Source organism: Sorghum bicolor, chromosome 10 (genome assembly GCF_000003195.3).
Source record: "Sorghum bicolor cultivar BTx623 chromosome 10, Sorghum_bicolor_NCBIv3, whole genome shotgun sequence".
In the NCBI taxonomy this organism is placed as follows: domain Eukaryota; kingdom Viridiplantae; phylum Streptophyta; class Magnoliopsida; order Poales; family Poaceae; genus Sorghum; species Sorghum bicolor.
The window spans coordinates 7,758,426-7,901,099 of NC_012879.2; the positions used below are offsets into that span (position 1 = coordinate 7,758,426).

Sequence of the window (142,674 nt, forward strand, 5' to 3'; positions counted from 1 at the left end):
AGAAGGCATGGATGCTTGAGAGAACGTTGAGGTCTTGAGTTTTTATTTTATTTTTTATCACTACGAGGTCTAGAACTGACAATAATGAAGTCATGAATAATGAGCTAGCTTGGATTGGCTTGTGTATGTTAACGAGAGCCAGAAGGCTAGTTTAGCCCGACTCATTACGAGCTCGAGCTAGCTTGTTTAACTTGAGAATAGTAATAATGCAAAACAACTTATCCATTAGCATTAAATTAAACAATAACAAACATATGGACATATGCATATACACAAGTGCTATTCTACTATACACTAAATTAAATAAGCAAACCATACGTATCCATGGTTTCTACTCTATACCATACCAAACCATACCATACATGATGCACCCGTTAGTGACTATCCATATATCCATTCAATAAACCCTACTACAAGATTGATTAACCGCAACGAGACCATTTCCACCTCCGTGGCGGGCACAGTTTTTGCCCGCCACGGTTATTCAATCGCACGCGTATAGGCCCAACCACAGGAAAGCCCGCTGCGGTAAAAGATTAACCGTAGCGAGCATCATAAAAAGCCCGCTGCGGTTAATATTATTAACCGAAGCGGGCAACATAAACTGCCCGCTACGGTTAATGCTTTTACCGTAGTGGGCATGTTACGTCGCCCGCTTCGGTTAACCGACATTAACCGTAGCGGGTGGCTTATGAAGTCCGCTTCGGTAGTTCGTTGGCTATATAAATAGCAGCCAGCCCGACCCCTTCTTCTTCCTCACGGCTGCTCTCTTCCAAATCGTGGGGGGACTGGTTTTGCCCTAAAATTTGACCAAACAATTGAATTGTGGTTTAGAACTTTGATTTGGTGGAGTAGGACATCATAAGAGGTACATAGGAACTCCCTCCCCTCTTTCTCTCACTTTTGAGCATCCCTTTATGTCTATATATAGGCAGATCTAGATCTAGATCTAGTTTCATGGAGGAGAGAGAAAGCTATGTTTTTTTGTCTAGATTCTTAATGGATACATATGAAACCTTCTTTGTTCGATGTGTAACGGTTCGCAGGCACGAGATGGATAGGTCTGAATGGATGTATGGGATGAATCGGGTGCTTGACCCGTGGTACCTTGTCGAAGTGAGGAAGTTTATTGCCACGGCGAAAGCTCACTGTGAGAGATCAAAGCGGACGACAACCATATGTCCATGTTCTCACTGCAAGAACCTCACAGCCTTCACGAAAGACGGTACGGTGCAGTCTCACTTGATTCGGTTTGGTTTCATGGAGGGTTACACAGTCTGGACTCATCACGGTGAAAGAGTGGACCCCAGTGGCGATGCATCTGGTTTGAGCTCGACGTCGACGACCATGAACCAAGAACCTATAGCGCCCATGTCATCTCCAACGACTGCAGGGCCAACCTTTGGCAACAATGACAGTGCTCGTGATTACATGGTGGAGTATATACTCGGGGAGATGGCAGATGGTGTTGCAGATGGCGAGGCGGCTACCGTGTAGGAACCGGAGGATATCGAGGTGATCGAGGGTTTAGTCAGCCACATCGATGAAGACGACGTTGTGTATGGCTCCCCGAAGTGGTTGGAAAATTTCAGGGAGATGAAGCAGGCTGCACTTGATCCACTGTATAAGGACGGCGGTAGTTGTCCAAAGGAGTGTACGGTGCTGCGGTTCAACCTCCACATGTTGATGATGAAGGCCCGACATGGCTGGTCTGATACTAGCTTCAATGAGCTGTTAAGTTACCTTGCTACCACGTACCCGACGGGTAACAAGGTCCCCGCAAATACCTACCGTGCGAAGAAGTTGATTCGTCCAATTGCGATGAAACTTAGAAAGTTTGATGCCTGCCCCAACCATTGCATCCTGTATCGAGGCAAGGAGTATGAGAATATGACGAGCTGTCCGCACTGCGGTGCCAGTCGCTACAAGAGGAATGCTGGATGTCGTGTGGACGAAGACGATGATGTGGCCTTGCGAGGTGGTCCAAAGAGGAAGAAGGGGGCCAAGAATAGTAGTGCCGCAGCCAATCGCATCTCATCTCAGCAGGATGAGGAAGAAGAGGGTTACACGCGGAGGAAAAGTCCAACACTATCGTTGTGGTACCTGCCTTTGACCGACCGCTTGCATGCACTATTCGGGAACCCAGAGGATGCCAAGCTCATGTCCTGGCATGCATCAGCTGACCGCAAGAAGGATGATGGCATGCTACGGCACCCATCCGATGGCTAACAGTGGAAAGATTTTGACAAGGCATACCCGGAATTTGGTAAGGATCCTAGGAACGTTCGGCTCGCGGTAAGTACTGACGGGATGAACCCTTTTGGTGAGCTTAGCAGCTCGCACAACACCTGGCCAGTTGTACCCACCGTCTACAACCTACCTTCACATCTGTGTCAGAGGCGAAGGTATCTTATGCTGACCATGCTTATCTCAGGACCGAAGCAGCCTGGTAACGATATCGATGTCTTCCTAGAGCCGTTGATGGAGGAAATGCAGGAGTTATTTGATGTTGGGGTAGAGATGATTGATGCATCCCGCAAAGAGAAGTTCACCCTAAAAGCCATCATCATTGTCACCATCACCGATTACCCCGGTCTCTTCTCACTATCAGGGCAGATCAAAGGGAAGACCGGCTGCGTAGTGTGCATAGATGGGACCTGCTACACTTATCTCCAGGGATCTCACAAGATGGTGTACATGAGGCATAGACGGTTCCTCGTCAAGAAACACAGGTACAAAAGAAGTGTTATGAATCAGTTCTTCGCTGATCAGGAAGAGCCGCAGGGTGAAGCACCGGCGCAGACTAGTTGGGGGCCAAAGGTGTATGAGATGGTGAAGGATATGGATCACATAGAGTTTGGCAAGAAGAAGAAGAAGGTACCAGAAGAAGAGGGGACAAAACAAACAAGGAAGCGAAAGTGGGACACGAAGGAGGACGCCGCACCGCCTGTCCCTTTCAAGAAGAAATCAATTTTCTTCAAGTACCTATCATACTGGAAAACCCTGAAAACACCCCATGCCATTGACTGCATGCACCTCGAGAAGAACGTCTTCGATAGCACCATCGGTGTCCTACTGGACATCAAGAGCAAGACGAAGGATGGCCTGAAGTCACGGTTGGATCTTGTGAACCAGGGCATCAGGAAGGACCTTCACCCGGGTCCGACTCATAACGGCAAAGTCGATCTACCAGGTGCGTCCTACAACCTAAGGCATGACGAGAAGATTGCTATGCTCAAGTTGTTGAGGGGTATCAAGGTGCCGACTGGTTTCTCTTCCAACATCAAGAGTCTGGTGTCCATGAAAGACCTCACACTGGCCGGCTACAACTCACATGACTGTCACGTCATGCTGACGGTGTTCCTTCCAATCTTGATTAGGGCTATCGGTCCAGAATACGTGAAGATTGTGGTCACTCGGATGTCATACTTCTTTAACCGTATCACCCAAAAGGTCATCGGTAAGGCTGACCTGCCTGCCCTAAAGGAGTTCATTGCAGAGACCCTCTGCCAGCTCGAGATGTGCTTTCCCCCGTCTTACTTTGATATTATGCCACACCTGATGATGCACATGGTTGATCAGATCGAACAACTTGGCCCCGTGTACCTACACCAGATGTGGACGTACGAGCGGTTCATGTCCACCCTCAGCAGATACGTCCATAACCGTGCTTACCCAGAAGGCTCCATGATCGAGGCATACACAACTGAGGAGTCCATGAACTGGTGAATGAGGTACATAAGAGATGGGAGAGCGATTGGGATGCCTGTCCATCAGCACGAGGGCAGAACCGTGGGTTTGGTGTGTACTGGACGCAAAGTACGCACCGATATACCATACAAAGATGTGGAACAAGCTCATTACAATATTCTTCATCAGTTAGTCAGCATGGAGAAGTATGTTGACAGACATGTAGAAGAGATCCGTGCCGCGCATGATGGACAACACACAGAGGAATGGGTCCAGAAAGAGCACAAGAGCACTTTCCTATCCTAGCTTAAAGAGCAACACGTACCCCTAGAAGGCTGCCCTGATGAAGATACAGACACCGTTAAGAAGCTTGTGCTAGGTCCATCCATCCAAGTCACCACGTGGCAAGGGTATGATGTCAAAGGGTACCGGTTCCACACGAAAGAAAAGGACAAGAAGAGCGCCGCACAGAACAGCGGTGTTCGATATGAGGGTGTCGATGAGGCCACAAACTCGAGGACGCAATACTATGGGCAGGTCGAAGAAATATGGGAACTTGACTATGGCAAAGACGTTCGCGTAACCGTCTTCCGATGCCACTGGGTTAACCCAAAAGCGGTTGTGGTGGACAACTATGGGCTAACCACCGTGAACCTCAAAAGTACCGGCTACAAAGATGATCAGTGGGTACTTGCAACCAATGTCGCGCAAGTGGCCTACTATATATATCCGGAGGACACAAAGAGGCATGTGGTTGTGTCGAGAAAGCAACGGATCGTCGGAGCTGATGTGGTACAGAGCCCAGAACAATACAACAACTATGAAGAGCTCGAGCTATTTACCGATCTACCGAAGAAGGTGAAGGCCATCGAGGACCGTTGCAACAAGAGTGGAATGAAGCCATGGGCCCAACACGATGGTGAGGTGCGGTCCGTGAAAGCGCCTGCCCCAAAATGAGAGAACTATTTGAGATAATGGACAATTATTATAATACCTCTTTTTAAGACAAGTCTTATATTTAATGAAGTAGTGGACAATTATTGTAATACCTCTTTGTAATTTGTAATACCTCTTTGTAATTAAGTAGTGGACATTCTAAGACAATTACATAGTTATTTATAAATGTTAATTTATTAATATCTCTGTAGCTAATTTAAATCCCTGTAGCTAATTAAAATCCCTGTAGCTAATTAATATCCCTGTAGCTAATTTATAACAAATGTCAAATTATCATAAAATTTATATATTACAAAAAATAGTTTAACCGAAGCGGGCCTCCTTATTCGCCCGCTGCGGTAAATATTAACCGTAGCGGTCCTCTTTAAGTGCCCGCTGCGGTAAATATTAACCGCAGCGGGCATCTTAAAGTGCCCGCTACGGTTAATGTTTACCGTAGCGGGCGTGTTAAGTAGCCCGCTACGGTTAATATTTACCGCAGCGGGCACTTTAAGTTGCCCGCTACGGTTATCCCCGCCTATAAAAGAACGGTCCCCTTCCCTAAATTTTTCAGTCAGTCGCGCGCGGTTCTTCTTCACCCGAAGGGCTGCCAAATTCGAACTCCCGCCGCCGCCGCCGCTGCTTCGTCCCCGTCCCCGCCGTTCCCGCTCGGACTTCGCCCTCCCGCTCGGCTCGTCCACCGGCGTCCGCTCGGACTTTGCCCTCCCGCTCGGAGTCGCCGTCCACCGTCCGCCGTCCACCGTCCACCGTCTGCCGCCGCGCTTCAGCAAGGTACGGCGATCCCTCTTCTCCGAGCCTCGTCGATCCCCACCTTCAAGGTACGGCGATCATCCTCCCGCTTTCGTTTAGGGTTCGATTAGGGTTGGATTAGGCTTTCGTTTAGGGTTGGATTTAGGTTCGATTTAGTTAGTGTCAAATTAGGGTTGGAGTATAATGGAGATGTGCATGTTGGTAAATCCAGCCGGATTACTACATTACATATTGGCCTTCCACTTTTTTTTCAATTTTAGATGTCCTACTTTTAGCACTATGGCTCTCTTTCTGGATCCTGCCAGTATGTTCATATATGTTCTAACTTCTCACTCATGCATATCTGGCCATCAAGTTTAATTGACGGCTTTCCTTATCTTACATGCTTACACGATTACAACTTTTGTTCTATAGGAAATATACATATTCAAACTTAGCTGTATATAGCAGCTGTTAAACTATTCATTTTGGTTTTTGAATAAAGAAAACTCAGTTAGGAGTCCCCTGCTGATTTCTTTGCAATTTACAGTGAAGGAAATTCATTTTTATGCTTGATGCATTCAAGTTTCAAGAAGATTTAGAAAAAATATATATCTACTTTGCTATGTTTCTTGTTCTTATAAGCAAAATGAAAGGATGCTAACCAAGAATGCTAACCACTCAGTTTGGCATAATGGCTGTATTTAAACTATATATACTTGGACAATTTCAGTAAATAATCATGTCCATCATCTCCTAAGCCCACAGCTTGCTGCATATCCTAAGCTTTATACTTGGACAATTTCAGTAAATAATTTCTATGCTCTAAGATATTTGCACATCTTTAAATAGTTTCTCACATTTGCACATAGAAATGGCGGACGACCCGTTTCAGAATTGGAGGGAGCCTACCCCTAGCTCATCTTCAACTAGCTATGCAAGTGGCGCGTCCGTAACCCCACCGCAAAAGAAACGTCGAACCGAGGAAGACGTGGATCCGACGTACAATCCGGCGGATGACGAAGCCCACAGTGCACAGATCCCAGTTGTGCCTCGGGCGTTAGACTTTGGGTCCGGAGAAGAGAATAGACATGAAGAAGGCCCCGCTCCCTCCACGACAACCTCAGAATCCAAGCAGAAGGGGAGGAGGGGGCAACACGGGAGGCACCAGAGGGAGTTGACTGACGTGGTGCACGTGATCCTTGAGGTGGGGCCAGAGGGAAACCCAGTGAGTCCGCAAGAGGTACTTGGCCGATTCTGCAACCAAGTGTCCTGCATAGTCAGGGATAAGGTGTTGATCACTTGGCCGAGCTGGCACCAGGTTCCGAAAGACGTCAAGGGCAATGTATGGGGTGAGGTTACCCGGAAGTTCAATTATCCCGAAGGCGCAGACATGGAGAAGTGTTGTGAGTGGGCCATGCATGTGGCGTCTTGTGCCTTTCGCAACTTCAAGTTAATGCTGGCACGGGAGTTTCTAAAGAAGAAGAAGTCACCCTGCCAGAAATACACTATGGTGAAGGAGCATGTGTGGGAAGAATTCTGCCGAATGAGGACGACCGCTGAAGCAGAGGCAAAGAGCGCCAAGTTCAGTGCTTTGGCGAAACAAAACAAGCATCCACACCACTTGGGCATGATTGGCTATGTCGGACATAGGGCTCGATGGCGGGCAGAAGAACAGGCTAGACAGGCTTCTGGGATTCCCGATCCGTACGAAGACGTCGATGTCAGAGCTAAGGAGTTCATGTATGCCCGCGTTCCAAAGAAGCTAAAGCCAGGCGCGACCAAGTACAACGAGCCGCAATGTGAGGAGTTGGAGAAGGCTCTCGTCCAGGCCGCCAAATCTAAGGACAACATCGAGGTCCGCAGGGGCCATGACTTACTGACCGAGGTCCTCGGAACCCCAGAGCATCGCGGCCGTGTTCGTGGAGTCCAGTGCAAGATGAGCTGGAAGTTGGTCGAGTCGTGGCAGGCCGACGCATCCGCATACAAGTCGAGGCAGAAGTACAAGGACACGTTGTATCAGAAAGGCTTCGAAGAAGGCATGGCCGAGGTGATCAAACAATCAATAAAAGAAGCCTTCACGAGCAATGAGCCTGAAATGGTGGCGATGAGGTCACAGATGTTTCGCGAGGCTGGCCTGGCCACGGCTCCACTTCAACAACCGCAAGGGCTGCCGATGATCGAGGGTCAACCAAGGCACTGGACTGAGGACGTCCAGAAAGACACACACATCCAACTTCTGATCCCGTTCGGAAGATCCAAGAAGATGTATATAGCTGAGGGAATGCTACATCCCAAAAGCATAGATTTCAGCCCAGAGGAAATCCCAGAAGGCTATGTGGTCGTGACCCCACTCTAGAATGTGCCAGAGCAAGAAGAGTACGAATTGAACTTTCCAAACATACAACACGTCAGATTTCTTGGGCAGGCCATTGGTCATGAAGTTCTGTGGAACAAGGAAGACATTGAGATCATTCCACCGTCACCAACTCCGACACCAACACCAGGATCGCAACCATCAACTGTTGGATCACAACGATCAGTGGCTGGATCTTGTCCCCCGATGATCCTGATGGCAGTGGCGATGATGCTGAAGGCGATGGCGAGGACAAGGGCAAAGGACAAGGTGATGGCGATAGCCATGGCCAGGACAAGGAGAAGGCACAAGACAAGAAGGATGGCGGAGATAAGGAGAAGGCACAAGTAGATGAGGGGGACAAAGACATGGGTGCAACCTGTGCCCCTCCTACAAATAGTCCGCCTCGGAGCCCAAGCAGACAACAAGAAGGAGGCATGGAGGAGGCAACAAGGACTAAGACACCACCGCCAACATCTACTCCTATGCTTGAAGCCCCTCCTCCACCAAGCAAGGATGTAGGCATGACCGCCACAGTGCTCCCGTACACTACTACATCTGAAAGGTACGAGACAAACAAGCATAATATTCTCGTAACCTTTGTAACACATGAAATGGTAATAACATTTGTAACTATGTTTTGCCAGGCCTACAAATACTCTCCAGATCAATCTATTTCCCGAGGCGGAAGACTGTCCTGGCCACTATGAGCTTGGAAAGTTCATGCTACCTAAGGCCCAGCTCATCGACGATGAAAAGTGGGATACAAGGAAGTTCCACCTGTGGTATATGGAAGCGGCAAAAGCCGGGATGAGAGGTTTCACCGTCAAGATTCCCTCAGAGTTGTTCCACTTGCCCGGTGCCGATATTCAGCTGCATGTGGACTTCCAGGACATGTACAATCTATTGCGGGAAGAAGACCTTAACATCGTCCAAATCACCTTATTCTCTCTGTAAGTGATGATTGCGACCTTCATAGACCAATCTCTACATTTGTATTGGAGAACTATATGATTTTTAGGACACGATGACTTGTCCGTGCAGGTTGACGGTCACTATTAGCAACAAAAGGCACCATCCTATCCTATACCTCTCTCCAATGCATATTGCTGAGAGAGTGATCAAGGGTTTCCAGATAACGGACCCAGAGTTGACCGTGCGGCAGAGGGAAAAGAAGTACGAAGAAAACATGAAAGAGGAGAAGAAGAAATTGTCAAGGTACATCTTTGAGGTAATGAAGAAGCTCAACCCGGATGGGCCGCATTGTATTATGGCTGCCTACCACTTTGGGTAAGTCGAAAACATCTAAGTAAAGTAAAATTGGCTAGGGTCATGCCTTCTCGTTGACATAACCTATACTTGTTTCAATGGTGTAGAAATGACCTAGCCGGCGGCCACTGGGTTGCCTTCCTCGTCTATCCTCAAGATGGCCGGGCTGTTATATTTGACTCGTTACAGGTACCGAACAGAAAGGGGTACAAGGCCTTCGAAGACTGCTTGAAATAGTAAGCCACCGAGCTTCTTGATCCTTTACAGTTATCGTATTCAAATTGACGCTAACACTAATACACTTTGTGCAGCGCTTATAGTGCATATCTCAAGGATCCGCAATGCTGGGATCGGAGAACGGAGAAATTCAAAAAGAGGCATAAGCACCACCTCAAAATCCGACGCGATTTCCCCGTAAGTATATTTTAAAGGTAGTTCAATTATGCTTTTGGTATATATGTGCTCTAATGCTTTTGTATCGATCCTGCAGTGCGCCAAACAACCCTTGGGATCAAAGGCATGTGGCTTGTACACCTGCGAGAACCTAAGGGAAAGCAAGGAGTACACCAACAGCTGGAAGAAGCTCAAAGAAGCAGTGAAGAATCGTGGAGAGACAATGAAGAATGTACGCCAAGCTTTTAAGCAAATCAAGGAAGACATCTGTAAGTTCATCCTAGAGAAATGCGTGCTCGAAGGCGAACCCTTCTTTGACAATGAAGGTGAATTGGCAGTTCGGCCAGAGTTCGAGAAGCTTAGGAGATGGGACACCATGCTACGGCCGACCGATTACACCCACGCAGTAGAATTGTGATGTGTAGCGGATTCGCGGGTTTCATATGTGTATATGTGGATGATGAGAACAACTAAGTGGATTTATAGATTATGTTGTGTCTTATGTATTGAACTTTCAGTCATATGTGTGTCTATATATATATATATATATATCTTCTATTTCTGAAATGAAATCTAGATTCTGGAATTTGTAAATTGTTTAAATTCATATGCAGCAATGGTTCTGCAATGTGTTTTTTTATTTAAAAACACTTAACCGTGACGGGCAACATAAAGTGACCGCTACGGTTAATAGCAGTATCCGTAGCGGGCAACATAAAGCGCCCGCTGCGGTTAATCTATTAACCGTAGCGGGCGACGTAAAGAGCCCGCTGCGGTAAATAGAAATTAACCGTAGCGGGCGCTTTACGTTGCCCGCTACGGTTAATCGATTAACCGTAGCGGTCGGCGGCGCCCGCCACGGAAGTGGCCACGATTTACCTTGGCCTTATGGCCGTGGCGGACGCGTTTGCTCGCTACGGAAAAGGGAAAATGCCCGCCACGGTTATTCTTTCTGCAGTAGTGAAAAGTGACATTGTCATAATAGTCCAGTAGTTCTCCAGTGTCTATGTCCAGTCATCGACCAATTGCAAAGTATAAGATATCAAGTCATACATAACTGATATATATAGGTTCAAGGCTAACAACTTTAGCTCATTAGGATCACAAACTACACCTCGCAAGCTGACTTTAGCTGAAATGCTGAGACTTGACTTGTTGAAACCTATAAATAAGCCGAGAGTCGAGCTGAGCCACAAGCGGAGTGGAACGAGCCGTCGAGCTACACAAGTTTTTCGTGTAGGTCTGAGCATTGCTAATTGCTGCTCACCGTCGTCGAATTCGACTCAGACAGTGTGATAGTAGGTTTAGACTTAGGAGTGATGCATTAATCGTAGTGACACAAAACGTACGCAATCGCTAGCTCTTGCTGCACTAACCGCTAACTAGTACTAGCTATGTGTGTAGGATCGATAGGGACCTAATTAACTTGAGCAGTGCAGCAACGACCACGTTGTGATTGGTGTCGAACTACGTACTGCTAGCTAGCTAGCTTTTGCATGCAATGGTAGTACTATAGCACTATGGCCGTCGGCCTCGATCGCCGCTTGACAAAATAAAGATCGATCGAGAGACGAGAGCCACAAGCCACAAAGGACCACTGCCCGCTCCCAATAAACAGCTAGCGCGGCTACCGGCCGGCTAGTCTATCTCCTCGATCGCCGCTGCATGCAGTACGTTGTGATTACCGGAGTTGTAATTCATTTCCATGTGGCAGGTTTGCAGCAACCCGAACCGGCCGACTCGCTTTCAGCCACCGGCCGGCCGGTCCGCGCGCCGCCGCCCCAGCATCTACCGAAGAGGGGGACCGGATTGACACGACGCATCGATCAGCGCTGGCCGATCGACGACACGACGAGTGACCTGTGACCAGTAGTGCGCGTCCCCGTGCTGTGGGCCGGGGGACGCTAGCTCTAGCTGCAGGGGGGCCACGGGCGAGAGACGACGACACTGCACGGCTGCGTTTACGTGTAGGACGCAGGTTGCGCGCGGGCGAGGGTCCCGGCCAGGCCAGGCCCGCGCCGGCTCCGGCGCCGGTCGTCGTCGGCCGGCCGGCCGGCTGCAGCCTGCTGCATGCAGCAAAGCGTGCCGCCCGCGCCGGCGCTGCACCGCATGCGCGCAGTCCGGCATCGGTTGTCGCGCGCGCGGACTGCATGTGCGTGCGTCGTGGTCGGTTGTGGTGCGCGCGGCGGAGCGCACGGCGAGCACGGCCCCACGCCCGTGCGCCTCGCACCCGGTTGCAGCTGGTGAACATGTAGTAGCAGACACGGCCGTGGTTTGCGGGCATGCATGCACGTGCACCGGCCTGTAGGACCCTGTGTTGCTGGCAGGCGGCGCTGTGGCTGATGATCGAGGCGGCCGTGCGTGCATGTTCTTCCCCAGCTCGAGCGCGCGCGGGGACACTCTACGTACGTGCTGCATGCGCTAACGTATGGTTTAGTTTCCAATTTTTTTTTAAGATTCTTTATCACATTGAATTTTGCGACACATGCATGAAGCATTAAATATAGATAAAAATAAAAACTAATTACACATTTTGCTTGTAAATCGCGAGACGAATCTTTTGAACCCTAGTTAGTCTATATGATTAGACAATATTTACCACAAATAAACGAAAGTGCTATAATAACGAAATCCAAAAAAAAATTCGCGAACCGAACGAGGCCAACTCCTGCTGCACACCGTCCAACAACCGTGCATTACGCCATTTTACACCCTATCTCGCTGTTTGCACTTGCACACAGCGCACTGCATGCGTTCAGGAAAAGATCCTGCGCCTCTCCCTCTCTCTCTCTCTCTCCTACATTCTTCAGTTTTTACTAAAACATATACATGAACTTATTTATTTGCATTGTGTCCCCTTCAGCCGATTACGTATACGTACTGGGCAAAGTTCAGGCTCACTCACCGCATGTCCGCATGCACATACTCCTCCTCGATCTCCTCCGACTCCGATCCATGCATGCATGCACATGGCTTTGATAATTGAGGCCACACCGCGAGACGATAAGATCGATCGATCGTCGGCCAACTTTGCGACTTGGATATAATCGTCGGCCAACTTGCGCATGAATATATATAATGCATGCATGGCATCCATCCTCGTCAGACTCAGATCGAGTCATTTTATAAAAAGTGGACGACGACGACGCCGCCGCCGCCGGCCGGCCGTTGGCATGCTAGCTACGTAGCTAGTAGCAATGCATGGCCAATTGTTCACCTCTTCAAGCTCATCTCACTGGCGGCTCTTGCGTTGTTGTGCGGGGGTCCCTCCATCGGCCGGTCACGCTTTTGCATTGGCCTAGATTCTCCTCGGGGGACGGAGAGGTGACATGGATGGAATCTGCAAAAGTAGACTGGCCGGAAACAGCTAACGCGATGATACCATTTTTTGGTGCATATATGCATGCATGCATGATCGATCGTGGACGTTCATGGATGTCTAAGCAACCTGCACCTCGTGTCGTCATATATATGGTGAGCTCATATCATACGGGAGAATATACACATACCAATTAAGGCCAAACATATCAGCATCGATGTCGTCGTGTCGACTAACTACATACAGGCCTTGTTTAATTTTCAAAAAATTTTGTAAATTTTTTCAGATTTTCTGTCACATCAAATCTTTAAACGAATACATAGAGTATTAAATATAGACAAAAATAGAAACTAATTGCATAGTTTGGTTGGAATTGACGAGACGAATCTTTTGAGCCTAGTTACTCTATGATTGAATAATATTTGTCAAATACAAACGAAAGTGCTACCGTGACTATTTTGCAAAATTTTTTGGAACTAAACAAGGCCACAGTATTGGACGGAGGAAGAGTTTTTTTTGCGACTGACAGAGGAGGAGGTTGATGCAGGGACGAAGCTACCTAGTAGCTTGTGGATGCCCAGGTACCCACAAAATTTTGAAAAACCACTATTAGAAATACATTTTCACCATGGTTGTAAATTAAATTTTCACGCCTACAAGAGAGAGGCACCCCCATCTAATTCGCTCTAGCTTCGCCACCGGATTGATGTATGTGTGCTTAACTGTTGTTTGTCACGCATGCACCACGTACGTACACATATACAGTTTTATATCTTTATTATCATGTCTTTTCTTTTAAAACGGGATCGAACTCGTATGTACGTAGATCGTAAATTTGGGAATACAGGAGATCTATATATGCGTATATATCGTAGGATTCTACAGATGATGTGTTCACAAAGAGATTAGCTAATAAATAATGCTGGTTCTCCCGTTTCGAGCCTTTAATTAGCAGGACGACAGTGAGACAAATTTTGTGGGTCATTTCGTGACGTGTTCGATCTGATACTACGTCCGATAACTTTTTTTTTTGGACTGGAACTACGTCCAACAACTGAAAGCAAGTTGCCGGGACAAGATTTTCCGTGTTCAAGCCCGCCGTACACGGTCCGTTTCTCGTTTCAGAGGAGACGTTACTAGGCCGGCTTGTTGGCCCAAAGTTCTGGCCTCAACCATTTCGCCTACTTTGGCCCAATGGAGAAAATGTTTTCGGCGGACCAATGCCCATTCAGCCGTTCTTTTCCTCCTACAGCACATCGTACCTAACCCAAAACTTATTGGGCCGTCCAGCCTCTATGGCCTGGCTCGGATCCTGCCCACGCCACGCTACGGCTCACGGATCCTGTCCGGGAGACCTCGTCAGCATAACAAGTTGGCCCGGCTCCTTAAGAACATGAGCTAGAGTTTGCCTCTTTAGTAGTATGATGGAAGAAATTCCGGTTTCAGTCCCCTCAAAAAAGAGAGATCAATCCATAATTATAGGGTTGGACAAAAAACTCATGGCTCGTTAGCTTGCTTGACTCATGTACATTTTGGCTCATCTTGAATCAGTGTTTGCCTTTTTTTTATAACAAGTGGAGTTATTTGTAACTTAGTATAAATTTTATCTCATTAAATTAACAATCCAAATGGCTTGCAAGCTCGATGAGATAGAACAAAGGCTCCCTGCAACCCAACAACAATCTAGCCCAACTATCTCCCTTCAAACCGTAGGCCATTGAGTGGGTAAAGGCTGACTCAATGCCACAACAATCCAATCCAAGGGCCCAATAGTGCCCTAATGATCTATTTCCCCTAAAACCCACCGAGTAATGTTCCCTCGTTCCAGTATCAGGATAGCGTCGTATCCACCTCTCTTTGACCTCCCCCATTTTCCCATCTTAGTTCGCCCATGATCAGGTCTAGTCAACATGCACACCGTGCTCAGCGCAACGTGGTAGCAACACGTGAACGCAACAAGATTACCATGCTATGGTACAAGAGCAGTACAACATGCGCTGGTAGGACGAGGCTGAGTGTAATATCCGATTTTAAGGACAAAACCAAATATGTATCATATGTGAGTCTTAGAAGTCAATTCTCACATATAGCTACAAATAAAGGGTAACATCAAAAGACAATGCATAAATATATAACGTACTTAGTATAAAAAAGATAACCTTTAATAGCAAACAGCGGATAGACAACTCCAAACTTCGGGTATTAACTCCTCTCCGCAGGATCAAACTGACTGGTTGATCACAAGCCTAAAGCAACTCCTGAAGTGTGGAGGAAATTGTAAGAATGAGCACATATCGTACTCAACAAGTATAACCAGGGGTTCATGATGCTCAAAAAGCTGACACTGGTTTGACTGCATTTAGCTTTTATATGTAGATAGCATATTTAATCATTGGATAGCAAATATCAAGGTAGCATATTAAATCCCATAACCACATGATCAATTGTATACAGGAATTATGAATAACACATATAAACAACATAATAAACCATCTTTTATCATCATTAATCAGTGTCCATCTATTCCGTCAGTTTTCCGGGCCGCCCGTATCCGTGGGCACGGCTAGTATACCAGATTTAACACTCTGCAGAGGTTGTACATCTTTACCCATGAGTCATGATTTACCCTTTCGCCCGAGGCCCGTCGACCTCTTAACCCACTACCAAGGAAGGTCGGCAGGGATCACTATGAAGTCTTTCAAAGGTTCGTCTAACAAGTTAGGGCCGCTTGGTTTCATTAGTCAGTCCATGTGATTCACCCGCAGGAATCCACGGTCTGCTATTCCCCAATTGCGCCACACGGGTAACCGCTAACGAGCTAGAAAAATTACTCATACTTGACTAAAGCTAGAGCCATATAGCCCTCATGGTTGTACGAGTTGTCCCAGTTTTTGCCAAGGAATAAGTCTTTATGGAGGGTCAAGATCAATCTAGCAAAAGCCAGAGTTCTTTCCACCCTTTATATTCAAGTTGCTAGAAAGCTTATTTTATTGCTTATTGTATATCCAAACATTCATGTCACAAGATCATGGATTATATTCAAGCACTAGCAAGAACTACCCAAATGCATATCCAAAATAGGTAACAAGGAATTCTGGATAACAATCATCTATGATTTTGCTAAGGTCATTAAGGTGAACACATGCATATGATATATATTGTATTAATTGTGTATAGGTAACAAGGATAGTCACAGGTTATACTTGCCTTGATCAAAGCTCTCCTGAGCCTGCTGCTGGTCGTCAAAAGCTTGACCTTGATCACCAACGTAAAGCTCACCGACTAAACTCGATCATCAATCAACAACACGCAATCCAATGAAGACAATCATACACAAAGCAAACAAGCTATAATTAGAACAATACACCAAACAATGGTAAAACAAATATAAAAATTTATCAAAATGTTCTACGCAACACTATGATCACACAAACGTAAAGATCACGAGAATCGGAATTAAAACGGAGAAGATATGAATTTTCTAAGATTTTGGATAGAAAAGTAATCAATTAATTAAGGTCACGAAATAAAAAAGTTTCAAACTGAGAAAACTATTTTTCTAACATGTAGAGCTCATGAAAATGAACCTAACGCAATTTGAATGGGTCAAATCGGAGTTAAGATGAATATTTTATAAGCTATCTAATTCCAGTGGCAAACTCGTAAATTCAGAAAACGTATTTTAGTTCAAACCGCCGCAGAATACGCTTTTAAAATTGAGAAAGCGTATTATCGAAAGGGCGCTTTAGGACCGCGGGTTTATTCCTATAAACAGCAGGGGCTCTTTAGCAAAAACGCGAATGAAGGGGTATGTTCTGTTGTGAGCCGTTGGATCTTGATCTGATGGTCCAGGAGACATCGAGGGGATGGGGGGATTTCAGCCGGCGGTGCCCAGGAGCTGCACGGTGGCTCCATGGCGGGAAAAGAGTGAAAGGTTCTTGTTTGGTTTTGGTAATTGAGTGACAACTTAGGTGGACTAATAGTGTTTATGTGATATACACAGGAGATTAGTTCACAGGTGATTATGTGATGATGAAGGAGCTCATTGCATATGAGACATGACATGGAGTCATGTGACTAAGGTGGAGAAGATCAAGATGAGGCTTGGCTTGATGGACCGGTTGCAAGAGTGAAGGGCAAGTCAGAGGCTTTGAAGCGAGGGACCGCGTGTGACGGTGAAGCTTGAGCAAGACTTGCCGCCGATGGACCGAGGCAACGGTGAAGAGCAAGTGAGGTCAAGATCGATGAACCAATATGGTCACGTGATGATATGAAGTGGATCATATCATTTGGTGATTGGTTGGTGCATGTGTTGCATCAACATTGGAGGAGATGGAATGGAATGCGCAAGGCAAAGGTATAACCTAGGGCATTTCCATTTCACCGGTCATAGGTGTGTAGAGAAGTTTATGACCGGATTTAGGATAGATGGTTGTACTATCAAGAGGGGCAAACTTGTTTGCATATCGGTCATCTAGTGCCACTGGAGCGATCTAACTTTGCATACATGTTAGGATCGAGTGGCGTGGCAAGTTTGAGAGGCTAACTCCTTTGGAAAAATGTTTATGAAAATGCTAACACACTTGCACATGGTGGTGTACACTTGTTGGTGTTGACACACTTTACAAAGGAGGTGGAGTTCCTAGGCCTTTAGCATCCGGTGTGCTGTCGGGTGTAGCAGAGTGCACCTGACGCACCGGGGTGAGTCCGGTGCTCTGCGTTCGGTGTGCGGGCGGTTTGGCGACCCTCTCTGCGCATGAGTCCGGTGAGCACCGGACGCTCAGGGTGCGTCCGGTGACCGTGTGAGTTTGCGGAGCTCTCTACGCACGAGTTTGGTGTGCACCGGACGCGTCCGGTGTGACGCAATAAGCGTCCGGTGGTGCTGTGCAGGCATGCGTACGCAGTAGCCGTTGGCGGCAACGGTCGAGTTCAAACGGCTAGTGACACGTGGCGGTCAGCTGAGCACCGGATGCTGGAGGTTGAGCGTACGGTGGCTCCTTGTGAGCGTCCGGTGCCCACGTGTTTTTCCCAGTGAAGGGGCAACGGCTAGTTTAGCCCTTGGGGCTATAAATAGAAGTGGTGGCCGGCCTTGGCCGGCGCTGAGCACCTTTGGGACTTAGTGTCCATGCTTTGGGAGTGCTAGTGAAGCCTCTAACTCACATATGCTTGATAGTGATTATCCGATTGTGTGAGTGAGCGATTCTAGTGTGTTGCAACTAGAGATTGCATCGAGTGGCACTAGGTGGTCGTGTTGCAAGCCGGTGGTGCTTGTTACTCTTGGAGGTTGCCACCTCCTAGACGGCTTGGTGGCTTGTGACTCCGTCGAAGCACGCAAGGAGATTGTGCGGTGCTCCGGAGAAGAGATTATGAGGGGTACGGTGCTCACCCCGCGGGGATCGCGAAGAGCAACTCTATTGGATCGTGCGTGTCATTGAGCTACCTCACTTGTGGGTAGGTTCTTGCGGTGTCCTAGTGGGGACGAGGTTCGTGTAACACCTCTTAGCCGCCGAACCACCAAGTGTTGGTCGACACAACAGGGACGTAGCTTGGTGGCAACCAAGTGAACCTCGGGAGAAAATCTTCGTGTCAACTTTGTTCTTCCCGTTGGTTTGCAAGTCCCTAGCACAAGATTGTTCTTATATTCATATACTTGTGCTTGTGTAGTTGCTCTTGTAATTAGTTAGCTTGTGTAGCTTGCTAGTTACCTTCTTGCTTGTGTAGCTAGAAGTAGTTCCCTTGCGTGACTAATTTGGTTTGTGTAACCTTGTTAATCACATTGCTTAGTTTGTGTAGCTAAGTAATTTGCGCTCTCTAATTTGGCATTAGTTGCCTTGTTATTGAGCTTGCTAGTGAGCTTAGGCTTTGTGCGCTTTGCCTCACTAGTTTGTGTAGGAGCTCCCCCGGTTTGTAAAGTACTAGTTGCATAGGTTTGTGTGACCTTGCTCCTAGAATTGATTAGGTGAGCTCTTGCTAAGGTAGCACCTTACTTGCTTGTTTAGGATCTTTTCAAGGTGCTAGAGAACTTAGATAGAGGGGTGTAGTCTTGGCTAGGCCGATAGTTTTAATTCCGCATTTGTTTCGGTTAGCCGGTGCGATATTTTTTAGAAAGGGCTATTCACCCTCTCTAGTCCGCCATCTCGACCCTTCAAAGAGCCGAGCTCGCCGGAGATGGTGGAGAAGGGACTAGGAAGCTCGGTTTTCGACGGGAAGGGTACTGAGAGCAAGAGAGGACCATCGCGAACTCACCTAGGCTGCTATTGGAGCTCGGGCGATCTTGGGGAAGGCACGCGACGCAAAACCGCGGACGGCACTTCCTCTGCAGGTTCGGCGCCGATGTGAGAACAAAAAAACGCGGTAGAAAGTTAGGGAAGAGACTTGGAAGCTTCGTTACCTCGACGCAAAACTCGGCACGTGGTTGCGGGCGGGAATTGAGCACCCCGGAGCGAAAACCACGGCGGCGGCTTGATCCGGAGTTCGGCGAGATCCGGTTTTTGCGAAATCCGAAGCTAGGGCGCGGCTTAGTTGGTTTGGATGTGAAAGGAACATGCGGGGGCGCTGCTGGATGTTTTATAGGGCTCGGTAGTGCGGGATTCGGTAGGAGAATCTCGGGAAGATTGGATTGGACGATGCTTGCCTTCGGTTGGGAGTCCCTGCTGGACACGGCGAGGAAGAAAGGGAGGATGCCACTGACCTGCGGGTCCCACCTGGCAGAGACTAACGGCACGGGGCTGGCTTGCTAGAGAGAAAAGGGAAAAGGGGTGGCACATTGGGTTGGGCCGAGGCCGAGGGAAAATAGGGGCCAGGCCTTCGTCCGAAGAGCAGAGGGGAAAGTTATTTTTTTTATTTCCAAACCATTTTCAAACCAGTTTGAAACAATTTTAAACTTTGGGTCAAATCACTCATCACAATAAAAAAATAAGTTTTCCAGCATGAATGCACAACCATATTTCTAATCCTATGATAAATTTTTATTTTAATGAAAAATATTATTTTCCTATGTTTCATGAGCACCAAAAATAAAAAAATAAATTATCTTAGCTCTATTTTCAAAGAAGCAAAAATTTAGGGCGTTACACTGAGGTAGCTGTGGCCAACATTTGGAGGGGGTGGTCATGGGAAGAGACAGTCGTGGCTCTTGGAGGAGGATGTGGGGACATTCGTTGAGACGAGGCGACAGAGTCAATGTTTGGCGGGTTTGGTGGTAGGAGGAGATTTGAGGAAGAGAGATGGAGAAACATGACTAGAGATCAAGTGGGAATGTGGGATAATTTCTTATCCCAATACACGACACTTAATTGTGAAGACCCTACTTACCAAAAGAAGCAAAGAAGCTATCTGTCTCCATGGAGAGTTCTAGGGGTGGGGTCAAGCCTTATGGGTGGAGGGAGAGCGAGTTTTGAAATCTAGGTTGGTTGGTGTGAGTGTTTTGCTGGAAATACTTTGAGTCTCTTTCCATTGTTTTTTGTAAGCTATTTGGACCGGGTGTCTCCCACCTGAATGTTGTAATGAATACTTTGATGTCTTTGTGATGCTAGGACAGGGGCAATGCCCTAAATTTCTAAAAAAAACATGACTTGAGAAAAAGAAGGAAGGCGACAATGTGACATAGTTTGCAGGCCCTACAATAGTTTTTTTCTTTTTTGCTGAGTGGTTTGCTATGCCACATCCGCGCCAACAAAGCCACGTGTCAAAATCACTGACACATTAACACCACATCACTAGAAATTCACATTAATTTGAAGGCATCAAGTAGGTAACTTTACATGGTTTTGTTAGTTGCAGGAGTACAAATACCTGGTTTTGCAATTCATGGAGGAATTATTGACTCTAGTGATAATAGAAGAAGCTAAAATGTTTTTGCCACATGAATATGGATCTTTATTCAAAGGAAACAAACATGGGGGCAAATAATAGACTTGGACGCAAATGGAAGCTATGTGCCTCCAAGTGGACAAGACATCCAACAAGCCAGCCTAGGTAGAATAAATTGTTGGTCCAAGTAAACATTTTGGCCCGACTATAATTGAACGCAGTTTGTCCAAACGAGCTCTCGGTTTTTCCCTTTCTACCGATATATGTTTTTGTCCTTTTGAGCGCCTCTTTTCTTCTTTGATAGAAAAGATCATCTCTTATTTTCATTTTTTTGTATTTGTTACCATAAAATCCCATGCAACACGCAAATATTTATTTAAACACAGTGATGGATATGAAATGAAATCTCAATATGTCAATTCATATATGTCATCAAATATTTTTTCACATTTTCCTCCAATATTTTTCTCATTTTCAAACTATTTCATTCCCAATAGTGTATTTTAGTTATTATTTGTATTTGATTAATGGTGCAACTTGGTTACAATGTTTTATTTAACCTTTTTAAAACTTATTTCTTTGCATGTCACTGTTGATTTGCTTGTTGCCAGCTTTGAATGGAAGAAGGCAACCAGCCAACCTCTACATTTTTGCCACTTTGGAATGCAATATTTACAAGAATTGTTTAGAATATCACATGAATCAGTTTGTTTTCCTAGAAAAATTTTCTACGTTCCAAAAGACGCCTGCAATTTATGGGTCACTTCATTTGTCCTGAGTCAATCTTTTATAACTTTGAAATAAGTTTCTAGAAAAATATACTAAGATCTGCAAGCCAACTAAATATAATATCAAGACATATTTCATCTATGATTTAATGGAATTTGATATCATAGATATTGGCATATTTTTTCTATGAACTCGGTTGAAGTTAAATAAGTTTAAGTTACAAGAAAACTAACAGTGGACTATAATTTGTACAGTGGACTATCAAATAGGCTTCTGAGAAGAAAATAAAAGGTATTTATAAATAGAAAACAAAAATAAAAGCAATTTGTCGTCTATACTCCTGTCGCATAGCGAGCCCAACACTACCGAAATAGTCCGGAATATTGAGTATAGATGAGCAAAGAGCTAGCCTGGTCCGACACAACATAGGCTCATGCCAAGCACGGTTCAACGAGGCACGGCTAGCCTGGGCAAATTACCCGATACCCATTATCCGTACCTGAATTACCCGGATCCGGACCCGAATTACCCGAACCCGAGGTACCCGATCCTAAATTCGGATAGTGATTTTGATTACCCGAAATTAGTTTGGGTAATTCGGGTAATATCCTCCAGTGCCCGAACTACCCGAGTTACCCAAATATTTGTCTATATATTTATATTTATCATGTGTTGTTAGTTAAATATTAGAACTTATCAATTTATTAGAACGTAATTCTCTTTGTTTGAACAAGTGATAGTTGAAAGAGCATCTAGGCTCCTAATGATTTTGGTGATTAATGACAATGTTGATTACTATGACTAACGTGTGTTTTGCAGAGGCAAAGTCATTAGTGAGGTCATGGTAATAGGTACTCGATGAACAGGGACATACATGCCTACTTAATAGTGGAAATCGTTTCGGTTTTCAAAGGATGGATGGACATCGTCAAGACTAGACTAGGTCTAAGTGCCATATGGTGAAGAAGAGCACTTAGAGTAGTTTAGGACTTTGTTTTCTTTTGACCGTACTATTAAGAGGGGCTTTGATCTATTAGCTTGACTTAGGCAAGGCTTTAGGTTTAGGTGTGGTGCACACTTGGTAAACCTAGCACCAGGTAGCTCAGATATAGTCCTTAGATCGTGAGGAACCAACTTCGTTTTGGAACGATCGCGTTTCGACGAAGTTAGGGTGCCTAAGTAGGCACCGGACGCTGCATCGGACGCTCTGTGAGTGCGTCCGGTGAGGTCCTTAGCCGTTGGAGAGCCGTAGTGCCTAGGGTTAGGCACCGGACGCTGGCACCGGACTCACCGGGCAGCGTCCGGTCCCATACCCAGGGAGGTTGTAAACCTTCCCCGAACACCGGACGCACCGGGTAGCGTCCGGTCTTAAACTCAAAGAGTTTGTAAAACTCCCCGGAGCACCGGACGCTAGGAAGTAGCGTCCGGTGACCTATCAGACGCAGGTACAGTTAGCCGTTGAGTGTCACCGGACGCTCGGTGCAGAGCGTCCGGTGCAACATCAACAGCGTCCGGTGACCCCGTTTTAAGTGGAAAACGGTTGGCTGACCTTTGGACTTCGTGGGGTGTATTTATACTCCTCCACCTTGTCCATGAGAGGCCTCTTGCCCATTTGAACATCTGAGAAACTTGTTGTGGAGCAAGAGAGTAGCAAGAGCCTAGAGAGGATTGAGAATTGAGTGATTTCTTGTGAGAATCCTTCTCTAGTTGAATTCCAAGAGTCAAGTGTGCATCCACCACTCTCTAGTGCCTTGTTTGGGTCAAGTGAAAGTTCTTTGCTTGTTACTCTTGGTGATCGCCATCACCTAGACGGTTCGGTGGTGATTAGAGGCACAAAGACCGCCCGGAGTTCTTGTGGGTGGCTCGTGTCAAGCTTGTGAGCGGTTTTGGGCAATTCACCGCGATGGATTGTCGAAGAATCAGCCTGTAGAGAGCACTTGGTCCTTGCGCGGACCAAGGGGGAGCAAGACCCTTGCGCGGGTGCTCCAACGAGGACTAGTGGAGAGTGGCGACTCTCCGATACCTCGGCAAAACATAGCCAAGCACTTTCTTCCACTACTCCTTTACTTTCTAGCATTTACTTTGTGTTTTTACATTCTTACAATTGCCATGCTAGAATAGGATTGGAACTAGGTTGCAAAACTTTTGTCCGGTAGTTCTCTAGTCACACTAGGCACAAGGGGTTGAATTGGAGCTTATAGGTTGCTTAAATTTTAAGAGAAGCCCAATTCACCCCCCTCTTGGGCATCTTGATCCTTTCAATAGTAATATATTATTCTCTACAAAATGCTATTGAAATTCTATACAAATTGTGGCTGAAATTATATATAAATTGCTATTAAAATTTTGTATAGTGTGTTGTTTTTTGAAAATTCGGGTAAATCAAGAATACCCGAACCCAAACCCGAATTATCGGGTACCCGAAATTGCAGGTAGTGTTTTTTCGGGACTAATATCGGGTAACAATTTTTATTACCCGAATTACCCGACCCGAAAAAATCGGGTAACCCGAATGCCCAGGCTTAGGCACGGCCAAACAGGGCTTAGCATGCCACCGGGCCATGCCATCCTAGGCTTCGTGCCTGGCCGACGGCCCAAGCATGGCATGTTGTGCCCTTTTTAGTGCCGAGCCAGCTTAGAAAGCACAGCCTTTTTAGCAGAAAGGAGGGGAAGGCAAGGCCTAGAGATGCCGCCATGTCGCAGAGGAGCGCCATCGCCGCGTAGGAGAGCGAGGATGTCTTGGCACCAGATCTGTCCTCACGACGGTAGGAGAGGGAGGAGGCACTCGGCCCTCGGCCGACGGTGTTGCGAGGGAAGGGGGGAGGGGGTCGGAGGGGGTGTCCACGAGGGAAAGAGAGTGGTGGCCTCAACCATAGTCACAGGATTCGGGGTCGAAGCCACAAACCACACCAGGGACGCCGACCCAAATCTTGGTATGGGGAGGAAACGGTTCGACGACCCATTTTATGACAGGTCATGCACCCATATCAGCAGTGCTTGAAGAAGGGGCATTGCAAACACTGCAAAAAGACTTTCAACAATACCGCGACAAGAATAAATGCACACTTTTTTGGTCCTCCACCTGGTAAGAAGGCACAAATTATTCATTGTTCTGCACTACAAAGTGATCGCGCCAAGTATAAAGAATTGTATGACAAGGTATGTTTAGTAATCACTATTAAGTAGTCATGCTTTCAAGTTTAAATTCTCTGTGTTTATACTTGTGAGTTCATTATCAACTATTTTGTATAGATGAAAAAGGAGGGTTCATCTTCATCTAAAGTAGCATCTATCAAGATTCAGACTCCATTGGCAGATGCTTTCAGTATGATGGAAAGGGATGTTGTTGACATGGCCATTATGCGGTACTTGTGTGCTAATGGAATTCCATTCAACATCTTGAGAAGTCCCCGGTGGTCTAAAATGGTAGCAACCATAAACAGAGCACCTAAGCGATACAAATCGCCAACAAGTGAGAAGGCAAGAACCACTCTTCTAGATGCATGCAAGAGAAACGTGGTGCAAGACTTAGCGCCAGTTAGAAATACACAGTATGCAGTGATTTTTTACTATACACAATATGATGCACTTATGAGTTAAATCGGTAGAAATTACAACTTATTACTTATGACTTACGAGTATGCTCAATCGTGCCAGGTACACAAAAGGTGTCTCTATTGGTTTAGAAGGGTGGATGAACATGAAAAACCACCCCTTGATCAATGTAATTGCATCAAACAACGGTGGTTCAATGTTCTTATATGCAGATGATTTTTTGGAATTGAGAAAACTGGGGAAAACATAGCAAAGTATTTGCTTAAGGCTATTGATGAGATTGGAGAATCAAACGTTCTTCAAATAGTGACTGATAATGCATCAAACTGCAAAGCAGCTGGACGCGAAATTGAGAAGGTATGTCTTTGTCATATTTTCATTACAAGTCAATAATTGTAGAAGCTAAATACTATTTTCCTTTTAGTCTTTATTAAATCTGAATTATGTTTTCACTAGGTTCATAAACATATTTTTTGGTCACCATGCGTAATGCATATTGTCAATCTGATGTTTAAGGATTTAGCCAATGCACTTCCTTGGATGGAGAAAGCATACAATACAAGGCTGGTAAAGCTATAACTTTTTTCTGAACTACTAACATGGCCTAGCAATTTTTAGAAGCAACTCAAAGCTAGATCTCTTAAGGGTGGCAAAGACAACATTTGCGTCCCACTATATTTTACTGAAGAGGCTAAGTGACTGCCGAGAAGCACTTGCTACCACGGTGGTCACAAAGCAATGGAAGGATTGGATGAAGGCCAATAGCAGTGATCAATATGCAAAGGCAGCAATTGAAACTATCAACAGTGAAGAGTTCTAGGCAGAGGTTGACAATGTACTTGCTCTCACAAAGCTGTTGTTCTTAATGGTGAAATACATTGATGGAGAAGGTCCCAAGATGGGTGAAGTATATGAAAAAATGGATAGTATGTTGGGAGAGATAACAGATGTGATGACCAATGAAGATTATCCTCACAAAGAAGATTTTCCTAAGGTTAATGAGATAGTTATTAGTCAGTGGAGCAAAATGAACATCCCAGTCCATTGCCTGGATTTTGCACTATGCCCAAAGTTATATGATACTTGAGTATATGAAAACACCTGCTCCAGGAGGCATTCCGAGAAAAGCTCCAAATCAAGACAAGGAGGTCATGAGAGGGGTGGTAGAAGCTTTTCGTAAAATAGCAGATGGTGATGCTGAACGAAAGACCATGCAAGAAGAATTTACTGCATTTCACATGAAGAAAGGAATGTATGCACTACCCATTGTTCAGACTGATGCAACCACAATGTCACCCATTGATTGGTGTTCTAACTATGGCTCGGAGACTCCAAATTTAGCAGAAGTTGCTTTAAAGGTTCTATCTCAACCAATCAGTAGCTCCTCGGCTGAAAGAAGTTGGAGTAAATATTCATTTTGTATGGAATGTGAAGAGAAACAAGCTAAATTCAAAAACTACAGATAAATTGGTTTATGTCCACTCTAACATTCGTCTTCAGTCCAGGTTTCTAGAGAGCTACAAAGTAGGCCCTAATAGCAAATGGGACACAGATCCAGAGGATGCCTCCTTAGAGGAATCAAGATTGAAGCTCGAGCAATTACGCTAGAAAGATTTGGAGAAAGATGTGGCCAATGATCCTCTAATTGAGGAGCCCAACTCATCATCAAAGAAGGTCACAAAAAACAAGAATAATTGATTGGTATGCCACTATCCTATAATTAAAATTGAACTTTATAGTTTGTACTCTGTAGTCTATGCTTTCACACAAACACTATGATGAAATACTGAATCGATGACTAATGTTTGCAGGAGTGTAGGTTGGCCAGAGTGGATCATCAGAGGAGTAGTGGGCTAGAGGAGTAAGGACTACATCAACTCCTAGGAGAATGAGCATGGCTACCCACTGCCATCGACTGTTAGTTGTTTTTCTTTCATTTAATAAATAAAGTTAGTGGTTAGAGTGTGACATTGTGAGTCATTTATAAACTATTCGCAGATTTCTTATTTTTCTTTGTTGGATTGGCTAATGTATGGGACCCTAATGTAATGAGTTATTTAAATTACGTACTTCAGTTTGGACATGTTTGCTGGTGATTTAGTTATATATTCGTCGACCTAGGCACCCTGGGTTCACGACCTCGTCTCTAGGCTACGTACCAGGTTCATCGACCTAGGTCCGCTGGGTTCGCGACCCTCAACTCCAAACTTCGTACCGGGGTCATCGACCCAAAACCAGTATAGTCACGACCCAGGACTCTATGCTCTGTACTGGGGACATCGAACCATATGATTCGGGTTCACGCACCAAATGTTTGGTTCTTGTTCCGCAGAGGTATACCCCCCTTGTACCACAATTTTTTCAATTGTCGACCCGAGTCCCTCGACCCGATCGACCTATAATTCTTGTGACTGTGGCCGCGATGCAAGAGAAGAGAAGGGGAGCCACAGTGACGGATGTGAAGGGGCCTCCGCAGTGTCAGAAGGGAAGGGGAGCCGTGGTGCGCACTTACTCATGCGACGCATGTGACTATGCGAGGGAAGGGGAGGAGCGATGGCGCTAGAGAGGCTAGGATGAGAATTAGGGTTAGAAAACAAAGTATGGTATATATACTCTTGACTATGATACCGGATCTTAGGTAAATTATCGGGCCATGCCGTGTCGCCCGGCGTGCCTAGAGATCAACCCATGCACGGCTCTATACACCATGCCATGTTGTGCTCGTGCCAAGCCAAAATGTTGTGCTTTGGGCCGGGCCACCGGGATGTGGGCTGTATGCCTATATATATAAAGGTAAAAGAACAACGGAAAACCATTTCCTGTGTCCTGCTGGCTGCTGTCATGCTGTTGCATTGCAGCTTCGTTAGGCCCTGTTTAGATTGTAGATGAAAATTTTTTAGGTGTCACATCGGATGTGTGGGAAGGATGTTGGGAGAGGTTTTTAGAAACTAATAAAAAAACAAATACATAGCTCGTCAGGAAACTGCAAGACAAATCTATTAAGCATAATTAATCTATCATTAGCACATGTGGGTTACTATAGCACTTAAGGCTAATCATGGAGTAACTAGTCTTAAAAGATTCGTCTCATGATTTTTAACTAAACTGTATAATTAGTTTATTTTTTATCTACATTTAATGTTCCATGCATGTGTCTAAAGATTCGATGTGATGAATGAAAAATTTGTGAGTGAGGAACTAAACAGGGCACTTGCCTGCCAATGTGAACGGCACCGGATGCTCCCGGCGACCTTTTTCTGGTCATCGAATCCGTTCATATCCCCCACTCCTCACGTACGGGTGAAAGATATCTTTGGAATCGGCGGCGCCACTCCTGGGGGTCCGTCCAAGGCGGTAACGTGGAAAACGGGAGCCAGAGCATCTGTTCCGTTCCGCAGCAAATCAGCAATGGTGATACACCGAGTCATCACTGGATTAGTTCCCCAGAGAATATTCGTTAATCGTTATCAAGTGTGTACGTACGCTCAAAGCTTCAGCTTCTAGCCTTCTAATCTTTTAGACCATTCCAACTTCTAGCACACGTACGGTGCCAGTGCCATGCATGTGGAGATGATGAGAACAAACGTACAGTGAGTGATATCCCATAGCTGTCTCGCGTGTTCTTGAACCTATACTTAGAATGATGACAGGTTTGCGATGGAATAGTTTCAGACTTTCAGTTATTCCAAGCAAAAGCAAAAGTGCAAAACCATTGTGAAAAATCCAACATTAGAATGTATTTTTGCCTCTCATTCCTGACGTCGTCCACCATAAGGTCTTTTTCTGAAGACAAGTCATTGAGGTGACTGGTGAACAATCCAGAAGGGGGATGATATATGCTTGTGTAAATTTTCAACTCGGAATATGTATTAAACACCTGCGAATGGGGTCTCTTTCGTGGTGCTTGAGTGATTCTTAAGTTTGCACGCGCAACTCTAGTTTCAAACATTAAACTCTTTATTTAAAAAAGAGTAGGATTGCAGGGGAAGAATACTGCTCTTTTTGACCAAGCATTCTTTTTTCCTGCTAAACTTCCCTTGTTCCTTACCTTTTCTGCATTCCAATGCTTAACAAGCTAGAAACAATGTCCCTTGCACTCTAGCTAGGAAAGTGGCTACTCTCCAGAAGTTTTCAACCGGCCCACACACATGCTTGCACCAAGCCCAATAAGCTAGCTCCATCTATCGTCGATGAGTAGGAACATGTGGTTTTGGATTATGGAACAAGGATGGTGTAGCATGCAACACATCTCTGAATGACTGAATCTAGTTACTACATAGCCCTAAATTATGTAGTATGATCGAAGAGCTTTTGCAGGCAGAAGGTAACATGCTTTCAAGAAGACCTTCCAATTTTATTGAGATGGAAGGCATAAGAAAAGCACAACAAAAGAATTGGAGTCTCAAGACTACTGAACTGAACTGAGATGCCACCTTTCCACAACAATATTGAACTGAACGAATAATATTGGGAGGGAGGAGAGAGCTTGCTTTGACGACCTGAATACCTGATCCCTAGCCAGTAGCCATTGCTTTATGAACATAGTTTTTTTTTCGTCTCTACTGCGACAGTGTAGAAGCAACTACTGGAAACAGAGACAAACATTTGTAATGACTAGCAAATTCGAATTCAGTACTAGCCAACAGTAGTTACATGATACTCCATTACACTCACACCCTCAACTGGCCTTTGCCGGGAGAGAAAAAACAACCGGCCAAGCAACCAGGAGACACTCGACGACACTAACGAATAATCTTAACAATGATATTGACGACTAAATGGAAAATCTTGATGAGCTTAAACCCTGTCCTCTACGTCCGACGAACTCCTTAAACCCTACTCGTAGTCGCTACGGCCGATGTCTAATATTCCATCGGATCCGGAGCGGCCACGGTTAATTAATTAAATCCATTGACAAAAATTACAGCGCGCGTGATTGAGCATCTGCTTGTTGTTGTTGTTGTTGGGTTCATCTTGATCACGAGAGGATGGAGTCCCAGTCGATCTCCCAGGACGGATACTTGTTGAGGTGCAGGGCGGCGGACTCGTCCCACGGCGCCTCCGTGAAGTCCAGGCTTACCATCTCGGGATGCTGCTGCTGCGGCGGCGGCGGTGGCTGGAAGAACGCCGGGAGGGAGGAAGGAGGCGAGCCGGCGGAGTGTACCGACTCGTCGCCCTCCGTGGTGGTCGTGGACGCCGAGGCCTTGGGCGAGTCTGGGGCAGCGGTGGCGGTGGTGCTGGCGTCGGTGTCGGCGGCCTTGGACGACGCGGGCTCGGCGGTGGTGAGGCCCTGGCAGATGGCGGTGAGCTTGGCGTCGACGGAGGCGTCGAGCGGGCCCGCGAGGTGCACGCCGCCGCGGCGGAGTGACGGGAAGTTGAGGCGCGCCGCGTCGCCGCGGAGGCGGAAGGCCGCCTTGTCGTAGGCGAGCGCCGCGTCCTCGGCGGAGTCGAAGGTGCCGAGCCACAGCCGCGTCCGGTTCCTGGGCAGCCGGATCTCCGCCACCCACTTGCCCCAGTGCCGCTGCCGAACGCCGCGGAACAGCTTCGCGGACGACGCCGACGGCGCACCGGCGTGCTTCATGGGCTGCGTGGCCCGCGGGCCGAGGAACGCCGCCGCCGCCAGCAGGCCCCTCTGCTGCTGCTGCTGCTCTTGATGCTGCGCCAAGAGCTGCGCCTGGATCTGGTGGATTTGCGCCGCCGGGCCCAGGTGGTTCAGCGCCGCCAGCCCCGACGCGGCGTCCGCCGACGACGACGTCGGGTACGACGCCGCCGCCGGAGAGGCGTACGACGACGAGGACTGCGGCAGAGGCGGGAGCTGGGAGAAGGAGGTGGCGGCGGTGGGAGCAGGAGGTGGTGGCGGGAAGGAGGTGTAAGAGGATGTGGCGGGGAGGTAGTACGAATCTTGAGGCAGAGCAGAGCAGTAGGGGTACGAGTAGGAGAAGGGAGAGGTGGTGGTGGAGGTGGAGGAGGTGGGTGAAGAAGCACTTCGGATAAAAGGTTCGAGTGCTTTCATGAGCTCCTGGTCCGAGGAGGACGACGACGAGGAGCTCAGCTGGTTTGTGTACAAATCTATGGCTGCCATTGGCAAAATGTAAAGGAAAAAAAGAGGAAAAGGTCGAATCTTTTTTTTTTCTTTTTTGGTTTGCAAGAACTGAACTGGAGATGAAACTAGCAGAAAAAGAAGAAGAAATTGGGAAAAATTAAGGCCTGTTTCTTCAATAAAAGCGAAGAACAGGAGGATGGTGGGTCAATGGTTTGGTTGGTGCAGGCTGAAAGGGGGCTTAAAAACGACCCTTTCTAGCTTGCTAAAAAAACAAAAGAAGAAGCTAAAAGAATTCAGAAAGCTCTACAAGAACAGACAGGAACTAATCCAGGAGAGAAAAAAGGTTCTCCGGATCTCTGTTCTCCCTACTTGCAAGGAACGAGGAAGACGAACCGTTCGAAATAAAAGCTCCGATCTTTTCCGGTCACACTTCCTTGCTTGCTCGATCAAATAGCAGCAGCAAGAAAGGCTCCCAAAAAAAGGCCTCCTTTTTCCTAGCTTGGCTTCTACGAGAAAGGGTTCAGAGAACAAACCTGTTGCCACCGTGCGCGCGGTGGCTGGTCGCCGTCGTCGTCGTTGCCGTGGTGGTGGATCGCTCAGCCTCACCGGGGAAGTGGAGTGGGTTCTGGGTTGGGTTGCTGGAGGGGATGGATGGCCGGAGGATGGAGGAGAGGGGAGGGATGGGAAGGCTTGTGCGTGTGGGAGTGGTGGTTGGGGCGGATGAAGTCTCTCTTGGGGATTGCTGGCCACTGGCGCTGCTGTTTATATAGCGTGGGACGGCGGCAGGTCAGTCGCCGCGCCGGGGCAGGGCTGCAGGTGGGCGCTGTGACGCTGACGAGCGGGCATGGTGGAGCCGTGGACGAAACTTCGCGCGGTGAAGTGAAGCAATGCTGCTGTCCCGGCGCGTGGGCCCCGATGATGGTGTTCTTGTGTGCCAGCTCGACTGCTCGAGCATGGCTTCCAGTTCCAGGCAGTGAACTACGGCTGCGGGGGCGCCGTGTGTGACGATGTTTTAGAGTTGGTTGATAAACTGGTGAATAAATTTGCAAACAGAACACTGGCAAGGAAATTTCGATAGAAGTATCTTTAAAAAACATATATATATTAATAGAAATATACAGTGAAGTACAGTTTGGTTCATATCCCGATAAGGTGAGTAAATTTACCGAGAGAACACTATCAAAGAAACATTGGTGTAGTATAGTTGGTCCATACCTCAATATGGTAAGTAAATTTGTAGAGAGAACACTAGCAAAGAAACATCGCTGGAGTACAGTTGGTTCGTACCCCGGATATGGCGAGTATATTTGCAGAAAGAACAGTAGCAAAGAAACATCGGTGAAGTCCGGTTGGTTCAAACTTACTAACCAGCAAACTAACTTAGAGCACCGTCCTTGATCAAATAGGTTATGGGCAGGGCGAAACTATGTTCTAAGTAGTGGGTGCAAATGCCCCCCCACCCCCCCCCCCAAATACAAAAACAATAAGATTAATTAAGATTTCGCTATATATGCACCCCCATCAGACATGTTTATGCACCCACAAGGCACGTACATCCTCTTTAGTTTGTTCAGCTTCGCCACTAATTATGGGTTGTCATGGCACCAGCAAACTTAGAGAGAAGTTGTCTAGGGCACGGCCATCAAACTTACTATAGAGAGCTCGGCCAACAAACTTACTATCTTAGAGAGTGTCGTCCTTGATCAAACAGGTTATAGGTTGTCATAGATTGGCTAGCAAACTTAGAAAGACTTACTAACGTCGTCCGTCCTTGATCAAATGGACTGTCATAGGCCGGTCAGCAAACTTAGAACGCTATCCTTGATTATCGGATTAAGAAATGAACGACAATATGTGTTTAAAAAATAATAATAAGGATAGAGGAAAAAGGTATTTAAATTTAATTTTGACAATTGGATGTTGGATATCTTACCCTCCATATACACCATATTTTATATAGAGTATGGGATGGTCTTATAAATGTTGTACTATTTTAATATCATCTTTCATGGAGTTTTTTAAGATTGGGCCAAAACTAACATGAGTCAATTCTAAAACTGGTATAACCCCAATTTCTAAGATTTTGCAAAACCAGATTTTTTTTGACATTGGTTGTTTTATTTTTTAAAAAGCAAGATGCCCGGCCTTGATTTGCTTTTGTGTGCTGAAGAATATAATTTTGCCTTTGTTGCTAAAAAAAATAATTTTGCCTTTATGGGTTCTAGAAAGATTTAATTACGGTTTGTTTCTAAATTAATTTGCCTAGCGTTTTCCTTCACCAACATGTTTGAAATAGTTGTCCAATTCCAATGTGCGTGAAAACCGTGCACCCAAAAGATTGTAATAACGAAGAAAAAGTCAGAGCCTCTGACAGTCCCGGAGCTGCGGCAGCCACGTTGGCAACTGAGCAGGCACCACAACGCAGTGTGTGACAGTGTGCAGCCGGGGCCTCAACCTAACAACCTGTGTGGTGGTGGTGAACTGGGTGACCAACTGACCACTGACCAGCACCAGCGCCGTGCAACCTGTACGCGGCGAGGTCACGACTCGCCCGGTTTTTTTTCTCTCTCTCGCCGGCCGTCGCCGTCGCCGTCGCCGTCGTCGACGGAGGGACGTAAGCTGCGAAAATCACGTGGCGGTTGTAGATAAAAGCAGTCTGTTTCTGGTACTGGAGTACTAGTACTGGTCACTGGAGTACCCCATTCACGGATTGGAAGCAGGAGGAGGAATTGCCATCGCAGCGCACGCATCGAATCGGCCGGAAAAGGGCGAAGAAATCACCGTCCCAGAACCCAGATGAGGTGGTAGCCGGCGTGCGTGTCCAGCTCTAGCGAAAGCGACGTCGAGAGAGAGAGAGAGAGGCCGCCGAGGAGGGGGCTGGGGCTCACGCGGAAACGCATGGGAGTCGCCGCGCGTGCGTGCGTTCGCGCGCGCGCGCGCGCGCACGGCCTGGTTGTCTGACTGACCCGATCAACGGATGGGGGGGCTCGCTAGCTCCAGACGGGGAGGAGGCGAAGGCGGTCGTCGTCGTCGTCGTCGACCCCGTGACGGGGACAGTACAGACCTACAGGGCGCTCGCTCAAGGGCCGCCGCCGGCCGGGGTTGTTTTGACCTCACTGATGACAAGCAGACGTTAAGGTAGGGGCGCCGCGCGGAGATGCCGAGATGGGAAACGGGATGGCGCGACGCGGAGTGCATGGACTTTGGTGGCGCGCAGAGGTGAGGGTCTAGCACAGCAACTTAACACCGATTCATCCGATCCATGAAATTGGCACCAGGTAAAAGGCAAGGTCAATGCCGAGCTAGCACGGCGGCGGAGCCAGGAATTATGCATAAGGGAGCCAACTAAAAAATTTAATTCGTCAAAACTGAGCACAACTGGTGACTATCTAACTCAATTCAACTTGACACAGATGCTCTTATTTTCTATATGTATTTAGGATTAAATGTGTTATTCTTTCGGTGGTAAGCGAACCCTTAACAACAAGATGTTTGAGATGATTTTGTAAACCTCCGCGTCTCAATTTTTCTAAGGTGTTTTATAGTATTATGTTTTGTACTTTCTCCATCCCAAATTATAAATCATTCTAAGAATCTTGGAGAGTCAAAGTATCTTAAGTTTGACCAAAACCATAGAAAGAGTTGTATTGAAAATCTAATTAATACTAAATATTATTATTTTATTATATAAATTTGATCAAATTAGGATGCTTTGACTCTTCAAAATTGAAATTACTTATAATTTAGATGGAGGGAATACGATTCTATTATCTCGAAGATATTAATAAATATATATGACAAAAATTGTTATATTTCTCTATTAATATAAATAAAAATTTTAAATTTATACTAGTAAAAAAATTTATTGACACATGTTAGGGGGGCCATGGCCCCTGCCAGCCCCCCCTTGGCTCCGCCACTAGCTGGCCAGCCGGCCATTACTCCGCTGAGGAACTTTGTGATGACGACGATGAGGCCATTACCCGGCCAGTCATTACTCTGGTCGCTTCTTGCAATATCCAAAAATTTGCACTTCTGTAGGACCTATCCAATATGGCGTCGGGTGGCTTGTCGCATGCAGGTCGATCAAGCTCCACAACAAAAATGTCTCTAGGCGGTCAGTTGTTACGATATCCAAAAGCGTACACTTCCATAAGACTTATCCAATGTGGCGTCGGATAGCTAGCTTCTCCCATGCATCTCGGTCAAACTCCACAACAAAAATATTTTTAGGGGGTCAGTTGTTGTGATATCCAAAAAAGTACACTTCTGCAAGACTTATCCAATGTGGCGTCGCGTAGCTGGCTCGTCGCATGCGATTTGAAGCTCCACAACAAAAATGTCTTTGGGCGTCGGTTGTTGCGATATCCAAAAGCATACACTTCCGCAAGACCTATCTAATGTGGCGTCGGTATCTAGCTTGTCCCATGCAGCTCGGTCGAACTCCACAACAAAAATATTTTTAGGGGTCAGTTGTTGCGATATCCAAAAACGTGCACTTCTGCAAGACCTATCCAATGTGGCGTCAGGTAGCTAGCTTGTCACATGCAGCACTCCACAACAAAAATATTTCTAAGAGGTCGATTGTTGTGATATCCAAAAACGTTCACTTTCGCAGGACCTATTTATGAACCAAGCTAATGACACATCGTATTGATCATTTTTTTGGCTGATTTTTGCTTTTCTTCCTAATCATTGTGGACCTTTTGACATAACTCCTAGTGATTGAATATGTGTTTTGTTAGTGTTGAAGGAATAGGTAATTTTCGGACTAGCTAGAATATAAATAATGACAATCTTAGATATACTAGTATAAAGCATATGATTTAACAGCATGAACACACGAACTAGTGTAAGCATAGCTCGTAGTCAGATTAAATAGCATGAACATAAATACTAGTGTAAGCATAGGTAGTACTAGTCAGATTAAATTCCATGGATAGAAACATTGAATCACAGGGTGTGCACCTTACGACTGCAGATCGAAGGAGATGACGTGGCCAGTGGTCGAGAGACTGTTGTAGATGGTGGTACGAAGTCATCGGTGAAGTGGTGGAGGAACATTATCGTTGACGATGCAACAAGCCTGCTGACAGCGAAGACAACGTCTCTCCTGATGCAGGATCACAAGACAAGGACCTGAACATCACTGCACACAGACATCGAGATGAAGAAGATACAGAGCAACAACGAGAAGAGAAAAATATTAATTGACTACCTTAGGATTTTCCTAACTGTAAATTACCAAAGCAGTTTTATTGTTGTGTATTTACCAAGAGGATTGGTCCATATATATATGGGGCCGAACCTGCTACTTACCCATCAATTAGCAATACGGTACTAATGGATGTTGCATATTTCACCTCTTCTAGTTGGCTTAAACATTAAAGCCCATTAAGAAACACATGTATTGAGCCTATAAGATTTATTAGAATTTCTGCGTGCATCGGTTAGTATAAGCTCTTTCTTTTTTTCTTCTCTTCATCAAAAAGTCGAAAGTGTATGTATGTCGGCACATCGAGTAGTTTTATTTATTAACCCGGCCAAAGGCGTTAACTGGTTCCAACCGTTATTAGTAGGTTGCTTGTTTCAACTCCTGAAACGGTTGTTAGGCTGTTTAAGATAGGCCTAATGATGATGATCAACAGTCAAGACCTGCACCCTGGACTGTCTTGCACGTACGTCACGTTTACATGTGGCCAAGCAAAGAGCCAGAGCACAAACGGTGGCGTACCGTTCCCTTTCTGTGGGGGAAGCTATCTGAATCATACATAGACCTCTTGCTAATCCAAAGCCATCAAGCCACACCATGCAAATCAAGTCTTACCTAAGTTAGACGACCTAGCGATGTGACACTCTACTTTCTAGATTAATGTTCACCGTTCGTGTGTTCTTCGTGCAAGATAAGGCCCAGGGCAAATGCACAGATCAACCGGCCGAACACTCTGGAACCACAGAGTATGCATGCTAACTAATACTTTACATCGTTCACCAACATCCTCCACTCGATGATGATGAGGTAGCTAGCTTGTGCAAACTGGTTTATCTATGATATCTGTGTATGTATTAATTAGCAAGAGGTTAACAATTAACTGAGGAGATAGGGATGGAACAGTTCATGATTGTGACATGCTCTCTCGCTCTCATCCTGAAACTCCAGATACACCAGTCTGCAGCTCTGCACGTTCCTTTTTCTCTGGGTTTCTTTTTCTCTTGTCCTTTTGCTCTTTCTTGTTGCCTTTTCTGGCTGAGGTAAGCCTACTTTGCCATGAAGGATCAAATGGATGGCCTCAAATTGTTTGGGGGCATCATATCATGGTTTGCATGATAGGTTTCGATGGATCAACTACCTCTCATATATAATTTCTCCAGAATAATGAATTATCTCTATGGAAGTCTGTTGTTTCTGACGGGCAAATAACACGAAAATTGGGGATTGATTTCTTTCTAGATCATCAATAGGCTAGCTCCATGATATTTTTTAAAAGTTCAACAACAACAAAGACAAAAAAGAACAAATTCAAAGTACGTTGCAATAAACTACCAAGTCCACCACAATAGAAACAATAATTCACCATAAAAAAAACATGTATATGATACTACTCATGCTCTGACTGAGATATCTATGTACTTGCAGAACCAGAAACTCAATGATTATGAAATTAACAAAATTAGTCTGGCCCCGAAGACAATAATTTTGTGGTGTTTGCTGATATACACTAGAAAAATGGTTGTGGCTCCCACCAACTAGCAAGGGCTAAATACACCTTTTACAAGCATGCATTCTTTTCTACTAGAAGCTGTGGTCGTCACATCTTACGTCAAATATCTATTGTTCTAAATTGTCATATACTCCCTCCGTTCTAAATTATAAGTCATTCCAAAAATCTTGAAAAGTCAAAGCATTTTCAAGTTTGACAAAAAATATAGAAAGAAATATAAAGATTTATGTCATAAAATAGGTACACTAAGAAAATAGAACTAACAAAGAATCTAATGATACTTGGTTGATACCAAAAATGTTATTATTTTGCTATATAAATTTAGTCAAACTTGAAAAACTTTGAATCTCTAAGATTCTTGGAATGACTTATAATTTGGGACGGAAGGAGTAGCAAATTAAGACAATGACTTAACAATCTATAATATACATTACAAAGAGATGATATCTGCTACCATGTTTTTATAAAATAAACATTTCAATACACAAATAATACTTTGATTCCTTCTTTTTTTTTTCTGGACAGCGCCAACTTCGCGTGGCCTTCCTTTTGATCCTAGCCACTAGGTTAAATGCCCATCCACACCTTTGATTCCCACTTTGTCCGTTAATCTATCTCTAATTAGGTTGCCCTATAGCAAATTAAAGCCACTATTTGACAAAATCTACAACAGATATTGCGAATGGATGATATCCTCTGCTTGTTCAAGTAACAGAGATATTTCACTATGCCATACATAACCCTTTGATTCCCACTTTATATGCTCAATGATCGCTAAAGGATTGTTGATAACAAAATATTCATAGTACATATCTCGTTTTGAAGTTCAATTTCAACGTCGTAATTAATGAACGTGACGAGAGAGTAGAAAATACAATAGAAATCTTATGGTGGAATTTGCTTACCTGAGTTTGAATCCTAAACTTAGCATTGATTTGCGTGTGTATATGGGCAGTTGTGTGTATATCATGTTTTATAAAAATTAATTAGAGAAAATATTTTATTTTTTTAGTAAGGAAAAGTTACACATTCAAACTCACATAATTGATGAGACATCGATCCAAATTATTTTTTTAAATAAAAAAGCTACCACAACTTACATTGTCGCACATAATAGATGTGTACTCAATCCATCCCAAACTATAAAACATTTGACTTTTTTTTGACATCAAGTTTGATCATTCGTTTTATTCAAACATTTATGCAAAATATCATCTTTTTTTTGCCGTGGCTTGGTTTATTAATAAAAGTTCCACAAGAATGACTTAAATTTAACTATGTTTGCACAAATTTTTTAAATAAGATGAGTGGTCAAACTTGGAGTTAAAAAATTCAAACGACTTATAATTTGGGATGGAGGGAGTAAAAAAATGTCACAAAAGGAAATTAGGATTCATTGACCAATCCTGGAAATAAAATGGCCATCCATGCTGCATAGCAATCAACTCCAAGTATTGACAAGCCAAAATCAGAGAAATACATATTGATCCTCATCAAGGCGTGGTACAAATGGTGCCCCCCATAATTGTAGCCAATACGCCCCCATATAAATATCCAAGTCCTGCAAGAAAGGTTTTGGTTTTGGCCTGTTTAGATGCAGCCAAACAGCCAAAACTTTTGGAGAAATGAGCATTTTTTGGAAGAATGGATCTAAACAGAGGTTTGTAAAACTTGGATGTAAAGATTTAGAATTTGGAACCTTGGAGCTCCAAAACTGTGTAAACTTGCTTAGGGACCCGTGTCATGTGTGTTGACCAAAAAATTTGGAAAGCATCTAAACACCTATTTGAATGTAAAGTTTACAGCCAAAAGTTTTGGGATGTAAAGATTTGGGATCTAAACAGGCCACCTGTATAGCTATCCTGATGTAAAGCTAACTAAAACTATATGCTTAAAAATTGTTTTATACTTTGCTATTACGTTGAGCCCACCTGTATAGCTATCCTGATGTATTACGCAAAATATGAAACGACGGGTGGTCGCTGACTCTCACTAACGTACAATTGCCTTGTTTACTTCCCAGAAAATTTTGCAAAATTTTTCACATTCCCCGTCACATCGAATCTTTAGACGCATGCATGGAGTATTAAATATAGACGAAAATAAAAACTAATTACACAGTTTGGTCGAAATTGACGAGACGAATCTTTTGAGCCTACTTAGTCCATGATTGAACAATATTTGTCAAATACAAACGAAAATGCTACAGTGTCCATTTTCCAAAATTTTTCAGAACTAAACAAGGCCTTAGCTTGTTCCAACGAACGTATGGTCAGGTCAATTGGAACCCCTCAACGGCACGGCAGGCATCACAAGAACAGGACAATTGGACACCAGCTCGGCCGGGAGCCGCGCGCTCTGCGGGCGAGAGCGATCGAGCGCTCTTGATGATTGATGAAGACGAAAACGAAAGAGGCCACGTACGTGAACAGGCGGGATACGGCGAAGGAATGATTGGATCCGGATCGGGGTCGGGGAACAGCAACAGCGAATGCCAGAAGTATTCATCCATTGTCTATTAATTCTTCAATTCCCTTGAAGGCCCTCCCCGATCGTCGCCCGCGCTGCCTGCCGCGCGCGCGCGCGCAATACACATATTAATGGCAATGCATGATTCCTTCGCCGCTCCGTCAGTTGGTTGTGTTGTTCATCCGATTCCGATCTCGCGCCGCGCGCCGGCGACAGCGCCCTGACATGATCCCACAGAATGCGTGCGGAATTCGTAGCGGCAGAGCAGATGGCTCCTCCTTTAATTACTGCACAAGCTAAGTCAAGCGGCCATGGCGACATGCATGGGTTGCGAGGCAAGTTGGAGTGTAGTACTATACATATATATAAGCTTATTATGATGATCCCATTGCCAGCGATAAGCATGCATGCTTGCTTGCTTGTTGCTGAAGCGGTTGATCGGAGCTTGGGTTCTTAATTAATTAACTAGCTGGTTACATGCATGAAATACGAAATATAGACTATTTACGAAACTAAAAACACAGCTAGAGAGTAATTTGTGAGATGAATCTTTTAAGCCTAATTAGTTCATGATTGGACAATATTTTTCAAATAAGACAAAAATGCTACAGTATCTATTAAACTTTACCACCCCAACTAAACATCCCCTAACGATGATGGTCTATTCATATATATGCACTCGCACAGCTGACAGCTCAAACAATTTGCATTGCCATTGCATTGGGGGCTGGCTCTAGCTCCCAAATGGGAGTCGATCGCGTAGTTCTGCATGCAGCTTAATTGGTTGGCTGCATTTCTCATCCAAAGACCAAGAGCTCGTGATGCAGCAAAAATAAACAAGCTGCAAGAACGTGCCAGCGCTGTGCATGGACTTGTTGACTTGCTGCTGTTCAAAGCCAGTGTGTTGTCGCGGCTGCTCCCTGCAACATCGCATCGCACCTCTCCTACGCACGTGCAAGGATCTTCTTGTCTGGCGACTAGGCAGCGCCGTAATCCCCCCCATGCACAGCTGGCGTAGCGCAGGAATTCTGTCACTCTGACGAGCAAACCACTTTTTAAACTAAACAAATGCTGCAAGGTCAGAGCTTGTGAAGGATCCCTTCAGAAAAAAACGCCGTCGATCGTGCAGACCGCAAACCTCCATGCATGCCTGCTGCTGCTGCATCATCTGCATTTTATGTGCGTGCGTGCATTGATCTTGTGGAGGGCTAATTTAATCGTCGGGTGCGGTCGTACTACCGGTGGTTGAGAGCTCTGAAAATCCCAGAGTCAGAAGGCTCTGCTGCAGGCAGCTCTCTCTCTCTGAATTCGCCATGGTATTTTAGGGCGCTAGTGGAATGCATGCACACTGATCGATGATGCCCCCGTTAGTTGCATCTTGCAGCATGAATGTGCATGCAGTTGGATCAAAGCGTTTACCACACACAGATGACAGATTCTTCCGGTTCCATCGGTTAGGGGCAATGCATGCATCGAGATGGAAGGCATGGTACGCATGACAATGCCAGCTCGGATTGGCGTCGGATAGATTAGGATCAGGGGGTGGTTACCGAAGAGTATGCAGGTTCAGTGTTTCTTTGTCTTCTCTTGAAGTTGAGAACAGCTTTCAGAAAAGTTAAAAAAAAAGGAGTTGAGAACGACGACCCTATATGTCTTGGACTTCAGAAGTTTTGGAACACTTTACCGACACTTTTGCACGACCCTAAAGTGCAGAGCAACGGCACGTTTACTTTGCTAGTTTGCTCTGTAATAATCTCACTAGCTACATATCGAAAATGTCATCTGTGCGGTGCAGCAGTCAATTTCCTGGTTTTTTATTTTATCATTGCGCTGCCCTTCCATTAGAATTTGATTTATTGGACACAAAAATTCGTCTAACAGCAACTCCAGAAATGACATCTAAATCAGAGCTCTTACTTTCTCGGCACCTAATTCACATCAAGAACCTATAAAATTTAATCTCCATTGCCTACTCTCAAATCTTAAAATATTGGCTGCAAATCCAATTTCAGGAACCTCCAAGCGGCGGCAACAGTGGCCTCACATCCATGGCTGATCGTTGCCGGCTATCTCGGCACCCTAACTCATTGCCATAACCTACAAAATAGAACCTTCACTACCAGCTCTACATCTCAATGTTTTCAGATTTGAAAACAATGGTCAGAGAACATCCAGGCAGCGATGGCGGTGGGGTGACCACAAGTGTCTTGATTAGAAGAAGGTTTTCTTTCTCCTTTTGCTTAAAAACCAATAGGTTTACCAAATTGTTAGAGATGCTCTTACTAGTACTCCTAAGATCTATAAGCCTCCCCTGTTAACCAATTACCCTTTTTAGAAGCAAAAGTGCACTTACTATTTCTTGTTTTCTCTCGAACTAGAGTTTTTCTTTCACCAAACGGAGGAGACAGTCCTGTGCTTTGTACTTTTTATTTTAGTTAAGAGAGTACGGCGATGAACCCTGAATCCTTGATGGCACAGAAGCCAAAATTCTTTTTTATACGTAATTTTACAGGAATGTGCGTATGGTGTGCACCCCGGTTCAAATCCAGGTGGGCGTTCGCTCAGCTCGGATTTCTCACGTCTTGGGTCTCCAGTCTTGATAAACATAAATCAAGGTTTCATTTGACCAAATATACAGTCAATAAAAAGGTGTGGAAATAAAGCCATCAGCTGTCTTGGCCTCTGAGTAAATGTGCAAAGCTGTCTTGATTGACCAGTTACAATATGATCATAGCAAGCAATGGATCATCATAAGCTACCAGGGAGATAAGTGGAGACTAAAGAGAAGACTCTTAAGCTTTTGTAAATTATCCTCTCTGGAGTCTGGAGGGTCCAGCATGTCATCTTCGCCACAGCAAAGTCTCCTGCCCCATCTACAAGGATTCTTCCTCTTGGTAACAAAACAAGGTACCCTTGACGAAACCGCACAAGAAGAGCAGTACACATTGACGAACACCGGTTTGTCACCATCAGACAAGTTCACCAGTCGAGTATCCGAGCACAGTGGACTTGACCTAATGCGACAGGCCTCGTCGACCTGCCTCCTCTGAAACTGGCTTGTAATTTCGCATGAAAATACTAGACACTACAGCTACTTCATTCGCGAGTCGCAGGGACTCAGGGAGTACAGGTACAGCAAAGCCTCATCAACAGGGCCAATCCATCAGTGGTTGCCTCCACTCTCCACTGGTGCTGCATGCAATCTCACACACAAACAGAGCCCCCTAGGATTCTATTGCACAGCTTAAAGTAAATGATTAGTTACAACTTACAAGCAACATCACTTACGGACTCAACATGCGGCCTTTGTGCAGCAACGTATAGAATGCTATCCAGAAATTCAGACGACACAGCCGATATATGAGTAAACTCAACCGGCCTTGAGAGGTGTTTCCCAGAGTTTATCAAATAACCAAGCTTACCATGGTGCACAAGCAGATTACAGGCAACAGCCAAAAAGAGAGCTGCAACTCAATGACCCTTGGGTCAACAGAATCCAGAAAGAGGCAATACAGGCATAGGTGCTCTCTGCCTGTTTAAACCCTACACAGCTATGAAACTATGATCTTTAACCCAAACGGTTACAGCGATGATCTCACAACTGGATAATATAATGAAGCGCAGTTCTCCTGCGTTTTCGAGAAAAAAAATTCCTAGTCCTAGTAAAAGAACCCAAGGACCTTGCCTCCCACATTCTTTCTCCTCGCCTCTTCATGTTCCATGATGCCAGCAGAGGTGGTAGAACGATGTACCCAAACTGTGATATGGAAAATGAAGTTCTCAGGAAACTTGGTTCGACTTTTTTAGATAATGGAAAAACGTTTCGGCTTCATCCCCTTTCAAGAAGAAATAGTCCACATTATTACAGACTGTGGCACACCACCCATCACAACCAAAGTTTACCAAATGATTCCACATTAAAATCCAATTCTAAAAATAAACGGACATCCATGGGACGTGAAAAATAAACTCGGTTCAATTAAGATGCATTAGATAACTCGGTTCAACTAAGATGCATTAGATAAGTAATGTTTGCACATAAGCTGTTAGTTAACTAACCCAACGTGAGGGAAGCAGACACACAGTCCAGAACTTGATTTCCTTAACGTCAACATCAAAGCACCAAAGCACGGGCTGATCACACCATATTTGTTCAGTCTACCGTTGAGTTCAACAACTATCTAACCAGAAGGGTGATCATCAATAAACTCAAACTCACCAATGTATCCTGCAGTAAAAAGAGCAACATCATCAATCATGGAGAGCTAGAAACGGTCCTAGCATAGTTTTACATCTTGACCACCAAAAGTAGGCGCATACTTGATTACGAGCCTGTCTGGATGGGTGAAACGTTTCTGATTCTGGGCAGAATCACCTGAATCTCTACCAAACGCTGAAAAAACAGAAACGTTTCACCCTGAATCACCTAGAAACGTTTCTCCTTTAACATTAGGAAGGAGAATCACTGAAAAGGGTGTTTTGCACTGATTCTAGTTCATTTCAGAGAGAATCAGGATCCGTAGCCAAACAAATTGAGCAAGTGATCCTCGGCATTGTACATGCTCTTGAGGCATCATTAAGCACACTAACTCTCACTATTTCTGCTACAAATATATATAAAAAAGAAGAGTCAAACTACACGAGCACTATACTAAGGTCCTGATCAGTATAAGGAGGTAATTGCAGTTGTTAACCATTTCTTTCAGGCAGCAAAGACGGGAACAATGTATGCCCATTATTCAGTAAATAGAGGATTTATTTCATGATGCAATCTGGTAATCAACAATATTTTGTCAACCAGGGGTGAAGCTAGCAATGAAATCAAGGTTGTGCACCACCAAAGCAGTACCTAAATATTTCTTGTGATATATGGTAAATATTAGTCAAATTACTACGGAAATTTGCCTGTACCATGGTGCCTGTGCACCAGGGTAGTATAACGTGGCATCTGTGGTTAAAAAAAAATGGCATCGCCCCTATTGTCAACAGAAGCTGCACCAAATTACTGCAGTGAAGGTTGCATATGACAGCTTCTTAACAAGTATGACAGTTCTATTTTATAACTAAAGCTGATTCTTTTTTACCAACATTAAACTGGAGCACTGTCACCTAGCAAGTTTACAACATCATGAACTGTTTATTTGGTTTCTTTCTAAATTATGCAGGTAGCAAATTCAAATTGACGAGGGCCAAGTAATAAGGTCTAGTAAACATCATGTTCAGATTGCAACTTGTAAGTAAACTCAAATAAATGGTTACAATTTGTTCCCCTGATAGCATCTTTTATGTCACTAGCTATCGACATCATATCGAATGTCAAGGTTCCATGCAAATCAACACCACGGCCTTGACATTAGGCAAGGAGATTCCCAGAAAGGGAGGAAAATCTCTGGTTCCCGGTATCTGACAAGCAGGGGCGGACCCAGTAAAGACATGGGTGTACACATGTACACCCGATGTTTTTTTTTTTTTTTTTGCAAAGCAGTCGGAGTTAGTAGGCATAATACATGTATATACTTGTAACTAGATCAGATCCGAAGGTTTTGCCCAAATTGAATTGTTCATAAATGGCAAAAATGATATAACATTGCTGATACAGGATAAGAACTAGAATATACTGTTCGAGTCTTCCAGATATGCATCAGTTCAACTTAACCTTGTCATCAGTTAAAAGGAACAGTACAATAAAGTGCCAGATATGCCTAGACGATCCTGATCATGCGCATGCAGGAAATTGGCATCTAGAACAAGTGGCCCTTCCCACCAAACAGAGCTCGAGATCTCCTGATTCACTGCTACAGAATTCAAATCTTGTGAATCGGAGCTCACCTTAGGTGGATTGGAGGAGGATGCAGACAGCAGGATGTGTGGGGCACTAGGGCAGTGGTCAGGAGAGGAAAGCGGGCAAGCCACAAACGACAATGGCACGCGGCTGGGAACGTGGATGACCGGGGTGCGGCTGTGGCTGTTTCATTGGCTAAATTGATAGTTAAAATTTGAATTTTGGGGAGCCGTGGGCACCCGCAGCGCAAAATCAAAACCCGCCCCACCCTGTCAGATCTAAAACCCACGGGTCTTGGGTCCAACCCATATGACTGCCATCCCTAGGTTTGGCTGCTCAGTATCACATATCAGGGAAGTGAAGATAAAGGGGTGGGCATAGGTCCCGAAGAAGATCTGGTCCAGGTGGCATAGGGTGGCAACAACTGTAACTCGGTCATGACTGGTAACCCATTAAATAGTTGCAAAGTGCCGGGCTATGGTAACAGTGGCAGTCGGTTTGTGTGAGAAGGTGCGGCTGCAATAACAAGCAGGAAGACACCCAGCATACACATCTTCAGAGATGGGGAGCAGAGCATTCGATGTTCATAGCAGGTGAAGTAATCAATACAAAGGAGCAAGAATCTGCTATTTGTATCAGGGCATAAAGGGCAGCTTATGCCCTTGCAAGCATAATTATCCGAGATGGAACTTTCACAGAATACACTAATCATTTCAACACACACTGGAGAATTGGACTGGAAAACCTGCATACATTCTCAATGCTGAGTCAAGCCGAGCAGTACACCAATATTGGAGATGCAGTGCCTGGATCCCCTGGCTAAGTAGTAAATGGTTATGGTCATGCTGTTATTTGACAAATTGCTGTTCAGCTGTTGAGGTAGCAAATAAGTAATTTGATGATGCTTACCACTCCAGAAAGCTGCAATGAATATGATCAGTCAGGCAGTGCCACAAGCTCCACAAACTGCTTCAAAGTTGTAGCCTGAACAGGCAGAGAGGTTGACTTGGTGCTCTGGCCAAGCAGCAGAGCCTCATCCTTAGCATGCAGATGCCGCCACTGCGCTTCGTGCTACTGCATGTGTCACTGTCAGCTACCATCAAGATGCTTCGCTTTATCAGCAAGTTTCACAGACTGAATTAGGCACCATTAGGTCCTCAGAACAAAAGCCTGCTAATATATTACTCTCCTTGTGAATAATTCTTATCATGAGTTGTACCTATCTACGGAATCCAAATGTGCTACTCATCAATTGACCTAACAGAATCACAAGAAAGAAGCTTAAATAGAATCTTATTTGAGACAGTAAAAATACTCTTGTACGTCTGATAAACATATGACACAAAGGTGATATTACCAAAAAAAAAAACTCATGCACACCTCACCAACTATTTGTTCACAGAAAAGCAGTGCTGATGTATGTTGAGTTTCTGAACACTGGCTATCAGACTGTGCATGGTGAATTCATATCAAATATTATCCTTAAGAAGCTTGGTATACTATGAGTTACTGGATTGAAATATATCTTCATTTCCTAGGATACCATGGCACATGAATACTCAGTCTATAAATCATCAGCAAGCACACCGGTTCATTAGTAAAGCCAAAATGCCCATGGACAAAAGGCCCAAATCTTGCTTTCATGCACTTGCTGGAGACACAAAGGATAAAAGGCCAACAAACAAATCAAGAAGCTTCTAGTTCTAAGGTTGTGTATCGAGATCTCAGGATGTGACATTCAAATTGGTCTAAAAATTATTTAGATGGTAGTGACAGCAATAAAAACCAGAACTGGAAAAAGTTCATGGAGGAAACCAACTATGTGAACCAACAAATATTAAAGGTGATATAAGCACCACATATACCTTGGATTAGATTTGACTTTTCATTCATATCAATGTGACCATCTTATTGCAAGAGCTGTCAAGCACAAGAATGCTAAATATACCACAATTACATGCCATTCTCGAGCTAAGCAACAGCACCTCAGAGTCACAGACCCTTTAGTATCAAATGTAGCAATGACAAAACCAGGAACTCCTCTTGTCTTCCATGTCATAGCTGGTACTGTTACTTCACGTGTACCATCAGCATGGACAAAGACAGAGAAGCTACCAGAATGAGCATTAAATATAATCCTGCAGAAAAAAAATGATACTAGGACTTCAGTTAACATTCTAAAGAAAGCAAAACAGAATTTTCATAAACAACAATTTGAAAATAGTTGTACACATAACATGACACACCACCCAGGCAATATAACAAAAAGAATAGCCAACTGTAACAGGTAACTCAATCCAAAGCGTATAGCCCTGTATCATTGTATCAATACAGAGGGCTCACCTTGGTTTAAGTGCCTGAAGAATATATTGTGTTGAATTCGCAGGAAGAGTTTGCAAGTGATCATATAACCTCCTGCCATTAGCTCCACTGCATGGTTTCAAGTAGTATGTCATGATACATATCACACCAATTCTGGGCTTCAAAAACAACATTAACGTAATACAGCAGTGCATGACTCAAGATTTTACACATGAACTACATACTATTGATGATTTACCTTAGTTTTGAACTTGAGTCAGCTAATGAATGATCAGGGACAACCACCTCTGAAAATGTGGGAACACCAGTAACTTCTCCATCAAACTTATGCAATGGAAAATGGAGCAAAACAACAGGACCTGACCCTGACTCCATGTTATTTTGCCTCCAACTAATGTCAGCGAAATTTTCACCTTTTTCACATCCGAAAGAGTTACATTCTGCTTTATAAACCCTTTCCCTTTGGATATGATAGTTCTCCCTCTCCATAACCTTCTCAATGCTGAACCGCAAGGCGTTGTTGCTACAGAGCAGCGCAACCGCATTTAGTGACACAAAACTTACATTGCTAATATCAAAAGAGCCACATCCACTTGAATCCAACCCTGGCAAATGTTTGGCCCAGCGGCGGACGAATTTACCCTCCAAATTCGCACAAGTGCCGACATCTTTATCACCCAAAACAATATGAAGAGGAAGAGTGGAGTAAGGTCCCAGTATCCCCTCAAACTGTTGAATAACAGAAATCCATTTGGCCTCCGTTGATTCTGAACCTCTTGCTGAGATGTCCCCAAGGACTACGATCATATCCGGCTTCAATCTTTGAATAGAATTCTGTAAAAAAAAAAAAAAAGGCATAACATCGCAAATCAAATCTAACAAGTTAGTGGACCTTCAAGTGAACACTGAATCGCATGAAAATGTGTAACTCCACTATTTTTAGCACCCGAGGACGGCAGAACAGCAAATTTGCAGCTGCATTAGCCGGGTGCAAATACTAAATTTCAAGATATGTAACAAAATTTCGCAAAACTTCGGGGCACTCGCTCGCATCTGAAATCCGAATCCTATCACTCACAGCGAAGAACTTGGACATGACGTGGTCGCGGAAGTGGCGGTCAGCGAAAGACGCATCCGACCCGAGGAGCATCAGGTCGGCGACCATCATGGCCCTGAGGTCCCCGGAACCGTGGGCGGCGGGCGGGGCCCCCGAGCAAGAGGGCGTGGAGAGCCAGTCCTCAAGCGCGAGCAGCGCGGCGACGAGGAGGAGCGGAACGGCTGGGTTGGGCCAAGTCGCCATAGTCGCCGGCGTGGAGACCGGGAGGAGGATGGTATGCGGGTGAGGGCTGCGTCGGGGTTTGGGTGTAGTCGCCGCCGGCCATGGACCATGGGCGGGCGGTTGCTTCCTTGCTTCTTTTATGATGATGACTCGAGCATTCGCAGTAACTGAAAGTTTTGACCGGGCCGTGACAATCAGACGGCAATCACTGGAAGTAGCCATTTAGTGAACGATGGATGATTGGGATGGAGAGCTACAACAAAACGCTAGGATGCGAAGTTTCACACGTTCATTTGTTTTTTTTTTTTTTGAGCAAAATAAGTGCGCTCTTTGAACTTGTCTCAAGGTGATATTCAAGTTTCCAAACTCTTTAAATGTATTTTTAGTTCTTGAAAATTGTCTTTATTTATCGTTTAGGTCAAATTGTCTTAGTGTGCCATCTATGTCCTTGAAGGTGTCATAGCATGTCATATAGGTCCAAATAGACATGATCTACTTCAAAATCAAGATGCCACATGACACAACGATTGGATCCACACCCCATTATTGTCTAAGGAAGAAACTTAATGGTAAAGCCATCATTTGCATGCCTCTTTTGTGTCTAATGAGCACTAGCTTTGGCCTTGCCTCCACCACTACTTGTGATCTGTGATTTGGAGGACAATCAAGGCATAGATTGGGAATGACAAGTTGATGACTGTGATATGATGTCACACCAGATCGAAAAGCAGAGAGAGCAGGAAACATGGAGATAGAGCTAGCAGATAAGCAGAGCATATGTAGACTGAGCACTAGAGACCAACGTGTGGGCTAGTTGAAGCTTGTTTGGATCTAGGTATAACATGCTATGATAAGCTTTAGGACCTTAATGAAATTTTGAGGGTTCTGGACATAGATGACATCCAAGACAAATTCGGGTATCTGTAATGTATTTTGAGAGTTTGAGAATCTAGATGACACACTATGAGACAAATTTAAAGATCGTTTGTGCATTTTACTCTATTTTTTATTTAATACCACTAAAAAAGAGTAGATAAAACGGAAAATCTAAAACGAGAGGGCGCCTGTTTCATGCTTTAAGTAAGTCAGAAGCAAGATTAATCAAAGTGAAGAGTGGGGATGAAGGAAGACATATGGCTATCAATCTGATTTATTTTTTAAAACGCTTATTGTGGTGTGAATGAGTATTCGATGAGGTCGTGTTGTGGCGGCGGTGGCGGAGGAGGAGAGGCAATGGCTATATAATGGAAATTGAGGGGTAAGGGTGGTTAGGGATAGAGATGATCGCCGGCGACAAGAGATGACGAGAAATCCATGCGTTACCTCCATGTGTTATGAATAAGGGGAAGACGAAACGAAGGAAGAAAAAAAGGCATTTTGGGTAATACGATAATATGGTTGCAAGTGGGTCCAAATACATCAAAACATAGAACTGGCATGGTTTCGAGCAATATATAAATTATGATGATATATTTTCAAATAGACAAATAGTAAGTAGTAATAGTAGATCATATACGAGAACGAGAGAGGCGGTGACTCTCCGGCGTTTTGCCTCCGAGCACCTCTTCGGCATCTCTCCGGCGAGTCTCGCGACTGGGCTTCGCGACCGGCTTCGGGAGACGACGCTGAGACCGCCGGCCGAGGGTGGTGAGGGAACGGCGGGGAGTCGTTGCTCTGGGGCGCGGCGAAGGGCGATCCGCCTCTGGGCACCTTCTCTCCGGCGTATCCTCAGGAGCTCTCGCGAGGGCTTAGCGACTGGCTTCGGGAGGCGACGCTGAGCCCGGTGAGTTCCTCTACCTCCTTGAGTCGTACATTTAGGGATTGGGCGATTAGGGTTCGCCATGGTGGGAGGATTAAGACTCTGTGATATTTGTGATGATCCTGCGTCCTGTTTTTGCCCGGCGGATGATGCTTTCCTCTGTGATGATTGTGACAAACAAATTCATGAGGCAAATTTCCTGGCTAAAAAACATAATCGGGTTAGTGTATGTCATCTGAATACTCCTTGTTCGAGGAGGTTGGAGCTACCCAATTTTGATCCAGGGAATTCAGAAATTGGGTCTGTTCTGAATCATGGTTCGCGAATTACACCAATAGCTCCAGGTGACAAAACTGATCCAACACAAATGGAAGTTGAAAAGGAGAGAGGACGTGCTGATCATGGGGGGGAACAAGGAACTGATATGTCATAGCTATTTTAATGGCAATTCCAAGGAGATTCAGTCTACTGCTTTGGGTGTGATGACAGGGGTGTTATCACACTGTCCAAGCAAAGGGGAGAGGAATGAGACTGAGAATAGTAATTCTGATCACGACATACCCATTATCTCTTCTGACTCAGATTGGGACAAAAATTGGCGTCAACTTGGTTTTAGTGCGATGAGTAATAAAGGTAAAATGGGTCTGAAGGTTATACCAGTGACGCTAAAGGATCAATCAGGATACACTCTGTCTACAGTTGAGGGGAAACGTAGAGCGAAAAGACAGTTAGAGGAAGAGATAAGACAATGCATCTTTACGCACCCAACAAATACAGAATTGGAGGACTTGGATTCGTCCTGGCAGAACCTGGAGTCAGCTATGGGGAGAATGTCGTCGGTTCAATGGGGATGTGCGTTGGAAATGCAGAAACAAACAAAAAAGCAGGGACAGGAGGTAGTGGAGAATCAGATAGATCATCGGTTTGACCACTCCTGGGTTTCTAATGGGCTGGATCCTGGGTCAGGTTGGTTTTGGATTCCTAAAGGAAATATTACAATGGAGGCCTGTTATCCGGCCCAACAACAAGAGATCAGACGATTTGGATACCTAGCTAAGAAGGTCCGTCGTCTTCCTCCCCCTGCGCCGCTCTCCCATTCGTTTTCCAGGATAGTGGAGGTTGGGATGGCGAACCAGGAGCAACTCAGGCCGCCAAAGAGAAGGCAAGATGATTGGCGGACTGAAGGGTGGATGGAGGAGGACGATCTTCTTCAAGAGGACTTCAAACAAGAGCAAGATCTGAGACGCCAACTGCAGAAAGATCCAAGATACCCGGATGGGGGTGCCAAGGGGACAAAACAAGAAGGTAACTATTCACAAGCTCTGGTTCCTAGCGGTCCTGATCATGAGAGGGTCTTCCGTGGCAAAGGTTTCGTGGGTGGTAGAGGAGAAGGTCATCAAGGGGGCAGAGTTCAGACTCGTAACCCAGGGCAGCAAAGGGGTTGGTCTCAAGGTCCAAATTTACATGGCAATCGAAACCTGGATTCTGGAGGGCGTTTTACTGGTAGCTCTGGAGAGAGGCAGCTGGATCCTAACCTAGGCCAGGGTATGAGTAAAGAGGGAGATCTGGGGCACATCAACAACAAGGGAAACCGTGTGCCTAACCAAGATGTCAAATGTTTTCGGTGCCTAGGTACTGGACATTTCTAGGTGGACTGCACAAATGATCCGGTTTGTTACAAGTGCAAAGAGGTAGGCCACATGGCAATGGACTGCAAGAAAGATGAGTACAAAAAACTCAAGATGTTTGGTTTTGGAGTGCCGGGGCAGGGGTTTCATACCATGAATTTTCCAGAAGCAAAAATCAAGACACATCAGAACACTGGATTACTCATTATCCTAGCTGGGGAAGCTACTGAGGAGAAGGTGGACAGAGAACTGAAGAACTTGGTCAGAGAAGAATGGGACTTCAAGGTTAAACAGATTCACATTCATGAGTTTCTAGTGGTCTTTCCAGACAAAATTTCTCTAGAGACTTTCTCTAAATTGTCTGAATTCTAAATGTCTTTGTATGGCTTGAAAGGTAAGATAGAGAAAATTGCAAGAGAGTATGATACTTCTTCTATCCTACATACTGTTTGGCTGAAGATCCATGGGGTTCCTGATCTGGCTAGGGATGTGGAGTCTATTAAGGAGATTGCTGGTCTAGTGATTGAACCTCTTGTGGTTGATGAGCTCAGTATTATCAAAGAAGACCCGGTTAGGGTACAGGGGAGGTGCAGAAATCCAGGGGCTATCAAAGGGGCAATAGAAGTTTTCTTCAATGGTAGTGGCAAACTCATCAGATTTGAGGTAGAAGGAGGAAAACAAGGATCTGGAAAAGGGGGGATGGGAGGCCCTCCAGGATCTGATAAATATGATGATAAACCTGACAAAGATAGAGACAAGCATTCTAAAGAAGATCATGCTAAAAAGAGCATGAGTAAATTTGATAGAATGGGCCAAATTGATAAAGAAATGGATCCTAATCATGAAGATTCGATGGAAGAAGTTCTGGAGAAGGTTCAGGGTAACTCAGGTGTGACAGAGGGGGAGTTTGAATAGGTAGTGGCTACTCCATTAGCAATGTTCTGTCCAGGAGTTGGTGTGATGGATATTCTACAAGCTGGAAAACAGTATAATGAAGGTAAAGCTAGAAAGGAGTCTAGGATGCTGAACTCAGATATGATGTTGGAGTACAATGCTGCAGGTAAATGTACTGATGGTACTCATGATAAAAATCAAATAGTGATCCCTGGTGGGGGGGTTACAGATAACGTTGCTGAGAATGTGATAGAGGAATTTGATACCCACTCTGATTCTAAGATCTTGGTACATGGTCGAGAAGGGAGTTATCTAATGGACAAATGCAAGTGGCCCAAGTTAACCATTCCCATAGAAAAAGAGGTTCAGGTAACAAAGGAAATGGAAGGCCTGACTCAGGAAGAATCTCTGATGTCACAGACCCCTGGAGTGAATGTTTCTGTTTCTCAGAATGGTCAGATGCTAAACACCAAGGGGGTGAATGTGCAGAAGACATGATGGATAATGAGTCATTCTTGGATAAAGATAGTGATGGAGAACACATTGAGTGGCATGCTCCTAAATCTAGAAAAATCAAGAAGTCCAAGAAAGTGGTGATGGCAACAAGAACAAGTGCCAGGATTCCAAGGGATGGGATTCCTATTGCAGAGAAAGCTGCACAAAGGGCTATGGAGAAAAACACAATCACAGGTATTACCAATAACCCATTTACAATTTTAAATAACTGCCCAAATCCTATTTTGCATAATGTGATTGCTGATTTAGATTTAGATTTGGGTAATGTTGATGAATGTTTAGATGCTTTTAAGGCCGAGGAGATTGCTAGAGCTAAAATTGCTGAGGCCAAATATAACAGCTTTTTGGAGAAGCAAAAACAGAAAACTAGCCCTAAAACAGTGGAGGATGAGTTGGATCTCACTATGGGAGTGATTTCTAATTCCCAAAGAGATTTCAAACTAGATTCTCTCAAGGGGAGAGATGATGGTATGAATCTCTGTGAGCAAATAGGAACCCATCTTACACAAACCCAAAATGAAAGTCATGTTCTGGAATGTTAGGGGGCTGGGAAAGTCGAGTAGGAGATCTTTAGTTAAAGATCATATCATTTCTGATAGCTTGGAAGTCGTGGCTCTCCAAGAGACCATCAAGCAAAACTTTGAAGACTGGGAGCTTAGGGAATTAGCTGGGAACTAGGATTTTTCTTGGTTTTGGTCCCCTTCCAAAGGTCACTCAGGGGGGATGATGATTGGCATCAATTTAGGGAATCTAGAGGTGGAGGATCAGGTTTATGAAACCTATTTTATGGGAGTTCTTGTAAGGAACAGAAATACTAATCACAGATACTGGATCATCAATGTTTATGGTCCTGCTCAACATAATTTCTCTAATATTTTCCTTCAGGAGCTCTCTTCCTTTTGTTCTAGCCTAAGCCTACCTGTTCTGATGGGGGGATTTTAATCTAATCAGGAATAATAAAGAAAGAAATCAGGGGACTGGAGATCAAAAACTTATGGAACTTTTTAATAATTTCATTGGACATTGTCAGTTAAGGGAAATTTTCTGTAATGGTAACAGGTTCACCTGGTCTAATAAACAAAAAAACCCTATTTTAGCTAAATTGGATAGGATCCTGGTCTCTACCAGTTGGGAAATGTATTACCCTACTTGTTTTGCTTGGGTAAAAGCTAGAGTGGGTTCTGATCATTGTCCTTTGGTCATCAATACTGGGGAAAATGGTGACACCAAATCTAGATATTTTTTCTTTGATGAACAGTGGCTGAATAAAGAGGGTTTCCATGATATGGTTCATAATAGATGGTTGTTCTTTAAAGATGAACATAGATATTCTATGGATAGATGGCAAGGGTGCCTTCAATCCATGAGAAAATACTTGAGAGGGTGGAATCTACAGCTTTTGGGAGAACAAAAGAGAGAAAAAGCTAATATGACACAGAGAATTATGGAAATAGATAAGATGGCTGAACTGAGGTTGTTGACTAATCAGGAATGGGAAGAAAGGATTGAGATTGAAAATAGCTTAGATGGCTTGCAAAGGTCTAAGGAGATTTACTGGAAGCAAAAAGCTGGACTCAAATGGTTGTTGGAAGGGGATGCCAACACTCATTTTTTCCATCAGTTTGCTAATGGAAGGAGAAGGAAGAACATGATTTCTTTTTTAGAATCTGATTCTGGGGATATTAGAGGCCAAAAAGACATAACTGATCATATAGTAAGCTTTTACAAGATCCTCTTTGGCCCCAGTGATAACTGTTCCATCAATATGGGGGAAAATTTCTAGCCATTGGAGAGGAAATTGATTGTGGAGGAGAGTATTGATCTTGTAAAACCTTTTGAATTAGAGGAAATTAAGGGGGCTATTATGGACATGAGAGTCAGTTCGGCTCCTGGACCAAATGGGTTTAGTCCTGTTTTTTTCCAGAAGTTTTGGGGTACTATTAGTGGAGAGATTATGGGTATGTTTGAGGACTTTTGGGCAGGCAATTTAGATATCAAAAGACTAAATTTTGGGTTCATCACCTTAGTTCCAAAAATCAAGGGAGCCAACAATATCAAACAATACAGACCGATTTGCCTTCTGAACGTAGATTTCAAATGCTTTACTAAGGTTCTCACTAATAGATTAGTCCCGATTGCCCAACGGGTGGTAGGGAAAAATCAGACTGGTTTTATCAAAGGGAGAAATATCCTAGATGGGATAGTAGTGTTACATGAAGTCATCCATGAATTACAATCCTCTAATCAAAAAGGGCTTATTCTTAAAATTTATTTTGAAAAAGCTTATGATAGAGTTCGATGGATTTTTTTGGAGCAAGTGATGGAAAAGAAAGCTTTCCCTGCGAGATGGATCCAGTGGGTTATGAGCACTGTCAGGGGTGGGCAAGTTTGCATTAATGTTAATGGAGAGAGAAGTTCATACTTTAAAACTTTCAGAGGTTTAAGACAAGGGGATCCCTTATCCCCCATCCTTTTCAATCTTGTTGCAGATGTGTTGGGCATTTTATTGGATAAGGCTGTTAGCAAGGGTCATATCCGAGGGGTCTTGAATAATCTCTTACCAGGGGGCATATCACATATACAATATGCAGATGACACAGTAATTCTGATTGATGGGACAGAACAGTCTATCAGGAACCTTAAACTTATCTTGTATTGTTTTGAATGGCTCTCTGGGCTTCGAATTAACTATCATAAAAGTGAAGTCTTTGTTTTTGGAGCTCATCAAGAAGAAAAGGAAAAGATGGCTAATATGCTAAATTGTGTCCTGGGTTAAATGCCTATGAAATACTTGGGAATCCCAATTAGTGATAAACATCTCAATATTAATGCCTTTTCCTTTTTACATCAAAAACTCTAGAAGAGGCTTGATCCTTGGAAGGGCAAACATCTAACCTCTGGGGGTAGACAAATTCTTACTAACTCCTGTCTTAGCAGCATCCCTCTTTACTGCATGGGTTTTTATTGGCTTCAGGATGGTGTACACAAAAAGATGGATAGCATTAGAGCCAACTTCTTATGGCAGGGGACTGAGGACAAATTTAAATACCATATGGCAAAATGGGAAATGGTTTCTAGACCTAAAGACCTAGGGGGTTGGGCATAATTAATACTAGACTGATGAATGATTGTTTGCTTGTCAAATGGATCTGGAAAATCCTTTTGGAACCTGATGATCTATGGTTCAAATTGTTGAAAGCCAAATATATGGTAAACACTAATTTTTTCTCTTCTAACTCAAAAAAGGGTTCTCAGTTTTGGCAGGGGCTTCACAAAGTCAAAACTTTCTTCAAATGGGGGGCTACTTTTACAATTGGTAATGGGAATAATTGCCTTTTTTGGCAGGATTGTTGGCTGCACAGTGTTCCTTTGAAAATCTATTATGAAGATCTTTATAAAATGGTTAGACACCCTGATTGTTCTGTTGCAGATTGTTGGGTTAACCAAGATTGGTTTGTTGAGTTTAGAAGAGCACTTTTAAATGTTGAGTTTCAAAGATGGACTCTCCTCTATGAGGAACTCCAACACATCAGGATAGATGGGTCCAATCCTGATAAAGTTTCCTGGGCCCTGGAGAAAACTAAAATGTTCACTACTAAATCGTTATACAGATTCTTATCTAGTAGAGGCATGCCAAGTAGAGTTGCAGGAGTAATCTGGAAATGTAGAATTCCATTAAAAATAAAATTTTTCCTGTGGCAAATCTTTAATGACAAGCTGCCAGTGGGTTCGGCGCTGATAAAAAGAGGTTGGAAAGGAGATGGCAAATGCTGTCTATGTGAAAATATTTTTATTTTTAGCCTAAATTTAAAACAAAATACAAATTTGACCCTGTTTAGAAAATATTTGCAAATCTAGGCCGTTTGGCCCCGCCCCCATGCATGGCGGGGCAAATACACAGGTCCCCGCCATGCATGGCGGCGGGGTGCACTGCTGATGTGGCGCCTGGCAGGCGGAGCATGCTGACGTGTACCCCACCATGACCGATGCCGGGTTTAGGCACCCCGCCGTAGATCATGGCGGGGCAAGATCGGAGATGCGGCAAGTTCATGGCATGCTTCGATTGGACATTGCTTGGCCTTGTTTAGTTCCCAAAAAATTTTGCAAAATATTTTAGATTCTCCGTCACATCGAATATTTAAACGCATGTATGAAGTATTAAATATAAACGAAAATAAAAACTAATTACACAGTTTGGTCAGAATTGACGAGACGAATCTTTTGAGCCTAGTTAGTCTATGATTAGACAATATTTGTCAAATACAAACGAAAATACTACAGTTCGATTTTTTAATTTTTTTTTAAAACTAAACAAGACATGCCTGTTGAGAGCAGAGGGTCTTGGCTTGTCTTTGCATGCAGCAGGCAGCAGCATGCAGCAGGCGTTGCATTCATGTCGCCAGGTGGGACCGGATGTGAAGTCAAGGCTGGTTCACCTGGGCGCAGCTTCGTGGACAGCTGCTGCTAGTTCACCGAAATCTCAAAAAGTTTTTAAAATTTTCTATCACATCGAATAACGAAAATAAAAACTAATTATACAGTTTATCTGTAAATCACGAGACGAATCTTTTGATCCTAGTTAGTTCATGATTAGACAATATTTGTCAAATAAAAACGAAACTGCTACAGTAGCAAAATTCGAATTTTTTTTATAACTAAACAAGGCCTGAGTGGTCAGTTCGGCCACTTTTCCCGAGTCGGTCGTGCAAGTTCATTCGTACTCCCTCCGTCCCAAAATAAGTGTCGTTTTCGCTTCCCGAAGAATAACTTTAACTAAATATATAGTAAAAAGTATTAATATGTATAGTACATAATTAGTATCATTAGAAAGATCTTTAAGTCTAGTTTTTAACAAATTTATTTAGAGATATAAATATTTTATGTATTTTCTACAAATCGAGTCAAACTTGTGGCACAAAAACCTAAAACGACACTCTTTTTAGGACAGAGGGAGTACGTGACCACCGATGGGTGGACAAACAAGTCTTGTCAGACTTTAGTTCTAAAAAATTTTGCAAAATTTTTTAGATTTTCCGTCACATCGAATCTTTAGATATATGCATGAAGTATTAAATATAGATAAAAATAAAAACTAATTGTACAGTTTGGTCGAAATTGACGAGACAAATCTTTTGACCCTAGTTAGTCCATAATTGGACAATATTTGTCAAATACAAACGAAAGTGCTACAGTACCGATTTCCCAAATTTTTTTAGAACTAAACAAGATGCGGGCGTGGGTAGGGTAGGACAGAGGGAGAGAAAGAGCAGGAGCGGGCCGGAGCGGCGGCTTTTGGTGGTCCTGGGCGTGCCCCGCCATGATCCACGGCGGGGTGCGCAAACTCGCCATCGGTCATGGCGGGGTACACGTTAGCGTGCTCTGCCAGCCAGGCGCCACGTCATAAGTGCACCCCGCCGCCATGCATGGCGGGGTCATGTGTATTTGCCCCGCCATGCATGGGGGCGGGGCCAAACGGCCTAGATTTGTAAATATTTTCTAAACAGGGTCAAATTTGTATTTTGTTTCAATTTTAGGCTAAAAATAAAAAAAATCATCTATGTGGAGTGTTGGAAACGATAAATCATCTGCTCTTTGAATGTGTCCTTGCTAAATGGATTTGGGCTGTCATAAAGAAAGTGTTCTATGTGATAGATATTCCTCACTCAGTACAGGAGATGTCTGAGGGGTGGCTGTGGGGTAAGGGGCCCTTGCAAACGCGAAATATTATGTTTCTTTTTGCAGGTTTTGCTTGGACCTTATGGGTAACAAGAAACAAGATGGCGATTGAGAAGTGTTATCCTAAGGCACCTGCTAACATCCTGTATGACGCCTTGTCATTGTTGCAGAGGTGGTCTTTGCTCTTGAAGGCGGTGGACAAGGAAAAGGTGGACCTGGCGAATGTTATGCTATTAAGTTGGATGAGGAGTTTTGATCCAAGCTTGGTCATGCCTACGGACATTGTTGAGATTTGAGTTTCTTCTGGGCTTCATTTTACCTATCTTTGTAATAGGTGTAGTTTGGTTTTTGTTTGCTTGAGATACTGGTATCCCCAGTCGATGTATCCAAACGTGGTGCTTTCTTAAAAGCAGAGATCTTCTCTTTAAAAAAAGTAGTAATAGTAGATCTTCAAACCGTGATATTTGTAGTGATATGGTTTAAATTAGCCGAAAATCTTAAACTAGAGGCCGCTTGTTTCATGGTGAACACAACCTTGTCAGAAGCAAGATTAGCCAAAGTGGAGAATGGAGATGAAGGAAGACAGATGGCTAATTTATTTTTTTAAAAAGGAAAATGCTTCTTTCTATACTCACAATATTTAACCACCTCCTTGCAGGCTTATTGCATACCCTGCCCATGAGGAAGAACCTGTGACTTGTAGTGCTCCTGCTATCTTTTTTTTTAAAAAAAAAACAGCAAGAGAGAAGAATTGCTAGCTGCAATGTATTGTAGGGGACAACGGACACCGTTGCATCTTTTTCAGTTAGCCACAGTTGACAGATGCCACACAAATACACAATGAAAACGTATTCCTCAAACCTCAGCCGCCATCAATGGACAATGGTCTCTACAATCTTTACTATACTGCTCTAGTAATCTGCCTACACACAACATTCCTCCACGTGTATACGAGGGGCTCGCAGAAGCTAGCCGGCCGTGTCGTCTACGCCGGCTTGTCATGACCCATCCGCGCGTTCACGGAGTAGTACCCCCTCTTCATCTTGCTGCTGTCGTGGGTGTCCACCTCGACGGCGAACACGCCACACACCGGACGGTGGTCGGAGAACCTGGACTCGCCGCGCAGGTACTGCAGCTGCTCGATGCCGTCGCCGTGCCACAGTATCCGGTCGCACCTACACTGACATGTATGGCCTTCAGTAACATATACTGTACGTCAGATGAAGAATTACAATAATGTCGGGGTGATCGGTCGATCGAATACCATGCCGGCGTCCTCCGCTTCTTCTTGGACTTGGCCGTCTCGCCGGCGTACGCGTCGGAGTTGTGCGTGTACTTGTACGTCGGCGCGAAGCAGATCTTGCCTTCGTTCCAGCCACTGAACACTCTCCCTGCTTCTCTCTCAATTATCAGCTGCACATGCAAATTATTGTGTTTAACTGTACGTTTATGGTGAAAATTTGGCCAAGCTAGTAGGTGTTCAGATGCAGGATTGCCAGAGAGACGTCACTGCCTGATGATCAAAGCTGCTGTAGATAGTGTTCGTACCTGATCTTTCTTCAGAAGCTCGTCCCAGTCATTCTCCTCCAGCAACGTTCTTGTCTCTTCGTAGCTCAGCGACACTCGATAGTTCAGGTCACCGAGCCATATCATCCGGCTGTTTTAACATTGTGAATTTTCGTTAATTAGCACTGCAAGATTGTGGTGGATCATATCATAGGTGCTTTCGTTGTAAAGCTTAATTACTCGTGGTCAAGAATCTTTTCCGGGACGCGATGGCTGGCCGGCAGCTTGCAGGCGCGCGGGAAGTGCGCGCTCCTGATGATCTCGGCGACGTCGGCGTTGCGGCGCAGCTCGTCGCCCTCCTTCTCGCCGGAGGCCAGGTGGCTGCAGACGAAGCAGAAGCTGGTGCGGTGCAGCGTCATGCTGATGGCGATGCAGCCCTTGTTGCCGAGCCAGCCCATGATGCCCCTGCCGACGCAGTCCACGCGGAGGTGGCCGATGTGCTCCACCAGCTCCCGCTTCACCCACACCGACAGGAACAGCCCCACCATCTGCTTGCTCCCGATCAGGCAGTAGCTCATGCCGCAGCCAGGCTCGCACTGCGCCGCCGGCGAGCCTGCTGCGGCGGCGTCGTCTGCTGCTGCGTCGGTGGCGTCGTTGTTGCACCCGCTGGTGGATGTCTCGCCGCCGCTCGCGGTGCTCATGGACGACGCCGCCGCCGCCGCCGCCGCTTCGGCCTCGGCCTCGACCTCGGCGCGGTACACGGACGCGCGTATCTCCGTCGCCCTGCGGCGCATGGACGACGGCTCGGCGGAGCAGTTGCACGTCTTGACGAGCGCGCTGTCGACGCGGTAGCTGTTGCTCAGCACCTTGAGCGACGGCGTCTGGAAGAAGAGGGAGGAGTCTCGGCGGCGGTGATGATGGCGCCGGGCTTCTGCAGGCGGCGACGGATCCGGCGGTGGCGGGTCGTCGTCGTCGTCGGGCTGCTCCTGGGGCTCGTTCAGCGCCTGGTGGATGAGAGCCAGCCACCTGGACGCCGGCTCGTTGTCCTCCACCACCAGCACGTTCCCGGCGGTCAGGGGAACTATCTCCTGAAACCTACGTACTCGTGGCGTCAGATTAAATTCAGAGACATGCAACACCTACGTATGCCAAAAGATATGGAGTCCAAATCCAAACACAAATTATACGAAACATTTCGACATGTGAAATTTGGCCGTACCCTAAGACGTAAATGTCAGGTGATTCTTCAACCTGGAGAAAATCTTGCAGGTTAAGCCTGTTACTCGGAGTCTTTCCTCCAACATTCCATGTAGCAACAAACATCCTGCATCCATGAATTAGATGGGGGTCACCATGGCCATATCATCTTTTGTAGGAGTAGGAGTAGTACTACATGATTTGATCATAGTCAAATAAGGTTCAAATCAATTGAACATCATCGTGATTACTGGTACTGGCGTGTATCATCCTTCTGCCTATTGGGCAAATCCACATAGTGCAGGCTCGCGCTCTTCAACCGTGCCCGTGCTGCATTGCAGCTCTGTGGATCTGAAACATCAACGAAATTTTATATATTTGCAAAGACTATCTGAAATGTGTCATGGGCAATTCCAACCAATTTTCCATATTGCTGTAAAACTGAAATTGAATGATGATGCAAGCAGCTCACAAAATACAGAAGTTGCTAACCTGCAACATTCAGGTCCTTCCCTTGCATGGCGAAGACGTTGGAAATGACGCACTGTGAGCACAAATTAAACGGCGCAATCAGAAATGCACATTGCAGAATATAATCCTGTTTCCTGTTTTCACCATGGTTACAGTACTGTTGGATTGCAAGACGTTGAGGACCTGATCGCTACCTGTCTCCTCGTTGTAGTTCACGTGATCTGTTGCTTGAGAAGGAACACGAAGGTTTCCGCCATTTCTGCCGCTCCGAGTTTGACGCGAAGGATGCTCTGCTCATCCAAGCTATTCGAGAGAGAAATGTGGGGAGGTAGACGACGGAGAAAGGGGCAGGGGAAACGGAGGGTCATTGGGTGGTTGGGAGGGACTTGTGTGGAAGGCTGCTTGAAATGCCACGAAAGCAGGGCATGGTGTTCGTTTGCCCCGGTCAACTTTTTTTCTCCCTCGTTTCTCCTGTTCTCAAGGCCAGCTTAAAAAAATTGAAATATGAACAAAAGGCCAAGTTCTAAGGATTTTGTATAACTTCGAATAAAACCCTATAATTTCTGAAATAGTTGTTCCTCATGAGCAGTCTTTTGATTTGACTCTCATGTCCTACTCAGAACTTCATTAGCGATTATTGTGATCTGAAATAGTTGTTCCTATGACGTGGATGATATCATTCCTAGTGGACTCCAGCTGCTTTGTCAAGAGGAGATTATAATTTGCACATTAGGCCTTAGCTTCATGGCGAAGGGTTGATCACGCAGTTAGGCCTTAGAGCATCTCCAACGATAGGAGAAAATCTCAAAACCCAAAAACTAGTTTATTGGTGGAGCTCTGATATTGTTTTGAGGATTTTAAAAAGACATCTCCAACAGAACTAGAAAATCTCACCCCCCAATGTCTTCTCTACATAACCCCAAAATTATCTAGGGTGGACTATTTCACCCATAGAACTATAAAACCGGATATTCTACTATCTAAACTTTCAAAACTGATCGAATAACTCCCTCAAGTGGTTTTGGAGGGTGGTTTTGTCTTTTTTTTATTTCTAATAAATCTTTGAAAAATCATAATAAATCACAAAAAAATCATAAAATAAAAAATTTAATTTTGTTGTACCCTGATAAGTAGATCTACTAAAGTATACCATATTATATATTCACTGTGTAGATCTATTCATTAGGAGTCCAACAAAATTGAAAATTTTATTTTATGATTTTTCAAAGATTCAACGGAAATAAATTTAAAAAGAAAAAGACAAACCACCCTCCAAAACCACTCGAATGGTTATTTGACTGGTTTTGAAAGTTCAAGGGGTAGAATATCCGGTTTTATAGTTTAAGATGTGAAATAGTCCACCCTAGATAGTGTGGGGGGTTATATAGACTTTTTCTATATCTTCTGTGACATGTGAGCCCAATTTATCATTCACAGTCTTTCTTCTATTTTTTCTCTCCCACCACCTATTCATTCCTCACAACCTCTAACTCTCTGAGCGTCGCATTGGCGCATCCTCTTCCTCCGTCACCACTCCCTCCTTTCCTACACTCCTCCCATACTGCTCCTCCTCAGCCACCTCTCCTCACTGTCATCATCTCATTTGTTGGGCATATCACCAAGCCGCACCGCATCTTCTTCCACCGCCGCGCTCTCTCTTCCTCTGCCGTCCTCCTGCCTCCTACTTCGAGATCGCCAATAACTTGGAAGACGCGAGTTGCGTGCTACCGCTCATATTGGGGGCGAGTCCAAGTCCCTCATCTTTGAGAGGTCGTGGTCTAGATTTTGAGCGGGTGAGAAAAATTTAGCTCATTGGAAGTGAAATTGGGGTACTAGAGCTCTCAAATCTCTCAAATTATAGTTTTTTCTTATCGGTTGTGGAAATTTAGGCCTTAGCTAGCGAAGGGTTAATTGCACAGTTGGGCCACAGGCCTTACCTTGGCAGCAAAATGTTTATGGCACAATTTTATGGCACAATTGCCTTGTTCGATCTCTTGACCTGAGGTCTAGAGTTCAAAGCCATCTTACCCAGCACCAGCTGAGCTTGGTATTTTCTCTTTTCCTTCCTTTTCTTTTAACAAAAAAAACATCTTTTTTCTCTCTCTAATCTAAACAAAAAATCATGAACGATTTCTGTGTTGTCCTCTTCTTCTCCGACCTGTATTCCGCATTCCATCTTATATATATTCAGTTCCCTCATCGCCCGCACGCCGGCGGCTGCCAAGGAATTGGAAGGGTTATCGTCTCCGTTTCAACGCTGCCTGCCTCCCAACTCCCAAGTCCGATACGGCCGTAGTAAGATAAACCGATCGCTCGGTCCGGCTCCGACTCGCCGCCCGCGTTTCAGCAGGCTTCACCAGCGACACCGCCGCCGCCACCGCCGCGCCGTCCATAAATACTACTCCTCCGCTCCCTACGCAGATCGCCAGCAGCATTTGAAGGATCAAAGATCGGAGTTAGACGCCACGGCTCGCAGCGCGCGACAGCCGCCTGTGACTCGATCGGTCATCCTTGCCGCCCGCCCGCCCGCCGCCACGCACGGCGCCGATGAGTTTCCAGGACGTCTGCCACGACCTGGAGGCGGGCCACCCGCTCCCGCCGCGTCCCCCGCCGCCGCCGCCGCCGCGGGCCGTGGTGGCGCACTGCGTCTTCCAGATCAACACCAAGGTGTCGGAGCTCCGCCGCCTCGCGCACGAGCTCGGCGCCGCCGGACTAGGGGGCAACGGCGACGCCCGCGTGGTCCGTGAGCGCATCCGCAGGGCGCGCGCCGACGTCACGCGCCTGGCTCGGAACACGGCGCGGAGGCTGGCCGACCCCGCCGCCGCCGCCGCGGTCGGGCCTAACCTGGCCGCGGACTTCCAGGCCGCGCTCAGGGAGTTCCAGTGGGTGCAGGACCGGATCATCGAGGCCGATCGCCAGGAAACCGCCGCCGCCGCCGCCGCCGCCCGTCTTGCGCCGCCGCTGATGTTTCCTCCTCCGTCGCCGCCGAGCTACGGCTCTCCCATACGATCATCACAACTGAACAATGCCAATACCAATGCCACTGCCGGCGCTGCCGATCAGCAATGCAACATCCAGATGCAGCAACAGCAGCAGCTGGTGGAATCACGGAGGACGCAGGAGCTAGCCCTGCTGGACAACGAGATCGCCTTCAACGAGGCCCTCGTCGAGGAGAGGGGGCGGGAGATATGCAAGATTCAGCAGGAGATCGCTGAGATCAACGAGATCTTCGTGGAGCTCGCAAAGCTAGTCCGTGACCAGCAATGGAACATCGATGTCGTCGAGTCCAACGTGGAGAAGGCCGCCATGGAGACGAGCAAGGCGGAAGAGAAGCTCTCCAAGGCCGCACTGACGCATGAGACGAACTCGTCGATGAACTGCTTGCTGATCACTGTTTTTGGGCTCGTCATGTTGATCTTTGCGTTAGTGTTTGTAGCGTAGTATCCTGCATGCTAGAACTGTAGTAGTCTGACGAACGAGCTTTGGCCTTTAATTGGGCGAAGAATTCTTTCGTCGCCTTTTCTTGTATATACTCCTCTATACCCCTAAACAAAGTTGTTTAGGATAGCGATTCGGTCTTTAAAGCCTAACTTTAACTCTTTATTTTTATAAAAAATAAAATATGCTATATTTCATATGCCTCTTTTTGCTTGTCTAAAAAGTCATGGCTGAAAATGTTATTCGTTGATTTATTCTGAAAGAAAAACACTGTTGAATGAGTGGCAGATTTAGCTGATAATAGCTCAAGTGAACAGGTGCCTGTTCGCTTGAACTTATTTGTCAAATTTCTCAATCATTCAACAATATTTTTTCTTTTACAATAAATTAGCAAACAAACATGACTTTTCAGCTGGTGCCTGTAGCTAATAAGATAATTGGGAAGAACCAAACAGGTACAAGGGGAGAAACATTCTAGAGGGGGTTGTGGTTCTTCATGAAGTTTTGCATGAGCTACATAGATCAAAGGCAAGGAGCCTAGTGTTAAAAGTAGACTTTGAAAAGGCTTATGACAGAGTGAGGTGGGATTTCCTTGAGAAAGTAATGAAAGGAAAAGGGTTTCCTACCAAATGGATTAATTGGACAATGAGCACTGTGAGAGGTGGAAGGGTTTGCATTAATGTTAATGGTGAAAGGAGTGAATACTTCAGAACTTATAGGGGTCTGAGGCAAGGGGATCCTCTTTCCCCTCTTCTCTTTAACATTGTTGCTGATGCTCTAGGAGTTATGCTACAATCTGCTGTTAGCAAGGGGCATCTTTCTGGTGTGTTAACCGACCTGATTTCTGGGGGTGTTTCACACATACAGTATGCTGATGATACGGTCATCATGATTGAAGCTACTGAACAATCAATTAGAAATCTAAAACTCATTCTTTATTGTTTTGAGTGGCTTACGGGTTTAAAAATAAATTATCATAAGAGTGAAGTCTTTGTTTTTTTGGTGTTACTTGGCGGGAAAAGGAGAAGATGGCTAATATATTGAATTGTGTGCTAGGAGAGTTTCCTATGAAATATCTAGGTATCCCTATTAGCTATAAACATTTGAACATGAGCGCTTTTAGTCCTATGACTCAGAAAATGGTTAAAAGGCTGGATCCTTGGAAAGGTAAATTGATGACTTCAGGGGGGAGACAAATTCTGACAAATTCTTGCTTGAGTTCTATTCCTCTCTACTGCATGGGTTTCTATCTTCTCAAAGATGGGGTGCACAAAAAGATGGATTCTATTAGGGCCAAATTTCTCTGGCAAGGTGCTGATGAGAAATTTAAATACCACATGGCCAAGTTTGAAATGGTTTGTAGACCTAAAGACCAATGGGGTCTAGGCATCATTAATACCAAAATAATGAATGAATGTCTTCTGGTAAAATGGATCTGGAAAATCTACCAACAACCAGATGAACTTTGGTTCAAAATTTTGAAAGCAAAGTACTTGAGGGATAATAACTTCTTTGACTCCAAATCTGCAGGAGGTTCTCAATTTTGGAAAGGTTTACATAATATCAAACATCTCTTTAAGTGGGGTGCTGTCTTCAAGGTGGGGGATGGTAAGCTGTGTAGATTTTGGGAAGATTGTTGGCTACAAGGAGCTCCATTGAAATTGGTCTACAATGATTTGTATAACCTGATTAGGGACCCTTTCTGTCATGTTGCGGACTGTTGGGATGAGGGTTCCTGGGGTCTTGATTTTAAAAGATGCCTTTCAATACAACAATATGATAGATGGTTGGGGTTATTGAACTTGCTAAATGATTGTGCGTTGACTGACAATAGAGCTGATAAAGTTTTATGGGCGTTGGAAAAGAAGAACCATTTCACAACTAAGTCCTTGTATCATTTTTTGACTGACAGGGGTGTCAAGAGTAGGGTTGCAGGTTTTATCTGGAAAAGTAGGGTTCCCCTTAAAATTATGTTCTTTCTTTGGCAACTTCTTAATGACAAATTGCAAGTGGCTGTTAACCTGGCTAAAAAGGGGTGGAAAGGAAGCTTAATTTGTTGTCTTTGTGGTTGCACTGAAACTGCAGATCACATCTTCTTTAAGTGTCATTTGGCCAAATTGATCTGGGAAATGCTTAAGGAAGTTTTTCATCTGGATTCTTATCCTAAATCATGGGAAGATTTTTGCGATACTTGGTTAAGGGGCAAGGGGCCCTTTCCGATTAGATTGATCATTTTCATATTTTCAGGCTTTGCTTGGGCTTTATGGACTGCCAGAAACAAGATGGCTATTAACAAGGCGTTTCCTCGTGCCCCCACTGATATCATATACATTGCATTGTCGTTACTGCAGAAGTGGAGCGCCAAACTTAAGGAGAAAGATCATGAGCAGATCATCAAGATGAAGGCTACTGTCACAAGTTGGATCAAAGACTTCAAGCCTAGCTCGATCAATCCTTCTGAAATAGTTGAGATCTAATGGTGCAGTTTTTTTGGTTTTCGCTGTTATGCTTTGTCTGGAACTGGTATCCCCAGTTGTCTTGCTGTACCGTTACTTTTCTTTCTAAAAAGCAGAGGTTTCTTGCCTCTTATAAAAAAACATGACTTTTCAGACAATAGTGGTTTTCCAGGCAACAGTCATGCTCCTTACTATTAGTAATCCCTCATAAGCAAGCCAACCGTCATAGACTGTGTGCCTGCCACCATTGTTTGAACGTTTAGGCGCCTCAGAGGTTGGAAAAAATATAAAAAAATTATCAAAAAATGGTATATGTATGTTTTTATCAAAGTATTTTTAAGACAAATCTATACATATAGTTTTTCACATTTCTAAACTCAACAGTTTAAAAGTTATTTATAATTTATGTTCTTAATGTTTGACCCAAACTCTGTTCACAACGACTTTCTTTTGTAGGTAGGAAGGGCGTATATAAAAACAAAGCATGTCAATGATCCTCGGGATTTTGCTGCCTAACTCTTGATTGATTTATGAGGATGTTTCCCAATCTTGTGATAGATTTAGGTTGAGAGAATCTACCAAATTTCTAACCTTTCGATTGATGGCCAACTTCATGTTTTATGGTGGTGGCTGTGAAAAACTCCTACGACGTTGGGGATTTGATTGGGGTTTAGACTTTCGAGGCAAATTTGTGGTCTCTAGCTCTTGAAAAGATGGTTAGTGAACCTAGAGGTTTTGGTGCCTTGGTGGTGAAAAACTCTAGCGAACTTAGGGATTTGATTAGAGTTGGATTTAGCCTTTCGAGAGAGATTTCTAGCTTCTAGCTATTGAAAAGATGGTTACAGAAACAGGTCTAGTGGTGGTAGGGTGGAGGCCTTGAGGCATTTTAGCATAAAAAGCAAGTGTTTCTCAAAGGATGACCATGGTCCTGTTAGGTTTAAGGAAGAAAATTAGCTATTTTCCGTAACGGGCATTGCAAATTTGTCAGTTGTTTCATCCTATGCATACACACCCACATCGCCACACGGAAACAAATTTAGTGATGTCAAGCTCCAAACCTCTAGACGTATATATTGCCTTTGATATGTGGCACATGTTCGCACACATGAAAAATTCGCACACACGAAAAATGTACTTGGTGTCTAGCTTACCACTCTATTGAGTACATCTAGGACTTGGGTGACAACCTTGTCAACGAAGGTTTCATGTCCCACCTACTTGCAGAATCCTACATTAGACATGTAACTAGATGGCTAGCACTTTATTATTTCTGTATATGCTATGGGCGTCTCCAACAGCTAGCTATTTGTCTAGCTATTATGATGTGGATAGTGAAAAAATAGGAGAGAGAAGTCCCTAGGGACGAATAAATAGCTGATCTATTTTATGTAGTTCAAGAATTTGTGAGAAAAACATATGTGTCCAATAGTATGTAAAAAAATAATAATATATAAAATAGTCTTTGATTTTATCTCTCACCTCTATGTCAGCTAGCTACATAGCTAGCACCATTGTGGACACCCTATATTGTAATGGTGCATGTTAGATTAATTATGAGCCTTGTTTTGTCATAACCTGTCACCTTGGCCTACCCACTCTTAGGATAATAAACACTTGCTTTTATACGCGTGCTACTGTTGGCATAGGTGTACACGCTCTATAGAGTTTTAGGGCCTTGTTTACTTCCACCACAAAACCCAAAATTTTTCAAGATTTCCCGTCACATCGAATCTTTAGACGCATGCATAGAGTATTAAATATAGATGAAAATAAAAACTAATTACACAGTTTGGTCAGAATTTACGAGACGAATCTTTTAAGCCTAACTAGTCCATGGTTGGACAATAATTACCATAAACAAACGAAAGTGCTACAGTGTCACAAAATTTTTCCCTTCAGAAACTAAACACGGCCTAGATCAATGGCCATTCATGTTCTTCTGCTTTACTTCGACTACTATGGGACAAGTGCTTTTCTCCCTTGGTTGGTTTAGGTCTAGGTTGAGGCCGTTGAGGCAAGGATGGGTGGGATTGCGAAGATGCCAGCGCATGGTTGTGGAGGTGAACTATCAAGGGCTGCCCACGTGCGTTGGTGGTGGCCGGGCACTCAATTTGTGAATGATGCTTCGCTCTAGAGTCGAGGAGAGGCTAGGTGGATTGGTGGATGTGTTTTCGATAGAGTTTCCTAGGTCGCTTATAAAGTTCTCTCTGACCCCTCTCTACGTACATGATCTGAACTCATCTATACAACATACTTAGGCCAACTCCAACAATTGGCTTTTAAGGTAGCTCTAAGTATTTTTCTCATATTTTAATAGAAGAGAGAGAAAAGTTAGCTCTTGATTAAGAGCTAATCTCTTATACACATTTCAAGGTTGTGTGAGAGTATCATGTGGGGCTATCTATGTTGAAAGCTATATGCTAAAAGTTAGCATTATTGGAGAAAGTTAGCTTAAAGCTAGTAACTAAACTAATCATTGTGGGTGCCTTTACTAGCAAATAATTAGTGACCCCGAGAGAATGAGAGGTAATAATTAGCCATAACACTATTTTGGTTACATCATCATGCATTAATAATGCTACAAAATATACATGCATGCATATGGTAGAATTAAAACTCAGTTACATTGGGTTCAAGTTGTTGCTCATGCGACCTCACATACCTGAAAGCTTACACATACATGTCAGGCCTTGTCTAGATGTAGTTGAATTCACATTAATACATAGGCATTAGAATGGGTTAGAGTAGAATTTGAACTAAATTTCATCTCAACTCACCCAACACATATGGATTGAGATGAATCCGACAACGTCTAAATAAGACCTGGGAAAAATCATCGAGAAGAAATGTGAAGCTTGAAGCCAAGGAATTGCATGGACGTGAGATGTCAAATCATCTAGATGCTATGAGAAGTCGCACCTCTGTACTATTTTATTACAAGTAGTAATAAAGGAAAATTCTCAACACACACCCACACACACATTGGACTTAGACAGGAAGACATATAGTGTACAGGCTTTATATATCCTCACTGGGAACACTGGGATTAGATCCTTAGCCAACTCACACCTAGAAAGTTAAGGCATATGCTCCCATCCCATGCACCTTTTCTATAGGAGGCAGGGCAAAAGGCTCGATCCATCTTCTCTACCGGTCGCCGTGCTTGTGCCACGGTGCACTAGCCCCGTCAGTGCCAACAGATAGCATAAGCTTTAGGTTGCTCTCCATGCTAGGTTCGCGCCTCCTCTCCCCAAGTTTTAAAGATTCGAATATTTTGGTGTAATATTGTTGTTTTTTGTCTTTAGTTAGTGGTTAGAGGGGACAGATTAAAAGTTGGGCAGTGATTCTGGTGGGGATTTGATGTGCAGTGGTTCAAAGCCGTGAATTCGCTCAGTTCGTGGTGTGTTTTTAGGGTTTTGGGTTGTGCTTTGTAGATTAATTGGATTGATTGGAAATGCAAGGTGCATGCTCATCTAAATAAATAGTTGGTTGAGTACCAGTTCACTAGATAAATAGTCACTAAATCAAACAACCTACACTTCCTTTTCATGCACTGAAGTATGTGTTTTAAGTTTTGATCCATTTGCATTTGCAAATGTCTTCCTACTTGCCATATTAACCAAATATTCTCCCTCCATTCTCACGGTCATGTTCTCTACAACATACCTTCTTACTCGATTATGGAAAATCAAACAACCCATCTAGCTGCTCATTTCTCCGACCTTGCTCTTGGAGATAAGGTAGATGCCAGTGTCATCTTCGAAGCAGTTTCTGTAGTGCTGGTGGTGCTCACGACACTAGTCGTGCATTGTTTAGCACTGCTGGTGAGGGAGTGTGTGTGCTTAGCAAACATACGATGCGGATGTGGCACGGTCAAGTGAGGTGCAACTATCAGCTGCATGGACGGATCTAGGGGTGGGGCGTCAGGGGGAGGGGGCTCAAGCCCCCTACCACTGCTGATCCCATGAAGCCCTCTAGAGACCAACCAAGAATCTTTGCCTTGACTGCTTTGAGGAGGAGAGGTTGAGCTCCAAGGTCAGGTCGCAGGGCTAGAGCGGAGGTGCCACAACATCTGTGAGGAGCTTGCACACAAGAAACAAAAGTGTTGTGGAGCGGAAGCTAACCCTAATAGAGGAGTCCAGAAGAAAGCTCAACAGATAAGCTATGCCATATACATGGAGGCAATGTGAGAGGTGGAGCAGCTCCAGGGCCTCCTAGCAATTTGGCCTATGCTTTGTAGATTAATCAGCTCTCCGAGTGGGATCTAGACTGACTAGACTCCGGTGGGCTGATTCAGCCCACGTAATGATTGTTTGGTTTAAACCCCGAAAAAATCTTTTGAAAGCCGTTGAGGCTATACTCCTTTAGTTATTAGCTCTAATAGTTCCTCAAAAGTTATTAGCTCTAAAGAAAACCAAGGCCTTTAGTTTGCCTTTTATCTACAGGGAACTAAATCATCGTATTTTTTCAATAACTTCAAATATAATCATTTCTAGCTTTACTTATTAAAGTTAAAATATATATGATAGAGCTACGCGATTAAATAGATCTAGCACTCTAGCTTGTCTATGAGGACTAGAAAGTATGAGGTAAAAAAAGGAAAACAAATGTATATCATTCTCCTCAACAAATTCAACTAAATATACAACATATGATGCTACTTCTACCCCATACTAAAGTCATTGCACATGTTTGTTTACAAAAGAAACTCCAATTGATGAATTTCGTCCCAGTCATAAATGCTTCTCATGCCAAGAATTTGTTTACAGTTTGTTCCCTTGGTAGAAAAGCCATGACTGAAAAGATATTGTTCGCTAATTTGTTGTGAGAGAAAAACATTACTGAATGGCTAATAGATAAGCTCAAGCGAACAGGACCTTAATTAACCATTTCTCCAAAAAAGCAGACATGGTCGACAAAGAAATATCGAGCCATGATCCAAGTGGAGTGTCTGAAACGTCATGAGGTAACAACATATCATAAAGTTAGCGTCAGTCGGAATATTCAATGGGAACTAAACTTACTAGATTATTCAATATTCACTGACCTTTTACTGAACCATACTATCAAGCTTCTGTCTGTATTTAGCCAAGGTCTGCAAGCAGGTTAATGCGAACAACACGGATAAGTTAATAAATGGCAGAATTTCAAAAAGGAAATATAGTACAAGGAACTCATAAAAACTATTAAAGAAAAGATAATATGTATGTGTTATCTGTAACACAGATAAATGAATATGCATGCAATTAAAAATGTTAAGTCAACAAGGGCTTCCACAGTACCACCTGAAACAGTGGTTTAACTTTGTGAAAGAAAAAGTAGCAATATATTTTAAAATCATTAGTTTGAGCACAAAACCTATTGCCATCAAACACAACCAACTTTAAAATAAGAAGATTTCTATGTGTCCTTTTTACATTTAACAAAGGTTTAAGTAAAATTTTCTGAGGTTCATTAAATTGCTCAACGGTTAGAATCATGTAAAACACAAACACATGAGCTTTGTGAGCATTCAGATATTGACCAGCAGAACTGTTATCTTCTTGGACAATCTGTTTTGAAATGTAATGTGCTCAGCAAATTGTTTAGTCTGACAGACAATAAGCTTCATAAAATGGAGTATCGTCCTTTCTTAGAAACATGGGGGAAAGAATCTCACCCTGGTATAAGCATAAACACTGGCCTCTGAAGGTCCTACCGGGCTGCCACGGCGAATAAACTTTCCTTCCTTGAATATGTAAAGCATGGGAATGCCAGTAGACAGCTCAAGGCTTATTACCTGAAGGGACGAAAGGCTCACTCCCAAATTTGACATAATGCTACATTTTCTGTTTAGCGGAGTCCTTTTTGAGGGAATGATAAAAAAGACAGTAAATTACCTCTTGAGAAGTTAGTTTGTCCAGATGCATTATAATTGAACGAAGTGAATTCCCATGTGCAGCAACCATCACATGTTTACCAGCCACAAGTTGTGGAACAATCTATTAGGGGAAAAAAACGACTATAGGTCAGATTGAACTAAAAAAAAACTGTTTTTAGAGTCGAAGATAAATAAAAGATTCAGGCTATAAATTTGATATGAGCTAGCACAATGGAAAGAAAACTAAGCACATGCATTGGCGCATTGCACAGTAGAGGAATTCATCAATTCAACACATAACCTTTAGCATAGCTACCAATACTACAACAGTTAGCAGCAGGGAGACCAATAATCCAAATAAATAGTGTATCTTCCAATTAATGTAAAATGGCCTTGCGAACTATACCTGATCTTTGAAATAAGCAACAGCTCTCTCAGCACACATCTCTAGGCTTTCTCCATTTGGGGGAGGGATATCATAACTGCGGCGCCACTCATGAACTTGTTCTTTGCCAAACCGATCTGCAGTTTCTTGCTTATTAAGGCCTTGTAACTCACCATACCTAGAAATGTCAAGGGATATTTCAAGAGAAAAATACAGTCAAACAACTATAATAATTACATAATTAGCAAATCAAAGAATATGGAGAAAGTATTACATTCTTTCATTCAATTGCCAAGCTGTTATGACTGGAATGGAGTGTTTCCTTGTCTCCTCACTGTATATCTGACTCCACCTGTGAGCTTGTTCACTCTCATTATGCATGATAACTGGGATCTGTAAATACATAAAACACAGCAGCATGATTTTTCAGGGCAGTTGATACACATGCTAGAAGAAACTACTGGGACGTTTTCATAAAGGGAAGACACACAAACCTTCTTGCGCCGATGCTGCATCATGGCAAGCATTGCGGTCATCTGAGCACGAATCAGTGATGAAGTATATATTACATCGATTGGGATATTGCATATCCTTTTACCTGCCTCAATGGCCTCCTCAACACCCTTTGGTGTCAGGGGTACATCAACACAGCCAGTAAACAGATTTTTCTCATTCCACAGGGATTCACCATGCCGAATCAATATAAGAGCGCTTTCACCTGCAACGACACAAAGATCACAGATTAACAGAACTTATTATATGCCCCAAATTTGCGAAGCCCAAAGTTAAATGTGGCAAATGGCCAATTTTCTCAAAAAAAACAAACAAACAAGTAACCACTATACGATTTCGTTGAAATGGAAGTCCATAAAATTACTTGATTTCTTTGGGGTGTGGCCACTGTTGCCATCCGATGGTAGGTGCATCGGCTCCATGACAGAAGACTGCTGCGAGCTCGAGGCCCAAACCAAACCCAGTTTTCGGCTGCCTGAACCACAACTTCCCTTTACATAAACCAAGCGGGCACTGCCCGTCCTCTTTTCGAATCTATAGTTCTTTGCACTGCACCAGTGGGATTGCGAAGATGCCAGCGCATGGTGAGAAAGAACCCCAGCCATTCTAATCCAAGAAAAAGAAAAAAACAGTAGTTAGCAGCTGGTTCTGCTTGTAATGACTTCTGGGAAGAGATTGAACAATTATTCACTCGCTAAATTTAATAATGAAACAGACTGCATTAATCACTTAATTCGACCATTTGGCCATGGATCAAAACTAATCCAAGAAACCAACATAAGATTGATGAACTCTTCCAGTGAGAACATTGGGCAAGAGCAATAAAATGGCATACATGACCAATAAAAATGAGCAAGTCCTCAATGAAGCGCACCTCAAGAACTCAATGCGGCACCAGCACCAGGGGGAGATGGAGTTGGTTCCCCCTCTTATAGCCCTGGCCCCTGGTTCTCTGGCACCTGGACTCCCAACAAGCTCGGAGAAACCAAGTGGCAGAGCACGTCGGAGAGATCTAGAGCGGCGTGGTTGGACTTTGGAGGGGATCGCCGGGAGCACCAAGGAAACCGAGAAGAAGACAAGGAAAAGGGCGTTGCTTTTCGACAGGTCCCTTTCCCGAGTTCTTGCGCTGGCGGTGCGTGTGCTTGTCTCTTGCGGGCGGGGCGGCGGGCGGAGGCTGGAAGGCTGGGTTTTTGAAGCCGAAGGAGAAAGAAAAAGTGAAATGGGCCATGGAGTTAGGCGCCGCAAGACATGGATTAAACAGGGAAACAAAAAAAGTAATTTGGTTCTACTGCAGTTCTTAAATAGGAGTATTTGCATTTCAAACAAGTTTTTAAAAAACCTTTTATAGACCATTTCTAGTCAATGGTAAAAAAAGGAAACCCCATTCTAGAAAAAGAGAACACAAGGGAAAACATATATGAAATGGTTATATGACTGAAAGAGGGCACGGTATGGCATGCGTGCAAGCACGGCCATAACTAGGAAATTAGTAGGAGGTTAGTTAAACAATTATTCACTCGCTAATTTTATAATGACACCAGCTGTATTAATCACTCTGTCTCGACGAAGACGACGACCAAACCAGGAGCACTGAGCACATGTCCACTCCTCCCCTGCACGAGAGAATATTCCTTTGAGAATTGAGATCTCCCTCGTCCTAGGAGTACTCCATTTTAGCTGACTGACATGTAACATGTTGAGTATGTGACTGTACTCCTACTCGTTTTCAGTCAACTGAATTGCAGAGAGAAGGCCCTACGTACTAAGTATGATGCTTTGGAGCACTCCTACTCGAGTTCAGTCAACTGAATTGCAGAGAGAAGGGCCTAGCAAACTGCGGAATTCAGCAACTCAACACTAATCATCATTCTATTATATATAAACAAAATCTAAAAATTGATCAACTCGTGCAGCGTGTAGAATCTCGCAATCCATGCATCATCGCCGGTCCCATTGGGCATAGGTCTAATCATCATTCTATTTTATAAAAAAATATTGTAAAAACTAACACAATAATAAAAAACATTTAACTTTTAATTGTTTTTTATGATTACATGGTACAACTCAGGATACTTACAAAATACGCACGTAATTTCTACCCTACAAGCATCTTTGAAGACGATGGACCAACAAACTCTTGAGATTGACAAAGTCAGCGCAACACACAACAACATACACACACATCCCTATGAACACACTCACACAAACCTTATCCCTATAAGCATCCTTGAAGATCATGGGCCAACAAATTCTTGAGATTGACAAAGTCACTGTAGACGCCACACACCCCTATAAACACACGTACACAAACCCAACAAAATTTTGAGATTGACAAAGTCACTATAGACGCCACGCACCCCTATAAACACACGTACACAAACCCTGCCCCTATGAGCATCTTCGAAGATTATGGGCCGATAAATGCTCGAGATTGACAATGCCAGTGCAGGTGCCACGCTATTGGTGAAAACATCACCTACCACTGAAAGCACAAACGTTATAAAATCTTAGAAAATTCGCTCACACGGAGAGTTGAACCCAGAACGTGATGAGGTGCTACTGAGGTTCCTGTACCCACTAGGCTACATACCCTTTCGCCATTTAGCCTTCAATTCAACATACTCTAACTATTGTTATCAATAATAGTGAGGAGATCTATTTTATTTTATATAAAAAAAGCCACTTCTAACATTGTGGAAAAAAAATAACCCCCTCAATTTAGGGGGAAAAGGGCTAGACAAGTTATTGAAAATACATCTTGGGGCACAAAGGGCTAGACAAGTTGAAAATCTCTTTAGGCATTGTTCGATTCCCAACCATATCCTGAAACTATTTCTGCCAGAAATACTCGGCTAATTTAGGCCTCATTTGGCACGGCTCCACTTCACAAGTGAAGCTGTTTTTAAGCCTTTAGCTCTGTGAACAACTCTATTGCTGAAGTTAGAGTTGTTTGGTAAATCATTTAACAAAACAACTCCTTCATTAAAATATGTTCTCACATAACGCTATGTAGGATAGTGAAGCCGTGAGAAACTATTATTTTTAGCTCCTTCGCATCCTCAAGCTCTGTGAGAACATGTTTTTTTATTCATGAAAGCATATTTTTATGGGCTTTATCAGTGGAGCTATTTTATTTTATCTTATTTGGCAGAAAACGGCGGAGAAACCTTGCCAAACGGGGCCTTATATAAATACTTTGATGAGCTGGAAGGATTCCTAGGTGAAAATCTCTCTAACTAAGGCCTTGTTTAGTTCCAAATTTTTTTGGAAAATCGACACTATAGCACTTTCGTTTGTATTTGACAAATATTGTCCAATCATGGACTAACTACGCTCAAAAGATTTGTCTCGTCAATTTCGACAAAACTGTGCAATTAGTTTTTATTTCTGTCTATATTTAATGCTCCATGTATGTCTAAAAATTCAATGTGATAGGGAATCTGAAATATTTTGCAAAATTTTTTAGAAACTGGCCTTGTTTAGTTCCCAAAAAATTTCAAGATTCTCCGCCACATCGAATCTTGCGGCACATGCATAGAGTATTAAATTTAGACGAAAACAAAAATTAATTATATAGTTTGCCTGTAAATCACGAGATAAATGTTTTGACCCTAATTAGTATATGATTGGACAATATTTGTCACAAACAAACGAAAGTACTATAGTACCCAAAATCCAAATTTTTTGCCAACTAAACAAGGCCTAAACGAGCCCCTTATTCAGCAGGTTGAAACATCTGTTCTAGGCCCTCCCGGCACGCATCCTCAGTAGGCCGCCACCAGCGTGGATACGGAATAAAGGCACAAGTTATTATTTTGTGATTTGACATTAAAGCAGCTCTTTATTCGATCATAACGACGATTCAGCAGACAACATTCGTCCAGAAATACAATCCTCCCTGCCTCATTTTTCCACGACAAACACATGATGAACAAAATTAACAAAGCCAACCTTTTGATAATAAAGCACTGATAGATATTTTCTCTTGCACACAATGCATGCATGCATGCATGGCGCCCATCCGTGACCGGTCACCGGTCCTTCAGTTTCGCAACAGGAGACTACATCATCAACCATATTTTTTTTTGGCTATATCATCACAACAGAGTGAGACGTAACTGCAGTACACTTGTGACTTGCGCGGCACAACTACAGTCGTCTATACAGGTGTAGCTTTCGCGCCGTTTGTTGCTCGCGGTTACACAGGTTGACCGCGCCCTCCCGACAAATTCTCTCCTCCTTCCATAAGAGCCACCACCGACCCCGGCCGGGCTACGGGTCATCTTCTTCATCCCCGGCGCGGCGGCCCTCCTCTTCTTCCCCTGCAATAATCTAGCTAGAGTGTGTTCTTTTTCATCAGCAGATCGAGGGGCATTATGGGGCGCGTGAAGCTGCAGATCAAGAGGATCGAGAACAACACGAACCGGCAGGTGACCTTCTCGAAGCGGCGGAATGGCCTCATCAAGAAGGCCTACGAGCTCTCCGTCCTCTGCGACATCGACATCGCGCTCATCATGTTCTCCCCCTCCAATCGCCTCAGCCATTTCTCCGGCAGGCGCAGGTCCGTCCGCTTCCGTCCGTTCATTCTCTTTTAATTACCTGCTCCGGCCGAATTCGATCGGTGTCATGTATGTATGCATGTGTGTACCTGTCGACGGACGATTTCAGGCAAAATTTAATCACATTTACTGTTAAATTTTACTGAAATGTATATATAGGATCGAGGACGTGATCACGAGGTACATCAATCTCCCGGAGCACGACAGGGGAGGGTACGTTCAATTCGTTCGCGCGGGTGCCAATTGCATGCGGCCCTTTTCTCTTTCTTATTAGTATTGCGAGAAGAACCTTTCTCTCGTTTTCTTAATTAAGGCAAATAAACACAGGTTTGTTATGACTAGTTTATTCTCTGACTGATTATTGCTGTGATGCAGAGTCGTTCGGAATAGAGAGGTGACGTATCAGATACTGTATTTGGATATCCAAAAAAATTCAACATTAACCTTAATTTGCTCGTTAACTGATTTTTTATCATCTTAAACATGTATGTATCCAAATACAGTATCTGATCAAGATGCTTACACAACTCAAATGCGAGGGTGACATAGCCGAACAACTTGCACCCAAGTATATCACTCACTCCTCCTCTCTCTCTCAATTAATCTTTCCAGTTTTGGTTTTCAAATGGATATTAACTATGCTGATTATCTTTCTTTATTATATTTACTTCATATTATTTTTGAATCTCCTTTTCTCACTGACGATGCTTGTTGTTTCTCTCTGATGCATCCTTTTATTTGATGAATACCTTGATGAAACAGTAAAGGGCCAGTAAACTCCAATGTAGAGGTAATAACCTACCTCTTCATGCGACTCACACACCATCCTCGGACAAAAGACACTAACATGATTTTTACTCAAAACATGCATATTTCTGATTATTTGTTTTTTTTTATGTGTGTAATCTTACACGTACAGGAGCTTCAGCAGGAGATCAGGACATACCAACACCAGCTGCAAGTCTTGGAGGAGCAACTTAGGTTCTACACAAACTCCCCTACAATGCATGCATTTTACACGCTTAAAGGTGCAGACCTTTTGGTTCAAAAGAAAAAAGATGCAGCACCACGCAAACCGTGATGAAACCATCCGCGCCTGTAACTGACAGCGTTGACTTAACTGATAGCTGATAAATAGTTAGTTTCCTAAAACTATCTAGAGCCTATTTGGATACATGGGCTAATAGATGGTAGAATTGGGTTTTCATGTTAAGGTTGGAGGACACACAACTGCATAGTGTTATAACTGTTAGTGCCAACTATCCAAAATATCACATACAAAGTACTCTTTCCATTCTAGAAACTTGATGTTTTAGGCTTTAAATTTTGTCAAAAAAAAACTTCATGTTTTAGCTATTGGAACTAGTTTGGGCCCTTACAAACTTGAGATTATGGTCTACATGCATCTATACATTCCTTTTAATTAGCATGGTTCACCTTCAATAGATAGGGCTACAACTACAAGGGTAATCTAGATTCAGCATTAATCTATCTAAAAAAAATCCTAAAACATCACGTTTTTTTAGGGACATTATTTTCACTATAAAAAATATACTTGTCTATTTTCTACCATTATAAGTATTAGCGCTAGAACTGAGTAGTATCTTTTCCTTTTTTTGCGAGAAGTATCCTTTCCTTTGTCATGAAGATAATTTGAGAATCGCCTTAAAGCTTCTAATATGACTTCCTATTTTTAATATGCCCCAATCTACTTGAATCCATGACATTGGGCTTTAGGATGTTTGAGCCGGATCCGGTGGCATTGGCATCGATGCATGAGGTTGAGACGTGCGAGAAATTCCTCATGGACACCCTCACCCGCGTCGAGGAGCGAAAGGTTAGTTAGTTGTTTGGATTTACCTCTCGAACTTAAAACTAGAAATGTGCAGCCCTCTAACTATTAAAATCTGACAACTTTAGCTCTTGGCTAGTTTCAAAGTGGTTTCGAGTATATATGTATTTTATAAAAATAATAAAATAATAAATAAATTTGTTATGAAAGTCATAAATAATCATTTATAAATAAAAAAGTATGAAATTGTTACCGAAATTTTTCTAAAATATAATGTATCTTTTTAAAAAGGTCATGAATTTTTAGAAATTTAACTATTATCTTATTCAAATATAATCTATCCTTTTGAAGTTTTCATTTGACATTCATTTTTTTTGAATTGTTCAAATCAACTTCAATGGATAAATGACTAAAACTAAAGTTGTAGATCTTAGCTAACGAATGTTTCATTTGAAATCTTTACGGTCCTAAAGTTCTGTTTGGAGTTCTCATATTTTGTTAAATTTTTTAAATTATTCAAACAAAATCGAGTGAAGAAATTACCAAAACCAAGAGCTACAACTTTGTAGATGACTTTTGTTTCACTTGAAATCTTATACACGGTCCAAAAATTTTATTTGAAGTTCTTATATTTTGTAATTCAAATTTCTGAATTGTTTGAACGAACTTGGATGAAGAAATGATCCCAAACTAGAATTGTAGATCTCGATGGGATAGATTATATTTTAAGAAAAATTTTGGTACCAGTTTCATATTTTTTCCGATTTAAAAAGAATTATGTATGAATTTGAGTGATTTACCTATTGTTTTTAGAAAATACATATATACTCAAAACCAATTTTAAACTAGCCAAAGGCCAAAGTTGTCCGCTATTCATAGTTGGAGAGCTATTCATGCCCGGTTTTCGCCTTTGAGGGACTTCTACAAAAGTTCGGAGCCTAAACATAGTTTTTCCCTATATTATTACTAAACCAAGGTCAATTTTGTTTTTCTCTTTTAATGATGACAAATCTCATGTTAATTTTGGATCATTCTCACAACCGTGCTATATTATTAACCGCCTTGCATTGCATGCGTGCATTCACTGCAGAAATATTTGCTGTGCAACCACATGGGCCCGTTCGAGCCGTCGCCCTCCGACATGCACCACGTACGTGACCGAGTCTGATGATCACATTCACACATCCTCTTTCATTCATAATCATGGATTGAGCATTTGAGCACGTAATTACTGCTGCTGATTCGGTTCAGCGAGTAACAGTAATTAGTGGAGTATACGTAATTAATAACATGGAGAATGATCTACCCTACCCATGCATGGGTGCAGGTGTTCGGCCTGCCGCCGCCGCCGCAGCCACCGGCGCAGCAGCAGCAGCACGAAGAGGAGCCGCAAGGGGACCTGGGCGTCAACGCGTTCGCCGGCGACGTGTCCTCGTGGTTCGCCGACGGGCTGCCGACGTCGTCGATCTTCGCGGGGCCAGACCCCATCTTGTCCTTCAGGTAGTCCAAATTCCATCAGATGAGCCACATACATCCTTCATTTTTTTTTGAACTCCACATATACATATTTCTTTCCAGGTTTTTTCAAAAAATTTCAAGATTTCTCGTCACATCAAATCTTTAGACGCATACATTGAGCATTAGATATAAACAAAAAAAAATAACTAATTGTAAAGTTACCTATAATATGTGGACGAATCTTTTGAACCTAATTAATCCATGATTGAACAACAATTGACAAATACAAACGAAAGTGTAGTCAAAGCCAAAAAATTTTTGCGAACTAAACAAGACGCCAAGCTCACGTATTATCTTTGTTCCAACAGGGATCAGGTGATCTTCGACTCGATGAGGCGGGACCCAGTCGTGGGGGGAGTGGACCCAGGAATAGCCTCGATGTGCCACGTGGACCAGCAGGCCCCTAGCGATGACTGGCAGCAAGCGTACACGTCAGCGGAGCTCCTCTCCGCGCTCATCCCGTCCACGCCTTTCCCCCTTGACGACCAGGTGACATGGCACGGATCAGGACCGTCCAGTTCGACGACCGCTTCCGATTGCTTTCACATGAGTTGGCTAGATACTATGTGATCTAGATGCAGGACGCCATGGCGCCAGTGCTCACGTCTCCAATGGCGGTGCCGCCGCACATGCACGAGCAAGTGGTGGAGGCGCCGGGGAACTGCTCCAACGTCAACGTGCCGGTGGACGGGGACTGCGCCGCCACCGCCACCCCTGCCGCTGCCCCTGTCGCTCCTCAGGAGCACGGCCTGCCCGGCGCGGTCAACATCGGCTAGCTGCATCTCCATGTCCGTCCGGCTCTTTCGCTTGGTCACTTCTTCACCAAGCATGGCAGGCAAGGATGCAGCCACGATGTGCTCTAGTTTCACATTGACAAGATTTTTTATTTATCTTTCATTACAATTTGGTAAATTCCAACAATGTAATCTCCCACAAACTACCATTACCAACAGTTTTTAGTTAGTGAAAACCAACAAACAAATTGGTAGCCACTTATAAATAAAAAGAAGCCATTGGAAATAAAGTTAGTATTATAGTTGTGCATAACTCATTTTCAATATTTGGTGTTGGATCCTTTTGTGTGGAGTTTTCATAAAGATGACACTTTATCATAGTCAAGTCAATGTATAAGCATCTTGTCAACAACAGAGTCAAGATTACACATGAAATTTTGCATATGGAATTACCACTCAAAATGAAAAAAAAGACGTGGCATTTTAAAAGAGGGATCATCCTTACTAAGGATAATTTAGTTAGGAGAAATTTAAATGGTTCATTTTGTAGTAAATTAGAAACTATCCAACATTCTTTGAATGTCATTATGCGAAGTCCCTATTGTCTGTCATACACTTGGTGTTAGTGTTCAACTCCTACAAAATTAAGTTTGTTTGTTTAATTATAAGACTAAATAAGGAGTTCGTATAATAGATCTTTTTTATTGATGGGAAGTGTAGAGTTTTGTTGGGCGATTTGACTCATAAGGAACGAATTCGTGTTCAATAATGGGCAAACACAAAAAATATAGTACTATTATTTTTTTTAGAATTACATAGTACAACGTGATTTTAGTGTTAGGCTCTGTTCCAATATATTGAAGAAAGGATGAAAGGTTAAGGTGTGCCAGGTACTAGGCTTAAGAGTTATGCAGTTCCTAGTGTCCCATGGATGGCATTTTAGGTTTTATAAGAAAAGGTATCAATTAGCTAGCGAAATGGGGGATCTTTCTTTTTAGCACATCTCATGACTCATGAGGATTAATGTGGAGGTTCTTTGGCATCAGTAAATGATAGGCTTTGTATCAGATGAATAACAAGTGCTAAGTGCTAACCTATATTTAAGTGCACGAAACTCGCTAGCTCGCTCGACTCGCTCGTTAATGGCTCGGCTCGAGCTCGACTCATTTTATAACAAGCCAGCTCGTTCTGAAACAAGCCAGCTCGATTTATAACGAGCCAGCTCGAGCCAGCTCGCGAGCTGTTTGTTAGCTCGAACGAGCCAGCGATTTCACAAGCCAAGCACCTGTATTTAGCTCGCCCATATATCTCTTGATGTCTCATTTACCTTGGCCCAGCCCAAACTTAAAACCCTAAATATATATAACACACACACAGATATCCTCGGCACCAGGAGCCGCCGCATGAACAGGAGCCAAGCCCCACACGGCCACACCACATGTACTCTTTTCCTCTTCCATCTCATGATACAGGATAGGAGCCGCCGCCGGCCGCCTGCTGCCGTTCGTCGCCCCAGGCCCGCCGCGAGTAGCACGTCGCGCATCGCTGGCCCTCGCAGCAGCCCGCAAGTAAGCATGCGGCATGCCACTCCTTTGGTCTCCCATCTCCTCAAGCTGCTTGCTGCAGGCTGCACGCAAGCACGCTCATTTAGCCTTCCATCTCGAGCAGGTGATGGAAGATGAGGAAGAATCCCCTAGGACGCTTCCTCCGGTGCTTCAAGTGTTGAATCGAGGATGAACCGCAAGAAGATGCCCGCTTCGACAGGCAATCGCGGTGGTCGCGGCTGAGGTCGAGGATTTGTACCCGCGAAGTCCACTGCTCCATCGACCTCCATATCAACAGACACAAACACAAATATGGTATGTATTTTTTTTGTTGATGCTCTGATCTGTAGGATGCAACTTACAATTTGTGTGATTTATGTGAATATGTACAGGAATAGGCAAGGTGTTAATTTATTTGTATTTATTCATGTAAATATACGAGTTAGTGGTCTGTAAATTGTATTTATTTTGTTGATGCTTTGCTCTGTAGGATGCAACTTACAATTTGTGTGATTTATGTGAATATGTAAAGAAATATGCAAGGTGTTAATTTATTTATATTTATTCATGTAAATATATGAGTTAGTGGTCATGTAAATATATTTATTTATATTTATGTCAGTGAACATATGAGTTAGTGCAATTCTATAGCTTAGTTGATTTTTGACTACCTATTCTATGTGACTGTGTAGCATTTGGAGCCTTTGGCGGAGGTTGAAGACCATAACGAGGACTTTGATATGAATGCTGAAATATCAGTTAGTGTGCCAACAAATGATGATCGAGTTACGAAGGAGGTTGGAGATGATGTAAGTGTGCCTTCAAGTCCTTCGAAAGCAACTAGAGGGCGGAAAGGAAAGAGGTCTGGTGTGCATTTATCCCCTTCTAAGGTCAAGGTAAAGAGAGGAAAGAGGGCTGGTTGTTGGAAGTATTTCAAAGAGATAAATGTTCAATCTAATAAGGAGTTTGGTGTTATGGTGACAAAGGTTAAGTGTAGATTTTGCCATAAGAGTTATGCATACCAACAAGGTGGAGCAACTTCACAGCTGAATCATCACCTTAGCCGCTGCACACAGTTTCAGAACAAGCTTGCTAAGGCTAAACGAATACTTGCTCAAGGTACACTCAACTATGTTGCAGATGATGGTTGTCTTGTTATTAATCCTACCGAATATGACCATGAGCACACCAAAAAATTGATTGCAAAGATGATAATTGTCCATGAGTATTCTTTTAGGATGGTTGAGCATAAATGGTTTAATATCTTGATGAAGTGGATGAATAGCAACTATGAATCTATTGGTAGGAAGACTATAAAAAATGAATGCATGAAAGTTTATGAATCTGAGAAAGAGTTGCTAAAGAAAAATCTTAGGCAAGCTGAATCAATTAGTTTGACTACTGATTTGTGGACATCAAATCAAAATGTTCAGTACATGTGTTTGGTGGCACATTACATAGATAGTGGGTTTTGCAATGTCGTGTTCTTAACTTTGTTGAGTTAGATCCTCCCCACACTGGTTTGGTGATAGCTCATGCTGTTTTTGAGTGTTTGGTGGAATAGAAAATAGAAGATAAGGTTATGTCAATCACCCTTGATAATGCTTCAAATAATGATGTTGCTACTACAAATTTGTCAGCCAAGCTGCTTGCTAGAAAGAATGGTCAGTTTGATCCCAAATATTTTCATGTTTGTTGTGTTGCTCGCATAGTTAATTTGGTTGTTAATGATGGTCTAGAACCAATAGAAGGTCTCATAAGTGATCTAAGGAATACTGTGAAATATTTTAAGAGGTCTCCAAGTCGCCTGTACAAATTTGTAGAGGTATGCAATGATTATGCTATTCAAGTTGGGAAATGTTTGTCTCTTGATGTCAAAACAAGGTGGAACTCAACATATAAAATGCTTAACACTTGCATTGAGTATAGGTCTGCATTTGGTTATTATGCTGAAGTGGACCAGAACTATGCATGGAAACCTACAGATTCTGAATGGGACATGTATGAGAAGATTAGGCCAATTCTAGGAGAGATGGCTGGAGCAACTACTGCATTTTCAGGTTCAGTTTATCCTACTGCTAATGTCTTCTACCCTTACATTTTGAAAGTCAAGCTTGCATTGTTGAAGGCAAAAAATGAGGAGGACCCATATTTGAAGAACATGGGTGCTGCAATGTTAGACAAATTTAATAAATATTGGGAAGAGAAGAACAATGTAATGGTTATTGCTACAATCCTTGACCCTAGGTTCAAAATGAGATATATTGAGTTCTATTTTAGGAAGCTTTATGGCTCCTCAAGGTGTGAACAAGAGGTTGCTGATATAAAAAAAGAGTTAGAAGAGTTGTACAAGAAGCATGAGTTAGAGCAACGCCGGAAAATGGGTGGCAGTAGCAGTTCATCAACCACTCAATCAGCCTCATCATCAAAGGAAACAACCAGCTCAGTGGCTTGTCTTGTCTCAAGTGAATTTGAGTCATTTCTAGAGCCTAGTGCTTCAGAAACTTCAAAATCTGAGTTACTTATCTACCTAGATGAAGCGAACCACCCATTACAAGATAAGAATTTCAACTTACTTCACTATTGGAAGGTGAATGCTCTTAGATTTCCCATTGTGTCTAGTTTGGCAAAGAAGTTCTTAGTTGTCCCAGCTAGCAGCGTATCATCTGAGTCCACTTTCAGTTGTGGAGGTAGAGTTCTTGATGACTATAGGAGTTCTTTAAAGCCAGCTACAGTTCAAGCACTAGTTTGTGCATCTAGTTGGATACGAGGTTCTAAAAGTCCTCATATTATTCTGGTATGTGATGTTTAGTCTACTTTTCCAAAATTTGTGTAATATAAATGCATAATGCTTAATTCTGTTAATGTTTTTACAGGGAGAAGATGCTGATGATGGTGACATTGAGAGTGTGGAGCTTTCCAGCAGTGTGGTAAAAAGCAACTAGTAAGTTTATTTTAGAATGTACAACAGTGTGGTGAATTGTAGAGATCATATTTGTATATTTGTTCTCACTTCATGTGGATTTCACATACAGGTAACAAGATATAAAGTGGGAAGAGAACTGAGACCTGTTGGTTGTGCTTGTGCGCCATGACTGCTTCTGAGTTCTGACAGCTTACCTACAAACCTGATTAGTGATCAGTCTACTTTTCGAGCCGTAGCTTATTTATTTTGCTTCTTTTGTGAATGCTTGGATGATGGCTAAACTGTGATGGGTCGCCTTTAAACTTTGACGTATTGTGGATCAATCGATGGAATGAATAAATTCTCTTTTGTTAAATTTATATGTACTTTGTGCTTGTTGGCTTGTTGTTCACTTGCATTTATTTGTAATGTGTTTTTACATTTTGGCTCGCGAGCCAAAACGAGCTGCTCGAGCTATTTAGCGAGTCGAGCCGAGCTGATCTTCTAGCTCGTTAGTGTAACAAGCCGAGTCGATCGAGCCAGAGTGCTAACGAGTTGAGCTATAATGAGCCGAGCTGTAACGAGCTGAGCTGGCTCGATATCCAGGCCTACTCATGAGGATTAATGTGGAGGTTCTTTGGCATCAGTAAATGATAGGCTTTGTATCAGATGAATAACAAGTGCTAAGTGCTAACCCATATTTACGTGCACCAATCATGTTTTCAATCAGTTGTAAGACTTATGGACATCTTGTAGTTACTCATAAAGGTAAGTCTTAGCGAGAGCTTTATCAAAGTCGTTTGGATAAGGTTTGATGAAACATTAGAAATAATAAATCATTAATAATTTTTAAATTATTGAATTTGCAAATATAAAATTATATAAATAGATTTATCTTTAAAAATACTTTTATAAAAATATACATATATCAATTTTTTTATAAATATATTTATAAAAATAAAATATCAGAGTTGTGAGATCATAAACGACTTGTAAATCTTATATAGAGGAAGTATATGGCAATTCTAAAACGGATGTCTTCCCCATCCAACATCCATGGCAGAGCAGCAATGAAGGCGATAATAAATACGGAAGTTGCGGTCAATAAGGTAGGGATCATCAAAATTCAAAACACCGAACCGTCCAATGTAAAGACGGTTTTCGGTGCTAGTTATCCAGTTGCAGAAGCGACCCCACAGGCTTGTACTTTCGCGTCTCTCTAAAGTTGCAGTCATGGTAATATCTTGGTTTATTCAAATTGCAAGGGCTCTCAAGCACACGTATTAACTAGAAAGAAAATAGATAATAGAAGGCTTGTTATTTAACAGTATAACATACTCGTCACACAGACACTGTGGCTGTGCACTGCACAACCCGGGCCGGGGACAAAGCTCCCGCGAGTCCTGAGGGTGCACGTACGCCCAGGACCAGGACGAAAGCCATGGATCACCAAATGGCTGCGCTGCGCTCCACCACGCGAGCTGATCTGATGCTAGCTGGTGGGGTGATGGCTATTTCCGAAGTAAAGCTACTCTTAAGCTAGCTAATCATATGATTCCCATCAAAGTGAGTGCCGGTAAGCAGTCGGTCGCAGTAATCTACTACCCCTAATAATCGAGTTCCGAATTGCGAGGTTCATTTCATATATATATGTAGGGCGTCATGCCACACGCAGACACAGCCTTTGTGGCGAGATCGATTGCGTCGTCCACCCAATAAGAGATATATTGTGCAACTAAACACACGTTTCTAGCCTGGATTGGCCCCTAGCTAGCTCCCGTGGCGTTAGAGTTAAATTTGTCCCGGCAAGAGGGAGCACCGTGTCAACTAACCTGCTGTAACCTGCTGTTGGGGGTTGTGCTTCGGCTTCCTATGCCCACACCTTTTGTACTTTTATCTCTAGCTGCTGAGACTGCATGAGCGCGAGACAGTAGGAGTAAGTATAATGTGATTAGAAATATGTGAGGGAAAAGGTGCACGAATCTTGTGTATTGTTCGTGCGAAAAAGGCAAATCTAGTGGGACTAGGAGCAAGCTGATTGATGCGGTTAATTAGTAATTAACAATCTCTCGGTGGATATCAGCTTTGCCTTGTGCTTTAGTATTATTATTAGGGCTCGCAGTGTGCTTAACCAAAGAGATGTATACTTACTTACTTACACACAACAGTGCAGCGGTTTCGTGAATTTGACGTTGTTCTCGAGTGAGCGGTCCCATATCAAGAGGTTTCATGTGTGTGCAGGGCTTGATTGGTTTACGAGCAAAATTTGTTAAAGATTTGGCAAGCTAAAGTTAAGGCCTTGTTTACTTCCACTCTAAACCCAAAATTTTTCAAGATTCTCCGTCACATCGAATCTTTAGACGTATGCATAGAGTATTAAATATAGACAAAAATAAAAACTAATTGCACAGTTTGGTCGAAATTTACGAGACGAATCTTTTAAGTCTAGTTAGTCCATAGTTGGACAATAATTACCACAAACAAACGAAAGTGCTAGTGTCACGAAATTTTTTCCTACCGGAACTAAACATGGCCTAAGTAGAAAAAATTGTCATGAATTTGGCAAGCTAAATATGAGAGATTAGCAAGTTTTAGTAGCCAACCAAACAATAGTCAAACCAAGGATGAAGACGTGGTGAGAGCGACGCCAATTTTGGAAGACCTTACCTTGGTGCAGTTGCATGAGCATACAGAAAATCATGTTTAATACTTACAACTAACAAAATTTACTTATCTCCTCTCCCTCTCAATTCATACACTCTGTAATCTCTATCTAGTTAATAAAATCATCGACTTCTCCTACGTATGTATACTTTTTCATCAATACCACCCATATCTAATCCATTTCATGACACCTCTTTATACTGTTGTCTTTAATGTATATTTAGTTGAAACCTTAGCATAAGTCTCGATGGCTCTCCTATTACAGCAAGAGTCGACCATGGCGTTTGGGCTTTGAGGTGAGATGCATGTAAGAGGATCGAGTGTTGCTAACCTTAAGAAGATAGGCTCTACCAGCCAGCGTTATTTTTCTCACCCAATAAATCTAACAGACATTACTTTAACGCTCATAGTACTATACAATCGTCAGGCCATACGACTCAATTGATGTCTAACCTCAAACTTTACACCATCGATATATTACACCCGTGGTGCAGGCTTAAATCGATTATTTATTTACATAAACTTGTCGCGTTGCCATTTGTCGTCACACTTTCGCTACATCACGATGTGTACGCGAACAATTTTAAAACCAAACGGAACGGCCATGGCTTCCCCCATCCACGGCAGGGTACCGGCCGGGCCGTCGGGAGGTGCATGCGGAACCCCGGGGGACAGACAGAGACAGGGGTCCTCCACTACTCAGAAGCCACCAGAGCACCTGCAGACACCCCCACCACCACGAGCTGCCGATCGATGCAGCCGGCGATGGATGATGATGATGCAGAGTAAAGCTACACGCTTAAGCTAATCTCATCTCATGCATGATTCCCCATCAAAAGCGAGTGCTGCTACCCAGACCTGGCCTGCTAATGACGTACTAGCATCTGCTGCGTCTCTGTTCATGCACGAGAGGGATTTCACCATCGTCTGATGTGTGGTGGGTGTCGGGCGACTGTGACCGGATCCATAGAGAGACGGTGCAGTGCAATCACACGTTTCGAGCTCGGATTGGCGTCTCCGGCCGGGCCCGTGGCGTGAAGGGGAATTTGTCCCTGCAATTATATTGGGGAGCATCAACGACGGACGCAGCAAAGTGCATTGCTGGGTTTCGACGGCTTTGGTGTGCCTTCACTCCATTGGTGAGCTGCGAACTATCGCTAGCTTGCAGGCATGATCAGAGAAAAATGCATTCAGGGGGGAAAGTCCACAAGTCTCGTGTGTTCTTCGTGCTGTAAAAAGGCAAATCTAGCGGTAGTGGGTTTCATATATAAGAGCAACTAAATAGGAGACGAGTGGCGTTTTATTATGTTCCCTATATAGATTAAAGGAGTATTCGGTTAGGGTGTTTAAGTTTAATAGGTACTGTAATATTTTTGTTTTATTTAATAATTAGTGTTTAGTCATGGACTAATTAGACTTAAAATATTCGTCTCGCAAATTATTGTCTAGCTATGTTTTAAATTTTATAAATAATTTATATTTAATACTTTATATATGTATCCAAATATTTGATATGATAGACGATAAAGTTTAACAGGTCCAACCAAACAGGGTCTAACTTTTGCGAGGAAAAGGATGTAGATATTTTAAAACTAAAGTGGTGTGGTTAGCAATTGCTCGGTGCAGACTAGCTTGTAACGCATAATGCTGATGTCTTCATAGTAGCCCATTTTCCTTTTAGCATTATTAGCAGTTTTTTCTACTAGTTACTACCTTGATCCCTTAGTCCGGGAATAAATTAATTAATTTTTTAAAATTATTTTAAGGTAGATATTTTTTTAAGTTTAACTGAATTTAGAGTGTCAAGATTTATGAGACCACATTAGTATCATCAGATACGCTATAAAATATATTTTTGACAATATGATGAATTGTTGCTATAATTTTTTATCTATAAATTCGATTAAATATAAAAAGGTTTGATTGAAGACACCAATAAAATTTGATTTACTTAGGGACTAGATAGTATAAGCCAAATGTCCACTTTTGTTAGTAGCCTAGCTTTTTTTAAGTACACCAAATTGCCCGGTGAATGCAACTCAATAGTTTTGATGTTTGCACTATATTACTCATTCACTTCCAAATTATAAGTCACTTTAATTTTCTTGGTATATCTATGCATCTGGATTATATATATATATATATATATATATATATATATATATATATATATTACATCCTAGGTGTAGAATATTATTCTACACCGCAAGTCAAAACTGAGCTGAAAAAATACTGAGCAGTACTGAACAATGTTCAGTATTATTTACTCGTACACCCAAGACCACGAAATACTGAACAATACTGAAACACGGGTCTGAATTCTCTTCAGTATTGCATTTTGGTGTAGAATAGTATTCTACACCTATGGTGTAGAATAGCACTTGTGTGTGTGTGTGTATATATATATATATACAAGTGCTATTCTACACCCTAGGTGTAGAATACTATATATATATATATATATATATTAATATACTCTAGAGTAGAATAGTATTCTACACCTAGGGTGTAGAATAGCACTTGTGTGTGTGTATATATATATATATATATATTCTTGCGGTGTATATATATATATATATATATATATATATATATATATATATATACATACAAGTGCTATATATATAGGACACGTTTTTTTACACGCGCGTGTAGTTACTCTCATCTATATATCTCTAGATTTAAGGTGTATATGACCGAACGAAATGTATATAGACAAAATGTATGATCATACTAGACCATCTAGAGTGATATGTATGTTAAGTATGTATGCATACATAGAGTATATGGTTATACTTATTGTATATAATATAGTAGTGGCATTTTAGTAATATATTTAAAATATAATTTTTTTGAAAAAATTTCGCGTGGTAAGATCTAGAGTATATTAATATGAGTATATAAACATACTCAAACCGATAAACAAGTATGAATACATACACAATGTAGTTTATCAAAGATGAGAGTAACTACACGTACGTGTACAAAGAAATTTCCATATATATATATATATATATATATATATAAGTGTTATTCTACATTCTAGATGTAGAATACTATTCTACACCAAAGTGTTATACGGAACAAAATTCAATATTGTTCGTACTCGTGTTTCAGTATTATTCAGTATTTCGCGATCCTGGGTGTACGACTGGATGATACTGAACATTGTTCAGTATTGCTCAGTATTTTTTCTGCTCAGTTTTGACTTGCGGTATAGAATAATATTCTACACCATAGCGTGTACAATAGCTTTTACAGGTGATTCAGTCAATAATCAATTAGACGTCATTCTCAAGTGAGAGGTCCCATCATCGATCCATGACCTCTCCATTAGTGTAAAGCAATCATTATATATACGCTTCTCAATATATAGTGAGAGAATATGGGTTGAATGGTACCCAAACTTAGAGGGGTTTAGTTTCTAAAAAATTTAAGATTTTTCGTCACATCGAATCTTTAGACATATGCAAGCAACATTAAATATAGATAAAAATAAAAACTAATTGTATCTGTAATTTGCGAGACGAATCTTTTGAGCATAGTTAATCCATAATTAGATAATAATTGTCAAATATAAACGAAGATGCTATAATAGCCAAAGCCAAAAAAATTCCACGAACTAAACCATGCCTTAGGATCTAGGAGAGGGGGTGTGCGAGCGAGACAAGATTTCGTAATAAGATCTCGATGCCACTCCATGCATCTGATGTGCTGAGCAATTAGGTTGATCTTAAGATTCTGTAAGCCCATTTCTCAAATACGTTTATAGGCCTTGTTTAGTTCCCAAAAAATTTTGCAAAATTTTTTAGATTTCCCGTCACATCGAATCTTTAGACGCATGCATGGAGTATTAAATATAGATGAAAATAAAATCTAATTGCACAGTTTGGTCGAAATTGACGAGACGAATCTTTTGAGCCTAGTTAGTCCTTGATTGGACAATTTTTGTCAAATATAAACGAAAGTGCTACGGTGTCGATTTTGCAAAATTTTTTGAAACTAAACAAGGCCTATATTTCACAAAGAATTCAGATACGTTTATATGTGACTTGTTCTGGGAAAGAGAAATCTATGTGCATCCATCTTGTTTGTTCCCTGTACGGGTACTTGTCTCCCTGTACCATGTACGAGTCGCAACTTGTTTGTTCCCTTTTATAGCTTTAGGCTGTGTGGCCGGTCACGTCCCATGCCACGGCTCGCCTGTCTTGACAGGCCATGTGATCCAGCTGCTCTGCTCTGCTCTGCTCGGCACGCGCCGCGGCCACTGCACCGGCCCCGTACCCGTACCCGTACCCGCGCCCGACCAAAAGCGACCGGGCGGCCGGCCGCTGCCGCTGCCGCTCACGGGTGCGCGGCGCGGCCCCGGCCCGGCTGGACGCCCCGTGCTCCGTCACATCGTCCGGGGTTGGGCCGCGCGTCCACGTCCGTCCTCCGTCGCACTCGCGCCGGCCGTCCGGTGTCCCCGCCTCGCCGAGGCGCCGCCGGCCGGCCGAACGGGATTCGATCGCCCAACGGCGCGGCAGCAGATTCCATTCTCGGCTTCTCCGCACAGGGCACAGCTCCTCCTGATTCTCTGTTTCCTTTTGTTTTCCTCCTCTCTCTCTCTCTCTCTCTCTCTCACACACACACACTCCCTAGTAGTCTACGTATATCGGATTCTAATTCTCGGCGAATCGGACGGACGGACACGTGTTGCTTGCTCACTTGCTGTGAGGTTTCATTCTTGTGTTCACACGTCCCTCTCTCCATGGTGAAAAGAAAAAAAAAATCTAAGGATGCGCAGGAGCTTTACGACGCTAGTACTAGATTCTAATCCTGGCTCCATCACAGCTTCACAAAAAGACGTGTGCGATGCGTGAAGCCAGATTCATCAATGTGTCACACACATACACACACCTGGTTCCATCCAAGCCTTGTAGCTGTACAGTACTAGAGTTCCTCCTCCAGCTCTATTATTTGCGAGACAACGATACTTTTTTTTGGGAAAAAAAAACAATTGTTATTAGTATATCATCATGCTTGTCCACTTGTCGCTTCTTCTCTGCTCTCGTCAAAAGACTAGATCGTCATGAGATCTCTCAGGTATAGTCGCCATCACCTTAGGAGGATTCTCCTTCGGACAGCATTTTGTTTTAAGAATAGAGTTATTATGAGTCGAATTAATTTGGTTTTAAGTCAAGTGGCTGTCAGTGAACCGAAACTGCAACGAGCTCATCCTGAGCAGCTGGGCTCTTGTCAATGTCAACTAGTACAGCCAGATTTAGCAGGCCAGACGGGGCACGGCACAAGCCCAGAATAATGCAGGATTATATTATCGTTAATCTAGCTGTGAGATTCTCCCATAGGTTGCTTCATGCCCAGATCTTGAATTCTTGATCCAACAAGGAATGGCCTGGCCACCTAATTTAATTTGGCAGCACACGTGTTCCCAAGACAAGGTTAGTACAAACAAAATAAGCACGGCCCACATGTCACTGTCCGAATCCTATAAATTTGTTTTAATGTAGTACAAGATTACTTGGTTACTTAAGATTGTTCAACTTAGCTTCCCATGGGATTTGCCGAAGTCCTGTAATGAGACAAAAACTGCTCTTATATATAGGGTAAATCTTTTTTTCAAGCTCAGTGTTCCTAAAACAAAAACTTCCACGAAAATATTTAAAAAAAAATCATTCAAGAGAGAATGATTCGGCAACAGTATGAAGAACTTATGTTCTTCCTTTAGGAAAAACAAAAACATAAACAGGTCCAGATCCTAACTCCCTACTTTGCACCAGGATTTAACACAGCCCCTTGTGCTCAAGACAAACACCCCCACAGGCACAGATGCATTGCAAAACTTAAGCATGCTCCCCAGTTTCAATCTCTACATCCTTCCCTTCCCTTCCCTTCCCTACCCACCAATATACACACAGTGACTCCAGAAAAATATAGGATATACATAGGCTGAGATGGTCTGAAACTAATGCATTTGGGCCCTGTATATACCAGGGTTCCAAATTAAAATTTTCTTTGTTTATTACCCCTCTGACGATCGATGCTAGGCGGCCGCAACGGTGCTGCTTTTGCCGGACTGATCTGAGCTGCCACCGCCGCCACCGCCGCCGCTGCCGCCAGCCGGAGTGGAGCACTTCTTCTCCATGAGCTCGTCCAGGTTCATCTGCTGCTGCCTACACTCCTGACTGCAGAAGGCCACCTCACCCCTGCATGCGCAAACACAGAAAGTTTAATCCAAAATGATGGTTGGTTACACAAGAAGTTTGTGTCTGAGCTGGACGAGAGGCACTTGTATTTTGCTAACTAACTAAGTAGCAGTTAATAACAATCTTTGTGCTGACAAAACAGGAGGCAGATCTTGAGTGTTGGACAGGAACTATGTTGGAGACCCATTCACATCCCATGAACACAACTAAACAACGCCACTTGCTCAGGAGCTGAACCACTCGGAAAGGGAAACATTAGCGTGTTTTTCATTTCTGTATGTATCTCAGCACAAAAGGAATTCTCTTTCACACATATAAAGAGGAGGAAAGCAATGGACAAGAGATATTGTTATTACAAAAGTGCATCTGTGATTCTCCAGCAACCCAAAGGGCAGCTGGCTCTTGTTTTCTCCTCAAACAATCAACTTGTTCCTTTCATTTTCGTTCTGTCCACTTCACCCCGTTCAAACCGAGCATGAGTGAGTATAGAATCATCGCCATGCATCACCAAGCATTTGCAACAGCAAAGAAATAGAGAATCTAACGCGATAATCTCGCAGAATATTCCAGAGTCAGGGGGCAATGAAATGAGATCAAATTTTGTATCTCGTTCTTTTTTCAGAGAAACAGAGAGCAGAGAGCCAGAGATATGACTATATATAGTTTCTCTAAAACTAAAAGGAAGCCAGATCATCCAAAAATATCTTGCGTCCAAGACGCACCAAGATCAATACGACCCCCTATGCCAGGATCATCAGAAAGCAGTTGCGCTGCAGCAATCTTGGAGAGGGAAAGAACAAGCAGCAGATCGACAGGCTGAAAGATTCGACCAACAGCAGAAACATTGGCAGAGCCTACATATGCAAATCCGAGCAAGGAAAAAGCAGAGGCTTGCTTACGCACATGTAGATGAAGGTGTCACGGCCAGGGCCGAGGCGGCGCTTGCAGAGGCCGCAGGCCTTGAGGAAGGCTGCCGTCTCCATGGCTGGGAGGAAGTCCCCCGAGTGCCTCCTCATCATCTCGGCACCCACCCACACGGTGCCCGCCCCCGCCACCACCGCATCTCCCCTCGCCGCCCGCGTCTGGGGCCTACCTGGAATCTCCGGAGGTGGCGCGAGGTCCGACAGGCTCGTCGTCCGACGCATCGCGGACGAGGACGAGGACGACGACGTCGTCGAGCCGCCGCCGCCGCTCCGCCCCGCGGACGACGCCGGCGTGGAGGTGGAGCCGTTGTTGTTCCTGGGACGCTTCCGCGTAGACATGGTCACCTCGGACGGACGGATCTCCCGGTGGTAGGGTAGCGACGGCGGCGGCGGTTTGGTCTCGCCGTCTTCTTTGGGAGCGGAGGGGGGAATCCGGAGTGGCAAGGGGGGCGAGTGGCTCAGCTCAGGCTCTGGAGTCTGGAGCCGTGTGGGGTGGTTAAAAAAGGAGGGAGACGGAGGGGAGGGAATCGGGGGATCTGCGCCGTCCATCGGAATCTAATCAGTGGATACCATCCCTCACCAGCGAAGTGATGCCGATGAATTGAATTATATTAATCTTTATATATGGATTTACGATCTAATGTTTCGGTATTATATAAGGGATTGTTTATAAGGTTTTTGCTTTGGAAAAACTTTTATATATATAAGGTTTATTTATGACGTCGGTTTTTTGGGTTCAGTGGCGTTTGCACTCTACGTGTCAGAATATTTTAGTGATTTTTATAAGTGCCATGAGCAAGGTCGATGACACGTGGGGCCAAGGCATGCGGGGCAAATTATCAGTGGCAGACTGACAAATCACGGGGCGACAGTTGTTTGCATCTGTGAGCACGGAGCAGTACCTTCAGCATTGGCTATGCTTGTAGACCCATGACGATGTTATCAAAGTTTTCTATTTGACATATATTTTGTCCCATGTACTCTTTGGCTTGCAGTTTTAACTGTTGTGCATATGAGCTCTGTTTGGTTTGGAAGGTTAAACTTTAACTTCCATCACATCAAATATTTAGACACATATATAGAGTACTAAATATAAATTATTTATAAAACTAAAAATACAGCTAGAGAGTAATTTGCGAGACGAACCTTCTAAGCTTAATTAGCTTATGATTAAACAATAATTATCAAATAAAACAAAACGTTACAATATCTATTAAATTTTAACTTCTTCGACCAAACACCCTCTAATCATACACCCGTGGCTTCTAATGACCCGTCTTCCAAAGATGTTTCTAAAATCCCTTCATTCAGCATTTAAGTAAATATATCCATTGTGCTGTGAGAACTGAGAATTAGTGTCTAATTATGAACTAACGGTGACCCGTATATTATTTATGAGGTTGTGGAGGTTTAATCTCACCTTGGCTATTGATGGTGATTTAGACCAACATGGCTAAGGCTTCTAGACTCCAAATCATCATCCTTTCACGTGAATCGAGGATAAAAATGTAAGTAGGTTGTTGCTAATGTGTGGTTCATTTAGTATGCAGTGTGGATTTGAGGCGTTTCGATTTCGACTCTAGGCCATTTACATAAACTTACCCCAAAAGAATCATGTAAAAGCCTCGTCCTGGAAGCAGCAAGATCTGTTGTCAGGCACTTCACCTAGGCCTTGTTTAGTTCCGAAATTTTTTTAGTTTTCGGGACTATAATACTTTCGTTTTTATTTGACAAACATTGTTCAATCATGGAGTAACTAGACTTAAAAGATTCATCTTGCGATTTATAGGTAAACTGTGCAATTAGTTTTTATTTTTGTTTATATTTAGTGCTCCATGCATGTGCCGCAAGATTTGATGTGACAGAGAATCTTGAAATTTTTTGGTTTTGAGGTGAACTAAATAAGGCCCTAGTTGCATTGCATATTTCCGATCTCTAAAACTTTGACGGTGAGCAGCTAGAATATTTAAACCTTCAGTCGAGAGTTTAGTTTGTTATTAGAAAAAAAAATTGATAAAAGAGCAAGGAACTTAGCTGTACAACTGTATCTATAAGATCAAACGTCTCTTTGTTTGTGATTGTGCTTTTTTTTTTTCTGTCCCCCTGTTTATGTACGGCGTGCACACAAGAACAGGGGAAGGGGACAGGCAGGCAGTAGAACGAAAGCGCTCAGCATGGTGGATGAGCTGGCGTGGAACACGCCAAAACCGTCGCTGCCAAAAGCGACTGACGTTTGCTCCAACCTTCAATTATTCGGTTCATCTCCCCTCCGAATTCGATTTCATCTCCCCCCGCTGAAGCATGCCCACAGAGCTGCCCCCTGCCGTTAAATCCCCGCTCTCAAAAAGTCACCACTTAAATTTCAAAAAGAAAAAAAGTCACCACTTGATAAGTTCAGTCAGTACGTGTTTGTGGTGCTGTGATGTGATTTAAAAACTAATAAGTTATAGAAATCTTTGCTGACATTATTAGAAGGGCATCCAGCCCTTTGGTTGGAATTAGTTGATGTTGAGATTTGAGAATATGCTTGCCTTGTTGGCGACTTTAGTTAAAATCATTGTTTTTTTTTACATTTCCGAGAGGTTGTATTTACACCTCCTAAATACAATAATATAGCTTTTTATTTTCGCCCTGATGTTTTGAACAGCTGAATCGACTCCACCGAACTGTGTCTCTAGATACTAGATGTCGGGAACATGGAGTAATCTTGACTTGAGGAAATAAGATTATCCTGTCGACCTGTCGTACGTCGGTGCTAAGAAAAGATGCTTGAAATAACTCTACCTAAGGTTAGTTCAGGATCGATTGGGGAAAATAAAAACTGTACCTGAAGCATCATTTGCATGCAAACATGGTGAGCAATTGAGGTACCCCCATTAACCTGTGCTGTCATTGCACCAACTACAGGGTGGATGGACAGTCCAATCCGCATTTGCACGAGTAATGTTTGCCTCGTCAGTAGCCACAAGCAAGTACTACACTATTCCCTCTCCCTCTGTAGGTCTTGCTTAATTTCTAAAATTTTTTAAAATTTTCTATCACATCGAATCTTGCGGTATATATATATATAATATATTAAATATAAATAAAAAATAACTAATTGTACAATTTATTTATAATTTATGGAATAAATCTTTTAACCTTAGTTAGTCTATGGTTAGACAATACCTATTAAATACAAACGAAAATATTACCGTAGTCAAATTCAAAAAATTTCGCAAACTAAACCAGGCCGTAGTCTGTATGGAAAGTCAGCAGCCACGATATATAACACCATACGAGCCTTGGCCTGTCAATGACGATAAAAAGACGCGGGAGGAACGCGACGCCATACGCGCGTCGTGAGAGCGCACACGTCCTCGCGCACCAATGCAAAAAAAAAGGATCCTGATGGTGTCATCACGTCGGCGGCTGCTTTTGGTGGTGTCGCTTGGATCCTGATGGTGTCATCACCATGAGCTCCACTAACTCCGGGGCCGGGGCCGGGGCAGGCGATCTGCTTTTTTGCGTGAGTGAGATCTTGCATTCGCATGCATGAGAAAAATGCGCTGCAATCGGTTACCATACCATGCTGGTGATCTGCATGCTCAGTGGCCTGCCCAGTGCGACGATGGCCACCGGCATCTATAGATGGCCATCGGGCCGTGCCGGCCCGGCCTAGTGGTCTGGCGTGCCGTGCCGTTGTGCTGGTCGGGCCGTACTATTATCGTGCCTCGTGCAAGGAGTATGGTCTAAGGCATGGCCCGCAGGCGATCGGGCCGGCCCGAAGGCACAAGGTCGTGCCACCAGGCCAAGGTCGTGTCAGGCCAGTAGTAGGTCTATATTTTTTTTTAGAATTAGCAGACTACATTTCTTAACAGGCCACTCAGAATGAATGAATGGACCAACAGACCTATATATTTTTTTAATTTAAAAGCTATATTTTTTACTGGGCTATTAAGCACCGGGTCGTCAGGCCACGATGGCGGCCTAGGCACGGCCTGGTGCCTCAGGCCGTGCCGGCCCGGGCCCAGTAGTTGTCGGGCGGGCTGTGCCGTGCCCAGACCGGGCCAAAATGCCGGGCCACGGACTGCATGGCCAACTATACCGGCATCCCCTTGTTCCTCCCATTGGCCATGGCCGGCTGCTGATGTACGTGTGCTCCATGAGTTGACCATCACGGGTAGCCAACAGCCAGTAATTTGGTCCTGATCGAGCAGGACCAAATAAAAATGTGGCAGGTGTTAGAGCAACAGCATAGTTAGAGGTTATGCTTGAGCCTGATACTCCCAGCGAATGTTCAGTGTCTCAGTGGGCTAAAAAACAAAAGGAAACATAAACATTGCGTTGGAGGTTCAGAGGAAATTTTGGCCCATAATTAATTATACTGTTTATCTTTGTTCTTTCTCATTTGTTCATATATAAATCAATACTAATCTCCTATACATAAATAGGAGAACCTCATTAGCTTATTTTCCTGACTTCTTCTTAAGCTAGGTCACTAATCCACGAACGATCATTAGATCTGAATGAACGTCCGTGGAAATGAAATTTGGAGCTAGGTCACTCCTTTTCTTTGGACTCGCCGTTCCTCCATTCCACTTCCACAATCGATTCGTCTGCTACGAGAAACTGCTACTGCTGCAATGTTTCTCCGCTGGGTTCCGCCCCGCTCGGCGGCGCTGGGTTGCCCGCGTGATGCCTGCGCGCGGAGCTTTGCCCGTGACGACGCGCGTGCCGCGTCCGCACCCTTTCCTGGCGGCAGAGCCCAGGGTCGCTGTTCGACGGAGGAATCTTCATCCGTGTCGTTGGGCACATGCTGCCGCCATGCATCCAGAAGGGCAAGAAAAACGGAGGGGGATCTGAGCGGAGCGGAGGTCCGATGCAGAACCACAGTTCCGTGCTGAAAAGGACAAGACGAATCGAATGAGAGGATGAGAGGTAATATCGTGGCTGATATTTTCTTTAAGAATGTTGTGGCTGATTATTATTATATTTTGATAGGGGCGGCAGTTTTTTTCAACGTGAGATGGAAGATATATAGTATGGTTGTCTGAAAAGTTATGGGTACGTACGGTTTATAAGACAAGTGAACAGAGTTAATAATGACGTGAAGGTGATTTTCTATTGCACAACTGATACTCTATGTCTGTTGTCTATTCATGTGTGCTCTTTTTTTTTTACAAAATTAAACTATAACTGTGGTTTTTTTCAGACGAAGACGGGACCTAAGAAACTACATTTGTGTTTTTACGGGTTACACATGAGTAGTTATAGATGCTTTCATATTTTGTCATATTACCAGATACATGTATTTTCTGTATCAAGGTATGCATTTGATTGATAGGTGTTTTAAATGTAGCGTTTTGTTAGGCTTTACTCAAGATGGATTGTTACTTTCCTTTAAAATATTTCGAGCTGTAATCATGAAAAATGGAATGCAAATTTCTCACCGTCATCATGTAGAAATCCTCATGTTATGCTATAATTTTTTTGCAGCAACACGCAGTGTATCATCTATGCATAGTTTGCTATCTTTAACCGGTTATGATAAACTTTAGTTATAATTACCCCATATGCATTTCCATTCACATTCATTGTTGTTTTTCCTTCGCGACACACATCATTTGTGTTTCGACAAGAGTTTAGTTGAGACCTTAGCATTGTTTAGGTGTTAAACATGGAAATTAATATACTCATCACTTCATACATATATGTATACAGGGTGTGCATCATGTGTGTATACCTTGGTTACTTTTTTCTCTATTAAGAATGACCAAAGTGGGTAATTTAGAAGTATATGAGTATTTTGGAACATTCTCATAACTAAGAAGTATATGAATGTGGGTCTTTTATGCAAAATTTAGAAGTTATTTTTAGCTTATTTTATAAGTTAATGAGTAGATGTAGATAATTTAGATGCTAATTTAGGGATCTCTTTAGGTTATTTTTCGTGATGCCATAAGTGGACAACTTAGATAAAAATGTAAGGGAATTACTTTAGGTTTTTTTGTATAGAGGAATATACACAAGACTATATACATCAGCACATGTGCACAAAATCAATAGCATCCCTCTGTTCCAATCTCAATGGCCTAGAGATGAGAGTTGTTAATCCCTTCATCCCTAATAAGTAACAAGGCCAGTCTCAGTGGAGGTTTCACCAGGATGTCATGCACATTTATTAGAGCGCCATGTCAGCAAAACTGCACTTTTTGCATGAAACGAAGAGGAGAGAGAAGGAAGTAGTTTCACCATGGTGAAACTCCGGTGGCGTTGTTTCCCACGCGGTGAAACAGGATGAAATCCCCACTGAGGACTAAATCGTTTCACCATCTTGCATGTGATCCAATCATTTTGCAGTAATTAAATGTTTTGCCCAGCCTAGGAAACATCAAGGTGAAACTCATGCATTGTGGATGTTGTTTCATTGTTCATTTCATTGATGCTTTGTCAGCATATTTGTTTTAGAAACAGTGTATTGAAATGGGCCATTGAGACTGGCCTAATATGCTAGCGCTAAGCCCAATACCATCTAGCATATCTCAATCCCTTCATCCTCATCTCTCGTTAGACCCAGATGACATTTAGTTTGAGCACATGTCCACCAATATTCTCTTTATGCAGTTGATACTTTCATTTTGCATGATGCAGAGGTGATTAACTATTTAGGTAACGAAATAGATCTAATGGTTACCATTGTCAATAATGGTTAGATAAAATCTACCAAATTGATGGCGAGATATATATTCATATTTTGTTCGTGAATTTTAGAACATATCTATTTCTCTAGTGCATCTCATAAATATTTGGCTTATTTCGCTTGTCTTATAAGGCGTACTTTTTCTATCAGCCAACAATGTTTTTCTCGCACAATAAATCAGCGAACAGTATTTTTAGCCATGACTTTTCAAACAAGCAAACAGGCTCTAAATATGGAGGCTCTAATAATTAGTAGTAGTAAGATAAGATATCATATCAATATCCCAACCACTTCATCTCTAGATGTACAAAACTTAGGGATGTGTTTGGTTTCTTCTCCCAGATACTCTCACCCACACACTTGTCAATGTGATTGTTTAATTATCTTCATTTTTTCTCCGAATTTCTATGAAGGTGGTTGGTCATGGGAGTGGACTCCCTTGGTATCTTTAGGTCGTTAACTTAGTGCAAAAATTCTATAGGAATCAGTTCATTTTTATAGGATAATATAGAAAGTAGAAAAAAATTCAACATTCTAAAAGGGCGAGGCATGTTTAGTTGTTGGCCAGTTGCTTGCAGCATGTGAAGCCGAACGGTAGTCTTTTCCAAGAAAATCTAGCCCCCGTTTGGTTGGATGCTAAAAGTTTGCCCAAACAAAGCCTTAGAACTATAAAGTACTTTTTTTTATTATTTTACAAGTTCATTAGATTTCTTATGATTCAACCTCCCCACCCGTGTTCACATTTCCAATTCAACATGGGTGCTTATATCTTCTGCTAATTATTTGTAACCCTTAAGAGCAACTCCAACAGATTGGGGATATATTCGTAAAGTCATTTATAGCTATTGTGTTTTAAAAAAGCATTCCAACAGTTTGTCTATATTGTTTTCCATTCTTCTTAGCTAGGTATCCCACCATTCTCAGTGGCTATATTTCCCTATCTAGTCCTACTTGCTACATGTGTTTTCCAATTTAGCAAAGCTATTATAAAACTCTACATTTTTATGGATTTTCTATTTTACATAATGGCTAATTCCCACAATTTAGCATCTAATTTTACCAAGTCTTATGGAGTTGCTCTAGCAAGACACCTACTCTGTCAGTCTCAAGATCTGAGTGACTATATAACTGCATCTTAAAATATGTGTACTTTTGTCAAAAAAAAAACTGTGTGTACTATGTCTTTGAGAGGAAAAAAAAATTGAAGAAAAAAAAAACATTTTGAGAGGCACAAAGATCTCCATTGGGCTGAACTTGTCAGCCTCTAAGGCAAACAAGAGCAATGGCCGTCTTGGCCCAACCAACTAGGCCCAACTTCTTCCTACAGCTAGCCCATGTGGCTTTCCACGCTGGCCCAGATTGAACCAATAATTGACGTGACGACAACGTAAAGCTGCCCAGAGTTCGAGGTCACGCCGTCACGGATTCCCTTTCCGAATTCCCCGATCGGAGCAGCCCCAGCCACTGACACACTGGCGCAGACCTCTTCCGGCACGCAACGATGATGCCGCCGCCGCTGCTGCTCTTCGCCATCCGCGTCAACCCCGCCGACCCCGACCTCGTCGCCGGCCTCCAAGGTCTGATCCCCGCGAACGCCGGCGCCGACGCCGCGCCCGCGCCAGCACTGCTGGCTCCGCCGCAGCAGCAACAGCCGCCGCAGGCGCCGGCGCCCAGGGCCCGCCGGCCGCGCTGGGCGGACAGCGCGCGAAGCCTGCCGCCGCCGATCTCGTCGCTGCGGCGGCGGCAACCAGCGCTGGTGCGCACGCGCACGGCCGACGGGCGCCTAGTCATCACGGAGGATCACGGCGAAGGATCCGCCGGGGCCTCGGGCGGGCGCGGCGGCCTCATCTGCACACGGCGGCGCGAGCGCGACGGCCAGGGCCACCTGACAATGAGCCTCATCTAGCTTCACCCTGGACGGCTTAGGATGGCCTGCTTGTGTGGTTGCGTGATCTTACATTCTTACTAATTACTATCATGTTGTAACTTGGAAACAGATGTATCCATAGATAAATCCTGTCTTCAAGTACTGAAATCATATAGGCCAGTGCTTCCCAAATATTTGTTGGCATTTCATACCCATTGCAATTATAGTGAGGCCAAGTAGTTTTTGGTAACATTTCACATAAGGTCTTGTTTAGTTCACCCCGAAATCCAAAAAGTTTTCAAGATTTCTTATCACATCAAATCTTGCGGCACATGCATGAAGCATTAAATATAGACGAAAACAAAAACTAATTATACAGTTTGTCTGTAAATCGCGAGACGAATCTTTTGATCTTAGTTAATTTATGATTAGACAATATTTGTCAAATAAAAACGAAAAGCGAAAGACTACGCCCCTTCCTAAGTTAGCGAGGGCAAGGGCCAAGGCACGTAGTTCTTCCGAGAGATATTACCCACTCTGTTCCATGTTATAAATTATTTTGTTTTTCAATAGACATAGTAGGCATAGCAAAGACTACGCCCCTTCCATTCCAAACTAGACATTTTGATCTTTCATATACATAGCGTATGCTACTCTCCGTCCCAAAATAGATAATATTTTAGCTTTAAATCTGGAAATTAAGAGTCATCTAATATGTCCAAATTCGTAACTAAAATGCTCTATATTTTAGGATGGAGAAAGAGTATATACTTTAATACACAATAACTAAATATGTAGTAAAACTAATGTATATGAAAAGTTAAAACATCTCATAATTTAGAATTGAGAGTATAATTTAAGACCTGAATATATAGTAGTTTTTTTTATCTCTGCTGAGGATTCATTACAGCCCTGTTCGGCCGAGGGAGGTTCATCGAACATCTCAGCCATAACCTCGAGATTTAACAACCGAGGATGTCTAAATATTGAGCCAGGAGATCGTAAGTCAGGGTTGTGTACTTGAATCTTGCCACTCAAAAGAATGTGCATCCAATGCCGATATATAACATACACAAACCGAATCAACTATAAGAGTGTTCTGTTGTAAAAAAAATATAATAGTATTCGATGTAATTCAGTAATCTTAATCAGCATTCTATGTTTCTCACACATCCGAAAATGAACAAACATGGCAAATAAACATGCTCTGGTTATAGACCGCAAAGTCCATTCCGGATGAGAGAACCTAATAACAGCATATACTTGTTCTGTTTACACCCCTTTACAAAGACAAAATTCCAGGGTAAAAAAAATAAACGAATGAAGCCTGTTACAATCAGTACAAAACATCTGAAAACTCATCTGTTTATATCTCACAGGAGGTACAGCAAACGACAACTTTCTCTGCCTGCTATTTACAATGATGCACAAACAGGGTATACCTTTAGCAGAGTGCAAAACAAGAAACCACTCAACCTCTTATAGATCTTTAACTTACAGAGAACACCTAAATTATGTAGGTATACAGTTATTTGTTTGACCACTGGAACTCGATTTCGAGGTTCCTATTGGGGCCGCTTTTGCTCTCGGGTAGCAGGGTGTACTCTCCCGCGACCGACCCCAGCATAACAACCCTGTCAATCTGGATCGTCACTTTACCAAATGATTTCTGCAACCACAAGTTTGAGATAATTGGGGACTTAATCACAGTGATGTGAAGCCGAAAAGGAATGTAAAGTGATTGATGTGCTACATCTATCCTATTATCGCACCTTTCCAAATTTGCTGTTGTTTTTGCAGGAGATATGAAGCTTCTGGCCCTTGGGAGGACTGTCAAATGCCCATGCAAAGGCTTCATCCCATTCAGGTGTTGCGCCAGTCGAGACAATCTATGAATTAAGCCATGTAAGTTTAGGTCAACAATGCTCCATGCAATAAAATTAAGAATGTTCAAAACCAATAGTGAAAGAAACATGCCAATAAAAGCTAATGTATGCTGTAGCAAGATAGTGTCAGAGCAAGGATAATGAATAGAGAAGGACCAATATGCCTAGATTTTGGTGTACCTTTGTCAGCCTTGCCGGGTTATTTCCAAGAGTAAGCTTGCAGAAGGCACTAGGATTTCCAACTGATTGCCTTAGATTGTTGCCACGTTTTATTGTAACAGTAAGAGTCCCAGGCAAGCATTGAAGAAGCAGTTCAGCCTTTTCTTGAAACCGTGGTGGGCCAGACTGTATCAAGTACTGAAGTAGAGGGATAGCTTCTGATGCGGCGACTGATTGTGCTTTAAATACTTCAGCTGGGCAAGCTGACCAAGCTTGCCTGAGAAGATATAGTGAATCTAGTGCTGCTTCTTGAGTTGCCTCAGAACCAGTTTTAAGGGATGTTACAAGATGAGGAATGCACAATGTGGCAGGTTCAGTGACCCTCAGACGAGGGAAGTTACTAAGCAAAGCATTAAGTGCTTTGAGATACTCTTCATTAGCACTTCCAGAAGCCCATATATCCTTTTCAATAGAAGCTGCACGAAAAATGTAAGCATTTAGATATATAAAAGTTGGGTATGATTGTATATATATATATATATATATATATATATATATATATATATATATATGGCTAGGAGGGATAACCAAACTAATAAAAGATGGCCTCTTGGGCTATATACATTCAAGTGTTAATGCAGACATTGGATTATTTTACTTTATCTAAAAAAAATAAAAGCCAGCATCTTTTTACATATTGTACAAAAAAAAAGAATGTTTGATTAGAACTTTAAGCGTGAACTTCACAAATGTGACATGATTCATGTATTTGCTAGACATTACTTAGAAATTCCTTAAATCTCATGCTAAAGGTGGATATTGACATCTTCAGCATGACAGGCATTGATAATGATGAATTTGCCAAGCAAAATGAAACATGACAGAACAAGAAGGGGATATTGTTTACCAGTTATAACTCTGACTGTTTCACTGGTCGCATACTCCTGGATAGTGTGATTATTGAACAGAAGTTTGACAAACATTGCTGCCTGAACAGAAGTGTCAGGATTGCTTGAACTGATAAGATCCAGCAGGACCTGGACACCACCGGATTCTGCAACTGCTCTCTTATTTGCTCGGCTGTACATGACTAGATTCTGTAAGGCACAAATTGCTACCACTTTCATCTCTTCAGTTGGTTGGTCTTCAAGAAGATTGACTAGAGCACGGCATGCTGCAACAGCATCAGTAGAACGAGCCAGACCTTCATTTTGGAAAAGATCTCCAAGAGCAAGAGCAGCAAGCAATCTTCCCTGTTGAGATTGTGTCTGTGGATCCAGAAGGTACATGGACAATGGTGCAATAGCATTTTTAGCAGCCTTTGCCTCCCTTATTCTTACATTGTTCAGCAATGCCTCGATTAGTCTGGCAGCAGTTTCCTCACACTGATGACTCCTCAAGAGATCAAGCAATGCTTCCACAGCACCACTTTCAGCCATTGCTTCTGCACTTGTTGAGTCATCACTCTCCAATACAAGAAGGGCATTCAAAGCACCGACAACAGTGCTTTCAGTTCCTGACCTGAGCAATTGCACTAGTACTGCAACAGGTACCTCAAGGAAAAACTCTGTACTGTACTGTAGAATGCTAGACAATACAGATGCTGCAGATTCCCACACAACATGAGGCAAAGGCGGGTCAGATTGCAACAACACTTTGGACAACTCAAAAACACCACCCTCCTTTGCAATTGTATTTGGCCAAGCTATTGCAAGGTTAGCAAGAGCTTTTATAGCTCTCTGCTGTAAATTTGGCAAACCTGAAGAAAGAACTTGAATAAGAGGAGTAATCGCCTGCTCTGTTGTTGTATCCTTTTGGAGGTGGTCTTCTAGAAGAAGATGTGATAGGAGTTCTGCTGCTAATTGCTGCACAGCTGGTGGAGATGAATTCAGTAAGGTTATCACTGGCTCAATAGTTTGGCGTGGTGTCAAGTTATAATCAGCACGGCATTCAGGATGCTCCAAAATATTCACAAGAACCTGCAATGTGCTATACTGCCCTTCAGGACCCATGTCCGCCTTAGAAAGCAAAGAGAAAAGAGGTTGTACTACTTTGGCTGCAGATGGACCTTTTGCTATGGTAGCATTGTTTGTCAATATTCGAAGCATTTCTGACAATGCAATGCAAAGAAAATCTGGAGCGTCATGGAGAATATCAAGAATGCTCTCAATTACACCAGCCTTGACCATTTCCAATTTGCAAGCTGGTCTGTCCTTTCCAAGTTTCACCAAAGCTCTAGCAACTGCCTCATGAAGCATGTAGTTTTTGCCATACAAAAGCCCGACAAGAGGAATAACAGCCCCATGTGCTGCCACTAATTCTGCCAGTTGCTCATCATCTAGAAGCCTATCCAATGCACGAACCACAGAAAGCTGGGCAGGGTTAGCTTCACTAACCAGTAAACCAACCAGGGGTTCCACACAACGAGCTGCCGCCATTGTGGAACGGATCCTTGTATTGGTAAATAGAACACAGCATAGTTCTGCAGCATCTCCTTTCAACTCCACTGAACAGTCAGAAGAAAGAATCCGGCACATAACATCTACAGCATTCATCTCAACATCCGCAACCGCAAGTGCTCTTGAAGGATTGTCAGAAAGCAGCCTAACAAGGGCTGATATAGCTGCATGCTGCTCCCTCTCCATGCCAGTACTCAGAATCTCCACAAGCGGTTGAATAGCTTGCCTAGCTGACTCACTGTTCCTCACATGGTCAGCAAAAAACAAACTCTCTAATGCCTTTGCAGCACTGTAACGTGAATTCCTTCCTCCTAGACGTAGGACTGCCACAAGTTGGTTAACAACACCAAGTGCTGATTCATGGTGCCTTATTTCTGGACTACTGAAAAGAATGCCCAGCAATTCAGTTGTAGCTTCTTCTGTTGCATCTTGTGGGCTAAGAGATAAGTATTTGGTAAGTGCTTCTAGGATTCCAGCTTCAGCCATTAGCTGCATGTTTGGGGGGCAATCTACAGCTAACTGGGTCAGAAGACCCAAGGCCAAGAAAGGAGCACCAGGTCTCTCAGGAATGGGTTTAAGTAGATCAACAAGAAGAGGAATAGATTTTCTAGAAGTTGCACCAACCCTGATATCATCAACTCTGAATAGCCTCTCTAATGCAATTTGATCAGGGTTAGGCACCAACATGAATTCCTCTGATAATTCCAAAAGATCAGCTATATCCACATCAGCACATCCAAGCAAAGATATAAGTCCAATGGCTGCACCAGAATTAGCAACAGCCAGAAGAGTTCCTCTGCTACCATTGCAGACCAGACTTGACAAAGCTTGTGCAGCAAAGTACCTGTATGCTGGCTCATCTGACCTTAACAAGTTTGAGAGCACAGGAATGGAATGCAATGCTGAGTTTGATCGAATTATCTCTCTTTCTTGGAATAGCAAAGCAAGAAGCAAGGAACAGACCCATGAGGTGCTATCTTCTTCACCCTGGCAAGAGCATGAACATACGTTAAGGTCAGCAACAGGCCTGTGGCAATTTGAAAAAACTTAACAAGGTACATGCAGCAAGACGATAAATAGCAGGTAAGCCCAAAAAAATTTTGACACGAGCAAGAATGAGTTCCAACAGGAGAGCCGTATCATTGCATTAAGGAGATAACAAATTACAAGAATGAGTTCCGACAGGAGAGCCGTATCAGTGCACACCCACCCACGCATGCACGCACACGCACGCCCGCCCGCTACGCTCACACAAACACAAACCCAAGCCAACAAACACCATCATCTTATTATCTATTAGCGACCTCTAGATGGAATATAAAGATTTTAGGCAATTCCAATGCAAACCTGTAATTAAAAAACAGATGCCTAATGGCCTAAGTACAAATGCCAAATAAGTGACCAGCACTTTTCAAAAAATATAAAAAAGGTGCCACACTAGGACATTGTATCCAACCATTTAGACAAAAAGAATGTAAAAAGAAATCCAAATTTACTTTTGGTGATGTCTCATTTTGATGTGTTTGTACAAAGAAGACGCACTGCCTTACAGTATGAATAATAAACCCCAAACAGAACTTCAATAGGATATATGGATGTTATTGAAGTACTAAACATATTTATATGTCATGACTCATGAGTCTCAAAGCAGTACTCTAGTAACTAAGATTGACAAGCATGGTAGCTATCAATGTAACAAGGAACAGAAATAGAAGCGTAATGATTGAACCAACTTACATAATACTCCCTCCAATTCCAAATGTTAGGTTGTTTTTAGGATTGTATTCAGTCAAACTTCTTTAATTTGAGCCATCAATATAAGAAAAATGCAAAAATTGATAAAAAACATGATTGATGTTACTCCATTCATCATAGAAAATGCTTTCACAATATATATATTGTACTACAGGCAAAAGTTGCATGTCAGAACGTCATCTTTCTGGGAGTTGGGAGTATATATTTTTTTTATCAAAATTGCAAATCAAAATGTCATTTTGAAGACTGCGTGGATGTTCTAAACAACCTAAACTTTGAATGAGAGAGAGTAACTCTTTAGCAATGATTATGCACAGACAATACCAATCTTTATGACTTCAACCAACAATAACCCCTCTCAAATTCTGTAGAGATTAGTTAGTGCAGTCCCATATTTCATGGTTAAGTATCCAAATTTAATACAGGGCTCCAAGAAAGACTGTTCCAGGATGCTATTTAAACTCTTTTATCTATATGCAGTTTGTTTTCATACTATAAAATTACTAAAACATAGGAGACACTAGCATTCACCTACCAACTAGCATTCGTCAAATGATGACAAAAGAAAAAGGTAATGGAAATAAGTAGAGCTTTCACATACCACATATTGGAATGCATTTTGTGAAATCTTCTCGGTGAGCATTTCAACTGCTCCCGCTTCTAGGAGTTCTGCTCTTGTTTTGCTGTCATGACGAGAAAAGACAGCAAGTAGCCATAGTGGAATCATGTTGCCTGAGATTACAGCAGTACGGCACACAGTTTCACCATCACTGTTGTTTTCTTTGGAGTGTCTGGAAATTCTAATATCTGATATGCTTTCACTGCTGACATTTTCAGCAGGCATGTTTGCCATATGGATCATACCAATTAAAGAATGAATTAGTTGAATATACAGACTTGCATCATTCAGAACCTCTATTTGCTTCTGGCAATTCTCTTTAGCAGCACAGACGAGAAGAGCACATCCACCAACCTTAACTTTAAGCATGTTGGAGCCAATGATGCGCCGTGTGATGGATGATATGCAACCTGGAGTTTCAGAAACCAGACCACCAACAACATCATGTTGGTCAGAACAGAGCCTTGACACAACTTCTATGGCTTTATCTTGTAAGGAAGCTGCAGCATCAGCAATACATGAAACAAGGGGAAGTATCGTGTGGGGGTTTTCTGCAAGAACTGCCCAGGGAGCCTTGGTGTGCCCACTTGACGCCTTTGATCGCGATAACAGCACCAAAGCATCAAGAACTTCTGATGTTGCAGCAGCTTCACCATTGGCAGCTTCCAAGAGCCCAGCTAGAGCAAGGACAGACCCAGAGCGGTTAATAGTATCTGAAAGTGGCTGATTAATAGTTCGGCACTGTAAAAGACGAGCTATTGCTGCGGCTGCATGAGTTCTTCCATCAATAGTTCCTTCTCTTAGCACACGTGTTACACGGAAGAGAATTTCTTCAAAAGACACCTGGAGGGATAATTCCTGATCAAGGAAAAGATTTGCCAAAGCTCTAGTTGCTTGTTCTGCCACTTCAATAACTGAAGAATTTGCAAGTGAGACAAGTGGGGTTAAGGCATCACGGCCAATTGCAGCAACCTCCTTATTTTGCTTAATTGAAAGAAAAACAGCAGCAAGGCAACATGAGGCCCCCATTAGTATTTTGTTAGACTGCATATCAAGCAGCTTCATGACCGACCAAAGTGTCTTCACTGCAATATGAGTTTCTCGCAGGTCCTTGCGGCAATGAAATAGACCAGCAAGAGCAGTTGCTGATGTAGCCTGAGTCTCTTCCTTGGGTGAGCTTAGAATTTTAATCATTGTCTCAACCGCATCATTTGCTGCACTTCCCTCATGTAGAATATCATTAACTGGTGCAACAGAAAGCAAGCTTTTCAAAGCATCCAGAACATAAACTTTTGACTCAGGTTGTTCACTTGTTAAGAGAGCAGATAACTGACTAATAGTCCCTGTATCTGATTTGTGGATGAGATGATTCAGTGTTTTAGAAGCTATCTCCTTGCCATTATCACTTCCATTTTTCAGAAGCCATAGTAAAGCAGGAACAGCATCAGCACTTTCAACACATGCTCTTATGTCTTCACTGTGATTGCATAAATTGCCAAGGATGGTTGCTGAATCTTCTTTAGCTTTGGGAGATCCAGTTTCCAAAATTTGAACAAGTGGAGGTATGCCACCAGCAGCAGTGATAGCCCATTTGCTCTCATCGTTCTCCTTTGAAAGGAGCGCAAGCAGAGCAACAGCACATTCCTGCTGCTGTTCTGACGAAAGACCAAGTAAAGAAATCAATAGCTGGACACCTTCACGGCCTTGCAGAGCTTGCCATAGGTCACAATCCTTCTTGCAGAGAGCAAAAAGTGATTTTGTGAGGTCCTCTTGCACCTCAGTAGCTGCCATGGTTATTAAACCAACAAGCAAGCGTTTTGCATCAGAATCTGCTAGTGTCTTGCAGAGAACAGGGTTACCATACAAGCTAGCCAAAGCTTCAATTATGCGCTCTTGCACAAGGAAGGGAACCTTAGGCTTAAACTGCTTCAACAGTGTCTTCTCAATGTCAACAGGATCAGAAGCACTGGTAGATTCCGCATTTGTGTCATATATCATCAAGGCTGAGGCCAAGGCACCAAGAGTATCTGCAATTTGTGCAGGTGAAGAACATGACTCGAGACTCTCACCAAGGCTTGAGATTACATAGGACAAACCACCAGATATATTTGCTAATGCACACATTGCATTCTCTTGCAATGCTTGAGCAGATTCACCTTGCATGAACTCTTTTGATGGAGCAATAGTAGCATTTATAAGAGCAGGAATACCATTAGAATTAGCTATCTGACGTCTGGCCTCTTTACTCTGTGCAGAAAGGAACTTGAGAGCCCCAGCAGCCTCAGCTCTAATAGAAGTTTCATTGCCAGGACCAAGTAACTTTAAGAGCTGCTTTGTTGTTTCTCCAGATAAAACTTTAGAACAAACAGAAGAGTCTTCCATCATCAAAGACCCAAGAAGATAGCAAGCATTTGCAAGGGTATTTGTTTGTCCAGAACTAACCAGCTTTATAAGTATATCAACTCCACCACATTGCACAGTTGCTGACCAAAACCCCTCTGTATTCTTTGATAAATTCTTCAGTGCTCCAGTTAGAAGGCCATCCACCAAACTCTCATTCTTGAGACTAATTTTAAGCTGCTCCCACAGTACAGGAACAACATTTTCCGTAGAGAAAATCTTTGATCCAACATGATCCCTTATCCCACCTTGTGAAACTGCATAGATGGTTTTGGCAGCTGCAGTTTGGCTTTCAGCTGACTTCGATCTGAGAAGAGCAAGCAATGGAGGGATGCAACCACCAAGTAAGACTTTCACCCTTAACTCCTCTTCCTTGCAAAGAGACCCAAGAACAGTGGCAGCCAGCATCTTAACTCCAGATGGTCCAGACCTAAGGAGAGATACAAGTATTGGAACAGCCTGTGAATGCGATCCAACAGCTCCGAATGCAGTATCACGAGTTTGAACAAGATCTAATAACTGCTTCAAAGAGCTCTCTTTCTCCTGTGATGATGAAGAACTCTGCCGTAGCTGCTCAATACACTGAGCAACGCTTGAAAGTGTCTCCTCATCCTCCACATTAACTCGGTTCCTGCCAATACATACAGAATTATAAGATTCAAAATTCTAGTGTTCTACAGTTACCAACAGCTCCAATGTGTTGCGTACTTGCATGAGCATAATTTTAGCTCAACATTCAAAACGAAAAAAAAAGGTGACACTAAAAGATACACAATTGAGGTCTATTACTTGAAACGTGTTTTGGAAACAAACTCATAAAAGGGTTGAATGGTATAAATATTCATACACCTGTCCATTCCAAGACGATAATTATGCATATAATAGCAAATCCCATGTAGGTAATTATGCATATAACATATTTACTTCATGTGAACATTAATAATTTGGTTGTGGTTACTGGTTAGCAGAGGTAAACTTGTATTGAAACTAGAGCAACTGTACCATAAATTTTAGTTCTCTCTTTTTTAAAAAAAAATCATTAGTTGTTCCAACTAAAAAGAGAAGAGCCTGAGGCTTTGGTCTAAAAAAGAGAGAAGAGCCTCTAATGCTTCCCAATAGTGTTCTTAGTTGGCTATTAGTATCCTGTAACATCTGTTTCTAGACCCTATAGACATATAATCCCACCACTCTCTTTTCATTTTAGAATTTGGCAACTATTGTTTACAAGCTTTGGTCCAAAAAATAAACATGCATAAAATTATTAATCTGTGACATGAAAATTATACTAGCAGGATCCCACCAAAGAATATTCCAATGCCAGTGTTTTTTTACTCCCTTCCAAATTATATGTCGCTGACTTTTCTAGATATATAGTTTTTTATTATGTATCTAAACAAAGTGTATATGTAGATGCATAGCAAAAGCTAAGTACCTAGAAATGCCAAAACAACACATAATTTGAGAGGAGGGAGTATATGTTATGCTAAACCATAGAAGAAAAAATAAGGCTTTAGAACTTAAGTTTCTACTCCAAGCAGCACATTTTGATGATGAGTTGGAGCAAGTGTTGTAAGCAGGAGACAGTTCTTTCCGAAACAAAATTGTTTTCAAAGTCAGTTATGGATTCCTTAAGTGGACAGAAAGGAAACGCAAGTATTTAGGGTTTGTTACTTTGTTTTCCATTTGTTGGCCAACAATAAACAGAATTTTTCTGGATCACTCTTGAAGGTTCGCTGTGGCTGTATTGAATGATACGACTGAAGAGAAAGTTATAGAGGCTCATGACAAGTCAAACTGACATGTTAGAGTCTCATGTCTCTCTTGACTACTAAGAAGTAAGAAGCACAGCAAAACTTACTTGCCCATTTTCATGACTGACATAGGAGTCGGTGGCTCTGAGTCTTGAACTTTGTCCACATGCCTTTCCTGTTGATGATAGCAGAAGCATTTATTACCAAAAGCCCAAGGTGTGAATCATATAACTTCTTTAATGAATTCATATTCATCACACAAAGCATTGGACAATAAATTACAAGTTCAAGGAAATGATAACACTTCAATGGTCAAATGAGAGTGCAATCTTAAAGGTATTCGAATAATGGAACAAATGCTTTATGAAATAGGTTGGTGCTGAGCTTAAAGGATGTGTTGTCAGATTAATCCCACGCATTTTTTTAATGGTAAACAAGATACAAAAGAACGAGCATCTTCTAAGTGTGATGAAGAGCAGCTCAATAGTCTGCCTCCTCAAAAACATGTGACCTAGGTGCATATTAAACTGCTATTCATGCCTTATAACCAAAAAAAAACTTGCCACACTACAGAAAAACTAAAAGTTGGAACTTATTTTATGGTCTCCAGATTTTTTTCCCCTGGTCAATTGGATGTCTGTTTCTGATTTATATGTTATCGCTTGCTTTTCCCCCAGGATTCTCCTGGATAATAATATCAAGCTGCTGAAATGACACATGATTTTTATATGCAAAAGGGGGACGCAAGGCAACAATGGTGGCACACAACAAGGAGAGAAAAAGGTCACGTTATCAACCAAACACACAAACCAAAATAAATATCCAATCTCATATTCAACAGATCAAGATGAGACACAGATGCAATTACGAAATGAGCAGTCAGTAAGCATTTTTCATGTGCTTCCATTTCATACAAGAAGCTACATTACATCAAAGTTAGTTTCCAATTGTTGCCCCATGGTCATAGATGCCAAAAGGAAACATACTGCAAACACATGATTTAACTTTCAGTTTTTAGCATTTTTGTTATGTGAAGAAAGCTCTAACATCTGTTCAGCCCATTTTCATCATTTAACATGTACACGACAACAGATGAATAGAATCATGTTCCTGTCTCTTATCGAAAACAGGGATGACACAAATGACATAACAGTTTCCTAGTTTCTCCAGCCCAGATATTGGAAACTACTCCGGTTATCAACCTTAGCTAAATGGACTTTATAAAAAAAATACAGCTCCATGAAAACTCCACTTCTTATAATTTCACACAAGGGGAGGACTTTTCTCCAGTGGACTGAATAGAGAACACTGATCTCGCTTTCAAAGAATATCCTACTGCAACACTATTCACAGCTACATCCAAAATGAACGAAACACCATGCAGACGAAGCAATATTTTTCAAGCGGCAGGAAAACAGAATTGCAGAGCTGGGGAACATAAGAAAGCGAGAGGCTGCCAAACGAGAAGCTCAGAGCCACTGAGTCGAAGATGAGACCAACCAGATCTCCGCTGCCATGGGCGCCGCCATTGGTTCCATTGAACCGCCACGCCAGTGCCGCCGCCATACTCAGATGCTAAACTCGTCGAGCAGAGCAGAGCAGATCAGAGTATCCACTTCGTCAGTGCCGAGAGTTCTCAACCTGAAACCCAGTCGAGAGCAAACAATTGGGGTCAGATCCACGATGAGCCACGATCCAATCAAATCAACCTCCACGCATCGATCGAACAACCACAAATTCGTTTCGGGCAGGAGCAATCAACCCAGATCTAGACACACGCATATGCTACCGCCACCGCTACGATCAAGCGAATCAGACACTCCCGAATTGCAAAACCATCAAACCAGCTCCCACGACTAGCTGCATTTAGCACTGGCGATTACCCAGCGACCTCCCTCCCTACCCGCGCAGGCAGCTGGATCACGAGCCGCCGCTACCAACCAACCACTCAGTCAGCCAGCCACCGAAAATCCAGAACCCAGACCAGCTGCACTGACGGAGTTCCACTGCCCGCCACGTCGCGACGCGCGGACCCAAACCCCTCCACCGACAAAAAAAAAACACACACCCAGAAAACTCGAGAAAAATCCGGGGAACTGAAACCAGTAAGAAAGAGATCGAGTGAGAGACCTCTCATGGAATCGCCGCCGCTCCGGGGAGTGGGCGCAGATCCAGCGGGGAGGGCGGCGCCCATACACAGACTGTTACTCTCCGGATTTTTCCCAGGCGATTTGGCCCGGTTTGGATCTGCTTCCCGGAACGGATGAGAAGCTGGACGCGCTTCCTTCCGCTTATTTTCGATAGGAAATGGGAAACCCCCGGAGCAAGAGGCGAATTTCGCTAATTTCCGCGCCCTTAAAAGGATCGGCGTTTTATATAGCAGGCCCGAGCTCTCCTCTTCCCAACGACTGCCGACACTGGCAGTGGGCAAGCAAATTGGCAGCCTGCCACGGAGTGCCACTTTTACAATGGGGTTCCTCAAAAAGTGCAGTATTACCTAAGCAAGCTCTTCACGGGAATGTGTCACTGAAGCTCCTCGGTGAAGGATGCGATACTGAATGTCGAGGAAACGGAGGGTGTTTGTGCAAGGTTGTGGCCTTTTTTTTCTGTCGTTGAGCTTTCGTGATTAGATTAAGCGGGGGAATGGGATTTGTTAATTAGGGAGCACGATACGGTGGATGATGAGGATGGTGGTTGTTGATGTGTGCCAGTCTGCATGGGCTGGCCGCTGGAGCGAGAGGGGGTTTTTTTTTTTGTGATCGTCTTCTACAAGACAAAAAATCAACAGGTGGGAGAGGTATCTGCCAACTCCTAAATAGCTGTAAAATCAGTGACCCATGAGAGGATCCAGCACCAACAGTTGGGCTTGGGCACATTCTCCTTTTCTTTTTATGGAAATTTTTTTTGTTGGTGGTACAGGTAAATTGAGAACCATACTCGTTAATTAACTGTATATATATAAGCTATTAAACCATAAAATAAAATAAAATAAGTTGTTGCGTGTTGTCATGGTACAGTACAACGGGTCAACATGTCACAACCATCTTCGTGGCCCTTTTGAAGCGTAGAAATTGCACAGGACCACCGCGGTATTATGAAAATCTCTGACTCAAGCGGTGTTTTGTACATGCTGATATTAGCATTCAGTCAGTGGTAGGCTAGCTGGTATAGTAGCAAACAATACAGTCCGTGATGGAATTATCGTAGAAGAACATGAATGACATGGACATGGCACGTTCATGATTCGTGGAAACATCGCTCTGACAGTCTGAAGCTGAAAAGCAAAGCTAGATCCTTCGTCTTGCTCGGGATTCCTCCACCTTTTCCTTTCTTTTATTATGCCGGGGGAATTGCCTAATCAGTAGGTTAGGGCGTTGGCTGGACCATGCCACCGAGCGGAAAGACAGTGCAGCCCCTGCTGGGCACTGCACTGCACTGCACTGCACCCCCCAGCTCGGCGTGGCCATGTGCACGAGGATTACTCCATTATTGATCATCATCATTACTAGACACTCCAAGTTGATTAACCTTTGTCAGGTTGTTAGTATAACCCTCCCAAAGGCTAGCTCCAAGAGAATGAACAGTAACCTCCGAACTAACACAGCTGATAGCATGATCATAGCCCTTCTGTTATATGCATGCATGCAAATACTGATGAGTTGCATGCACCAATCAGTTCAACCCAAATTTAATTGGACTAACCAGGATTCGAATTTGAGATCGCTTTGATACCATATTGAGTTGCATGCACCAACCAGTTCAACTTAAAAGCTTGAGCTGGTGGGGAGAGATGGAAAATTCACTTATATTATAACAAATACGCAATTAGATATATTGTTGAGTGCTAATTACTAATCTTGTTCTGCTGGGTACTTAGCTTTCTGCTTTTTTCCCCTCTCCCTCTCCTACCACGGGAGCGCATGCATGATTTGGAGAGCCAAATCTGCAGAGATGAGGACGAAGGATTCATTCACGGTGAAGCTTTTAGTTTGCCCGCGGGGTTCGTTTTTCTCGGCCGGGATGGTGTGATGTGGACGGCGCAGCGGCCGGTGGCGACGGCGTTCTTTGGGTGAATGGGACGGCGCAACCGCATTACGGCCACGGCCCAGGACAATGGCGCTAACTAACCCATTCTCGGAGAACTAGCAGTGATTAACTGCCCCGTATTTAGTGCGTGTGCGTGTGTGTGTGTGTGTGTGAGAGAGAGAGAGAGAGAGAGCGCTCGTGTACGCCGTGAGTCCGAACTGGACGTCGATCGATCGGCTGATTGAGACGGCGCACTTGCCACCAGTTGGCTCCCTCCGGCCTCCCTCATTCTCGTTCGCTCAAGTCAGTTCAAATCAGTATCAATTTAATTAGCGTAGTTCATTTAAACTATTTGCCTGAACATCCACAGATGAGATGACCGATCCCGATCGTAGCCGGGAAGCAGCACCCACGGATAGTTAGATCACACACACACAGGCACGGTGGCCTGGTCTGGTCATCTTTTTTTCCGTTCTTTGATCTTTCACCACGCACGGAACACAGCACGTGGCACCGACGGTCCGTCCATGACGGGGCTAAGCTGCTCTTTTTTTTTAATTCCCTTTTTTCCAGCTGACCTACTACTACTCCTAGCAAGCAATCGGGTCACCAAATACCGCGCTCGTCTCCCCGGCTCCCGCCGATCCCGGTGCCGGTCGCAGACATGGCTCTGCCTATTCGCTTGACGGCGGCCACAGGAACTGAACTGCCGCCGTGCGACACAACGGAGACAGCAAACTGAACGCTGATCCACCGCAAATTCGACTCGCCGTCTCAGCTCAACCACCAACCCAACCCAATCCCTTTTCCCGCGGTCCTGCCGGTTGGAACGACAAGATGTTGCACCGAACCGACCTTCCAAGGGTGGCATCGCCGTCCCTCTCCCATCCCATCGTCTCCACGCCATCGGCAGGGCATTGTTTAACCAACTCGTCCACGCCCAGGCGCATGATGGCTCAATCCGTTACTGGACAATGGATGGAGTGCCAGCCACGCCCGCCGCCGAGGTGAAATTCGCCGTTCCGTTTCCGTACCTGTACTACTGCCACGGCGCCACCACCAGTGCATTCATCCCAGGCACACTCTGGGAGCAGGTTATTATTATTTGGTGTAATCTGAAACGTGCCCAGACTGTTCTGCTTTGTCCGTGGCGGGATCATTGGTGTACTGCCACGGCGCCACCAGCCTCCATCGCTGGCCCCGGCGATCCACCAGTGGCTCAGCCTTGCCTGCCGTGCGCAGCTTGCTGCTGCTGCTACTGCAGCACATGTGCCGCGGCGCCTGCCTCCCTTGCTCTCTCCCCTGTGCTCCCGGCCCTGGGTGGCTGGTGGCCACTGGCCACCGCTCCGCCCTCGTGGAAACGTGCGCGTACAGTTGTCGCTGGCGCGGGGGGACGCCGATTCGCCGCCGAATAGAATCTTCCGGCCGCGTGCTGCTTCTGCCCTCCAGGCTCCAGCCCTGCACAGCACAGCGCTGTCCGAGGGGAGCTTTTGCCAGTGATGACGGCGTCACGGCGACGCAACAAGGTAAGGGGTTGCCAGCATGACACCATACATGCATTTCGAAATGCAGCGTGATTCTGTTTGGTTGTCTGTATGCAGTTTTGGGTCAAACTCTGGACATGCAAAAAGGAGCCCTCAACCAGGCTGAGGAGGAACGCCCGGATCGGCTGTTCCTGGCCAGTCAGGCTGGGCAGATGCAGCCGTTTACATGGCTAACGGTGTATTAATGTGTGATTAGTAAATATCAAGTTATATTATTGTACTTTAAAGTTGATTAAGATATAATTAGATAAAATAAGACCTATAAGAGTGTATTCGTACACAAATAAAAATTATAATCATAATCTTATAATATTTTTATCTCATACAGCTTATCTTCGTACAAGCAACCAAACGAGCCTGACTCCACATATGCATACAACCAAACTAGGCTTCCTGCATGCATCCGACCAGGCCAAAGATAAGCTGGCTCCCTAGAGCTGGCCTAGTTGGGATGAGAAAGGAACCAAACAGACCTAAGGGGCACAGCCGCACACAGACTGCTGAGGTTCAGCACAGTCGTGCAAAGCTACAGGAGTAGTATTTTCTCTCCAAATTCCTAGGTGCGTCACTTTATTATGGATTTATTCCAGGATTTTCTGGCGCTATGCATTAAGTGGTAGGCGACGTGCCCGTCGACAGCGAGGCGCCTGTGGTGATTTCGTGAACTTCAAGATTTGCTGGCTCAGTCCTTCGAAGGTGCTCATAGGGATAGGGTTTGCGTACGTGTGTTCATATGGGTGAGTGTGCGTGCGTGTTTAAGTGTCTGCGTTGTGTTGTGTAATCTCAAAAAAAAAGTATTTTCTCTCCAAATCTAAATTAGCGAATACTAGCCGAACTAGAAACCAGCAAAAGGATCGGCAATCTACGCCGTCCGATGATTCCGCGCGCGCGTGACCGGTTGCCAGGTACGTACGTTTTCTTTTTTGTTTTTTCTTTCCTTTTCTTTTCTTCTTCTTTTTCTATCTTTTTTGTGCTTTATTTTTATTTTCTTTTTTTTATATTATCTTTTGTTTTGTATATTTTATCTTTTTTCTTATTCTTATTATTTTCTTTGATGTTCACGTGTTGATGTTCTATTTTTTTATTTTTTTCTTTTTGATTTTGTTTTTCCTTTTAATTTTATTTATGTTTTCTTTTATTCATATTTTATTTCTTAATCTTTCTTTGTTATTAATATTTTTTTGCATCATTCATTTTTTTTGTGTTATGTGTCTAATTATATTTTCTTTCATTCACGTTTTTGCTTTTTAATATTTCTTTATTTTTCTATTTTTCTTATCGTGCATCATTTGATTTTTATTTTTCTTTATTTTTCTATTTTATGTCTTTATTATTATTTTCATTATTTCAGTTACTTTTATATGTTTTTACCTTTCTTTTTATTTATTTTTCTTTTTATTTTTTATGATGTTCTATATTGTTTTTGTTATGTAGTAGACAAGTTCACGTGCTATATATGTGATATTTTTTGATATTTTTTGATATTTTTTTAATGTTCTCATGGTATAGATACAATGTTCTATAGTGTTTTTTATTATGTTCACGTAATATACGTGTTATGTTTTATAATGTATTTAGGTCTTTTTTTGGATGTTGTCATATTCACTTCAATCCATGCGTGTTGGTGTGGATTGGGGTGGAATTTAGTTCAAGTTCCACTCCAATCCACCTCAACACATGTGGATTGATGTGAATACGAATACATCCAAACAAGGCCTAGTGATGTTGATATAATATATATGCGATTGTTTTTTAATGTATTTGCTGATGTTCGATACTGAATTTAGTGACGTTCATTTAGTATACATGTGATGTTTTTGTGATATATTTAGTGATGTTCAGGTAATATATATACGATGTTTTATAATGTATTTAGTAATGTTGTATGGTGTATTTAGTGATGTTAACTTAGTATACATGTGGTGTTCTATGATGTACTGAGTAATGTTCATGTAATGTATCTATGATGTTCTATAATATATTTAGTAATGTTCTATGGTGTATTTAGTGATGTTCTATAGCCTAATTAAGGATGTTTGAAAAGTATCAATATGATTTTTTTTGAATTTTGTACTTGTTTTTAATTTTTTATATATTTATGTTTTTACTATACTTAATTATTTTATGTTTTGTGACATACTTGTGACGCTCTCGTAGTATATAAGTGGTATTCTATGATGTTTTTTGATGTTCTCGTAGTATACATATGATGTTTTATGATGTATTTAGTGATGTTCACGTTATATATATGCAATGTTCTATAATACTTTTTAGTGATGCTATATGATGTATTTAGCCATGTTCACCTAGTATATATGTGATGTATATCTAAATATTTCTAGGATGTTTGAAAGATGTTCTTTGAAAAAAAATAACTATTATGTATTTTTATTTATCTTTGCTTATGTTTTGCTCTAGAATTTACTATATTTTATTATGTTATGTATTTATTTATTAAATTATGATACCAACTTCATGAACCTAAAACTAGAATATTGTTCTTCTAATTTGAGAACAATTTTCTTATAAAGACATCACATTATTCTCTAAACTTACAATATTGTCTCTACTCAAGAAAATAAAAAATAAGATAAATATTTGTTAACAAAATTTATTTAAATATATCTATGTAGGATCGTTTTATTTAAAAAATTTAATGATATAATTAGAATTTAATTTGGAGTTTTAATTAGTTTAGGAGTTATAACTTTTTTTAATCTATTAAAAGTCACCACTAAAGTACTCCTCACCGTCTATACTCGTTCACCGATCATCTGTTTGCACTCCGTTCCTCCTTGAGACATTTTGACGAACGACAACGCTACCTTGAAGCTGTGAAGCAATATACAGTCGGTCAGTAAGAAGATTCGAGAACCGATATACTGGGTGCAAACAGATGAGAGGAAGACGGAGACCTCGCTGCAAAGCTGGTGCCGCGGCCTCACCTCACTGTTGGCGGCAGCACTGGCCTCTTGTTGGCTGGCTGCCCTGCGCGGCTGCGCCCTTAGCAGATAAAGTAGACTTTGAAGCCAATAATTAAACAAATAAACCAAACAAAAAATAAACTGGATATGACAATATTTGCGATTTATATTTCACAATATTCTCAGATACTTCATACTCACATAAAGAACTGACACAAAGAAATGAAAAAAATAAACATTTGATTGATCATACAGGAATACATTACAGACTTTTTAACAGGTAACAACATAATTTCTCATATGGCAGCCAGAGCAAGGGAAAAACTAAAATAAATAAGAATTCATGGATGAGAGTTGAAATTCATCTATAAATTGGTACCTTAGGTCCAACCATTCATAATTTTCTAACCAACTTCATAGGTTGCATACTTTCTTTCATACAAATGGACATTACATTAAATGTTAGGACTATAAATGCAAGAGGAGCATTGCAAGGTATCTTACATATGTTAAATGCAGAGAGGAACTTTATAAGCTTGAGAACTCTATTGTCAACCACTTCACACTTGATCACGACTATCCTAAGGTGTTCTGAGATTACAGTTGGTCTCTTTATTGAACTGATGCGTAATTTGATTTCAACTTTATGTAACCACTGCACAGAAGTAAAGAGCATGATCAACTGTCAACTAATAACTCTACAAAATAGCAATTGAGCATTTGTAAAGCGAATACCTAGAGGTAAAGTTCAAAAGTGAGCTTCTCTAGAATAGGTGAGTGTTCAAGAATGCACACTAGTGCATGGAAGTCATCAGGAACATACCAGTAGCCATTGAGCAACAACGTCTTTAGATTTGTAAACACAGGGCACCATCTCAAATCTCTTTTAAAAATGAACTGCATAAAGTGCAAACAAAAGAGATCAAATAATCAACACTAAACATATCTGATTAATAACCATAGTTGGTGGCAGCGCATGCAAACAAAGAAGCAACATATATTAAATTTTAACTTGAAGACACCTAATACAAAAAAGGGTAAAAGATGAAACTTTAAAGCAAAACTATACCATATCAGATGCAGATTTCAACGCCAAGCTCTTAGCCTCTCATAAACCCCTGCCATTGGTTGTGCTATCAGAAGTATCACAAAATTCACAATCACAACTCCAAAAATAATTTGTATTAGTGCAGCGGTCCCTACACCACCCTGGTATGTCGACAGACGCCTCCAGTAATGAGGGCATCCCCTCAAGAATTGGAGTCATCCCTTCAAAACGCCCATGGCGCAGTGAGACAACATTTGGGGTGTAAATGCGGATGCGACAATCCGAGCAACCCATGGATGATAGAATAATAAGACGTTTCAGGGACTCAGACACAATCTTGTTGACAGATGACAACTCACAATTATAAAGATCTAGATGCTCCAAGGCAGGGCAGTTTGAAAAGTTAAGAAAACTGTTGTGGACCTGTACACCAACGAGTTTCAGTTTTCTCAGGTGCTGGGAGATGAGAGGCAGATTGTCCAGTTGAAGCCAGGGCTCATCCGTACCATGTCCAAACATACGGAGGCTGAGAACATGAACTTTGCACATCACAACATGCCAGAACCAGAGGTTTATGTGGGAAAAATCATAATGGCTGTTGAGGTGAGCATAGAACGTGAAAGAGCATTTCTCGAGGGGTGAGTCTCCACGGAGGAGGAGCAGATGATTCACCAAGCTCCAGAGATCTTCCACCTCTTGTTTGCCTGGGCCGCAGGACCCCACCCTCAGCACCGTGGCGGATTTCCAGATGTGGCGCCATCTGCGGGCGAGCACGCTCGTGCGGACGGCCTCCTCAGCCCGCAAGAACCCAAGGATGTGTTCAAGGACTCCATCAGACAGGGATTTAATGCCCTCGCTGACGCCAGCCAGCCAGCCGCTGCACGACACCATTGACCGTTCCTCCTTGAGACATTTTGACGAACGACAACGCTACCTTGAAGCTACGAAGCAATATACAGTCGGTCAGTAAGAAGATTCGAGAACCAATATAATGGGTGCAAACAGATGAGAGGAAGACGGAGACCTCGCTGCAAAGCTGGTGCCGCGGCCTCACCTCACTGAGCACTGGCCTCTTGTTGGCTGGCTGCCCTGCGCGGCTGAAAGGTCCTTGTTTGGTTTTGGTAATTGAGTGACAACTTAGGTGGACTAATAGTGTTTATGTGAGATACATAGGAGATTAGTCCACAGGTGATTATGTGGTGATGGAGGAGCTCATTGCATATGAGACATGACATGGAGTCATGTGACCAAGGTGGAGAAGATCAAGATGAGGCTTGGCTTGATGGACCGGTTGCAAGAGTGAAGGGCAAGTCGGAGGCTTTGAAGCGAGGGACCGCGTGTGACGGTGAAGCTTGAGCAAGACATGGCACCGATGGACCGAGGCAACGGTGAAGAGCAAGTGAGGTCAAGATCGATGAACCAATACAGTCACGTGATGATATGAAGTGGATCATATCATTTGGTGATTGGTTGGTGCATGTGTTGCATCAACATTGGAGGAGATGGAATGGAAAGCGCAAGGCAAAGGTATAACCTAGGGCATTTCCATTTCACCGGTCATAGGTGTGTAGAGAAGTTTATGACCGGATTTAGGATAGATGGCCGTACTATCAAGAGGGGCAAACTTGTTTGCATATCGATCATCTAGTGCCACTTGAGCGATCTAACTTTGCATACGTGTTAGGATCGAGTGGCGTGGCAAGTTGAGAGGCTAACTCCCTTGGAAAAATGTTTGTGAAAATGCTAACACACGTGCACAAGTGTGGAGACACTTTGGTGTTGGCACATGGAAGCAAGGGAAGAAGTTGGAGATCTTTTCGTGCAGCGCGTTCAGGCCGGACGCGTCCGGTATGAGGTCGGACGCATCCGAGTTGAGGCACCGGACGCGGAAACAGTTTTTGCATAGAGTCCGGTGTGCCTCGTCCGGTGAGTTCGTTTCTCAGTGAAACTCTCTGAGTTTGCGTCCGGTGTGAACTAGGACGCGTCCAAGTTAGCGTCCGGTGCAAACTCCTCCTGCAGAGCTCGCTGGGTGTGAGTACGGTGCACACCGGACGCGTCCGGTGTGTGCGTCCGGTGTGGCGACCAGTGTTGGCTCAAGTTTGCGACGCTCCCTGAGTTTGGGTCCGGTGCACACCAGACGCGTCCGGTATTTCAAAAGTGAGAGTCTGGTGCCCTATCAGTGTTAGAGGCAACGACTACTTTCTTAACGGTCAAGAGCACCGGACGCTGGTGTGGTCAATACCGGACGCGTCCAGTGTGAACTAGGACGCGTCCGGTGTGGTCGACTTTTGCGCAGTGAAGGGTAACAGCTAGTTTAGCCCTTGGGGCTATAAATAGAAGTGGTGGCCGGCCTTGGTCGGTGCTGAGCACCCTTGGGACTTAGTGTCCATGCTTGGGGAGTGCTAGTGAAGCCTCTAACTCACATATGCTTGATAGTGTTCATCCGATTGTGTGAGTGAGCGATTCTAGTGCGTTGCATTGAGAGTTTGCATCGAGTGGCACTAGGTGTTCGTGTGTGCAAGCTGGTGGTGCTTGTTACTCTTGGAGGTTGCCACCTCCTAGATGGCTTGGTGGCTTGTGACTCCGTCGAAGCACGCAAGGAGATTATGCGGTGCTCCGGAGAAGAGATTGTCACGGGTACGGTGCTCACCCCGCGGGGATCATGAAGAGTAACTCTAGTGGATTGCTTGTGGCTTGGAGGATCCCCATCTTGAGAGTGGATGTGCGGCACCCGCTGAGGGTTTGGCTTTGGAATGCCAATTAGCTCGTGATCCATCAAGTGGGTGTATCGCCACAACGAGGACGTAGCTTGGTGGCAACCAAGTGAACCTCGGTAAAAATCACCGTGTCAACATTGTCTACTCTTCTCGGTGGTTTGCATTCGCTATACACGAGCTTGTATTTATATTCTTTATATACTTGTGCTTGTGTAGTTGCTTTTGTAATTAGTTAAGCTTGTGTAGCTTTCTAGTTACCTTCTTGCTTGTGTAGCTAGAAGTAGTTCCCTTGCGTGGCTAATTTGGTTTGTGTAACCTTGTTAGTCACTTTGCTTAGTTTGTGTAGCTAAGTAAGTTGCGCTCTCTAATTTGGCATTAGTTGCCTTGTTATTGAGCTTGCTAGTGAGCTTAGGCTTTGTGCGCTTTGCCTCACTTGTTTGAGTAGGAGCTCCCCCGGTTTGCAAAGTACTAGTTGCATAGGTTTGTGTGACCTTGCTCCTAGAATTGATTAGGTGAGCTCTTGCTAAGGTAGCACCTTGCTTGCTTGTTTAGGATCTTTTCAAGGTGCTAGAGAACTTAGATAGAGGGGTGTAGTCTTGGCTAGACCGATAGTTTTAATTCCACATTTGTTTCGGTTAGCCGGCGTAGTAAATTTTAGAAAGGACTATTCACCCTCCCTCTAGTCCGCCATCTCGACCCTTCAGCGGTTGCGCCCTTACGGGCTGGCACCCCGACCGTCTGGCAGCCGGTCGCCTGGACGGCTGGATGCCGAGGACCTGACCACACGCGCTCGTGCCACTCCCTCGCTCTTGCTGTTCTGCTCGCTTGCCCCACTAGCCCTCTAGTGGTTGGGTAGTGGACGCTAGGGTTTCCATTCGACCGATTTGGGAGGATTGGGGGGAATGCCAGATTCTAGGCAGATTTCATCTCGAATAAATTCAAATTGTGGGGCGTGCAAGATTATTTGAGTTTTACCATAAGATATGTTTGCATGATTCATCTGAATCAGGAATAGGTAGATTGTAGTCTACCATTCTTTCTTTGTCTCTTTCATAGATGTATTTTGGGCCCTTCATTATAAATACACCACTCCTTCATAGGTAATTGTCGATAGAAGATTTCAGACAACAATTCTTTCTTTGCTTATTAGTAATGACCTCTTGGAAGTCAGCAATTCTTTTAAGAGGTTACTTGAAATGCAAGTATCTCCTGGAGCTGTGTATCTACTTCTGCCTGTAGTTTCTGGAAAAATTGATTGGTGCAACACCAAATTCTCAGCCTCAGAAATGCTTGAAGACATTAACATGGATATTAGACACAACCATTCTTGTAAAGGTGGTCCTTTCTGCCCATGCATGCTTCAAAATTCTGTTGTCTATACCCCACATAATGGCTCGTTTTATGCTGTTTCTGGGTTTCGTTACTTGAATGCTAATTCGCTTATGCATAGACGTGATGGGAGTGTTCTTAGCTACAAAACCCATTTTAAGGAAAGGTAAGTTTGTCTTTACTTTGGTATTCTTTATGTCATGCTCCCATAAGCTGTATGTATGTATCTTATTTCTTGGTTTACATTCTCCAGACATGGCATTGATTTAAAATGTGAAGACCTAGGCAATGGTCGCGACAGTGTGCTCCACGATGATGCCCATGATAAAGAGGCCAGCGATGGTACCAGTATCTATGGTGGCATGTTGCCAGGAGTTGTTGAAATGCACCGGCACAATGATGACAACATTTTTAATGGTCCTGTCAAGGGACGCCTCAATGGTCTCCTTAAGTTTGATCAGCAGCATCGCCAATATTTGCTCAGGTGCGAACCGTCTCCACTTTTGCACTACTGAATATGTATATTTAGTTTATATTTTTTCAAAACATGGTAGTGGGATATGCATGAAACAAACTAATAATCCTGCATATCACTTAACAACAATATTTATTTTACATTATTATTATTGTATCATGCGATTCATGTATTTTTGGTAAAAAAAATATCCCTCAGTGCACCCTTTGCTAACATCCTCATTGTCGTCCTCGTCATCGTCCTCCTCATTGTCGTCCTCCTCATCGTCAGCAGACTCTTTTTCACTCTTTTTCGCTTGGGAGTTGGGAGATCGTGCTACTGCCCGTGCGACCTCCAGATCCGCCGTCGCATCTGCAACCAAGACCACCTCCATCTCTGTCTCCGCCTCCATGCTCCTGGATCTCCCTTGCTTCTTCCCGGTTTGTGCCTCCTCCTCTCATCTGATTGCTGGTAGCTAGCCAGGGATGAAGCGGAGGATAACACCATTCGTAATTAAGAAACTTCTGGAACTCCCATACGAGACTGGTGTCATGCCTCCAGAGTACACGCAGAAAGAAAGGAATCAAGTATATGATAAGCTGCGTGCTCTACTAGATTCTAAGGACAATGAGCTTGATGAAGACAGCAGGTTAGGAAACAATGAGCAAGAAGGTGAGCAAGAAGGTGGTACTGAGGGTAGTGAGAAAGGTGAAGATGAAGACAGGTTAGGTGAGCAAGAAGCTGGTATTGAGGGTAGTGAGAAAGGTGAAGATGAAGACAGAAGGTTAGGAAAATTCAGATTTGAGTGAAAAGAATCTGAAATTTGTTTACCTCTCTGATTTGAAATTTTATTGTTTAATTTTGTAGGGGGTGATGAAGAGGATGACGATGGCGATGACGATGACAATAGTGATGGTGATGACCCTGGCAACAGCAAGAAAAAAAACTAATTTCCATGAAAAAAATTGAAAAGAAGCTTGAAAAGACTGACGACATCGATCTAAAACTTAGATGCTTCTTCATGATAGTCATAAGCAGGTATTTGCTGCCAGCCCAAGGCACCACTGTCAATGAAAAGGCAGTGATGTACACGAGGGATTTGACCTTGGTTAGTAAAATTGACTGGTGCACTGTTATATACGAACACTTGAGGGAAAGTGTGGATCTTTGGAAAATAGAGAAAGACAAGCCGGTAAAACCAAAGAAGGGGGGAGGTTTACCAGAAAAGCCCATCAATGGTTGCTGCATGATCCCAATGGTATGACTAAAGATTGTGTTGAATGTTCTTTCTTTTTTCCTTATTACAACTGTTGTGGTTTACAAATTATGCTTTGCAGATTTTTTTCTTAGATTCTGTGGACTGTGCCTTAACAAAGAAGAACTTCAATACTCCTCGCATCAACGAGTACACGATTAAAGACTTGAGGAAAATTGCAAAGCTTTGTAAACATAAAACCTCAAAACTTGACCATGGCAATGCTCGGGTAAACAGTCAAAGGCAATTTTGTTTTGTACTGCAGCGGGATTGTAATGCTAAGGTTTGTTCTTTTTTTCAGTTCAAGAGGATCGCGGACACCTGTTATGAAAGCTTTTTGCCTTTGGCAACTCAGGCAACACTTGATAGCAAGGGTCAACAGGGGTTAGCACTTCTTGCTGAGGCACAAGTGCATGTGCCATAATCTACAAAATTAAAGGATGAAATTTCAAGTCAGCTGGGGTCACAGGAAGAGAGGTAAACAACTCAAATCTGAATTTCCCTAACCTTTTGTCAACTTTCAGCAGTACCTAAACCTGCTTATTTTCTGCAGCCTTGAACGCATGGAACATCTGTATTGTAAGCATGTTCTGGAAAGGATTGATTCGCCAGGACAACATGCTGTACTTGAGATTCATTGTCTGAAAGCTGACTTTGTGAAATGCTTCCAACCAGAAGGACATATGGAACACTCTGCAATGCAGAGTCAATTTCTGCTGTTGAACGATAAATGGAAAGCTGCCAAGAAACCATATATTATTCTTTCAGGAGAGAATAATGTAAGTACATTTCTTTTGTAAAATGCATGTACAATTTTTTGTGAGCTAGTTCAGCACTCGCCACCCTACAGTCTCTGAAGCAAGGCTAAGTACTCTTTTGTATTTTTATTTTAGGTCCGTTTGAGGGCATCTGCAGCTGACATCGTGAAGAATGAACTTGATGGAAACATAAAGGGCACCAATCTGGTTGGTGTTTTGTTGTTCTTTTCATCTGTATATTTTATTCTAGGATGATAACATGGTAATTTTTTTTCTAGATTTTTGTGCCTCTTCAAGACAACGAATCATGGTTCCTGCTCGTGATAGACCTTGAACAAAAGTGTGGTCTGGTACTAAACCCTGACATGTCACACAGTGTATATTATGACACACGTGACATATTTGAGGAAGTCTGCTCTTGTTTGACGGAGATGAATGTAGAAACATCTACTTGGCCATTAACTTTTGTGCGTGGTCTTGAAAAACCAGTGAACCAGTAAGTCTTCTGCTTTTATTGTAATATGTCATAGTTTTACGAGTTGCCAAAAATTTGGGATGCTCTTACCAATTACATGGAACCGAACTTGCAGATTTGATTTTGGGATCCATGTGCTCATGTACATGGAGGGCTTCGAAAGAAAAGAGATATACTGTCATGATAAGGTTAGTGCTTGCTTGATGTATTATATATATATATATATATATATATATATATTTGCAAATACCAAAATTACTTATTGTTTTCCTTTCTTTTCCTTAAAATGCAGGAGAAGGTTTTGATTTACCGGAAAAAAATTGCAGTAGGGCTCCTCTTCAGCAAAGCGAATAGGAAGTGACCATCCTCAACTGCTTGTTCGTCCCAGGTAGAGTCCAGTGTGGCTGTTGGTGTCTCTCAAGAAGTTCCAGTACTGGAAGATACCGAAGATAATCAGCAGCAGCAACTGGAAGATAATCAGCCAATAGATCAAACAATTGAGACCGAGTCAGCAGCAACTCCTCCCTTAACAAGTGAGGGTGAGCACACCACCGAGTCAGCAGCAGCTCCTTCCTTACCAGGTGAGGGTGGGCACACCCTGAGAGACACCAGGTCTGGGTCAGCCAACTCCGAGTCTGGACACTCCTCTAGGCCAGAAAACACTGAGGAAGATAGTACTCGTACTAGTCAAAAGAGGGGTGCTGAAGAAGACAGTACGCTTGAAGAATCGACTAGAAAAAGGGCAAGACCTGCGAAAGCAATAGAGGTGACTCGACTCACACCACAGCCTAGCACAAGAAGCTTTAAGCTATTTGATCTCATTTGCTCTCCAGAAAGCAAATACAAGCAGTAAGTATTAGCTTCTAACACTCATAATTGTTTTAAGCAGCAAGACTTATTTGTTTAGCATCTAATATTCCTCGTATTGTAAATGACAGGACTGAGATCATACAAATTGGACATCCAAGTTATGAAGCTCTTGTCTGTGCTGATATGAACCATGGAGTAAAATTGTCTAATTAATTCAATATCTCAAGCATGTAAATTTTAAGTGAAAGACGAATTATGGGTGGAAACAAGAACTCAACAAAGAATACGAGAATTACAGGAATTAACATTGTTTTTTGGAAAAATGGGAGGACTGCAAATCTAATACTGAAGCACAACATGCTGATTAATGTGTTGTCAGAAAAAACATACTTGTTTATGTATGGTTCTCTCTGCTAAATATGTGTGTTTTACAGAGGTGAAGCGACTCATCGTCCGCCGATTCAGTGAGCACTGTGTGCAAAATGATATCACGAGGTGGCCTTTCATAGTCGTCGCGGGACTTAACGATCACCCGACGATCATAGTGCACTATGAAGGCAAGGAGAGATGGTTCGCACATGAGCAGATATTGGCGATGGTGCTGATCAAACTTAAGGAGACCGTTGAGGCGTCCCTTGGCAGGACCGTCAAAAATGTCGTCATCACTCCGCTGGGGCGTCCCTTGGCAGGACCGTCAAGAATGCTGCCATCGTTGTGCCAACACATTTCAACAACTCCCAGCGACAGGCCACCATAAATGCGGGTACCATCGTTGGCCTCAGTGTCATGGGCATCATCGTGGAGCCCACTGTCACGGCCATTGCCTACGAGCTTCACAGCAGGATGCCCGTCAGCAGCGGAGGGAGAAGGACGGTGCTCGTCTTCGATCTTGGCGGGGGTACCTTGGATATATCCCTCCTTAGTATTGATCCAAGCGAAATCAAAGTGTGGCAGTAGCTTTTACGACCTATGCGTGGGGTCATTGGGGTCTGACCAGTGGGGTCATTGTGCGGTGCAGTCACGTGAGTCTAGAGGGGACGACTGGTTACTCACCGCCCCCTTCGTGTCATGGCGGCCTTCATGCCAGTGGACACCGCCCCCTTCTAGACAGAATGCTCAATACATAGTGAAAAAGAGTCTGTTGACGATGAGGAGGACGACAATGAGGAGGACGATGACGAGGACGACAATGAGGATGTTAGGAGAGGGTGCACTGAGGGATATTTTTTTACTAAAAATATATGAATCACATGATACAATAATAATATTGTAAAATAAATATCGTTGTTAAGTGATATGCAGGATCATTAGTTTGTTTCATGCATATCCCACTACCAAGTTTTTGAACAAATATAAACTAAATATACATATTCAGTAGACACGTATATTTGGAAGAATGTTCAGTTTTGTCCATTCAAATGAATCAATGAATCTATGAGTAAGATCATTTAACAAGGAGATGCCCTCCATTCTGTCATGTTTGTTGCTAGACTCGATCTTCTGCCTCACTTTTTCCACAAAAATACGCCTTGCCAGTGCTTCTTGATGGTCAGTCTTATTCCATGTTTTCTTTTTTTTATCATGTAACTAGGGCGGTCATAACTTCGTTTACAAAATGAGGTCTGGCTAAAGATAAGGTGTTGAAATACTCTTCAAAGTTGAAAATTTTGCACAAGTTGAGGTAAAGCACAATCTCCATCAGTTTGTACAACATTCTTCTGGGTTTCTACAAGACCAAATCACTGATTATGTGAATAGTTTGGATGGTTCATCCATGAACAAAACTAGCCATGTGCTTTCGTTCGTCATCGTCCTCCTCATTGTCGTCCTCGTCATCATTAGCAGACACTTTTTCAAAGGAGCAACTAGCTACCAGCAAGGAAAATGAGTTGTCGGCCAAACACAAACTTGATGAAATTGAGCTTTTGTTGTCCATTGAGAGAATTGTGCAGAAGGAGGTTTTTGTACAAAACTATACTTCATTTTGCATAGGTGAATCAATAACCAACACTACGCACTCGTGGAGGTTCATCAGATGCTTTCGACTTCTGGCCTCCTCCTCTTGTTTATCTTTTCACCTCCCTAGAATAGATAGAAATGCAACTATGAAGCTATGATCCTTAAAGACACAGATGAGGGAGAGTTGGCAGATTTACGGTTCGCATCAGTAAAAAATGAAACTTTTGCACAAGTTGTGGTAAAGCACAATCTCCATCAGTTTGTACAACATTCTTCTGAGGATTTGCTACTTGGTGATGCAAGGTTCTTCGAAGAAGAAATGCAGGGAGTGATAGAGCTGTTTATGTGCTCCCCAGCACAAGGGTCCCTAGTTTCAGCTGTTTGAAGCCTCTTATGGGGTAAACAAGAGTCATATCCTTGAAGAGATACTCTACGTGAACATGGTACATGGTTAACTCATGTATGATCTTTTATGCTTCATATGTAATTTTACAATTTGGAAATAATTATGGTACTACAAAACATTGCAACAACTTGTTTTCTGGACAAAATTCAGCTCGTCATCATCATCCTCATTGTCGTCCTCGTCATCCTCCTCCTCAGATTTTGGAAGCTATTACAAGTTCATACTACAACTTCCACAATAATAGACCATTAACACCTAGAAGGAACAAACAGTCAAGAAGACGCACCTTGGCCAGACAGATGCCAGCTTCTCAACCATGTGATGGACCTAAAAATGACTGTCCAAACTTGTCAAGGTAGTCAGCCATCCTTTTGTGTAGGGTTGACGATGAATGTAAAATATGCTTATGTAATCCTGCTTTAACCGCTGCATGAGCATAGCAGCTATTGTTCAAAGAAGCATATCTCAGATCTGTCAACAGTTCAGGAGTGCATTCGCATTCGTACTGATGGTAGAAATAACCCTGTTGAGTCCATCAGATGAAGAATCAGTGTGTTTCATGGGCGTCTCTGCACCAGTTCGCGTTGTTCCCACAATTCGCCTCGTCGTGTCCGTAACGCTAGGAGTTCTCACCTGAACGAGCGCATCATTCTTCGGACGAGCAACAGGAACTTGTTTCTCACCAATCCTCGCTCGGCCTTTAGAGCCATCGGGCTTGGAGCAGTTCTTGCGTGGGCTGTTCCCAGCAGTGAAACCAGTGGGCGCAGGACTCGGCATTGTCCTGGACAATCCCCCATTCTTCCTCGATTGTCCATTCCCAGTTCCCTGCACGAAAGCCACCACCTTTGCATCATCAGGGGTACCAATTATGTTGTCAGCGACTGCTTAAAGAATTCCCCTGTTCACGGGGAAATCACAGTTTTCTAAAGGATAGATCTATCGTCACAGTAATAAGGAGGAGGCACAAACCAAGAAGAAGCAAGGGAGATCCAGGAGCATGGAGGCGGAGTTCTTTGTTTTGTTTCTTTATCCTTTTTCTTATTCTTATTATTTTCTTTGATGTTTACATGTTGTTTTATTTTTTTATTTTTTATTTTGATTTTGTTTTTCCTTTATTTTTTTAATTCTGTTTTCTTTTATTCATGTTTTTATTTCTTAATCTTTCTTTATTTCTTTTCTTTAATTTCTTTCCTTTTTTCTTTCTTTTTTTCATTTTATATTCCATTTGGTTCTTTTTCTATCTTTTTTGTGCTTTATTTTTATTTTATTTTTTTTTATATTATCCTTTGTTTTGTATATTTTATCTTTTTTCTTATTCTTATTATTTTCTTTGATGTTCAGGTGTTGATGTTTTATTTTTTTATTTTTTTTCTTTTGATTTTGTTTTTCCTTTTAATTTTTAATTATGTTTTCTTTTATTCATATTTTATTTCTTAATCTTTCTTTGTTATTAATAATTTTTTGTATCATTCATTTTTTGTGTTATCTGTCTAATTATGTTTTCTTTCATTCACGTTTTTATTTTTTAATATTTCTTTATTTTTCTATTTTCCTTATCGTGCATCATTCGATTTTTATTTTTCTTTATTTTTATATTTTATGTCTTTATTATTATTTTCATTATTTCAGTTACTTTTATATGTTTTTACCTTTCTTTTTATTTATTTTTCTTTTCTTTTTATTTTTTATGATGTTCTATATTGTTTTTGTTATGTATTAGACAAGTTCACGTGCTATATATGTGATATTTTTTGATGTTTTTTTAATGTTCTCATGGTATAGATACAATGTTCTAAAGTGTTTTTTATGATGTTCACGTAATATACGTGTTATGTTTTATAATGTATTTAGTGATGTTGATATAATATATATGCGATTGTTTTTTAATGTATTTGCTGATGTTCGATAGTGAATTTAGTGACGTTCATTTAGTATACATGTGATATTTTTGTGATATATTTAGTGATGTTCAGGTAATATATATACGATGTTTTATAATGTATTTAGTAATGTTTTATGGTGTATTTAGTGATGTTAACTTAGTATACATGTGGTGTTCTATAATTGTGGGGGTATAAACCCCTATACCCTTACGGCTAGACTTCGGCCAGGAGGCTTGGCCCATTACGAGACGAGTTCAAGGCTTGATCCGACAACCTGGAGTTTCGCGCAAGGAAACAAGATGTGGAGATCGAGCAGGATTCTAGTCGGTTAGAATAGGATCTGATATCGAATTATCCATGGCAATTGTAACCGACTAGGATTAGTTTCCCGATCTGTAACCCTGCCCTCCAGACTATATAAGGAGGGGCAAGGGACCCCTCTAGAACACATCATATTCTCTCAACACAAATCAATACAACCAGACGCAGGACGTAGGTATTACGCCAACTCGGCGGCCGAACCTGGATAAAAAGCTTGTCCGTGTCTTGCGTCACCATCGAGTTCGTAGTTTGCGCACCGTCTACCGACAAACTACTACCGTGGGTATACCCCAAGGTAGACTGCCGACCAGCTTTCGTCGACAGTGGCGCGCCAGGTAGGGGGTGTGCGTGCAACTTTTCCGGCGAACAAGATGGTCACGATCCCAGCTTCCGCGACCGTGCCCGAAGGCCTCACGTTCACCGTCGGCCAGATCACGTGGACGACGTGCAGCGATGGTTTCGCGACCACGGTTTCGAAAGAGATCCAGATCCAATCTGAGATCACGCCGTCTCCGACCACACGCATGACGGCACCAAGCGCCCGACCACCGTTCCCACTCTACAAGGGAAGGGAGATCGACTGCTCGGACCTTCTCCAAGCGCTTGATCGCGCTGACTCCAAGCTACTCGAAGTTTCCCAACTAATAGATGGAGTTCTGCGTCGGCCCGACCAAGCCGCTCCAGCGGATTTTTTCAAATCCCGCCGGCCAACTCGTGTCGCCACACACGAACGGCTGGGAACGTCTCTGACGATAACCTCAACCTCCTCAGGACGATCCGTCGAGCTCAAGAAGGAAGACTATCCTTGCGGCCTGAACAACTCGGCCTCTGTTTACTCACAGCACACCCAATCCGTTTTCAGCAAGGCGGGTTGGTCGCCGACAAGGAACAATCGTCACCACGTCAACATGGTGACAATCCGAGAACTACGGGACGGCCAGGTTTCCAGCACCAACTCAAGCACCGGCTCCGTCCCCACCGAGGTTATAAACACCGAAGACGAGGACTACGACCTGGATTTTCCTTCACACCCTCCGGGTTTCGACCGATTCCCGATATTCCCCCCCCCCCCCGGCGAGGGGATATTATGTTCAATGTCAGCGCCGACGAACCGGTCGTTGATGGAGAAACAGATGACCAGAGGCAACTCCGCGAACAGCGTAACGCCGATCGCGCCCGACGACGTGCGGACGAGCAACAACAAATGCCACCAAATAATCTCAACGATGCCTTTGATATGGTCGGGGACCAGCCAGTCTACAAAATGCCAAGCGCCAACGTGGCTGTCGCCATGGCTAACCTGGATCGGCTTCCTGACACCCCCGAATGCCAGGGAGTCCGGACCAGCATCCGAGCACACCTGATCGCCGCAATGGGACAGACAGCCACTCTACTCAAGAGAGTCCAGGACGTCTCTTATACGGAAGCCGCCTCCGACCAGACTAATCGTAGCCGGGCCTCACCCAGCAGGCGTCACCACAGCCGCTCCCCCGACAACCGTCGAGGGGACTCACGGCGTGACGATGGTGGTCGGGACGCCGATGGCCGCCGCAAGCAGAACCGCGTACGCGGCCAAGAAGAAGATCAACACTGGGATCTCCGCCACAACATCCCTCCCAAAGATGCCCGGGACCGCATCAACAGGCGCGCCGCAGAGAGAGCAGTCCACGAAAACCTGCGCCGCATCGAGTACGATGCAACGCACGGGCCTCCGGGCCTAAGACAGTTCTCCTCACACCTCCGCCAGGTCATGTGGCCCCGCAATTTCAAGCTCGAAAAACTTAAAAAATACGACGGCAAGGAAAATCCAGAGAACTGGATCACCCTCTATGAAATCGCCGTCCGATCAGCGGCAGGGGATGAGCACGTCATGGCCAACTACTTCCCCGTAGTCCTCGACCAGGCTGGTCATTAGTGGCTTCTCGGCTTGCCCGAGGACTCCTTCGACTCTTGGGAAGAGCTACGCCAGGCTTTCATCGACAACTTCATCGCCACATGCGAGCAGCCTGGAAATAAGTATGATCTTGAAAGGATAAGGGACAGGAAGAACGAACCTCTGCGCGATTACATCCGACGATTCTCGGATATGCGCCTCAAAATCCCGAAGATTTCCCATGACGAGGCCATCTCAGCCTTCATCAAGGGCCTGCGTTTCCACGAAGCGCTGAGGAACAAGCTGTTGCGCAAGCGCCCAACAACGGTAGCAGAGCTCCTCGCCACGGCCAAAAATTACGCCGATGCCGATGACGCAGAAAAACTAATCCGAGACGATGCGAGAGGTCCCGACCAGCCTCCCCGGCGAGATGACGGTCGTGGTCGCTACGACAGCAGAAGCCACCGCCGCTCCGACAACCGCGATCACCGAGAGGGTTGGGATCGGCGGCGCGACAGCCGCGACAACTTCAGAGGAAAGCGCCCTCGTGACTACGACCACGAAGTAAATACGGTCAAACGTCCCAATGGACGACGGGATTACCAAGAAGACTACAACAAAACGTTGAAGGGACCATGCCAACTACACCCAAAGTCCAATCATACCATGGAAGAGTGCCGCGTCCTCAAAAGTATCTATACACGGCGGGCCGCCCAAGACGACTCCGCCAAGAAAAATAACAAG

At 43.3% G+C, this 142,674-nt stretch overlaps 10 protein-coding genes and 1 long non-coding RNA gene across 33 annotated transcripts; 5 read left to right on the top strand and 6 right to left on the bottom strand.

The window, feature by feature from the left end:
• LOC110431074 lies at positions 8,543-9,238 on the top strand. The gene is made up of 3 exons (XM_021449767.1): positions 8,543-8,685; positions 8,777-9,022; positions 9,109-9,238. Exons 1-3 carry the CDS (start codon positions 8,543-8,545, stop codon positions 9,236-9,238), a joined length of 519 nt encoding a protein of 172 aa, XP_021305442.1.
• On the top strand, positions 25,385-26,883 carry LOC110431433. Its single transcript, XR_002448920.1, has 3 exons — positions 25,385-26,167; positions 26,315-26,510; positions 26,621-26,883. It is a non-coding gene; the product is annotated as an uncharacterized LOC110431433 (long non-coding RNA).
• LOC8080057 (ethylene-responsive transcription factor RAP2-13) lies at positions 29,396-31,590 on the bottom strand. The gene has a single exon (XM_002438036.2). It carries the CDS (start codon positions 30,889-30,891, stop codon positions 29,788-29,790), a length of 1,104 nt encoding a protein of 367 aa, XP_002438081.1. The 5' UTR covers positions 30,892-31,590; the 3' UTR covers positions 29,396-29,787.
• Positions 43,384-49,582, bottom strand: LOC110431260 (metallophosphoesterase 1-like). 9 transcript variants are annotated; one of them, XM_021450162.1, is made up of 8 exons: positions 49,226-49,582; positions 48,386-48,981; positions 48,169-48,255; positions 47,691-47,963; positions 46,735-46,899; positions 46,579-46,644; positions 44,103-44,271; positions 43,384-43,800 (listed from the first exon to the last, which is right to left on the bottom strand). In XM_021450162.1, the coding sequence occupies exons 1-4, from the start codon at positions 49,445-49,447 to the stop codon at positions 47,720-47,722; spliced, it is 1,149 nt and encodes a 382-aa protein (XP_021305837.1). In that variant the 5' UTR covers positions 49,448-49,582; the 3' UTR covers positions 43,384-43,800; positions 44,103-44,271; positions 46,579-46,644; positions 46,735-46,899; positions 47,691-47,719. The 9 variants fall into 9 exon arrangements, with proteins under 9 accessions (XP_021305837.1, XP_021305834.1, XP_021305830.1 ...); XM_021450159.1 differs by having other exon boundaries at positions 46,579-46,640; positions 46,735-47,082; XM_021450155.1 differs by having other exon boundaries at positions 46,735-47,082.
• LOC8065501 (type I inositol polyphosphate 5-phosphatase 5) lies at positions 60,645-63,423 on the bottom strand. Of its 2 annotated transcripts, none has more exons than XM_021450370.1 (8): positions 63,268-63,423; positions 63,095-63,146; positions 62,854-62,953; positions 62,625-62,729; positions 61,646-62,500; positions 61,448-61,556; positions 61,164-61,312; positions 60,645-61,079 (listed from the first exon to the last, which is right to left on the bottom strand). In XM_021450370.1, exons 2-8 carry the CDS (start codon positions 63,120-63,122, stop codon positions 60,938-60,940), a joined length of 1,488 nt encoding a protein of 495 aa, XP_021306045.1. In that variant the 5' UTR covers positions 63,123-63,146; positions 63,268-63,423; the 3' UTR covers positions 60,645-60,937. The 2 variants fall into 2 exon arrangements, with proteins under 2 accessions (XP_021306045.1, XP_021306044.1); XM_021450369.1 differs by having other exon boundaries at positions 60,645-61,074; positions 63,268-63,415.
• On the top strand, positions 65,621-66,514 carry LOC8065502 (syntaxin-22). Its single transcript, XM_002436688.1, has one exon. The coding sequence runs from the start codon at positions 65,621-65,623 to the stop codon at positions 66,512-66,514; it is 894 nt and encodes a 297-aa protein (XP_002436733.1).
• Positions 73,553-76,926, bottom strand: LOC8081274 (2,3-bisphosphoglycerate-dependent phosphoglycerate mutase). The gene is made up of 9 exons (XM_002438038.2): positions 76,600-76,926; positions 76,090-76,331; positions 75,707-75,930; positions 75,487-75,605; positions 75,234-75,390; positions 74,847-74,948; positions 74,627-74,746; positions 74,015-74,062; positions 73,553-73,918 (listed from the first exon to the last, which is right to left on the bottom strand). Exons 2-8 carry the CDS (start codon positions 76,328-76,330, stop codon positions 74,018-74,020), a joined length of 1,008 nt encoding a protein of 335 aa, XP_002438083.1. The 5' UTR covers position 76,331; positions 76,600-76,926; the 3' UTR covers positions 73,553-73,918; positions 74,015-74,017.
• Positions 79,911-89,172, top strand: LOC8065503 (agamous-like MADS-box protein AGL66). 14 transcript variants are annotated; one of them, XM_021450000.1, is made up of 17 exons: positions 79,911-80,286; positions 80,444-80,497; positions 80,660-80,678; positions 80,788-80,852; positions 81,047-81,074; positions 81,204-81,265; positions 82,022-82,121; positions 83,167-83,226; positions 83,404-83,576; positions 83,903-84,083; positions 84,170-85,896; positions 85,997-86,187; positions 86,565-86,991; positions 87,858-87,932; positions 88,153-88,669; positions 88,749-88,816; positions 88,908-89,163. In XM_021450000.1, exons 1-11 carry the CDS (start codon positions 80,102-80,104, stop codon positions 84,368-84,370), a joined length of 1,128 nt encoding a protein of 375 aa, XP_021305675.1. In that variant the 5' UTR covers positions 79,911-80,101; the 3' UTR covers positions 84,371-85,896; positions 85,997-86,187; positions 86,565-86,991; positions 87,858-87,932; positions 88,153-88,669; positions 88,749-88,816; positions 88,908-89,163. The 14 variants fall into 14 exon arrangements, with proteins under 14 accessions (XP_021305675.1, XP_021305678.1, XP_021305677.1 ...); XM_021450003.1 differs by lacking the exon at positions 88,153-88,669 and having other exon boundaries at positions 84,170-86,187; positions 86,565-86,768; positions 86,859-86,991; positions 88,908-89,172; XM_021450002.1 differs by lacking the exon at positions 88,153-88,669 and having other exon boundaries at positions 88,908-89,172.
• Positions 97,020-99,134, bottom strand: LOC8065504 (proline-rich receptor-like protein kinase PERK13). The gene is made up of 2 exons (XM_002438040.2): positions 98,551-99,134; positions 97,020-97,647 (listed from the first exon to the last, which is right to left on the bottom strand). The coding sequence occupies exons 1-2, from the start codon at positions 99,117-99,119 to the stop codon at positions 97,485-97,487; spliced, it is 732 nt and encodes a 243-aa protein (XP_002438085.1). The 5' UTR covers positions 99,120-99,134; the 3' UTR covers positions 97,020-97,484.
• On the bottom strand, positions 108,249-120,531 carry LOC8065506 (protein CELLULOSE SYNTHASE INTERACTIVE 1). Its single transcript, XM_021449942.1, has 8 exons — positions 120,279-120,531; positions 119,649-119,789; positions 118,256-118,323; positions 113,980-117,028; positions 110,072-112,610; positions 109,186-109,640; positions 108,892-109,008; positions 108,249-108,788 (listed from the first exon to the last, which is right to left on the bottom strand). Exons 2-8 carry the CDS (start codon positions 119,712-119,714, stop codon positions 108,648-108,650), a joined length of 6,435 nt encoding a protein of 2,144 aa, XP_021305617.1. The 5' UTR covers positions 119,715-119,789; positions 120,279-120,531; the 3' UTR covers positions 108,249-108,647.
• On the top strand, positions 132,676-133,140 carry LOC110431075 (prothymosin alpha-like). Its single transcript, XM_021449768.1, has 2 exons — positions 132,676-132,955; positions 133,058-133,140. The coding sequence occupies exons 1-2, from the start codon at positions 132,676-132,678 to the stop codon at positions 133,138-133,140; spliced, it is 363 nt and encodes a 120-aa protein (XP_021305443.1).

Excerpts from the sequence above, each read along its gene's own strand:
- LOC8065504 (XM_002438040.2), bottom strand. The coding sequence starts at position 99,119 with ATGGACGGCGCAGATCCCCCGATTCCCTCCCCTCCGTCTCCCTCCTTT. Across the intron at positions 97,648-98,550 it reads CGTGACACCTTCATCTACAT|GGGTGAGGTGGCCTTCTGCA; the intron begins GTGCGTAAGCAA and ends TTGCGCATGCAG.
- LOC8081274 (XM_002438038.2), bottom strand. The coding sequence starts at position 76,330 with ATGGCTGGGGTTCTTTCTCACCATGCGCTGGCATCTTCGCAATCCCAC. Across the intron at positions 74,747-74,846 it reads ACAAACTAACTTCTCAAGAG|GTAATAAGCCTTGAGCTGTC; the intron begins GTAATTTACTGT and ends TCGTCCCTTCAG. Across the intron at positions 74,063-74,626 it reads GTGTTTATGCTTATACCAGG|ACCTTGGCTAAATACAGACA; the intron begins GTGAGATTCTTT and ends ACCTGCTTGCAG.
- LOC8065506 (XM_021449942.1), bottom strand. The coding sequence starts at position 119,714 with ATGGCGGCGGCACTGGCGTGGCGGTTCAATGGAACCAATGGCGGCGCC. Across the intron at positions 117,029-118,255 it reads TCAGTCATGAAAATGGGCAA|GAACCGAGTTAATGTGGAGG; the intron begins GTAAGTTTTGCT and ends ATGTATTGGCAG. Across the intron at positions 109,641-110,071 it reads AACAGTCAGAGTTATAACTG|CTTCTATTGAAAAGGATATA; the intron begins GTAAACAATATC and ends TTTTTCGTGCAG.
- LOC110431075 (XM_021449768.1), top strand. The coding sequence starts at position 132,676 with ATGAAGCGGAGGATAACACCATTCGTAATTAAGAAACTTCTGGAACTC. Across the intron at positions 132,956-133,057 it reads TATTGAGGGTAGTGAGAAAG|GGGGTGATGAAGAGGATGAC; the intron begins GTGAAGATGAAG and ends TTAATTTTGTAG.
- LOC8065502 (XM_002436688.1), top strand. The coding sequence starts at position 65,621 with ATGAGTTTCCAGGACGTCTGCCACGACCTGGAGGCGGGCCACCCGCTC.
- LOC8065503 (XM_021449994.1), top strand. Across the intron at positions 86,992-87,857 it reads TAAACGAATACTTGCTCAAG|ATTCTGAATGGGACATGTAT; the intron begins GTACACTCAACT and ends GGAAACCTACAG. Across the intron at positions 88,670-88,748 it reads AAAGTCCTCATATTATTCTG|GGAGAAGATGCTGATGATGG; the intron begins GTATGTGATGTT and ends ATGTTTTTACAG.
- LOC110431074 (XM_021449767.1), top strand. The coding sequence starts at position 8,543 with ATGAGAGGTTTCACCGTCAAGATTCCCTCAGAGTTGTTCCACTTGCCC. Across the intron at positions 8,686-8,776 it reads CAAATCACCTTATTCTCTCT|GTTGACGGTCACTATTAGCA; the intron begins GTAAGTGATGAT and ends TTGTCCGTGCAG. Across the intron at positions 9,023-9,108 it reads ATGGCTGCCTACCACTTTGG|AAATGACCTAGCCGGCGGCC; the intron begins GTAAGTCGAAAA and ends TCAATGGTGTAG.
- LOC110431260 (XM_021450162.1), bottom strand. The coding sequence starts at position 49,447 with ATGGCGACTTGGCCCAACCCAGCCGTTCCGCTCCTCCTCGTCGCCGCG. Across the intron at positions 48,256-48,385 it reads GACTCAAGTTCAAAACTAAG|TGGAGCTAATGGCAGGAGGT; the intron begins GTAAATCATCAA and ends GAAACCATGCAG. Across the intron at positions 47,964-48,168 it reads CTTCAGGCACTTAAACCAAG|GATTATATTTAATGCTCATT; the intron begins GTGAGCCCTCTG and ends TTTTTTCTGCAG.
- LOC8080057 (XM_002438036.2), bottom strand. The coding sequence starts at position 30,891 with ATGGCAGCCATAGATTTGTACACAAACCAGCTGAGCTCCTCGTCGTCG.
- LOC8065501 (XM_021450369.1), bottom strand. The coding sequence starts at position 63,122 with ATGCAAGGGAAGGACCTGAATGTTGCAG. Across the intron at positions 61,557-61,645 it reads GAAAAGATTCTTGACCACGA|CCGGATGATATGGCTCGGTG; the intron begins GTAATTAAGCTT and ends ATGTTAAAACAG. Across the intron at positions 61,075-61,163 it reads AAGCGGAGGACGCCGGCATG|GTGCGACCGGATACTGTGGC; the intron begins GTATTCGATCGA and ends ATGTCAGTGTAG.